The sequence below is a fragment of the Trichomycterus rosablanca genome, chromosome 27 (genome assembly GCF_030014385.1).
Source record: "Trichomycterus rosablanca isolate fTriRos1 chromosome 27, fTriRos1.hap1, whole genome shotgun sequence".
In the NCBI taxonomy this organism is placed as follows: Eukaryota; Metazoa; Chordata; class Actinopteri; order Siluriformes; family Trichomycteridae; genus Trichomycterus; species Trichomycterus rosablanca.
Genome location: NC_086014.1, coordinates 613423 through 757601, shown reverse-complemented (window position 1 = coordinate 757601; position 144179 = coordinate 613423). Strand labels below are relative to the sequence as shown.

The following is a 144179-nucleotide window of genomic DNA, read 5'->3' as shown; positions in this document are numbered from 1 at the left end:
GAGTTATAGTGATAGTTACAGTGATGATGATGAGTTACAGTGATAGTTACAGTGATGATGATGAGTTACAGTGATAGTTACAGTGATGATGAGTTACAGTGATAGTTACAGTGATGATGATGAGTTACAGTGATAGTTACAGTGATGATGAGTTACAGTGATAGTTACAGTGATGATGATGAGTTATAGTGATAGTTACAGTGATGATGATGAGTTACAGTGATAGTTACAGTGATGATGAGTTACAGTGATAGTTACAGTGATGATGATGAGTTACAGTGATAGTTACAGTGATGATGATGAGTTACAGTGATAGTTACAGTGATGATGAGTTACAGTGATAGTTACAGTGATGATGATGAGTTACAGTGATAGTTACAGTGATGATGAGTTACAGTGATAGTTACAGTGATGATGATGAGTTATAGTGATAGTTACAGTGATGATGATGAGTTACAGTGATAGTTACAGTGATGATGAGTTACAGTGATAGTTACAGTGATGATGATGAGTTACAGTGATAGTTACAGTGATGATGATGAGTTATAGTGATAGTTACAGTGATGATGATGAGTTACAGTGATAGTTACAGTGATGATGATGAGTTACAGTGATAGTTACAGTGATGATGATGAGTTATAGTGATAGTTACAGTGATGATGATGAGTTACAGTGATAGTTACAGTGATGATGAGTTACAGTGATAGTTACAGTGATGATGATGAGTTACAGTGATAGTTACAGTGATGATGAGTTACAGTGATAGTTACAGTGATGATGATGATGAGTTATAGTGATAGTTACAGTGATGATGATGAGTTACAGTGATAGTTACAGTGATGATGATGAGTTACAGTGATAGTTACAGTGATGATGAGTTACAGTGATAGTTACAGTGATGATGATGAGTTACAGTGATAGTTACAGTGATGATGAGTTACAGTGATAGTTACAGTGATGATGATGAGTTACAGTGATAGTTACAGTGATGATGATGAGTTACAGTGATAGTTACAGTGATGATGATGAGTTATAGTGATAGTTACAGTGATGATGATGAGTTACAGTGATAGTTACAGTGATGATGATGAGTTACAGTGATAGTTACAGTGATGATGAGTTACAGTGATAGTTACAGTGATGATGATGAGTTACAGTGATAGTTACAGTGATGATGAGTTACAGTGATAGTTACAGTGATGATGATGAGTTACAGTGATAGTTACAGTGATGATGATGAGTTATAGTGATAGTTACAGTGATGATGATGAGTTATAGTGATAGTTACAGTGATGATGATGAGTTATAGTGATAGTTACAGTGATGATGACGATTGCAGTAATGATTGTTATAGAGATGATGATGGTTATAGTGATAGTGGTGGTTATAGTAATGATGACAATTACAATAATGATGATGTCATAGTGATGATTACAGTTACAGTGATGATTACAGTTACAGTGATGATGACGGTTACAGTGATGATAGTGGATACAGGAAGTATTCACACCCCTGGCATTTTTGCACACATCTCGTATTCTCAGAAGGATTCAGTGGGAATTTGTGCCCGTTCAGTTAAAATGACAGAGTTTGTACGGCTGGGCCCTGATCAATCAGTCGTTGTTCCAGTTCATTGGGGCGTCCCAATACTTTTGTCCATATCGTGTATCATACAGTTACTGAACCGTCTCAAAATCACTGAATCACTCTAACATTGTGACGGAGACTCCGAAGCCGTTGGTTTTCTTAATGCTATGGAACCCGGCGCGCGGTTATTTCTCTCCAGCGTTACGAGCTGAATGGATAAAACATCTCCAGCTCTAATTGAGGCTGAGAAGAATTCCATACTGAAGCCCGGCGTGCAGCTGGGAACAATCAGGACCTGAAGGAGGACGGCAAGATTACATTAGCATTTGTATGGCCAGCGTCGGCTGCTAATGTCAGCGTAGCGGCCCGGTCTGAAAACGCAGAAACGTTCTGGAAAGGCGACGCCCAATTTCATCCACAAATCTGCTCGTTAAGTGTGCGGGATAGAGGAGGGGGGGGGGGGGCGGGGAGGGTACGGCGGGGCCGGCTGAGGGGTGCACGCTGATTCACTGACTCACTAACTCACTGATTCATTTACTGATTCACTAATTTACTTACTAACTCACTGATTCATTCACTGATTCACTGACTTACTAACTCACTGATTAATTTACTGATTCACTGATTTGCTTAGTAACTCACTGATTCATTTACTGACTTACTAACTCACTGATTCACTGATTCATTCTCTAATTTGCTCATTCACTGATTCATCAACTCACTTATTCACTGACTCATTTGCTAACTCACTGGTTCCTTTACTGATTCACTGACTCACTTATTAACTCACCGATTCACTGACTCACTAGCTCACTGCTTCATTTACTGATTTACTCACTCACTTACTCACTGATTCATTCACTGATTCACTGACTCACTTATTAACTCACCGATTCACTGACTCACTAGCTCACTGCTTCATTTACTGATTTACTCACTCACTTACTCACTGATTCATTCACTGATTCACTGACTCACTTACTCACTGATTCATTCACTGATTCACTGACTCACTTACTCACTGATTCATTCACTGATTCACTGACTTACTTGCTAACTCACTGGTTCATTTACTGATTCACTGACTCACTTACTAGGTACCGGTACCGCTCCCTGTGCTGCACGTTTTAATGATATCCCGCTAACGAACGAGACCGATCCGAAACAAGCTGGGTGGCTTGGAGCCAGGACTTCAGAGGGGGAAGGGGGGTCAGGGACTTTGACCGGAAACACTGCACTATTACAGCATATTATAAATTGCTTCTCGTTAACTGTGTGATGGTGTGATCCGCCAGGCAGAAAATAGCAAAATCACGCAGAGGGTTGCAAAAAATACAATTAAATAAATTAATTAAATTAAATATAAAAATGCAGCCAGACTTTTCATGTCTATAAATCATTTGTGCATTTAAAACTGTTCATAGAGCATTGTTACCCAATTACAGAGATTTATCACCACAATTATCATGATCTATGAAGACTGGAGTGTTTATTGATTGTAGATTAGCGCTGTTTAAACCAATAAACTAAAAAAATGATAATTTATTAATATTTGTTTATTATTTAAACTACAGGTCCGGATTTAATCAACAGTGTTCCGGTGAACACGACGTCCTGGAGTGCATCGACATGTCCATTAATAAATAAAGAAATATAGAAATATAGAAATATATAAGTAAAAGCCGGAGGGGGGCGAGAGGGGGGCGAGCGTGGAGCGGCGGGCCGCGCTCCCACAATTAGATCAAAGACGGACTAATCTCATTTGCTTTTATTATTTTCTGGAGACTGCCAGCGCGCCACTTATTAGATGAGAGCTTGTAGTCGCCCGCGCCTCGCTCGGCGCTAAATACGATCGGCGTTTTATATTCAGCACTGAACGGAGTGCGTCAGCGTCCGGGGCGCTCGGGTCGTCTGTATTATTCGGGCGGATAAAGGGACTGAAACGAGGGTCCAGCTGTGTGGAGCACGTGTTCCTGACATCTACTGGCATGCGGGCGAGCGGCGGGAGGAGGGTTTCAGCGCCAGCTTCACAATAATGAACTAAATCTACCACATCGCTTTATATTACAGATTATAAACATATTTACTGTTTCATTCTGATACAGGTCAAGGTCACAGTGGGACCAGGTCCCCGCCAAAATACTGGGTGCAAGGTAAAGAGCCTCCCTCACCAAAGCATCATTCATCTCAGAGAAACACACATGTATAGATCCATTCATTCACTCACTGATTCATTCACTATATAACTCACTGATTCACTGACTCAATCACGTAGTCACTCATTGACTGACTCACTGATTTACTGACTGATTTACTCACAGACTTACTGATTCACTCAGTGAATCACTTACCCACTGATTGACTCATGAACCTACTCACCAACTCACACACTCACTCACTGATTCACTGACTCACTCACAGACTCACTCAGTGAATCACTTATCCACTGATTGACTCATGAACCTACTCACTGACTCACTCAGTCACTCACTGATTCACTGACTCACTCACAAACTCACTCAGTGAATCACTTATCCACTGATTGACTCATGAACCTACTCACTGACTCACTCAGTCACACACTGATTCACTGACTCAAGCACGGATTGACTCACTCATACACTCACTGATATACTGACTCACTCACGGACTAACTTACTGATAACCTTACTGACTCACTCACCCACTGATTGACTCATGAACCTACTCACTGACTCACAGACTAACTCACTGATTCACTCAGTGAATCACTCATCCACTGACTGACTCATGAACCTACTCACTGACTTATTTGCAGACTAACTCACTGATTCACTCAGTGAATCACTCATCCACTGACTGACTCATGAACCTACTCACTGACTTATTTGCAGACTAACTCACTGATTCACTTAGTGAATCACTCATCCACTGACTGACTCATGAACCTTCTCACTGACTCACAGACTAACTCACTGATTCACTCAGTGAATCACTCATCCACTGACTGACTCATGAACCTACTCACTGACTCACAGACTAACTCACTGATTCACTCAGTGAATCACTCATCCACTGACTGACTCATGAACCTACTCACTGACTCACAGACTAACTCACTGATTCACTTAGTGAATCACTCATCCACTGACTGACTCATGAACCTACTCACTGACTCACAGACTAACTCACTGATTTACTGACTCACTCACAGACTAACTCACTGATTCACTCAGTGAATCACTCATCCACTGACTGACTCATGAACCTACTCACTGACTCACAGACTAACTCACTGATTCACTCAGTGAATCACTCATCCACTGACTGACTCATGAACCTACTCACTGACTCACAGACTAACTCACTGATTCACTTAGTGAATCACTCATCCACTGACTGACTCATGAACCTACTCACTGACTCACAGACTAACTCACTGATTTACTGACTCACTCACAGACTAACTCACTGATTCACTCAGTGAATCACTCATCCACTGACTGTAGCGGAGGACTATAATAAAGCAGAGGAGTGAAGCGGGGTTTTGAGGGCCGATCTGAACTTTCGCTTCTCCCCGAGAGCTCCTGCACTCACAACCACAAACCTGGAGGTTCATCAGGAACAAACGCACCACAATTCAGCCTCCAGGATTGAACACAGCGTCTATTCACGGCAGAAGAGCGACGAGAGCGGGAGCGGCTACATAAATCATCGCAGCTCCGTGATTTAATGGACGCCGGGGCGTGTCGGGTTTCCTTTCTGCACAAAGGACTCGCTCAGGAGTCCAGCCGAGCCCTCGCTCCAGAGAAACGAGCCGAAAAAGCTTCATCCTTCTGAAGTTCTCCCATCAGCCCGTCGGCGTTTCCTCCCGAACACCTATTCAGCACAAAGCAGGAAATTTGGGTTGAAGCGAGGGGGTCACGCCGCTCTCGGCTCGTCACGCTTTGTGCTTTCAGATCCTCAATCTCGCTTAGGTTGTTATCACACACACACACACACACACACACACACTCGCTCACACACACACACACACTCACACACACACACACACACTCACACACTCGCTGACAGGATGGGAAGCGTCACTGAGGACGGACTGACTTTAAAGAAATGCTGATCGCGCTCACACGAATGACTTGGCACAAAACCCGTTTCACCCTCGATCCCAGAACCAGATCGGTCGTCCAAAAGTTCCACCGAAAATCCGGGGCCCCTGAGAGCCGAACCCTTCCACCAAATGGGGAGGGGGGGGGGGGGGGGGGGTATAAAGCATTGAGAAGGCCTGGATTGCAAACAAAACACTCGTAGATACAGTACTGGAGTGAACATAAGCAATCAGAAGGCTGCTGGTTCAAGCCCCGACCACTGCCAAGTTTCCACTGTTAAATGTAAACTGTTGGGCCCCTGAGCAAGGCCCTCAACCCTCGCCAAAATGACAAGTCTCTGGATAAAAGTGTCTGCTTAATGCCGTGAATGTGGACCAATCAGAAGGTTGAGGGTTCAAATCCAGCTCGGCCAAGCAGCTACGCCATCGTCTCCATGGAAACTGTGAGGCCAAAAGTATTCGGACGCCTGACCGTGAGCTTGTGCGACTTAAATGCTGTTAAAACAGAGCGACCTCTACGTGAGCCGCTCATCTGAGACTTCGGAGTGTGTCTGCGTGTGCCCGTGTAGTCTAAAGATGGCAGCATTTGTATGGCTGGGCTCTGAAAGGGCCTTCCCTAAACTGTTGCTGCAAAGCTATAAAAGAAGCTTGTCATTTTCCTTACCTTTATATGATTTATTACGTCTGTTAGTAACTGTCCTGGCTGAAACACACGAATTCGAGCGTTAGAAGTGGCGTCCTGATACTTTTCGCCCCAGTTGGACCCTTGAGCGAGACTCTGAACTCTGTATTGTGAACGGTTTAGCATCTGTGGCGTACAGAATCATGCCAGCAGAGCTTTTTTTCCCTCCTCTGCCACGTCTGCTCTGTTATTAACGTATATTTTGGTGGAGACGGAGCAGAAGCGGAGAGAGAGAGAGAGCGAGAGCGAGAGCGAGCGAGTGCTGGACGGGGTTCTGCGGCCCGAAATGACATCAGATTTTCCTGACCGCGGCGTTCCACTCGGACGAGAACGATTATTTTCTTAAAGGAGCCGTTCGGGGGGGATTGGGGGGGGGGGTTGGTTGAGAGCACCCTCCGTATATTCTCCCGAAACGCGTCCGATCCGGCTCTACCTCCGAGCTCCGTCGTCCTGTAGTAAATCCTCTCCGGGGCTCCACGTCGAGTCTTTCAGCTCTAATAATAAACGCGTTACGCTGGTAATTAGCGCCACGTGCAGCTGTTTGCACGCCTGGCATCAATCTGGGCGCATTACCAGGCGCAGGTCTGCAGCACGCCCTTCTCCTTCACGTCTATACCATAATTACCTCTCACAGCTCCGAGACCAAGCGATTAAAGCAACGGCTTTAAAGAACGAAGCACGAAGCACGCAGACGAGACCGGACCGGACCCGGGACACGCCGCCCGGGCCTCACGTGCGGCCCCTTTAAGAGGCCCTGGCACTGCCACCAGAATAGAATCACAGGCTCTAATAAAAAACAATTTGCGGTCAGAGTTGGCACGGGCGGCGCCGGCTCGGGTTCCAGCTCCTTTTTTAGCGCCTCTTCTACAAATGGAACGACGTGGCAGAGTATAAAACACGCCCGGTCCGTTTCACCGAGTCGTGACGGGCGTCCAAAGTTCCACTCACATTTCGGGTCCTCTGAGAGAACAGGAGACCTGCGGTGTCTCCACTCTTCTCCCTTTTTCCCCAGTTTAGTCGTAGCCAGTTCCTCTTGCTCTGCTGGAGACCCCGATGGCGCGCACGAGGAGGGTATATTCCCCTGACACGCCCTCCCTTCAATGCGACCCCTTCTTATTCACTCATACTTCGGTGGATCGGTCGGAGGTCCGTCTCGCACTGATCTCCACGTTCCTCCACTTCTGTACGGGCGCCTTACACAGTGCCAAAGACCCCGCCCACTTTTTAGTCCCGTCTTTTCCCACACAGCAGACTACAGGACGATTTTGTCTGCCGCAGGCACTAGGGGCGCCCAGCCGACCGGTAGCACAGCTAAGATCCAACTCAGGTGTGTTTTATCAAGCGGAATATCCCGCTGCTCCACCTGGGCGTCCCTGGGATGACTTTGTGAAAGAATCTGGAGTGTGTCTGTGAGAATTTGTGCCCAAAAGTGTCAGGCACAACAAGGAACCCAAGTGTGAATCCTCACAGTCTGAGGGCGTCCAAAGTTCGAGCTGCGAGAATGAGTTTCAGTCCATGCAAAAACGCAGCCCAGATTCCAACAAACAGTTCAACTGTACAACTGTACAACACACACACACACACACACACACTCACACACACACACACACACACACACGGCCGTCTGCCAACCGTACCCGCCGTTCCTTCAGCGGACGCGGAAATGAAATTCAGCATCAGGATTATGGACTCGCCGAGCGTCCAGCAGCAGTAAATCAGCGTGATGGGATTTGAATCTTTCAGGATTTTTTCCTCTCTGGAACGTTATTAGTTCTGGAACATCTTTACATCTCACACGGCCGCGCGGCTGATTTATAGCGACGAGGCCGGCCGCGCGGCCACGATCTGAGCCGCCGGGGAGCGAACCATCCCGGACATTTCCGGCCGTCAGTGAGAGACGAGCTCCGTTAGTCCTGAACGGAGGCAGAAATCCTGTCGCTGTCAGCGCGCTGACCAATCAGAGCGCCGGCGTACGCCGCGCAGATCTGTTTAGCATCTGTGCGCCGATTCATTAGCATGTGTTAATTCCCTCGGGGACGCGTTAATCAGTTTGTTTCCTTCGGCAGCCTCTCGTTAAAGAACGCCGCGCGTTCCTCTACACCGCCGCCGCCGCCGCCGCTTCTCTCTGTTCGACTAAATGATGCGCCGCCAAAGCTCATGATCACGTTCACTTCCTGTATTTAAATCCGTTACACACTGCCCTGGCGAGACGAGAGTGGGATAAGGGCCTCACTCAGGGGCCCAACGGTGGATTACTGGTGGTGTCAGGATTCAAACCCCTAAGCTTCAGATTAACAGCCATGAAACCCTGAACACTGAGCTACCACTGACCTTAGAATCACTTTAGGAACACAGGACACTGGGAACACAGGGTACTGGGAACACAGGGTACTGGGAACACAGAGTACTGGAAAGAGTACTGGGAACATAGAGTACTGAAAACATAGAGTACTGGAAACATAGAGTACTGGGAACACAGAGTACTGGAAACACAGAGTACTGGAAACACAGAGTACTGGGAACATAGAGTACTGGGAACACAGGGTACTGGGAACACAGAGTACTGGAAACACAGAGTACTGGAAACACAGAGTACTGGGAACATAGAGTACTGGGAACACAGAGTACTGGAAACACAGAGTACTGGAAACACAGAGTACTGGGAACATAGAGTACTGGGAACACAGGGTACTGGGAACATAGAGTACTGGGAACACAGGGCACTTGGAACACAGAGTACTGGAAACATAGAGTACTGGGAACACAGAGTACTGGAAACAGAGTACTGGAAACACAGAGTACTGGGAACACAGGGTACTGGGAACATAGAGTACTGGGAACACAGGGCACTTGGAACACAGAGTACTGGAAACATAGAGTACTGGGAACACAGAGTACTGGAAACACAGAGTACTGGAAACATAGAGTACTGGGAACACAGGGCAGTGGGAACACAGGGCAACGGGAACACAGTACTGGGTAGATATGACTTTGGGAACACAGGACACTGGGAACATAGGGCTCTGGGAACACAGAGTACTGGAAACACAGGGCACCGGGAACATACGTCACTGGGAACCATGGGATAAGTGGTATATTGGACTGGAAACATATGGCACTGGGGTTTTATGATAACATGGGTCATTTGGGACGTACAACATTGGGATCATAGAGCGCTGGTAACATGGGGTACTAAGGATTTATGAGTTTGGGTACACAGGGTACTGGGGATGTATAGTTGGGAATGTATGGCACTGGGTATAAATGACTGGGAACACAAGACACTGGGAACACAGGGCAGTGGGATCCAGTGATGTGGATGTGTGTCGTTATTTCCACTGAAAGTCCCGGTACGAGCGAGCACACTCACCCCCGCGGGAGTGGGAGGGCAGGTCCTTAACATCAGGGTGGTTAAATAAGCTCAGGTGTAAAATAAATATGATCTACAGGCGCGATTTTACAAATCAGCCGTACTCACGCAGCAGGGCGTGAAATTACCCGCTTTATCACCTCCCGCTAAATAATAGTTCTTGTGTTCTTGTGTTTGATGTTAGTGTAAGGCCAGCGGTGGACGTGAGAGCGGGGTGAGAGCGTGGTGAGAGCGTGGTGAGAGCGGGGTAAGAGCTCGGTGTTATTAGAGCCTGTTACAGCTGCAGGATTTCGTTTTATTTGGACGCGTTTTTTTGGGAGTGTGATTGCGTGTGGGCGAGGGAACGTGAAACACAGGAGAGTCTGTTAACGTGCCGTCAGGCGCCTGATGGATGGGGGGCATTTAAACGCCAATTTCGGGTCCCTCCTATGAAACGGCGTCCTTGTGGTCGCTCTGAGTCGAAAGTTAAAGGTCAATTAGAGGGCAGCACACTCGCGACTCGGGACAAACTTCACCTGGAACCCTCGACAAAACCACGTCTGAGCAGAACAAAGTCTGAGCCTGAATTAGTCTGGGAACAAGGGACACTGGGAACACGGGACACTGGTAATATATGAATTTGGGAACACAGGGCACTGGGAACACAGGACACCGGGAACACAGGGCACTGGGAACACAGGGCACTGGGAACACAGGGCACTGGTATATATGCATTTGGAAACAGGGTGCTGGGATTATATTAATTTGGGATCACAGGACACTAGGGATATTGGTTGGGGAACAGAGGACACTGGGAACACAGGGTGCAGGGGATATGCCACTTTGGGAACACAGGGCAGTAAGAACACAGGACACTGGGAACACAGGGCACTGGGAACACAGGGCAGTAAGAACACAGGACACTGAGAACACAGGGCAGTAAGAACACAGGACACTGGGAACACAGGGCACTGGGAACACAGGGCAGTAAGAACACAGGACACTGGGAACACAGGGCAGTAAGAACACAGGACACTGGGAGCACAGGGCATTGGGAACACAGGGCAGTAAGAACACAGGACACTGGGAACACAGGGCACTGGGAACACAGGGCAGTAAGAACACAGGACACTGGGAACACAGGGCACTGGGAACACAGGGCAGTAAGAACACAGGACACTGGGAACACAGGACACTGAGAACACAGGGCAGTAAGAACACAGGACACTGGGAACACAGGGCAGTAAGAACACAGGACACTGGGAGCACAGGGCACTGGGAACACAGGGCAGTAAGAACACAGGACACTGGGAACACAGGGCACTGGGAACACAGGGCAGTAAGAACACAGGACACTGGGAACACAGGGCACTGGGAACACAGGGCAGTAAGAACACAGGACACTGGGAACACAGGGCACTGGGAACACAGGGCAGTAAGAACACAGGACACTGGGAACACAGGACACTGGGAACACAGGACACTGAGAACACAGGGCAGTAAGAACACAGGACACTGGGAACACAGGGCAGTAAGAACACAGGACACTGGGAACACAGGGCAGTAAGAACACAGGACACTGGGAACACAGGATACTGGGAACACAGGGCAGTAAGAACACAGGACACTGGGAACACAGGGCAGTAAGAACACAGGACACTGGGAACACAGGGCAGTGGGAACACAGGACACTTGGAACACAGGACACTGGGAACACAGGGCAGTAAGAACACAGGACACTGGGAACACAGGGCAGTAAGAACACAGGACACTGGGAACACAGGACACTGGGAACACAGGGCAGTAAGAACACAGGACACTGGGAACACAGTGTTAAGATCACAACAGCCCCGCTGGTGGCATCCTGGCAGCAGACCCCCCAGAACCCTCAGCCCCTTTATGCCCGGTTATTAATGATTATTTTGGGTGCGGTGTGTGGTGAGCCCCGTCCCCGTTTGGTTTGGATGTGAACCACGTGGAGAGTAGATGTTGCTTCTGCTCACGGTGGCTCAAACTAAACGCTTCAATTAAAACTAAAGAGCGTGTGTGAGATAAGAGCGCTCTGTTTACCTCCGTTCAATTAGGCTACGTGAGCCATTACACCCGCAATTAGAGCCGAAATAAACGGCCTGCAGGAGCGAGTAGCTTTAAAGATTATTCACTCATTCATCCAACGTTAGACTGTTTATCCTACTGTTAAAAATTATATTTATTTTATTCTAAATAAAGATCTGTGGCTTAATCAGAATATTCATGTACTGGTGTAAAACATTGTATTGTGTCCTCACCGTCCTCATACGAGTACACGGGCTTACAGTCTAACACTATTAACACAGACTGACCGTCTGAGACGGCTTTGGAGTGTGTCTGTGTGGGAATTTGTGCCCATTCAGTCGAAACAGCTGGGCGCGAGCTTTCCTTCATGTATTTATAGAGCTTGATCACGCGGGAACAGGAAAGGACCTTCCCTAAACTGTTGGAAGCATGAAATTTCCTTTATATAACTGATTTATTACAGCTGTTAGCAGCTGTTCTAGCTGAAACACTTGAATTTAATCATTAAAAGGGATGTCCCAATACTTTGGTCAAATTTCCACGATAGCCCTTGTTGACCCATGTGAAGCGGGTTCAGTTCTGGAAAGCTTTGGGGTTCTCGAGCTCCTCCCGCCGCCGATCGGGTGCCACGAGCGGAACGGGTTTGTTGTTTGCCCGACGTTCGTGAGCGACGTTCATCGATCGCGGTGTAAACGCAGCCGGCGGCGTATCGTTTCCGCTAATTATTTTCTCACAATATAAATACTCGTCTGAACGCCGCGGCAGAGTCGGGATAATTAGTCTAAACTTTAAAGCGAGTCTGCCTGCCGCTTCCGTTATCGCCGCCGTTACCTGTGAGATGATAGGGCTGCGGGGGGAAAAAAGTGCCGGCGACTAATTATCATTTCAGAAGAACTGCCTGTCAAAGTGGGAGCCATTAATCTGCCACTCACCGGGTTTCTCCGGCGAACTTAAAGCTAATCTCATTATTCTAATAGAAACTCGTCTGACGTGCGGCTGCGCTGATTAAAAAAGCTCCGACTCACGACCCGCTCCAGATCTCAAACCTGCTTTCATCTGGACAGAACCGGTTCTGAGAAGTTCTGCTGAATGAACGTCCATTGTAAATGATTCATTTGAGTGAATCGGTTCATCTGGTTCATTTGTATTCTTACCAGCTGGTTAAGCAATTCGAGTTGAGTTCGACTGCATTTAAAGAGAGAAACGTCGTCCCTGAAACCAAAATATTATGCAGCAGTAATCATGATAGGGAACTTTTTCTACAAAGCCTTTGAGTTACTGATTCACTATTTAGACCAGCTTACGAAAAGAATCACTTCAAATTGACTCACTGAATCAAATGCAAAATAGCTACTGCTGATGAATCAATCGCTTTATCGGACGTTTTCTGTTATTCTAATAAAAACTCGTCTGATGTACGACCTGCTCGAGATCTCAAACCTGCTTTTTATCTGGACAGAACCGGTGCTGAGAAGTAGCTTACTGCTGAATGAATCGTTCATTGTAAATGATTCATTTTAGTGATCATTCATTGGTATTCTTACCAGCTGGTGCTAATACTTTCTTCTCATAATTGTGCAAACGTCCAGGAAAAATGTGAGTTTCTTCTTTTTTTAAGAAGCCTTTGAGTTACTGATTCACCGTTGAGACCAGCTTACGAAGAGAATCACTTGAAATTGACTCACTGAATCAATGCCACAGTTACTGCGGATGTTCGACTTAAAATGAATCAATCGCTTTATCGGACGTTTTCTGTTATTCTAATTGAAACTCGTCTGACGAAAGCGTAAATAATCTGGTTCTACTGTGGTTTACTGAATGTAACATAAAGCCTCCACAAGGGGGCGCTCGCGTACAAGTTTGTTTAATCATTGGTATTTTTTCCTCTAATTTTGCGACCCACCTAGGGGTTAGACCACTACTGCAGGAATTTAGGGATGTGGGGGAATTTCAGAGATGCTATCGGCCGGTCAGACGTCCACACAGACGATGTCTGAGCGGAAGGATGGACAAACAGCAGTGCGTTCTCGGTGCAGAACAAAAATGTGCCGATTAATTTATGCACATTAAAATGAGCCAGCGGGATATTCCTCTAGCACACCAGCGCCGAGATTCTGAACTCCTCAGAACTGCCACGGGTCGGCTGGGCGCCATCTAGCGGGCATAATTGGCAGTGCCTACTGTAGATACGGTTCTATGTGGGTGGGGTCTTCAACCGCTGTGTAAGGACCCTGATTAGTAGATAGAGGTGCCTGTGCAGGGTTCATGGGTAGAAAAGGGTTCCACTAAAGGGCTGCATGCAGGTCGGAGGAGGCGTGAGCAGCGATATACCCACCTCACCTACAATCAGGGATCCACCAGCAGCGGAAGGCAGATTAACTACGATAAATTGGGTAAAAATGCAGAAATAAAATATATATAAAAAAAGATCCAGGCTGCCGACGCCTAAATACAAGATCAGCTTTAAAAATAAATAAATAAAAGGATTTAATAATTATGCTGGGATGATTTCAGCTCCTGTTAGATTCTGGTGTTTTTTTTCCAGCCGCAGCAGCGGGATGGTGTGCAGACTGAAGTCCTGGATTAATTGTAATAAATCTGAAGTGTAATTACATCTCCGTCATGATTTAATCACTAAAAGCTGCCGTTCTTTTCACGCCGATCTAATCAGGATTCAGCGGCGCTTTAATTAAAGGCTAATGAAGGTGAATCCGTGGTGGATGCTGGTGTTCCTGGTAGAAGAGCTCAGGAACACAGCGGGACGCCACAGCTCCATCCGTTCTCACGCTTCGGGTCCTTTGATCCGCGGCTCGACGGAACTGCGATCGGTCCACGCCGTCCACGAGGCTGAAGATTCACCACGCTGGCGGCCTCTAGTGTTTAGAAAGAGCGTAGGCGACGCCCGGACCTGAACGCTGATCCGTCCATGACGAGCGACCGAAGAGGAATAAACTGCACAGGGACGTCATAGTCTAGTTGTTAAGGTACTGGACTAGTAATCGAAAGGTCGCTGGTTCAAAACCCACCACTGCCAGGTTGCCACTGTTGGGCCCTTGAGCAAGGCCCTTAACCCTTAATTGCTTAGCCAGTATACTGACACAGTGCTGTACGTACCTTTAAGACTTGGAAGTACGCCTGTGGGGATTTGTGCCCGCTCAATGACAAGATGATAGCGTTTGTATGTACTGGGACAGTACCTCCTAGTGGGTAGAGCTTTGGACTATCAGTTGAAAGGTTGAGAGTTCGAATCCCAGCTCTGCCCAGCCACCGTTGGTCCCTTGAGGCTTTTAAACCCCACAAAACCAGCACGCCACGCCCCCGGTTCACCCGAATACACCGACACGGTTCCTTTATAAACAACGCGGGTGTAAATTCAGGGTGAAACCAGGTCAAACACACACCACACACACTCTGTACTTTTAATTTCGCGGCGCAGGAAGTGTCGGCTGTTAATATTACCGCGGTGAACGCGAGTTCTCTGACGGAGGAGAGAGTGAGAAAGGGAATCTGGGGTTACTGTGTGACCGCTACATGAGCCGCTCTTCTGATCAGGCTTCTGACAAGACCTTTCACACAGTGGGCCTGTGTATGGGAATTTGTGCCCGTTTAGTCTAAACATGACAGCATCTGAATGGCTGGGCACTGATCGATCAGTTGGTAAAGCAAGACTCTAGAACGCACCAGCACATCAACTCAGGGACGCCACAAGCTTCACCGTATTTAGATCTCAACTCAGGACGCGCCTGTTAACTCAGTGTTTCCTCTCCTACACATCATAACAATATATATCACCTACCTTCATTTATTTATTTACTTATTTATTTATTCATTTAATTACTTATTTACATATTTACTTTGTATTTACTTATTCATTTTTATTTAATTATTTATTTATTTACTTATTCATTTCTTTATTTAATTATTTATTTATTTACTTATTTACTTTTGTTTTTATTATTTATTTGTTTTATTGAATTATTAATTTATTTATTTGCTGTTTTTTATTCATTTTTTTTAAATTATTTATTTACTTTTGTATTTATCTACTTATTAATTTATATTTAATTATTTATTAACTTATTTACTCATTTATCTATTTACTTATTTCGTTTTGTATTTATTTACTTATTCATTTGTATTGAATTATTTATTTATTTATTTATTTACTTTTTATTAGTTCATTTGCTCATTTATTTACTTATTTTTTGTTTAATTATTTATTTATTTACTTATTCATTTTTTATGTAATTATGTATTTATTTATTAACTTATTTACCTTTGTATTTATTTACTTATTCATTTTAATTTAATTGTTTATTTATTTATTTTATTTACTTATTAATTTTTATTTAAATATTTGTATTTATTTACTTATATTTTTAAATAGTTTTTAATGTAATTATTTATAATAATCACAGTAATTATAATAATGCTAGTCTGTGGTCCTTCCCAGCCAGTGTGGCATTATCTTTGTGCCACACACAGACCCCTGAACCCTCATAAGCAAAATTTGTGAATGAACAGCGCGTTCTGCGACGTTGGGCCAAGAACAAAAAAGTGTTAGAAAGAAAGTTTAAAACTTTTTACATTTCAGCTTTTCCAGACGTCGCGTAAATTAGCATCAAAAGACGAGCTAATGCGCCTCTGTCATCTTTACCGCAGTAGCGCCGGCGATGTGGAAGAATCTGCGGAACATCACAGAAGAAGAACGATCTGTAAAATAAATAATAAAATCAAATAACCATGGGAACGAGGTGCACCGTCACCGTCCCTCGGGTGTTTAGTGGAGCGGTCCGTTCTGCTCGACTAAACACTCTCACCGTAACACCGCCGAGCTCCCGTCTCCAAAATCACACCCACGTCCACAACGGGGAGAGGAGACGTACCGCTACATCAGTCAGCGCTCCTAACGGGGGGTTTGGTGGTTGATTTTGGTAGCGCTGTAACTGTGAGACACTGTGCTGGTTGACCACTTCTTTTCACCTGTCAGGGGCGGAGTCTCACACAGCGCAGTATCACCATCAGTGATCAGCCGGACCAGTGCAGGCGCCTCGACCTCGTTAAAATGCTCCAACTGAGGCGCCTTAATTCTGAGTGATGATCTGACTGAATAACGAGGGAGCGGTGGCTGACAGAACAGAAGCGCTTCATCCTGACGTGGCATTTAGCTCATGAGCGAGCCTGAGATCAGTCCAGCACTGGCACACTTTGTACCTTAACCTGCAGGTGTGTGTGTGTGTGTGTGTGTGTGTGAACAGCAGTGACAGTCTGTACCGCGGGTATAAAGGTTTAGCTGAGAGCGCAGCTTCTGAATTTAGCCCACAGTGGACGCCAGGGTTTGTGGAACGTAATTATGATTTTAATCACGACTTTATAGAGTTCTAATGCCATCAATCATCTGCTACATATATACACCGTTCAGTCATAACATTATAACCACCTCCCTGTTTTATCAGCTCCACTTACCATATAGAAGCACTTTGTAGTTCTACAATTACTGACTGTAGTGGATCTGTTTCTCGGTGTTAGTGTGTGTTGTGCTGGTATGAATGGATCAGACACAGCAGCGCCGCTGGAGTGTTTAAACACCGTTTCCACTCACTGTCCACTCTATCAGACTCTCCTACCTAGTCGGTCCACCTTGTAGATGTAAAGTCAGAGACGATCGCTCATCTATTGCTGCTGTTTGAGTCGCTCATCTTCTAGACCTTCATCGGTGGTCACAGGACGCTGCCCACGGGGCACTGTCGACTGGATGTTTTTGGTTGGTGGACGATTCTCAGTCCAGCAGTGAAAGTGAGGTGTTAGAAAACCCCAGCAGCGCTGCTGTGTCTGATCCACTCATACCAGCACAACACACACTAACACACCAGCACCATGTCAGTGTCACTGCAGTGCTGAGAATGATCCACCACCTAAATAATACCTGCTCTGTGGGGGTCCTGTGGGGGTCCTGACCATTGAAGAACAGCATGAAAGGAGCTAACAAAGCATGTAGAGAAACAGATGGACTACAGTCAGTAATTGTAGAACTACAAAGTGCTTCTACATGGTAAGTGGAGCTGATAAAATGGACAGTGAGTAAAATCGGCGTGTGAGGTCGGTCACGCACTGATCTCCACGTTCCTCCACTTCTGTACAGGCGCCTTACACAGTGCCGAAGACCCCGCCCACTTTTTAGTCCCGTCTTTTCCCACCAAGCAGACTAGCAGTTGATTGTCTCTGCTGCAGGCACTAGGGGGCGCCCAGCCGGCCGGTAGCAGAGCTGAGCAGAATAACGTCAGACGTGTTTCATCTCAAGGTTACTGAAAATGTGATTGGAACAGATCGCCGGATCGCGCCCCCCTGTACCCGTAGCTGTGGGGCGGGGGGTGGTGAGAGGAAGGTGTGTGTGTGTGTGTGTGTGTGTGTGTGTTGGTACCAGATAAACGAAGCCTGTCAAAGCTCCCGATAGCCGGCGCTCGATAAGATCCAGACTCTGCCCGTCAGGCTCATCGCTCCTCCTGTCTCGGGCGTCTCCAGAAACGGTGTCAAGCGCCGCCGCCCGTCACATCAGCCACGTTTCACGCCCAACGTTCTCTAACAGGTCCTTCAGAGGATTCCTTTACTGTGTGAGAGCGGCTGGACGAGAGATAGGAACGGATCTCTGCTAGAAAGGCACTCTCAAATAGCACTCTCAAAAGTATGTGGACGCCACTTCTAATAACTGAATTTATGTGTTTCAGCCACAACAGTTACTAACAGGTACAAAGGAAATGCTTCTGACTTTGCAGGAACAGTTTAGGGAAGGACCTTTCCTGTTCCAGCAGACCTCAATGAACCGGAACCTCAATCAAACCCACACAGACACGGGGAGAACATGCAAACTCCACACAGAAAGGACCCGGACCACTCCACCCGGGAATCAAACCCAGGACCTCCTTGCTGTAAGGTGACAGTGCTACCCACCGAGCCACCGTGGCGCCTGCACGTCCAAACTACGGCCCATTTGTGTTACCACTTTTGAAACGAGGTATCTTCCAGCCAGCCTCCCTGGACAGGCGCTCGAACACCTCGAGGTCCTCGTCAGCAGAGCTTAAATTCTGATTAGCCGAGCCTCCGTGAGCACGCCGGCGCTCGCGGTGTAAAAGAAGAATGAATCTCCTCGGCCGACATGTGAGACTCGCTCCTGTTGTTTTATGTTCCTGAGGCACATTTCTCCTCCGCTGACCTTCACGTCAACCCGGAGACGAGCAGCTTTTTGTACTGCAGGAACAACAGAGGAACACAGACGGGCACAGAGACGCCAAAAAAAGACCCGGGTGATGTGAAAAAGTTTCAACCAATTACAACCGTCAGAAAAGAAAACGTCAGAAGAAAACTTCACGAGCCTGGAGTCAGACGAGCACGTTCAGCTAATATACGAGGTGATTTTACTGAATAAAGAGATAATTACGTTTCTCAGTGCGGTTTCCATCAATCCCAACACCAGTGTACCATTTCTATCATCCTAATCCAACTTTATACTCTCCTAAGTGCCTAATGCTGCTAAAAACAAACAAAAACACGCTCGCTTCCATCTTTTAATAAATCAGTGTTTTTCAAAACTGTAGTCCAAAGTTTACCAATAGCTGAGTGATGCCCACTTGTGGAACACCCCCCTCCCCCCCAACCCCAAAACCATGCAGTTACACACCCTGAACAAGACGCCAAACCATCATGAGACCTCATCCACCCCTCGCCAACCCCTCGTCCACCGAGACAAAGTCAATCATGTGTGTATGGAAACACCAGATTCAAACCCTGGACCCTAGCAGTAGTGGGTTAGTGTAATTTACCTCTGCACCCTAAGTGCCTCATTATTATTATTATTATTATTATTATGAATGTTATTATAATTATTTTGTATAAAAATTATTTATTTTAATTATTATTATTATTATTATTATAAATGTTATGATAATTGTTATAGTTTTTTTGTATTTCTGACTTCTGATTTATTTTTTTTACAGTTATTTTGATTAATAATAATAATTATAATATTTTACTGTTGAATGTTTTAAATTAATTAATTATTTTTGTATCATAATTATTTATTTTGATTATTATTATTATTACTTTATTATATTTTTATTATTGTTATTATTATTTTATAATTATTATACTTGTAATATTACAACTGTTATTTTGATTAATAATAATGATTATAATAATTTAATTTTAATAATTATCATAATCATAATTACTTATTTTGATTATTATTTTATAATTATTATATTTGTTATTTTACTACTTTTATTTTGATTAATAATAATAATTATTATTATTATAATATTTAATTTTAATAATTATAAAAGTATTGTTATAATTTTGATTATTTTTGTATTATTACTTATTAGTATTATAATATTGTTATTATGATTATTATGCTTGTTGTTTTCATGACCATATTAATTTAGATAATATATAGATGTATATTTTAGATTACAGGATTATAAAGTAGTTTTATTGTTAATGAAAAGTTTGAATCCCTCACACGGCCTCCTGATCCCTCAGCAGTGATTATGACTGATGTAGTTTCTGACCTTTCTGTACCCGTGTAAACAGGGTGAGCTTTACTACATCAGATAAAACATCATTATAATAATAATAATAATAATCATAAACATTCCCTCTGCTGTGCTACATTATCTGGAATAGTGTGTGATTTGGGACACAGCCCGTGTATACTAGGTTTAATCTGGACGTGTATCAAGTTCCCTCAGACTGGGAACTTCATTCAACTGGGAGTCCATTACCCTGAGGGAGAGGGTCAGGGTCTCTCACCCTGAGGGACAGGGTCAGGATTATATTTGGATACGTTTCACTCGTCTGTGTGTGAATGGTTTTGTCCTGCGAGTCTCGGGTTCATCACTTCAGCGCTCATCAATGTCCGAAACTCAATGTACCCACTGTCCTGGTCTCCAGACGGTCAGTTCTGTGTTATTAGTTCCTGACGTTTCTGTCTTTTTTCTCGCCCTTAACCCGTCTTTACTTTTGTTGACTTTAATTACAAACGCTGAGAAACGAGCATTTTTGCACCGTGTTAATATCTGCACATCTGGTAGATGCGAACTGCATTTCATTACATCTATCGATCCATCTGAACTTGATTAGAACCGAACGCCTGAAGCTCTCGGGGGTTTCGAACATATTTTAATACCTGAAGGAACCAGAAGAAACCCAGAATTGGCAGGAATTGGAACCGCTTACCCCACTGATGTGTTGAGTGAGGAATGAATGTTGGAACGGTTTCGTTTCACATGAAGAAGAACGTCTGTGTTTCTGTTTCAGCAACAATAAAGTAAATTCATTCCAGGAGGAAGAAGCCGCGAGAGCCGCTGTGGGAGACGTGGTGGGAGAACATCCACAGTGGGGTGTTTATGTACTTAATGGAAACGTTGGGAAGGATGGAGCGCTGAGGCGTGAGTGCTGCATGACGAGAGCGTGACAGCGTTTTATTAGAGCCGTTTGTTTCAGTTGATTTGAGGCCGGCGGCGTAACGTGAGCGGCGTGTTTATTTGAACAGATAAAGCACTTCCATGTGTGGAGCTGAGAGCCTGGATCACCGTCCCGTACACCATTATGTGAAGCTCCACTTCCATCACTCAGTCCTTCAGAAGGATCCAAGAGTGTGAGTCCAACCTCAACGCCAACAGATGCAGAGAAATGTAAACAAACAAGCTGCTTCAGCAATCGAAGGACGTCAAGTTAACAAGCAACAGACGAAAGGAGGAGCTGAAAATCTGAACGATGGATTTAATGTTAATGTTGGAGTACAGAGAGGATCTGATACTGATACTGGATAGCTTGGTGATGGATAATGGATGGATGATGGATTATTAATAGATGAATGGATATTGAATTACTTCTATTTTTTAATAAAGTGTAAACATCAGTTAAGGGATTTAATAGATTAATTTAAAATAATAATTCTATGGTTTGAGCAGCAATGTAAAGTTTTTATTTTTATTATTATTGTTGCTATTATTAATATATTATTATTATCATTATTATTATTGTTGCTATTATTAATATATTGTTATCATTATTTATTTGTTATTATTATTATTTTTTTTATTATTTATTACTATTATTATTCATTATTATTATTTATTATTCATTATTATAATTATTATTATTTATTCTTGTTAGTATTATTTTTATTATTATTTTTATTATTATTCATTATTATTATTTTATTATTATTTATTGTTATTATTATTATTCATTATTATCATTATTTATTTATTATTATTATTATTACTATAAATTTTTTTGTATTATTACTATTATTATTAGTAGTGGTACTTTTTTATTAATTCATTGTCAGGGTCACAGTGGGTCTGATTTACTGAGCGAAAGGTAGGAAACACCCTGGACAGGTCGCCAGTCCATCACAAGGCACACTCACACTCACACACACACACACACACACACACACACACACACACTGTATCTCCAGTTAATCTGACTGCACGTCTTTGGACTGTTTGAGGAAACCAGAGCACCCACACAAAACTCCACACAGAATCGAACCCAAGCAACAGAGCCACCCTGCCACCAATTATTATTATTAATATACTATTATAAGGATGATGAAGACATTTTTCGGGTGCTGTGTTTTACTAATCTAAGCTGCCTTGACCGTACAGTGCCGGGTGACCACTGTTCCACGCGCTCGTCCTGGTACAAGCTGAACTATTGAAGCTCTTCAGCGCTTCTGTTGGTCTCTGCTTCACTTTCCCCTGATTCCTCTGTAAGTGCTGTTTATAAAAGAACGAGTCTGAATGGAAGAGGAGCCACATTGTGGTCCAGCGCTCAGGGTAAATTCGGAGGGGCGCAGATGAGTCCCGTCTAGACGTTTGATGACGGGAGGCAGAACAATGAGAGAGCGAGACCTCCTGCTGCTCAGTTCACCTGAAGAACAGCATTGTGAGGATCCACGCTGGAGTGAGAGAGGAACGGCGGGACGGAGGAGAGGAGGAATAATAAAATAAATGAAACGCTGGAGCGTCTCCGCTCTGAGAGATCGTTCACATTCTGTTAGCGCCACTGTTGTCAGCGGGGTGGATGAGGGGTTTAGCGTAACGCTGAATACTGATTAGCCAGCGTTTCTGATGCGCCGTACCTCGACTCCACGCGGCACTGGGTGAGCCTACAGCTTAAAATCAGGATTACAGTCAAATTTAGGATAAAATGTTCTTTAGGGGCTTTTCTGTGACCAAAATTAGGCCGGGTTCCCCTCTGAGACTTGAAATGGATGGATGATGGAGGATGGAGGATGATGGATGGAGGATGGAGGATGATGGATGGATGGATGATGGAGGATGGATGATTATGGATGGACTTGTTATTAATATTTATTATTACTATTATTTATTAAAATTCATTATTAGTATTCTTAATTATTATTATTTATTTTTATTATTATTTATTTTTATTATTTTTTATTTATTATTCTTTTATTTATTATTATTTATTGTTATTATTATTATTATCTATTATTCTTATTGTTTATTATTATTTATTTATTATTATTATTATTATTATTCATTATTATTATTATTTATTTTTTAATCAATTCACTGTCTGTTTTACCACCGCTTTATCCTGGTCAGGGTTGCAGTGGGTCTGATTTACTGGGCGAAAGGTCGGAAACACCCTGGACGGGTCGTCAGTCCATCACAAGGCACACACACACACACTCACACACACACACACACACACGTGTGATAATACGCCGGGCAGTGAGAGGGTGGCATGAATGGCTTCTGTGCCGCTTTGTTTTCGGCGCCGGGCTTCGAGAGCTGTGATCTATGTCAAGGCCGGGACTTTCGGACTCGGCGGCCGGGATTATTCCCGCTCCAGTAAATCAGCGGATGAGAATCGGATATTCATTTCCAGGACGTAAAGCGGACAGGCTGAATTACAGCCGGCTGGATGGATTACCGAAGGGCATGACGGTGCCGGCGTCACGGCTGTGATGAAACCGCCACGCATACGATTATTTCTTCACCGCGCCTTCGTATCGTATCGATTCATCGATTAACAGAACGTGAAAGCGAGTGAGAGTTCTTTACAGACGGATAACCGAGACCCGGTACGCCCACCGGCATCCTGGTACCCACTGTTCTCGGATAAACCAGCAGGACGGAAATGCTAAACAATCCGTGTGGAGCCGTTTGGGAACACGTGCTCACCTCGGTCAGCCTGACCTGAGCTGCGGTGGGTCCGGGACCGGGCAGAAACGCTGGGCACAGGGTGGCAACAAACCCCAACCCAGGCAGCAGGATGGGTATCTTCAGCCCCTCCCGTGGCACCGGATCAGCCGCAGAACCCCAGCGGTCCGGCTTATCTGAGCAGACTGGCTCCTACCAGCATGGGGGGCCGTTTACCAGATGTTTCGACCGCGCCAGATGTTCCAAACAGTGGCAAATACAGGACCAGACCAAAGTCTTTCCTGCTGCATGACATTTAGCTAGCACATGCTTCCTTCCAGATGTAACGCTAATGCACAATCTGCATACAGACACGATTGGCTGTCTCAGGGGTGAATTGGCTAGCACGTGCTTCCTCCGAGACTGGGTCCTTCTAGGTTCGAATCCCCAGTGTCTACAGACAGACACGATGGGCTATGTCTAAGGGGCGTTTCCTGCAGTTTATTAGAAACACCTATCTGGCATTTTATATAAGCCAGACCTTCCATACAGATAAATTAAGAGGGTATACAATTACAAACTGTAGCTAGTCATAGCCTAGTCCCACTTTTCACACTGCAGCATTTGGAGTCGCCTAGATATTTTCCAGGACTCTTCGCGCCCCCTAGTGCCCGCAGTGGACAGAATCGGGTGGGAAAAGACGGGACTAAAAAAGTGGGCGGGGTCTTCGGCGCTGTGTAAGGTGCCTGTACAGAAATGGAGGAACGAGGAGATCAGCGCGTGACCCTCCGTGTGTGAAGTACAGGCGAATAAGAAGGGGTCAGAAAGAGGGCGTGTACCCTCCTCGTACGCCATCGGGGTCTCCAGCAGAGGAGGAGGAACTGGATATGACTAAACTGAGAGAAAAAGAGAGAAATAGTGGCGCAGACTTTGAGAAGCGTGACCGAAAAGGCCACAAGGGTTCGGATGGGACCGCATACGTTCTCCTGTCTCATTACGCCGTGTCTGTGGTTGGCATCGGAAACAGATTGAAGCCAGATGAAACAGCGCCCCAGCGTGCCATCTCGACCGCGCACACACACACACACACACACACACACACACACACAGAGCGGTGGCTGAACTGCTGAGTGTGTCGAACGTCTCCAGCAGGGCATTAGCTGCACCTCAGTTGTCGTTCTCGTCTCGTTTGTTTTCACACCTAATCTGTTTTCTTCTTTTGTTCAATATTGAGTCGAGTTTTAATCGCCAATTATTTAAAAAATAAATAAATAAAAAATCGCCGCAAATTTTACCCGATAAACTAGCGAGCAAGACAAAGAAGAAGCAGAAGACGCGTCCTCATCATCCTCCTCACAGAGAGACTCCCAGGATAGGGCGGCGCGGCGCGGGCGCGGCGCGGGCGCGGCTCTGGGGTCCGAGGGAATCGGCGGGGAGCTGAGCCGGAGCCTGAAGATAATCGGGTGGAACCTGACACAGCGTGGCAGAACGGCCACCTCGGGGGCTCCTGCGCTAATCCCGCCCCCCTCGAGAGGATTAGGCAGCAGGATGGGTATCCTCAGCCCCTTCTGTGGCACCGGATCAGCCGCGGAACCCCGGCGGAGGAGTCGGCCGGAGCCAAGCGTGCGTTCGTCGGTTCCGAATCGGGAACCTCCGGCTTATCTGAGCAGACAGGCTCCTGCCAGCATGGGGGGCCGTTTACCAGATGTTCCGACCGCGCCAGATGTTCCAAACAGTGGCAAATACAGGACCAGACCGAAGTCTTTCCTGCTGCATGACATTAGGCTAGCACATGCTTCCTCCCAGACATGTGACACTATTGCACAATCCCAGAGTCTTCATAAAGACACGATTGGCTATGTCTCGGGGGTTTCCCCACATTGGGTTGGCTAGCACATGCTTCCTCCCAGACTAGGTCCTTCTAGGTTCGAATCTCCAGTGTCTACATACAGACACAATTGGCTATGTCTAAGGGGCATTTCCTGCATTGGATTGGCTAGCACATGCTTCCTCTGAGACAGTAATGCACATACTCAAACTGCCACGTATACAACATGTGTTGGTGCTTCTGGGTTCGAATCCCTATGTCTACATAATGAAACGACAGGCTATGTCTCGGGGGGTGGTATTGGCTAGCATGTGCTTCCTCTGAGGCATGTGGGTTCTGGGTTCGAATCCCTTTATCCAAAGCGACTTACAGCATGAGCGATTGAGAGTTAAGAGCCTTGCTCAGGGGTCCAACAGTGGCAAGTACTTTATAACCCCTGGGCTACCACTGTTCTACTGTGCAGGTAGTACCAGTTCTGGGTATATGGGACAAAACCTTGCTACTGGAAGTGTCAGTAATGAATAAACTGGATATTTTGGTGCTAAACTGGTAACCAGTGTGTGTGTCGGGGGGGGGGGGGCACTGGATGCTGGTACAGAAGAGTTCGGTGTTTCAAACCTCCTGCCTATCAAACCCGCCAGACAAACCACCGTGGGTGCCATCTAGCAGATGTGAAAGGTTGGGAGGTGTCTGTGGGAGGACGATTAGCTGATCAGACGCTGGTTTTTTTTTTTGGGGGGGGGGGGTTGGGGTGGAGGGGCGTGTTGCGCTCCCCCCCATCTCCTCTCAGACGGAGCTGCAAAAAGTCAAAAGCTGAAGTGCTTTAATTAGTTGACACGGCGTGTCGTAAATCGAGGCCTCGGGGAGATAGAAATAGATCGTTCTAAATAAGTTTCACACGGGGGGGGTGAGACACCGACAGAGAGGAAGAGAAATACACAATCTAATCAGGCGGCTGTACGCCGGGGGGCAACGCGGCGGGTACAAACCCACGCTGCTTATTTAGAGAGACGCCTCGCCTTAAACAGTCGCCCGATCCGAAAACAATCGGGGTCTGAAATCCCATCCTCACGGTTATAAACCCGCAGGTGGCTCCTGAACCGACACTACGAGGATGAGGGGCGGATTTACCCCCCTCTCTGAAAACTGGCTATGTCTCAGGGGGGTTTTCTGCATTAGATTGGCTAGCACATGCTTCCTCTGAGACATGTAACATTAACATCATTAACATGTAACATCAAGAAACCTTGAGAGGAACCAGAGTGAATAATAAATAAACCAATTTTAACAGGTACAAATATGAAATAAACTTGTACACGAACGCCCCCTTGTGGAGGCTTTACGCTACACATTGTAAACCACAGTGGGACCAGATCGCCACCGTTTGTATTAATGAATTTTATTACGTTTGTGTTGCCGGGTCGTGTTGTTATTATCCATCTATAAATGTAGACGTGCTTCCTCTGGTTGCGTCCCCCGCTCCGGTATAAATAAGTACCGCCGTACGTCTTCGGACAGGAACCGCGAGGATCCGGAGCTCTCCGTCGACTCCGTCGGACGCTTTGTCTTCGAAAGTCTGCAGGTTTTTAATCATACCGCCCGAAGTCGGAAATGAATTCCCTTCCTCAAATTCAATATCATCCTGTACGTTATAAATCCAGCGGGGAGGAGAATCCACACTAATCTGCTCTCCTTTATTTATTTATTTATTTATTATTTTATTTATTTCCAGACTGATACAGCAGCCACGTACGGCGACTCCGGCGTCTCGGCGTGGAAAAGCGCAGCCATACATCTTGGGCCAGGACTTATGAATATTTCCTGATGTCTCAATTTTTCATAGCGCCGTTCAGCATGTGGAGCGCGACCATCCTGAACACCCAGAACATCCGGGCGGGGCCGGCCTGAATATTTATCAGCACACATTTGTAGGCGCATTTGTAAAAGTCAACAGAGGAAGATTGGTCCGGGATCGATGCGAGTGCAGACTTGTCTGATTCACGCCGCTCTCGGAATTGTAAATATCCTCCCGGACCGAGGGGTTAGTGACTGACGCCTGTCATTCCATCTCACTCTGGTTTAACTTACCTAAAGCTACACCACAAATATGTGTCCCCTAAATTATACAGGTCCTCGTTTCTACACTCACTGTCCATGTTATCAGCTCCACTTACCATATAGAAGCACTTTGTAGTTCTACAATTACTGACTGTAGTCCATCTGTTTCTCTACATGCTTTGTTACCCCCTTTCATGGCTGTTCTTCAATGGTCAGGACCCCCACAGGACCACCACAGAGCAGGTATTATTTAGGTGGTGGATGTGTTAGTGTGTGTTGTGCTGGAGTTTTTAAACACCGTGTCCACTCACTGTCCACTCTATTAGACACTCCTACCTAGTCGGTCCACCTTGTAGATGTAAAGTTTGAGTCGGTCATCTTCTAGACCTTCACAGGACGCTGGAGTGGTTTTATTTATTTATTGTTATGGCTGATCGTATATGATATGAGGGAACAGTTTAGAACATCTGGTTCTCCGTGCACCAGGACACCGCGGGACGCTCGGACGCTTGGACGGCAGGCGTACACTTAGCCTCTGGTTAGATCCTCGGCGAGGGCGGAGACGAGGGAATCGGAAACCCAAGGTCCTCCTGGAGAAACGGGTAGCCGTACGTCTGTCATTAGCACAGCGGTGGCTGCCAGCCTAGCCCACAAAATTAAAAAACAGTCCCTGGCAGCGTAGCGGCGCTTACATCAGATCTTCCTACAGCGGTGCGCGCAGCTATTTATAGAGCGCCGCTGGTTTAGCGCGCGGTGCAGCCGTGCCGCTCATTTAGCTTTTTTCTTTCTTTCCGAGGCCTCGTTCCGATTCGTCTCGTTCGGTCGGGGGAGTTTGAGGTTTCTCTGAGCCGAGCACATCCGATAGTTCGCACGTGCACCGTGTGGGCCGCGCGCTCACAGCTCGGTAACACGTACCTCCGAATTTCCTCCTCCCGGCAGAGGGGAACAGAGGAGAGGAACCTCAGCGCCGGGTCCGAATCTGTCCAGAATCTGTCCAAAGTCCAGACAAATCCTTGGGACTTCAGCGCTGTTTCCATAAAAGTTGGGACATTAAGTAAAACGCAGTAAAAGTAGTTTGTAAATATAAACACATTAAGAGCTTACTGCCTGCAACACACTCCAAAAAAGTTGGGACGGAGACAAGATAAGAAAAGAGATAAGATAGATACAATAAGATACAAGATAAGATAGACAGACAGACAGACAGATAGATATATAGAGAGATAGATGATAGATAGATAGATAGACAAACAGACAGACAGATAAACGGATAGATAGATAGATAGATAGATAGATAGATAGATAGATAGATAGATAGATAGATAGATAGATAGACAGTTGATGATTGGTGATTATTTCAGCAGACCTACACCACACCTCATATTGCAGGTTACAACAGCATGGCTTAGTACACACAGAGTGCGTGTGCTTGAGCGGCCTGCCTGCAGTCCAGATCTGTCTCCTAATGAAAATACCCGGCGCATCATGAAGAGGAGAATCAGACGACGGTGAGACGGACTGTTGAGCCGCTGAAGTCTCGTATCCAGCGAGAACGGAGCAACGAGTAGTGTCCTCAGTTCCACACGCATTATAAAGTGTCATTATTAGGAACGCTGGTGGGGGGAACACGCCCCCGTCCAGACTTTTTTGGAGCGTGTGTATCTATGTACAAACTAGAATGAAGTTGATCAGTGAAACATTAGAATTATTTTCTTTTTTTTACTTTTAGTTTGAGGAGAAACATCTACTCATGTTGTTAGAAGTGGCTTTGATCTTTGCTTTGATCTTTAATCACACGTACTGGGTTCTTTTACTGGTTTGGGAGTGGATGTTGAAAGACACCACAGATCACGCTGGAGGTCTGCAGCACACACACCACTGCACGTTCACATCTGGAACTGATTTTACTGGGCCAACACGACCAGTTGTGCCCACACACACACACACACACACACACACACACACACACACACACACACACACACACACAGTGATGGTATTTCTGCTTCTGAAGCGATCGTTTCTGCATCACTGATGAACAGTTTCCAATGCAAACTCACACACTCGTCTAGACAGGAAACAGAGAGCGAAAACACGCCGAGAACGCCGAGGTCAAACATTCGACTGGAGGAACATTCACATGCTACACGCTACACGGTACACGGTACACGCTACACGCTACACACTACACGGTACACGCTACACGCTACACACTACACACTACGCTCCACCAGAACCAGAGTCTGAGAGAAGCCCAAAAATAAAGCGTCTCAACGTCCAGAGCTTTTAATGCTTTTCAGACTGTTGGGGCCTAGTGGGTGGAGCTTCGGGCTATCAATCGAAAGGTTGTGGGTTCTCTGCCAGGCAGCCAGTGTTGGGCCCTTGAGCAAGGCCCCTAACCCTCTTGGCCCCTGACCGCAGCTTCCAAACCAGCTGGGATATACGATATACGATATGTTAAACAAACACGTTCTATTTTATTCTATTCATGACTTCACACAGCAGCCGGAGCTTCAAGGGTAATAAACGAGCCGAGAGCACACAGCCAAAAGTATGTGGACACCTGTTTAAATATAATAACTGAAATGAGCCGTTTATCGATGTTTATTTCCCTCTTAATGATTCAGGAGTGAGTATCGGCGCTGCGATCTCATTTTAAATGGTGTGAATCGGTTTCTCGCGGCGTCAGCAGAAAATAACCCGCCCAACGCTCCTGATTACGCCGCGTGCCACGTGAAGACGTCTAATACTTTCTGAATTCGATTTACATACCAATCAAATAAAACGTCCGCAAAGAGAGAAGCAGAGCGGACGCGAGGAAGCGGGACGAGCGGTGGAGAAAGTTCTGGAAATTATGCTGATTGTAGCACCAAGCGGCTCGACGAAATATCTGATCTGATTTGATAAAAGTGATGAATAAAAAAAAGGACGTATTTGGGAGAAGATCCTCACCGACACGCTCACAGAGAACCGAAAACGAGCTCCGATCACGGGCACAAATTCCCACACACAGACACACTTTAGTCTGGTGGGAAGCCTTCACACACACACACACACACACACACACACACTCCGATTCACATCTCCAGCTGTGCTATCAACCGGTCAGGCGCCCACAAACAGCCATGACAGAACACACACTATATAAACAAAAGTATCAGGACACCCACGACTGTCACATGTTTCAGGTGTAATAAATTAATCATAGAAAAGAAATTACATGCTTCCGACTTCCAGCAACAGTTTAGGGAAGATCCTGTCCTGTTCCAGCATTATAAGAAAGTGTCCTGCACAGAGCCCTGACCTCAGCCCCACTCAACAGCTCTGGGATGAACCGGAACACCGACCGATCGATCAGCGCCCAGTCGTATAAATACAACTGAATGGGCACAAATTCCCACACACAGACACACTTCAGTCTGGTGGGAAGCTTCTCTAGATCAAACTAGACCTCTGAGTATCAGAATGACGCGGCACAGGTTTCCGGTTTGCCAGTCTGGTGCCAGTACGTTTCCAGAACAACCAGACGACCTGGTGTGTGTTTTAATCAGAATTAAAGCTGCACCGCGAGCCCTATCCGTACTCCCCACACAGACCTATCGCTGATCCCAATCTGGGGACCGGGATTGAGAGAGCACAGGAGGGAAAAAACAGAGTAATAATACAAAAGAAGGATTTTTTTTTGGTGTAGCCGTTTCCTGCCACGCTGCACAGCGGCGGCCGTAATCTTGGCGAAACACACTTACAGAAATAAACACGGGGTTGGCAGGGCCGGGAGCGGCGGCGAGCCATGCCGAGTCTTTTATCTGCGCTCGGTGGGGAGCGTATTTTTAGAGCGCCGCCGCGCCCGTCACCAAACTGAATGAGCTGAAAAATAGGAATAAAAAAAGTGAGGTTTTACCAAACCGGCGGCTACGTTAGCGAGCTGTTATTCACCTCCACCGGTCCACTGAAAACCCCTGGCACAGACGTGTGCCGCTTATGTTTCTCAGCCAGGAGATTTTTTATTTATTTATTTGATTCCTGCAGCTGCGTTAGTCACGCTTTAGCTGGGTAAATAAAAGCTCTTTCACCACGTCTGTCGTGACTGAAACACGTGACAATCGGAGGCGTCCTGATACTTTTGCCCGGGCGACACACAAGCACAGCAGGAAGGTCAGACTGCACATGCTGCCGCGATATTCGATCTCCGGGACTGGTCCGGGTCCCTGTACGAGTCACGTGGAACTTAGAGTGGCGCTCCGTACGTGACGTTGGTTCTTAGTGGGACCGACAGGTGATTAAAAAGCGCCGCAGATCAAATCTGGGTCGTGCGAGCAGCTGCGCATTCACAATCGGGAATGACGATGATCTCGAAGCTAGCCCTGCAGACCCTCTTTATTTGGGATCGTTGGGGGTAGGACTTTGCTCAGGGGTCCAGCATTGGCAACCAAAACCTCTGTGTGATCATTTCAGCTTGAGCAACAGCAAGACTTTGAACTGTCTGTGTGTGGGAATTTGTGCCCATTCTGCAAAAATAGTTGATCAGTTGATGTTCCGGTTCATCCCAGAGCTGCTGAGTGGGGCTGAGGTCAGGGCTCATAAGGGAACATGAAGAAGGCGGTTCCATAAACTGTTGCTGCAAAGTTGGAAGCATTTATATCGTTAAAACATATTTTGTCCTGAACCTGAACATTGTTAACACGCTTTATGATCGTTGGCTCAGATGGTGAGGGCGTGGCCCTTGGCACTGGTACCACGTGCACCACAGCTTGTTCGGTGTATAATCCAGCACCCGTCTTCCGTTCGCTGCGTCTCCATGCGTGAGTGTCTGTATCGGCGAGGGCACCGAGGGGCTCGGGCGGCTGTTTCCGCGCAGGGAAATAATTGCCACGATCGTGAGCGGCGGTACGACGCCTGATTGCATGTTTAGTCGGCGCGGCGCGGAGAGACACCGTGTAATTTGGAGACTGATGACAATATTGGCTCCCATCAGAGTAAAAAAACGGGAGCGGCCGTAATTGGACTTCATTATTCCCGAGTGTTGCACCTGAAACCACCAGCCAGAAAACAAGAGACGCGGCGGGTAAAATAACAGGAGGAAATCACGCACCGGTGAGGACCTGAGATGATCTATCGGGCGGCAGGTGTAATTATCCTCCATCTCTCTGGGTTTCCCCGACGATGAAGACCTGATAAAAACACTTTATATTCAGTTTAAATCATCGCTTCATCAAAAACAAGGTCACGGTGGGTACGGTGCCACGCAAAACACCGGGCACAGACGGCACAACCAATTCCAGTTACATTCACACTTACAGGACGCTTACAATTTAGACTGAATACAGTTTTAATTGAGGGTTAAGGGTCTTGCTTAGGGGCCCAACAGTAGCACCTTAATAGTGGTGGGGCTTAAACCAGCAACCATCTGATTACTAGTCTAGTAGCTTAACCACTGAGCTACCACTGACCATAACAGTAATAATAATAATACGTCACCAACATTATTATTAATAAAAGTAGCTCATTACAGTCAAGCAATCAAGGGTTAAGGGCCTTGCTTAGGGGCCCAACAGTGGCACCTTAGTAGTGGTGGGGCTTAAACCAACAACCTTCTGATTACTAGTCCGGTACCTAAACCACTGAGCTACCGCTGACCATAATAATAAGACACCAACATTATTATTATTATTATTATTATTATTATTATTATTATTATTAAAAGTAGCTCATTACAGTTAAGCAGTTGAAGTTTAAGGGCCTTGCTCAGGGGCCCAACAGCGGCACCTTAGTAGTGGTGGGGCTTAAACCAGCATCCTTCTGAATACTAGTGCTACCGCTGCCGACAATAATAATAATAATACGCCACCAACATTATTATTAATAAAAGTAGCTCATTACAGTCAAGCAATCAAGGTTTAAGGGCCTCGCTCAGGGGCCCAAACAGTGGCACCTTAGTAGTGGTGGGGCTTTAACCAACAACCATCTGATTACTAGTCCAGTAGCTTAACAGCTGAGCTACCACTGCCCAAAATAATACGACACCAACATTATTGGTAATAAAAGTAGCTCATTACAGTTCGAGCAATCGAGGGATTACTGGACTGACCTTCGAACCAGCGGGTTGTCAGTTCAAATCTCAGCTGGTACAGGCAGGCGATATTCCTTCATTCATTTTAATATCACTGGGGGGTTGAAGAGGTGTGAATACTTTTTAAGTCACTGGATAAATAAATAAATAAACAAAAGCTTCTTAAAGGTTCTACAGATCATCATCAATCAATCAACACTCCTAACCCTCTACCTCCCATGAGGACAAGGAAATCAGACATCACAGGAGGGCAATTTAAGGGTTAGGACCCCCTCTGGGCAGTTTGGGAGGGCAGGAGGTGGTAAGAGGTGCCCGGTGTTGATTGCTTTAAAGTGACGTCAGTCAGAATCCAGACCTGATCATTCAGTTAAATCCACGTCTGTATGTCGTCAGTGAGACCTAAACGATACACGGACGAAGATCAAATGCTCGGTATTTTTGTTCGTTTTCCCAAACCCGATTTGTTTAACGTCCTTAAATTTGAATTCCCCCACAGAGCAGGTATTATTTAGTTGTGCTGGAGTGTTTAAACACCGTGTCCACTCACTGTCCACTCTATTAGACACTCCTACCTAGTCGGTCCACCTTGTAGATGTAAAGTCAGAGACGATCGCTCATCTATTGCTGCTGTTTGAGTCGCTCATCTTCTAGACCTTCATCAGTGGTCACAGGACGCTGCACACGGGGCGCTGTCGGCTGGATATTTTTGGTTGGTGGACTATTCTCAGTCCAGCAGTGACAGTGAGGTGTTTAAAAACTCCAGCAGCGCTGCTGTGTCTGATCCACTCATACCAGCACAACACACACTATCACACCACCACCATGTCCACGCACTCCGTTCTGGTTCATGAACGAGATTTTGAACAGGTTCAGCATGTTCCCACCAAAAATAAATGGTTCCACACTGAGAACTTAAGTTCTTAGTATAAAAGATCAGAAACCTGAGTTCTAAGTGGTAGGTTTCTGATCTTTTATACTGGAACCTGCTGGTCCAGTCGCTCATAAATAAGCGCCCGAGGTGTTTAAACTTCAGCCCTTGGGGCACATTTTTGTACCTCATCGTAGTCGCTGATTCTCATCCCGAAGATACCAGTTAAGCGGTTCAGGCATCTCATAAAACGCCCTTTTGTCGGCTCCCGCTGGACCTACTTCAGCCACGTCCCAGCGGCCTGGAACCACAGGGCAAAATCGGGAGTCGCCGGAGGGGTTTTATCCTACAGCAGCCTGGGGAACACTTGGGATCCGGAATCTGTAGCCAGGGGTGAGAGAGGAACGTCTGATCCGGGAACAGAAGACGGAAGATGAGAGGACACGATCTGTCGCTCTACAGAAAGGACACGAGAGCTGCAGAAGTTCCGGACCGACTGTTAGACCGACTGAAAGTACGAGTCTGGCTCCAGGCGACGACTGCTAGCGGCGTTCGGCCTCCACGATGCATGCAAATGTGTCACCCAGCGAACGCTAGCACCCGCGTCTAAATCCGAATTCCACTCCTGCGCCAACCGAGCGCTGTTACGACGTGGGAGGTGTGGAGTCTGAAAAACGCGCCAGGTTCTATAGGGAAGGTGTAGCGTCTGCGCTCGAGGTGCCAGGCTAACGCTGAGATAAAAGGGGGCGATAAACCGTGCGAACCAGGCGGGCGCACCTTGTGGCGCAGGAATCTTCCCCTGCTCGATTTCCTGACTTATTGATGGCTGTACTGCGGCTCGACGGGTCGGTGCTCCGCCCCTCTTTAATTTTTCATCCCGAGCTGAGAGGATGTTCCGAGTCCATAATGTACATATCTTATTAATGCGAGGGTTTTTACAACAGCGCCTTTAATCGCCGGAGATGCAGCCGTTTGTCTCTCATCCTCGCCGGGCCTCCCATCAACCCCTCTCCACCCCACCACCACTCCACCACTCTCAGGCTGAGGACTAGCAGATTTAATGTTAAACCACGACTCACGAACGCTCCCGACAAGTAACGTTAGTAGTTTACACCTCACCCCAGAAAGTCCTTTATACCTGCTCAGGAGACCAGAAAACTAAAGAAAATAAAAAAAACAAGAGGATTCGAATAAAAAACAACAAAATTATAATCTACAGTTAACTATAATCTAGAGTAGCAACTCTGGCAGCTACTTGGTCCACCTGGTGAAGTTCTAACCCAAGCGCTCAGAAAACTGGCAGCAGCTACCCTGCCACCCATGAGAAAGTACTTATTATTTTTTAGTATATTTTATAGTGTTATTTAAATTCAGTGTTACTTATATTTAATGTTATTTATTTTTAGTGTTATTTATAATTATTATTATTTATATTTAATGTTCTTTATTTTTAGTGTTATTTATAATTATTGTTTTTTTTTTAGTGTTATTTATATTTACAATTATACTTATTCATTTTTTTATTTAGTATTATTTAAGCATATTTAATAGTTATTTATATTTATTGTTATTTAAATTTTGTGTTATATTTATTGTTCTTTATATTCAGTGTTATTTATATTTAATGTTATTTAAATTTATTGTAATGTATATTTATTGTAATTTATATTTAGTGTTATTTATATTTATTGTAATTTATATTTAGTGTTATTTATATTTATTGTAATTTATTTTTAGTGTTATTTATATTTTGTGTTATTTAATTTTAATGTTATTTAATTGTAGCTTATATATATTTACATTTATATTCATTGTTTTTTATAGTATTTTTTCAGTGTATTTAACAGTGTTATTTATATTTTGTTTTATTTATTTTTAGTGTTATTTATATTTAATAATATTTTTTTTTTATTTAGTATTATTTCAGCATATCGACGTCACTCCCAGATCCGACGAACATCGAGTTTTAAGGTACCAGTGTAACCAGTAAACCATTCCGAATGGTGCCAGCCTAGTCTATTGTACAGTTTTGATCTGATGCCACGCTGAGCCGTTCCACCACACCGGCCCATGAGCCGCACCAGTAAACTGGTATTTTTGAACCAGGGCTGTGATCCTGCGCCGTGCTGTTCTAAATGAAGGGAGGAGTAATTACAGCCGGTTTTAATTGATCATGTGTTAATGTTAATTAAAATAATAGAGTGAGTAATTGAGCGTGTAATCCCGCTAATGAAAGCGGCGCTCGGTCCGGGCGGCGGTGAGGGCGTGGCGTGGTTTATAGAGGGAAGGTAAAACCCCGCTCACGGAGATAACATGAGGAAGGTTTAGCTGCCGGCGTGAATTATTTATGGGGGTGATTTATTACCGTCGGCTAGCAAAACATCCCGCTAAACTGCTCCGCTGAACTGGACTTTTATTCTAAAGAATTAAGAAGCTAAAGTGTATATGCGGGTATGTGTGGGGGGTCATACGGGGGTGCTTTTTAATAGATAACTAGGGTGCGACTGGGTGACAGTTAGTAATTGTATACCCACAAAGTGAAGCTTATAAAATAATCAATGAATAGGTGTTCCTAATAAAGTGCTAGGTGATCGTATATAGGACTTTTGAGCGTATAGTCCGATGCCGTTTTACACCCCCCCACCCACACACACCCCCCACACCCCTCAATAAAAGGTGTATTTTGATTTATAAATTATTTTCACAAACTTATTGAGCCTCCGTTTCCCTGAAGCTCATAGTAATTAAATATTGATAATATTTTCCTCAGCGCTCTGATTTTGAAGGAAAGTCAATCGCACCTGCAGACTTGAACATCAGGAGAGAAACTTTCAGTAAAAAAAGAATAAATAAATAAATAAAAATAACAAACACACAATATTCGTCTCGGGTGGGTCGCCTCCGGTTCTTCTGTCCTTCATGGGGACGAACATCAAACACGGAGAGCGAGAAGAAATAATCAACGTTTCACACACGGGTTCGTTCTGAGAGGGCGCGGTCGCTAACCCGAAAACATGGCACTGTTCGTTCCTCTGTCCCTGATCCCCGTCACCTCTGGAATCATCGGAACACCGACTGTGAGCCGGCCGTTCTGAATCTAGCGGAACGTTCCTCACAGAAGATATACACAATATAGCCAAAAGTATTCGGACACCTGAATAAGAGCATGTCGGACGCCCCGCTTCAAATAGCGACCTCTGTGTGATCTCTCAGCCTTTTAGGGCGCATCCACATGAGAAGCGCTCGGCTTGAGCAATAAAACGTCATCAAAGTGTGAATATGAGACGAATCTGCGTCAGATCCGGGGTTACAGCTCCACGTGTATCTGTGTTCATCTGGATTCTCCTCCCTGTTTCACTTTTAAACTTGTGTTACAGCTCCAGCTTCTGAGAAACGCTGAGAATCAGAATCAGTTTCTCCCAGGAGACAGGCCTCATTTCAAACAGTTCGTCTCATTGGAGGAGCTTTGAGAAGGTCAGCGAACAGCAAACTGGGTTGAAGTTTAATCAGGTTGTAGGATGCCAGCACTGGTGTTCCGTGTTTCTTTTGTACTGAACTGATCATAAGAGTGGCGCTGGTGTTTGCGGGTGCACCGATGTGTTTGTTTCGGCTGGACGCTCGGTGCATCTCTCTGAGTGCCCATCAGATGAATCATTCATTCAGCCCCGTGTATCCGAGCGCGTGCGCCGGATCGGATTTCCGCATGCATCTTTTATATTTATGAATACTGCAGGGAGCGCTTCACCCTCAAACCTGGACGCAGGGAAACCCATTAAAGTGCCTCCGGTACCTCCGCTTTTAAAGGACGGATTTATTTCTGAATGGATTTATTTATGTCTGCTTTTAGATTTGCTTTCAAACCTCGAAATACAAAAAAACAACAAAACACGGAGAAAAAAACGTGGGAAAAACGTCGGGCTGGTTTTTCCCCCGGAGGACGAGGAAATGGAGGAGAAACGTTGTGGATAAACGCTTCTCCACTGAGAGTCCTGTATCATAATCCCGCTTCACTTCCAATTCTGAACTGTTTATTAAATATGTTCACGTTTTTCTCTGTAGTCTGGACACAAAGTGAGGTCTGTAACGACGTGGTTTAACAACATCAGTGGCCTGAAGAGATTCCTTATCTTGACACATTTGGGATGAATCGGAACGTCGACCGTGAGCCAGGCCGTCTCACGCCTTCCAACATCAGGGCCAGAACTCACAAACGCTCCTCTGTCAAAACGGGACACAATTTACCACAAACACACTTCAAAATCTCGTGGAACGTCTTCGTTTTAATGCTGCGTTCAGGTTACAGCGGTGTGAAGCTAATAAATAATTACAATAAAATAATAATAAATGATAACAAATCTAATGCAAAAAGGTCCGAAAATCAAAGCGAAACTGAATACGGCTCAGAACAATCTCAGAACAGGTACATCAGTTTGGTTCTCTTTGGTAGGATGGATCTTAACCGTGTCTTGGTTGGAACAGGTGTTGACCCTGTTTAAGTTATAGTTGGTGAAGTCTGCTCATATCATCAACAAAGAATTGGGACACCTTGCCAAAAAGTTACCAGAAATCCAAATCCGACCATCCAAACCTCAAGTTCGTGGAAGTTGACGTTGCTCTGGATTGACGTGACAGGAGCAGAACCTCCCGAGATCCTTTACCCCCCCTAAAACAGTGTCCGTAGGTCCTGGTGTTCGTATATAAATCAGATTTTGTGTATCTTGTCGGCGTGTGAACGTTCAGGTTCCTCAGAGATCCAGTGGAGCTCAGTAGGAGCTTTACAGGAACAGCGGGTCGTCTTCACTCCGCACGCTTTTGCCTCGGGATGTTTTGATGCCATTCACACCCAAGTGCACATTTTGGCTCTTTATGAATTCAGGATCTGATGGCGCTTTGTGTAAGACGGCGGCTCTGACAGACGCGTGTGCTCGCAGGTCTCCGTTCATCAGGACGCCTCCAACATCCGTCAGAAAATGGGTCGGTGTGACTCCCGTCTTTGTGGAGGGAAAATTTTTTTGGTCGTCATACCAGATCTACCTAACGACAGTGTCGTACCCACCCGACCAATCAGATCCAAGAAAAGAATAAACCCATTAGTAACCAAGGCCAAAAAACACGCCAACCAAGACAAGCCAATGTTCTTTACCAACCAAGACCTACACAAGACCAAGAACCAAACCTACAGAGACCAAGACAAGACCAAGAACCATACCAACAAAGACCTACACAAGACCAAGAACCATACCAACAAAGACCAAGACAAGACCAAGAACCATACCAACAAAGACCTACACAAGACCAAGAACCAAACCTACAAAGACCTACACAAGACCAAGAACCATACCAACAAAGACCTACACAAGACCAAGAACCATACCAACAAAGACCTACACAAGACCAAGAACCAAACCTACAAAGACCTACACAAGACCAAGAACCAAACCTACAGAGACCAAGACAAGACCAAGAACCAAACCAACAGAGACCAAGACAAGACCAAGAACCAAACCAACAGAGACCAAGACAAGACCAAGAACCAAACCAACAGAGACCAAGACAAGACCAAGAACCAAACCAACAGAGACCAATACAAGACCAAGAACCAAACCTACAGCCACCGCTCTTCTGAGCTTCTCACTAGACTTGAGTGTGTCTGTGTATGGGAATTTGTGCCCGGTCAGTCCAAACATGACAGTGATTGATCAGTTGACGTTCCGGTTCATCCCAGAGCTGCCGAGTGGGGCTGAGGTCAGGGCTCTAAGCAGGACACTGGAGTTTCTTTATAGAGCTCACTCATGCTGGAACAGAAAGGGACCTTCCCTAAACTGTCACTGCAAAGTCGGAGGCATGTCATTTCCACTGTACTGTCGTTATGAACTCGCTGTGTGTGTGTAGAAGCAGAATATTTAAATCATATTCTGCCCCCCCCCCCCCAAAAAATCAGCTCAGATAAACGAGCGCCGTCGTTAGAGACTATTCTCCAGTTTCCGATGTTTTGTGTCACGTTATGAAGGATTGTTTCCGATCTAAACCGCCGCACGTCAAACCATGACATCCGCAAACCTCCCGAGACTCGTGCAACTTTAAAAAATACCTGCCACCTTTTTTTTTGTGGTTTTCTGGAGTAATTTGGCGCGTGTTTTTCACCTCCTTCACTCCGGGGGGGGTTAAAGAGCTCCGGCGTGACAGAATGAGACCTGACTGACTTTGGGAAATTCTGGCTGTCAGCCGTCGTGCTACAGGTTTGCCGCGTCGTACCGAAAAACGACAGCACCCCCGACACCCCCCCCCTCGTCACGGGTTTCAGGAGGAACCTTTCTGTTTTCCTCGGCGTTTGGTGTCTGTCATCACGATTTAAGTCCGTCTGACACGTATCGGAGCTGAGGTACGCCGTCCGCCTCTTAAACGTACTGAGAAACGTCGCTCTACAAAGGAGAAACATTTAAACCTCGCACCTCCCTCCTCGGAGACTGACCGGCGACGAGACCAGAACTCTGTGTTCCGGAACGTCTCTACATGGTGTTAAATCAAAAGCTGGTAAATGCTGTGCTTTTATGGCATTACGGCAACAGGTTAGGGAGTTCCCTGTCCTTTTTCAGCATGACTACACCCCTGAGCACAAAGCAAGCCCTATACAGACATGCTTAACTCAACACTTTTGGGATGAATTACACTCAGACTGTGAGCCAGGCCTCTGCTGACTGACTGACTGAAAGGGAGGGGGGTACAAATTCCCACACACCAGTCCAGTCAAGCTGCCCAAATGCAGACCACCTGAGATACTATAGCAACATCCTAGCAACAACCTGGACCACCAAAGCAACCACCTTGCAATAACATAGCAACAATAAACACCGAGCAAGCACCTTGGACACCTAAGGAACAATCTAGTAGCATTGGAGCACAGCAACTCTTCAGCCTGTGGCACCGCCAGGACTTGCACTCTGGTGTCGCTGGTGATGGGCCACCCCAACACATTCCAGAAGCTTGTTGGTCATCCAAAGATCTGATACACCAACTGGTGGTGGAATAACGTGCCACTGGAGTTATTCACCACGTGTCCATCATCCTAAACCACGTCTGAAAGATGAAGGACAAAGATGAAGACCAGAACCCGTAAAGAAAAACATCAGACAAGTGTGGACCAATAAAAACGTGGACGAGAGTACAAGCGTGGCTGTAAAAAGCTTTCAGGAGGGGAAAAAAAAAAAGCTCGGTCCCTTGGTCTCTGAGGAACATCTTCCACCTCAGTGATCTGCAAAAACTGAGAAAATGTTCTGAGAACAAACATCAGGATGGTGGTGTCCTCGGGGAACAGATGAATGTCTGACAACTGGTCACTCAGGCTTAGTGACCTTTGATTATATGTAGCCGCTGGACCGGGTTCTCCGGCCTCCGACAACCTTTCGAGGAGTTACATGAGGTGACGTGGTGGGTATAAAGCTCCTCTAGATCTAGATCTTAGCGTATTGCCAACCCTGGTCAGGATGGAGCGGTTGATAAAAATGAGCCAGGCCTCTGCTGACTGACTGACTGAAAGGGAGGGGGGTACAAATTCCCACACACCAGTCAAGTCAAGCAGCCCAAATGCAAACCACCTGAGATACTATAGCAACATCCTAGCAACCACCTAGCAACCATCGACAATAACATAGCAACAATAAACACCGAGCAACATACTAGCAAGCGCCTTGGACACCTAAGGAACAACCTAGTAGCATTGTAGCACAGCAACTACCAGTATATATTATACACTATATGGCCAAAAGTATTTGGACACCTGACTATGAGCTTGTTAAACACCTCAGACTTGAGTCACGTGTCCGTATTAATAGCTGAACCCGACGTCCAATCAGAAAAGAGCGTTTCCCCCAAACTGACAAATCAAATCAAACATTCAATGATGGCACCTACAGAGGTGTGAAAAAGTATTTGCCCTCCTTTCCAACTGCCAGAGACCACCTGAGATAACATAGCAACACCCTAGCAACAACCTGGACCACCAAAGCAACCGCCTAGTGACCATCAGCAATACCCTAGCAAGCGCCTTGGATACTTGACCTCAGCGTGATCTCTTCACCTAGAACAACCGACTGTTGAACAGAGAGCTCTGAATACTGATATTACATGCTGAAGGGCGTCGACTCCGTGTTCTGTACACCTGCGCATCAGCCCGTGGGTGATTTATTCTAACAGCGGCGTAACTCCAGCGCATCCTGCTGATTCACCCCACACAGACCCACGCTAACAGATTTCCAGCCGCTGATTTTTGGCGCTGATGGACGGCCCGGTGATTGTGCACAGCGGGAGGACGCGTGTCCACGATTAAACACGCTGCTTGGTGGAAGCTTTTTCGTTGGAAGGTTTTAAGTTGTAAATAAAATACATTTATTTCATAGGTACAAAAATCCTGTTTTGTAGATTGTTCTAGCACTTCACTTCAAACCCATCGGCTGATTCTTTCTCACCAGCCAGCGGAGGATTTTTCCACAGTGCTCACGATATTCCTTCACCCCTTCCTTGTGCAGTTTGCTCAACCACACAGTAGAGGTCGCTGTCTCAAAAGCAAGACCAGCCTTCACTTAGTGTCGATCATGTGCCCGACCAGGCTGGTGGTGCCAGCAAAATGTAAACTCTATGTACAGCTACAAAACGGAGCACTGGAGCGCCCTCTAGTTTTGAATTACGTTATGAATCCCCCCCACCACACACACACACACACACACACACACACACACCCGTCCACAAGGAATCGCTGTATGATCCGCACAGTATAGCGACGCCGTGTACAGTATTCACGTTTTATTCAAATAAACGTCACTGATAAGAATTTATTCTCATCGTACTAAAAGATCAGACCTGTTACAGCAGATAAGCTGTGGGATTCGAACCTGACATGTTCTGAGGATCTGTAACCCACCCCCTCAGTTTCATTCTTCTTTCATTCAATTTTGGAAAGACTTCCAGTTTCGAGGCAGCAAACCAGCGCCACACCATCACACAACCACCGCCGGGGAGTGACCGGGATGTTTTCCAGTGACTGGAAGAGTCGCCTGGAGGAATTTAAGTCGACCCGGCTACTGCTTGATAGATTCACCACCCCCATTTGAAGATAATGGCTCTCGGTGTGGTTCGGTGGAGGCCTAAACCCTTCCAGACCGAAAATGTAACATCGTTTGAGCTTACCTGGATCTTGGTTCTTGCTTTTCCGTGGACGTGTGACCTACCGTTTCATTCTCAACACACAGAAGCTGAAATCGAACGACGGATTCGTCCTTGTTTACTCACCGTGTTTGCTGTCGTTTGTTGTCGTCTGGCTTCGATTCGGGCGACGCCCTCCATGTGCTGGCGCAGGGTTCTGAAACAACAAAGCCAAATTCTATTAATAAGAACGCCTAAATGTAATTTAGAGAAATAAACAAAACTTTAGCATCTTGGACAGTGTGGCTAAGCGAATGCTAACTGAATTGCTGCACAAATGAAAACGTTAAATACTATACGTAAAACATTATAGTTTATACATATATATAGGAATATATATAGGAAACGGCTCATTTTATGGACAGTGAATTAGTTAGGGACTTAGTTAGGGATGTATAACATATATACAGTGTATATATACAGTATATCATCATCATCACTTTCATCCTCTCTGTTTTAGCCTTCAGGGAGCTTCCCAGACCACAACAGAGAAAACTGTCTATTACTGGGACATTTATTAGGATTATTATTGTGTGATATTATTATTATAGTCTCACAGTAAGAAGGTCCTGGGTTTGATTCCCCAGGGTCCTTTCTGTGTGGAGTTTGCATGTTCTCCCTGTGTATGTGTGGGTTTCCTACAGGAGCTTCGGTTTCCTCCCACAGTCCGAAGATGTGCAGTCAGGTCAACTGGAGATGCTAGAAACTGCCTTGTGTGTGTGTGTGTGTGTGTGTGTGTGAGTGTCTGTCTGGGGTGTTTCCTGCATTTCGCCTGATGAATTACACCCACCATGACCCTGACCAGGATGAAGCGTCGTAAAAAAATAATGAATGGTTGAAACACATGAAGTAAAAGATTAGAAGTGGTGTCCCAATACTTTTGTCCCTCCGGCGTATGAAAGCGTCGCTCTCTCTGCTGAGCTGTCTCGCTGTATTTTTCAGAGGTGCGTTCCTCGTTCCTCGTGCCGAGAGTGACGGATTCCTTGCGAGGTTCTCAAGGTTTCAGCAGAAGAATTCTCCCTCTCTCAGCTCATCTGCGGCCTCATCCTTCATCGGCGCGGCGGCGGCTCCTCGCGAGCGCCGGCCGAGCGGCGTCAGCGCCGGTTACACAACTCAATCTGACATCTATTTGTGTTGGGATTCACTGCTGCCTCCAAACCACTTGTCTTCACGCTCACGTGGGTCCGGGACCGGGGCGGACTCGTCTGGGTCGGTCTGTCTCGGCGGTCTGGTGCTTGGCGGCGGGTCTGAGCTTGATTAGATCACGCTGGATTTTTGTCAGGTTGCCTGAAAATACGCTTCTGTCTTCACGGTGGCGTGAGAAAGTAATTGCTCCCTTTTTCGATCGACTGTCCATCGACTGTGTTTACTAAAACTAGAAACCATCTAGAAGCGATGAGTGGAATCTGGAGGAAATCAGATCAGACACTTTTAGGACGTTGGTGCAGGATCTACACATTTCCAATCTCTGTTGAAACGTTACCCACTCCAAAACCTTAATTCTACTCATTTTTAGTCATTCGGACGTGAACCTGCATTATTTTTGACATCTCAGGTCAGTTTCTTTGAACCGAGCTTCTCTTCATGCACAGGAGAGGAAAAAGACCTTCCCTTAACTGTTGCCACCAAGTCAGAAGCATGTAATTTCCTTTATATGACTGATTTATTACCCCTGTACAACTGCTGTGGCTGAAACACGTGAATTCAGTAATTAGAAGTGTAGTGTCGGATGTGACACCGCCGAGATGTGACCAGTGCCCACCATGCCATGTGCTGCGCTGATCACACACTGCGGGTCCTGAATACCAAATCTCTCGTCTCGCCTCTCCGTGTGTGATTTCTTTCTCCCCGGCAGACGGGCATCCAGCTCTGAGCGCTCGGCTCGGGCCCCGAGTGCCACTGAATTATTTATCCTTATTAACACGGCCGGGGGCCGGAGAGCCACGCCTTCTTCTGAATCTGTCACAAAGTATAGACAGCAGTAGAAAGGCTTAACAGAAGAGTGGACGATATTAAAGCTGCAAGGGAAAGATGAAGCGATTCAATATAACGTTCAACTGGGTGTCCGAATACTTTTGTCCACATGGTGCACGGTGGCGTACGGAATTCACCAAATCTGACAAACGGGGCCCAGTTTATTTAGGGCCGAGAGAGAATTTAGGGGACGACCTCGCTTCATGAAACATCGTTCCACACAAGCGGGCGTGGTTCTCTGTTCCTCTTCTCGTTATCTCCAACGAGGCCCTTTGATCTGGTGACACCCAAACTCTATCATGCGTGGATGCATGGAGGACCATCATCCAGAACGTGAGAGTGGACTATTATACGTGCTCCTGACAGTGCCCCCCATCACCCCTCCCGAAATAAATGAACGACCTCCAGTCGGGATCAAACGGAGACAGCAGTAGAGTAAATACGAGGATGTTCGGGGCAGATGCCGACCCAGTGACAGGCATTTAACACCCACCCAGTCTCACGCCGGCTCGGTCGGGGAATTACGGCGGCCCCGAAAGGTCAACCATTACCAGATTGTAGCAAAAAACACTAATCATCCTGACCGCTCCATTTCCCGTCTTGACATTTGCTGCTTTGTGACCGGCTGTCTGACGGCTTCAAAGTGCCGAGGAGCCACGGGTGTCTTGGGTTCCTCTTTCCTGTTAAACCAGTATGTGAGGCGGGGGACGCATTGCGCCCCTGGGGGAGAGGAGGGGGGCGGAGAGGGGTGTGAGAAGTGAATAGGTGATTCATCCGCCCCAGCGTCTCTGTCTTGTCTCTATGACTTGTTGGAACGAGGACCACATTATCATTTTTTAACGATCCCAAATGCAGTCGATCCAAAAATGGACAAACTGTGTGCGTAAAATGTATTTAGAGGGCAGGGGTATTAACCACTGGGCCACGGACCACGTGAGCCATGGAGCGCCCTCTACTGGTGAGGAAAAGGTGAACAAAAGTATTGGGACCCCCCTTCTAATTCTTGAATTCTTGAAGTGTTTCAGCCTCAACAGTCGCTAACAGGTGTAATACATCAATCATATAATGGAAATAATATGCTTCTGACTTTGCAGCAACAGTTTAGGGAAGGTCCATAAACAAGAAGCATTATAAACAAGCTCTATAAAGATGTAAAGAAAAGCTCGGTTTATAAACTCCAGAACCCTGACCTCAGCCTTACATAACAGCTCTGTGGGATGAACTGGAACACCAACTGACGCAAATCAGCGCCCAGCTATAAAAATGCTGTTATGTTCTGACTGAACGGGCACAAATTCCCATACACAGACACACTCCAAAGTCCTGTGGCTGTTGTTCCAGCTGAAAAGATCACAGAGGTCACTCAATTTTAATAGCATTCGTTTTTTGAAATGAGACGACCAGCAAGCTCACGGCCAGGCGTCCAAATACTTTTGGCCATACTGTGTTTTAAAGCATAACGTTTTGTGTTTTTTATTTATTTGTATTTATTTAAGTTATTCAGGTTTTTTTATCGATGCCAGCAGCTAAAGCTCGGCTGCTTCCACGTCTGGTTTGCGTTTGAAATGCCAGCAGTTACTCTCCTCTGTCTTCAGTGGCTCATCCTCCAAATTCAATTTCCTCCTAAAAGTAAGTGGACACTGTCCCCCTCGGTGCCCCGGGCCAAACGCGAGACAGATGAGGTGTAGCTGGAGGGCAGAGATGAGGGCGGCGAGGGGGGATAATGACCCGAACGCTTCCATTTTTCTGAGGAATGGAGGGAAAGATGAGACGAGATGATCAGGGCGGAACGCTGGGGGTCATCGGCGAAATATCCACCAGAACCGAGCCTGAAACGGGGTGAGGGGTGGGAATGTAAACAAACAAGCTGCTTCTGTGATTAAATGCACCGGGTATAGGGACGCTGAATACATTTCAGATGTTATTACAAGTCCTGCATCCTCCCTCGATCAAAATATTTCCAAAAAAGTTGGGACAGTAGGCAAAGTGATGATTAGTAAACCGTCCTGTACTTGTATTTTAATTCACTTTATTAACTTTTATAATCACTAATGTAATTTGCAGGATCACTCAGAATTAAGGCGCCTCAGTAGGAGCATTTTAAGTGATCTAAGAACTTAGACATGCCCTCTTCCCGGGAGTGTAGGATGACGTAAAATGCGTCTGTGTAGAGAGAGAGCGAGGGTTTTCACACAGACCCAGTGTTTACCTAAACCATTAAAACACTATAAAAACGGTATAAAAACAATATAAAGCAGTATACACCAGTATAAAACAGTATGAAAACAGAATAAAAACAGAATAAAATGGTGTAGAACGGTATAAAACAGTATGAAACAGTATACAAGTATAAAAATAATATAAAACGGTATAAAACATCATAAAAACAATAAAAACTGAATAAAAACAGCAGAATAAAATGGTATAGAACCATAAAAAGAGTATAAAACAATGTAAACAGTATAAAACAGCATAAAAACAAGATAAAACAGAATAAAATCATATAAAACAGTATAAAAACAGTACAAAATCAGTATAAAACAATAAAATGGTATAAAACAGTATAAAATAGGATGAAAACAATATAAAACAGCATAAAACCAGTATAAAACAATATAAAACAGAATAAAGCGGTATAAACAATATAAAAAACAGTATAGAATTAGTATGAAACAGTATTAAAAGAGAATAAAATAGTATCAAAATGGTATAAAACAATTTAAAAACAACATAAAAACAGATTACTGCATAAAACAGTATGACAGGATGAAAACAGTATAAAAACTGTATAAAACAGAATAAAATAATATAAAACAGCATACAAATCAGTATTAAACAGTATAAAACAGAATAAAATGGTACAAATCAGTATAAAACAGTTAATTTCCCTAAGGGGATTAACAGTCTTATCTTATCTTATAATCGTGACCAAATGCTTAAAGTAAACGAACTTTCTTACCATGTTCCTTTTGTGGTTGAGCTCTAAAATCCATGACGTGCCTCAAGATTCCACAAAATCCTGCGACTGGTAATAATCCTGGAAAAACAGACAATATTTTATTTAGATTAGGGTGCAAAATGGGAACCGGGGGGGGGGGGGGGGGGGGGGGATAGGGGGTATCAGCACTTTGGCAATATAAAAGACACTTTACATTCGTGAACAGTCCAACAGTTGCTGGGAAAAGAAGAAACATGGACACTGGAGGACCTGACCAGCATAATTGGGGTGGTTTTAAAGGAACGGTGCCTGGAGGCGATCTCCAAACCAATCTGCTTCTCTCACACCCGTACACTACGAATCAGAGCGGGACTAACGTCTGATGAAGCCGTTTTCAGGACTCTGACCTGGCGAGGCTGTAATTCATCACTGAGATGCTTCATCAGCACACGGTGAGAGTAAGAACACTCCTGTAAGAACACTCCTGTAAGAACACTCCTGTAAGAACACTCCTGTAAGAACACTCCTGATTCTGTTCACTTCTGCTGGAGAACCAAACAGTCACGAAGCTCCACACCAAGTGTCATTCTTCTACTGTAAGCGCTTAGATCAGATTGTGCAGTGATGTTGGGCAGGCTCACAGTCAGCGTTCTGATCCATCCCAAAGGTGATGGATGGGACTCAGGTCTGTTGTTCTCCTCCAAATTGTGCTATACTGCACAGGGAACCAAGAAACTACAACCAAACCATCAAAAGATCCACGTTTTTCATCCTCCTCCTCTAAAAAGTTTCAAGCGTTTATTCGTTAGATGGATTTGAAGCGACTTCTCAAGTCAGGGTTCGAATAAATCCAAAAATGTCATCGTGAGACTGGCGATCAGTGATATTTACCATGAATTTATTAACAAATCAGTGTATTGTTCACTGTTTCCTCCGGGTGCTCCGGTTTCCTCCCAAAGACCGAAGGCATGCAAAGACATGCAGTCAGGTTAACTGGAGCTAATGGAAATGACCCCGAGTGTGTGTGTGTGTATGTGTGTGTGTGTGTGTGTGTATGTTCTTTAAAAAACTGGCGACCCAATGAATCAGACCCACAGCAACCCTGACCAGGTAAAACAGACAATGTGACATGACCATGGTGAATAAAGTCTAATCGAAACCCTGAACGCTGAACCCGAGCGGCAGCTCGCCCGAGGTGGACGTAAACAATTACACAGCTGGATGCGCTTCTCCTAATGGAAATTCCATCCAGATGTGCTTTGCTGTTGATGCGCCGGTGCTGCTGTTTGGTGTTCAGCATTCCAAAGTTCCAGCATCTGGTTCTGGTTTTGGCTGTTTCAGCTCCGGGGTCGCGGCGTGTTTGTTCGTAAATCCTCGGCGGTGAGGAAATGAAGAACGAGCTACCGGAGCTGAATGATGTTACCCGCGCGGCGCCGAGAGGGCCGGACGTAAAACACTCGCCAACGTCCCGCGCCCGTCACTAGCAAATAAACACGAGCGGCAGCCGCGATTAACACGTCAAGTCTCGGATTGATACGCCGGGTTCCAACCGTGCTACTATTAATGATAGGGTCACAAGTTTACACACACACACATGTAGGGGACATGCAATAGCGTAGTGGTCTAAAGCACCACCCCTGAGGTCTCCGGGTCTCTAGTTTACATTTGGGGTGGGGAACTGAGGCGGGGGGGGGGTCAACCCAAATATAAGTATAGTGTGTGAGAATCCTTGGACAATGGTAATCCCTCCCTAAAATTCACTTCATTCACCATGGATGATCTCTTTATTGTTATCGTGATAAGTGTGAGGCGGGAATACCGCTTGTGCAGGACGGGATTCCATCGCAGTGCATCACACTCATACCTAGAGGCAATTAAGATCAGCCCAGCCAGTACAACTACTGGCATACAAGAAACAGAGGCTGGAAGCGAAGTTCAAACCCAGGTCCATAGTATACCTATAGTGTGCAGCACCAACAAACCAGCATGTGCTGACCTCAACCAATGGGAACCTAACACACAACCTGAAGCTGTGAGAACACACACACACACACACACACACACACACACTACTGTAGGATGCAGCAATTGATCCACATGATTGATAAGAGCAGTTAGCAGTGAGCTAAGAGTGATGCTAATGAGTTTGCTCTTCTCTCTTATTTGCTTGCACCAAGTGCTAGGAATATCACACACACACACACACACACACACACACGTATGAATGTATATATATAAGTGAGACAGCAGTACACAGAGGGTTTGAATAGATTTGAATAGAAGCAGGAGTGACCTCAGGATTGGTGGAGCATAAGAGACATTTAAATCACCTCACTGTGCGTCTGCTCAGCTCAGGTTCTCCTCCAAAAACCTCCCAACCACACCTCCATCCCGGATCATCTCCACACAAACTTCTCATCCAAGCACATCTCCGTCACAAATAAATCATCTCCATCCTAAAATATCTCCACTTACCATATAGAAGCACTTTGTAGTTCTACAATTACTGACTGTAGTCCATCTGTTTCTCTGCATGCTTTGTTACCCCCTTTCATGCTGTTCTTCAATGGTCAGGACCTCCACAGGACCACCACAGAGCAGGTATTATTTAGGTGGTGGATGATTCTTAGCACTGCAGTGACACTGACATGGTGGTGGTGTGTTAGTGTGTGTTGTGCTGGAGTGTTTAAACACTGTGTCCACTCACTGTCCACTCTATTAGACACTCCTACCTAGTCGGTCCACCTTGTAGATGTAAAGTCAGAGACGATCGCTCATCTATTGCTGCTGTTTGAGTCGCTCATCTTCTAGACCTTCATCAGTGGGCACAGGACGCTGCCCACGGGGCGCTGTCGACTGGATATTTTTGGGTTGGTGGACTATTCTCGGTCCAGCAGTGACAGTGAGGTGTGTAAAAACTCCAGCAGCGCTGCTGTGTCTGATCCACTCATACCAGCACAACACACACTAACACACCACCACCATGTCAGTGTCACTGCAGTGCTGAGAATCATCCAGCACCTAAATAATACCTTCTCTGTGGTGGTCCTGTGGGGGTCCTGACCATTGAAGAACAGGGTGAAAGGGGGTAACAAAGCATGTAGAGAAACAGATGGACCACAGTCAGTAATTGTAGAACTACAAAGTGCTTCTATATGGTGAGTAGAGCTGATAAAATGGACAGTGAGTGCAGAAACAGGGAGGCGGTTTTAATGTTATGGCTGATCAGTATATATTTATCCTCTCTGTTCCAAAGTCTCTATTAAACATTTTTATTCAGTATTCTTCAGTATTTCTACATATAACACAGAAAGCCAAGAAAAATAAAAGTGGACGCGTCTGGACGACAGGAATGCGAGGGCAGACAGGCGGGACGAAGGATGGACGGCGATGTTTACATCATCTGAACCCGGGTGAGGCACCAGTAAAAATCCTTCTGACCATATAAGGTAAAAATAAATCAATCTAATTGGAGGAAGAGCAGAGGTCAGAGGACTAGCACGGAGCTCGGAGCAAGTTTTTAAAAAGCTTTAAAATACAGTATATGGCCAAAAATATGTGGACACCCGGTATATGGACATTCACAAGACTTCGAAGTGTGTCTGTGTGTGGGAATTTGTGCCCACTGAGTCAAAAGATGACAGCATATATGTACGGCTGGGCACTGGTCAGTCAGTTGAGTGAGGCTGAGGTCAGGCATCATGTACAGGGGAACGTCGTTCTATTGATATAGCGCCCCCTATCTAGCCTCATTTCAAACTAACTGGAACAGGAAAGGGCCTGGTGGCACCACTGAGACTCAAATTCGGGTAACTGTCTCAGATGGTGCGCTGGGGTACTGATATAGCGCCCCCTATCTAGCCTCATTTCAAACTTACTGCCTTTTCCGTCAACCGTCTGTATTTTATTCTCAACCAATAAACTGCACATGAGCCACAAGCAGGGCAGATGTAGCCTAGTGGTCAAGGTTCTAGACTTGTGATCAAAAGGTCGCTGGTTCAAGCCCCACCACTGCTAGGTTGCCACTGTTAGGCCCTTGAGCGAGGCCCCTGAACCCTCAATTGCTTAGACAGAATACTGTCACAGTGCTGTGAGTAAGTCACTTTGGATAAATGTAAACAAGTTCCAAATTTGGACACTGGGCACGTTGGGGTTGCTTTGTAATTCATAAGATGATTCTGAGTTCCTGAAGAAGCTTCCAGAAGAAGAACCTGAATTACTGAGGTTCCTGAAGAAGTCTGTGCTTCTGACTTGGTTCCACGTTTTCTCAAGAAGTTCCTGAGGTTCTTAAAACGTCTCCACGGCTCCAAAAAGGTTCTGGTGGTCAAAAGGTGCTTCTAGATCTCCATTCTAGGTCTCCATTGGTCATCTCAACACTGATCAACATCTCAGATTCTTCAGATGTTTACGAGTTCCTAAGGTTTATTAGTTTCCTGAGTTTCTGAAGAGATTTATGGGCTTCTTAACAGGCTTCCAGTCCCCTAATGCCCCTCCTGTGGTGAGAAGAATGCCTATAAATGACCTCTGGTCAACAGTTCATTGGTGTCCTGATGTTTGTGAGGACATTTCTGAGCTTTTAAAGGTAGAAGAACTTCTGAGTTTACTAAAAAGCCTTGGGATTTAGAACATCTCATGTTCCAAAGTATATAAATAGGTTCCTGAAGAAGATACTGTGAAACGCAGTCCTTCAGAACTAATAGTGCCTTGGTCTTCAGGTGTTCCACATCTTCTGACATTCCTGGTTTCTGCTGTAGTCGATAAGTTACTTGAAGATGTTTCTTGGTCTCTAATAAATTCCTGAAGTTTCCAGGTTCAGGAGGTGCATCGTTTGGAAGAAAATGAAACCAGGGGCCCGACAGCACCGCACCATGTTGAGGTTCTCCTAATGAAATTAAACCATCAGAGCGATGTAATTACTCGCATGGCCAGATGTTGGAAGCAGGCCTCGTTTCTCCCTCTATTTTTTTCCAGCGTTCCTGTTTCTGCACCCAGAATGTCTGTACATTCAGCACGCCGGTCTGGACTTGTTGTTTACGAGATGCCCCTGTTTCTTTTCTTGGCATCGCTGCCCGCTCTCAGTTCAAGCCAGCTGGCAGAACGCGGCATGATCCCTCGGAGACCGAAATCAGGATTTCTGCCCACTTAAACTCCGACCTTTGGCGTCTCTGTGATGGTTTAATGAGGCTTTGGTGCGCGTAAAATATAAAGAATAAAAAGATGACAACTTTAAAGGGCACGAAGGTGGTAAGGCAGGGAGCGCTGGTGCCACACGGTGCCCGAGACTCGGGTTTTAAACTGTGAGACTAACGGTGCTTCAAGTGGTGTCGGTTTTATGGGGATAACGAGTTTCCCATGAGTAGGAACCACCTAAATACCTCCAGAAGTCAGAAGGTGGAGCCGGACACGATCTGAGCTTCTTCCAACGTGACCGAACAGTTCATCAGTGGTACGATATCAAACAATAATGTTATGTAATCTTTTTAAAGCTCCTCCAATGAGACAAACTGTTTGATATGAGGCAATAAAAGCAACTAAAAAACGAGAAGTTTAGTGCTCCTGTCTCCTTCTTTTAGTACATTCTTCTGTTGGTGCACTTTCACCTCAAGGTTTGAGGTTGTAGTGGCTACCATCACGCTTCCTCCACTATCCTCTGTGCAGGCTCCTCAAGCGGTCAGCAGACGTAGGAACCCTGTTTGAACCATGGTCCTTCCCCCTACAGACAACCAGCCATCTGTGGGTCTGTGTAGTCGCCCGGTCGGCTGATAGCAGAGCTGAGATTGGAACCCGAGGGCTGGAGGATGTGTCACCACTACGCTACCTAAGCTTCCATATGTCCCGATTCTGACGTTTGAGGTGAACTTTACCTGAAGTTCCTGACCCCTGTCTGTGATGCTATGCACCGTGCCGCCACCGTATGATCGGCTGATTGGGTAATTAGATGAAACAGCAGGCTAATCGTTCATCATGACTATTGCCCGGTGCTGTCTTCATCCTGACCTTTGCTGTTGTGTTCATCCTACATGTGAGGAAGCAGAGCTCACGTCCGCAGAGCACTCGCTTTACTCGTTTTATTTTTATTGGATTTATCTTGTGCATCGACCCGAGTTCACGCTCACAGCTCATTAGAAGCTTTTATGTAGATTAGTCGGTGTAGACGGAGGTTACGGGAGTGATTCAGCGAGATTCGGCGGCGTGTATTCCTGATGGACGCGGAGTTCACCGGAGGTCCGAGCTTCAAACCGACGGGGGTTCGATCTCACTGACGAGTGATGGATAGAACTGAGCGGAGGAGAGATACGACGACCTGGCACGCCTCGGCCCTCTGGTCCTCCGCTGGGAAAGAGGGGAACCTCTGTCGAGCTGGAGGACGGATGAGTGACGGCCGGGGGCCGAGGTTCGCCCACGTGTGACACGGAGAGGGACGGAGTTTAAAAGAGAGAAGATCGTCACGCTAATACGAGGATCCACCGGGGTGTAAACGCCTGAGGGCCTCGTCTGAGGGCCTCGTCTGAGTGCGTATAGAGAGGTGTTCTGGCTCGGCACCAGGTTCACTCCGGCGGCAACACAATGGGACCAAACAAAAGAAACTGGAACAAAACCACTAATTACAGTAAAAAAAAAAGGTGGCACCAGTATTGGCAAACCAGCGCATACCGGACCAGTCGCCAGGATCAAGCAAACACAGAAACACAACTGTGACCAAACCACACGATTAAAACCGATCATTTCAGTTCGGCTCATTTACTTACGGTGACTGAGGGGTCGCCACGGCGGATATTGTCCCTATATAGCCACTGAACAGCTCTGGAACGAATCAGAACACCAGCTGAGGCTTTCTTGACCAACATCAGCGCCCAGTCATACGATGGGCACAAATTCCCATACACAGCTCACATATAGGTCACTCTGTTTTAATACCAAGCTTATGGTCAGGTCAGCAGCCTGTTTCCTTTCCATTAGTGCTCATTCAATTACACTCACCTTCCTGCCAACGATCTGCCATCCATCGGCCCGTCCTTATCAAACCAACTGTCCGTGCAGCGCCTTCTATCTCACATTCAAATTTAGGAGCTGCCACCGGGGAATAAAGAACAGATTGGACGAGCGAATCGAGGCTCTCGATTCAGCCCGGACCGGCTTCGCCATCGGAGCGGAAGAGCGGGCTGTTTAGCGGCGGTTTCATGGCAGGAACGGAGCTGGGTACAAACATTCCGAAGACATAAAAAATATTAGAAAATTAATGTTCCCACAACACAGCAGCAGGGCTAAATGATGTGCAGAAAATATCCACACACGAGCTCATACATTTACACACGCGTACGCGCGAGGATCAGAACTGTACACGCAGCTAGTTCCATTATTAATGCGGTGACGCTGAAAAGTCGCACAATGTTGTTTATCTTTGTGACATGACGGCGTAATTACAGATCTGTAATTATGATCGACTACAGCTGCTGACTGCCTGAATAAGCAGGAGATTTTAGAATGACAATTACTGACTTTAAAAGTCTGATTTCTTAGCAACTGTAGATGCCCAGATTATCTGTACAAACAATCATCAAGTGTTTCTACACTCACTGTCCATGTTATCAGCTCCACTTACCATATAGAAGCACTTTGTAGTTATACAATTACTGACTGTAGTCCATCTGTTTCTCTGCATGCTTTGTTACCCCCTTTCATGCTGTTCTTCAATGGTCAGGACCCCCACAGGACCACCACAGAGCAGGTATTATTTAGGTGGTGGATGATTCTCAGCACTGCAGTGACACTGACATGGTGGTGGTGTGTTAGTGTGTGTTGTGCTGGAGTGTTTAAACACCGTGTCCACTCACTGTCCACTCTATTAGACACTCCTACCTAGTCGGTCCACCTTGTAGATGTAAAGTCAGAGACGATCGCTCATCTATTGCTGCTGTTTGAGTCGCTCATCTTCTAGACCTTCATCAGTGGTCACAGGACGCTGCCCACGGGGCGCTGTCGACTGGATGTTTTTGGTTGGTGGACTATTCTCGGTCCAGCAGTGACAGTGAGGTGTTTAAAAACTCCAGTAGCACTGCTGTGTCTGATCCACTCATACCAGCACAACACACACTAACACACCACCACCATGTCAGTGTCACTGCAGTGCTGAGAATCATCCACCACCTAAATAATACCTGCTCTGTGGTGGTCCTGTACATATACACATATGTGTGTGTTATATATGTTTTTAAATGTACAGTATATACACTAAATTACCAAATATTTGGACACCTGACCCCGAGCTTGTTGGGACATTCCATTTCTAAAAGACTTCTTACTAGACTTTAAAGTATGTCTGGGGGAATTTGTGCCATACTGGAACAGGAAAGGGCCTTCCCTAAAATGTTCATGCAAATTTAAAAGCCTAGAATTTACATTATGTAAGTGATTTATTACACTTGTTAGTAACTGTGTGGCTAAAGCACAAACAAATTTAAATTAGAAGGGGTGTCTGAATACTTTTGTCCATTTACTGTATGTAAATATACTGTACATATACACACTATATGGACAAAAGTATTGGGACACCGCTTCTAATTGTAGAATTTTACATATATGTTTGTTTTACATAATGTATATTTTTACATCTAAAATACAAAACGCATTCTAATATTACACATGATGCCTAACAATAACAGGTTTTTAGTAAATAAAGTATAAATTATAACTATTGTTCACTAAACGTATTTGTGTGATGAACTGTAAGCAAAAACAAAACACCAAAACACTAAATAAGGGTGTGAACCAACTCAATTAACTCACAGCGCACGGGATTAATCCAAGAACCTTCATTAATAAAAATATTAATAATAATATTAATAACTTTACCTCACAACTGCCTTAATAATGAAGCTGCTCGGACTGTACCACCGAAGTGAGAGGGGGGGGGGGGGGGGGGGGGGGGTGCACGTCTCAGCTCGGAACTGACCAAGTACAGTAAAAACTCAGATATTCATTTACTTATTTTAACACAAGTTTGCTCTATTTTATAACAAAATAATCTTAAATGAATATTAATTTGTTTGCTCTAAAAATAAAACAAGTAATAACCATTTAACCATCAATTAAACAATCCGTGCTAATGCTGAAGATAACGGACTGTTTACAATCCTCTCAGCGCACTGAGCACTTTATTAGGAACACCCATCCATAACGTCGATTTATTCTGTTATAAGCTGCACCTACCATAAAGATAAACAGATGTGGGTATACAGTTACTGACTGTATGCCATCTGTTACACTGTATTACCATGTAATTCCATGTAATCATTGCAGTGCTGAGAATGGTCAAACACCCAAACATCATCCAGTCAGTGGTGGTCTTATGGTTTTCTCTCTTGATTCGATTATAGGAGGTACAGATCAATAGATCCTTACAGTCAGTAATTGTATACCCACATATGTAGCTTGTAAAACAATGCATAAATGTAAGTACCAAAGTGAAGTACCTCATAAAGTGGTCGCATGTTTTTAAATAGAAAACTTTTATTTTTTTGTTTCATATATACATACACTGTTTACTATACTTTAATGGTTTCCCCAGTCCCCAGATCTGAATCTAGGATACCCAAAAAGTTCATCTGTAGCATATAAAACAGTACATAAATGTACGTACCAGATTGAAGTACCTAATAAAGTGGTCACTGAGTGTTTTTAAATAGAAAACTTGTAGCTGTGTTTATATATATATACTGTTTACTATTTTTTAATGGTTTCCCTAGTCACCAGATCCGAGTCCAGTACGAATTTCATCATACCTGTGTATAGTGACAATAAAGATTCTATTCTATTCTAAATATCACATGGAGCATCTCATTGGATCACACCAGTAAGGTTCTGGTTCTGGTTGTTAAGGTTGTTTTGAGACCAAATTTGGTGGAAAAAGTCATAATCTAATATAAATTCAGAAAAGCCTAGTAACAATAGAAATATTTCAGTCTGAAAATGGTCATGTGGTCATTTCTATGGCTGAAAGACTTTACTAAACCACAGTGGAAGTCATTATATCTAAATAAAGAAAACGTAGAGGAAATAAAATGCCCATTAGTGGCTGGCCGGCTGCTGGTTTTCCAATGACTCAGTGACAACTCTTCCAGGTAGTCACACTCGGTCTGGTTCTCTGAATAGCATCAAGTATAGTACTATGGTACGAGTAGAATAGCCTGAACGGAACCACCAACAGTGGTTTCAGAGTTATTTTGGTCTAATAGAGCCATGAGTGGAGATTGAATCTTTTGTTATTGCCCTACTGCATTTTAGCCAATCAGAACACAGCGTTTTAGAACTTGTGTTAGTAGAAAATGACTTTGAGAAACATCATTTGACCAAACTGTATTAATTTTTGATCACCATTGCAATAAAACATATTCCAGGCAGTGCACTCAGACTTCTTGACCCCGCTATACACTCAAGCCCCAGTGGATGGATTAATAACTGGTTATAATAAACCGCTTCGACTGACTCCAGGGAAGAAATATATGAACCGATCTCACCTAGAAACTATAAACTATAAATCATAAAATCATACGCCGGTCAGCACAGATGGGTTTTCTTCTGGCTCCTCTGACGTACCTCTTACTCACATCATCAACACAATCACGTTAAAGGTACAGAGAGGTTCTGGAGTGGATGCTGTTTCTGCATCAGTCTGACACCGTTGTGTAGGATAAACTAGTTCCTGTGAGCTGAAGGTAAATTTGATTTGGTACTTGGTAAAATCCAGGCCATAACACATCAATTATCAGTTCATTCTGCTCCGGCAGGACGCGCAATTTACTGTCAGCTAATGACCTTCATCTAACCTCATCACAGCGGCTGGCAGCTTCAAAATCAGAGAATCAGTCTTGTGCTTTTTGCTTTCGTATTGCAGTATGTGTGAAAAACTGTGGCTCACATTCAGAACTCATTTCCTCTTCTGGATCAGATTTTCATCCAACTGATGAGAAAATCAAAACTGTTCGAATCTCAGCAGGTGCTATCAGCAGGGCAGGGCATCCACACAGACATGACTTGGCATCATGTCCAAGGTATTCCTGCCTCTCACCCAGTGTTTCTCCGTGAAACCGGACCAGCTATGATTATTATCCGTTACAGATTGTAGTAAGGAACACTGGTTGAATCTCAGGATTATGTTTATGCATCGAACTATCCAATCAAATATAAAAAATAACGATCAAATAAATACTCACACAGTATTTACTCAGCTTTTCTTCTTTCTGAATCAGTTTAAAAATCTTTAATGTATAATTTTCTATTAATTACTGATCCTTAATTTTGTCTGTTTGAAGTTGCAAGTTTATGTAAAACACAACAATCAAAATAAATGCATTTTAAAAACCATAAACGTCGTCTCCCGGTAGGTTCATGTTTGTTTCAGCAAGACGACTTTGTTTTTATTCAGATACTTTGTTTCTGTTATTTTGGCCACCTTATTTATTCACGATGTTCCCCTTTTTAGCCAAGACTTTGAGGCTTGTTCAAGAATTTGAAGTATGTCTGTGGGGATTTGTGCAGCATTTGTATGGCTGGGTGCTGATGTTGACGTTCTGATTCGTATGTTCTGATTCGGAGCTGTTGAGTTGGGCTGGGGTCAGGGTTCTGTGCAGGACACAGAGAAAGGACCTTCCCTAAACCATTGCTGCAAAGTTGGAAGCATTCCTGTTCTTATATAAGAATGATTTATTACACCTGCTGTGGCTGATAGACATGAATTTAATCATTAAAAGGGGCGTCCCAATACTTTTGCCCATATAGTGTAGAAACCCTCCTCCTCTTTAGGTCATGGACGAAGGTCTGGACGAAGGTCTGGACGAAGGTCTGGACGAAGGTCTGGACTCTGATTGGTCCGTTCCTAAACTTCAAGGTTGAACTTTTGAAATGGCTGATATATGAGTGCTCAGCACTTCCTTTATTCAGAGGAATTAGGTCACGTTCTGGAAGGATTCTGGATGTTCCGGATGTGTCACCGAAACGTTCTCTTATTAACAGGTACGTATGCGCGAGAGCGCGTCTGTTAGCCAGCTGCGTCAGCAATTAGCTTTAGCTGCAACGGAGCAACCGCGTCAGCGAAAACTGTAATTATCACCGCTAACGTGAGCGGCCCTCCTCGTTAAATTATTCATAGGTCGTTCCGAACGTTCATCAGACCCGCCGCCATTATTACGGAGAGGAAGTGTGTGAGTGTGTGTCCGTACTTTTCCATCCGCAGTGCTAACCTTGTCATTAATTACAGTGGCGTGAAAAAGTATTCACCCCCGGCGTAACTCCTTCTATCGTTGCTAATCTTTGCAGGGTCATGGTAGGCTGGCTGCTCCAGAATCGCTGGGGGCCAATGCGGTAACACACCCCATACGGGACGCCAATCCTCGCCATTCTCAGTCATAACCGTCCGACCAGTCGATAGCACCGAGGATTCGCACCCTGGATCCTAGTGCCAGTCCTCTAGTGCAATTTACAGTATGACTAAACAGAAAATGCAGCTTTTAAATCATCAATCAACTTTCCCTCACTGGAGGGTTTTCAGCATCTCAGCAGGATTCAAGTCAGGAATTCTACTCGTCCGCTCCAAATCCTTCATTCTGTCTCTTTCAAGTTGTTCAGAGGTGCAGCTTTAGGTCACTAACTGATGGTTGGACGTTCTCCTTCAGGATCTTCTGGTAGAGAGCGGAACTAATGGTTCCATCAAGTCGTTTAGGTCCTGTGGAAGCAAAGCAGCCCCAGACCATCACACCACCACCCTGTCTGTCTGTTGACTGTGTTATCTCTACTCACTAGCAGGGCTTGGGACCTGCACTGAGAGCACACTGACAAGTGCACCTCACACTGGCCCCTGGACGTGAGCCAATCATGCACATGCAGACGCCGTATGCAGTAGTGGGCTGGTGTACTTTACCGCTGCGCCATCCGAGCACCCAAATATGATTAAAATAAATACAATTTTAGTTCTCACAGCTTTCAGTTTGGGGCGGCGCGGTGGCTCGGTGGGTAGCACTGTCGCCTCACAGCATGAAGGTCCTGGGTTCGATTCCGGGTCCATTCTGTGCAGAGTTTGCATGTTCTCTCTGTGTCTGCGTGGGTTTCCTCCGGGAGCTCCGGAATGCATGCAGTCAGGTTCATTTGAGACACTGATCTGCCCAATGTGTGTGTGTGTGTGTGTGTGTGTGTGTGTGTGTGTGTGTGCCCTGCGATGGACTGGCACCCTGTCCAGGGTGTGCCTTGCGCCCATTGAAAAGCTGGGATAGGCTCCAGCACCCCCCCACAACCCTAATTGTATAAGCGGTTAAGAAAGTGAGTGAGTAAGTGAGCTTTCAGTTTCAGTTTAGTTTAGTTTAGTTTTGAAATCATTCAGTGTGATGAATTCTCAGCCCTAACAGAAGCGACGACCGTGTGTGTTATTTATCTTAATTCTGACCGTTTGTTTGTAGCTTTTTTTCCACGTCTCTTATCTTTAAATTGTAAATTTGCCATAAAATGCGGCGAATGGAGGCACGCGTCCGGGCCGGCGAGGCGTGATACAGGCGGTTAGGGGGGTAGAGAGAGATAAACAGTGAGACAGACAGCAACACGGCTATTTGTTTGCTTTACAATGAATCTCGCCACGCCGCCAGCCTTTGTTTTTATAGCCTCGGCGTGATAAGCCGTGTGAACTCTGAGTCCCCGTTCGGCGGGAGGCTCCTCATCCACGCTCGTATCTGAGTCGAATCTCTGAGAGAAAATAAAGACGTAGCGGCCAGGTGCACTCCTCCTCCTCCTCCACCACCACCACCTCCTCCTCCTCATTCTGGTTTCTGAAAGGGCTGAGATCTATCACTCCATTAGAGAGGAGAAGAACTGCTCTGTTTTTGTTTCACTCCAAATAATCATCCTCTCAGCGGCGGCGGCACGTATCGACATCTCCATTAAACGATGAAGGCCATACTCATCAGGATGGATACCATCTCAACAGCATGGGCTCATCATCGCCACGTTCCTCTAAAGAAGCGCTGATAAATGACGAGGAAGGCGACTTTCAGAATCAATTCTGATTTAGTGCCGTAATGTCTCTCTCTCTCCCCCTGTCTCTCTCTCTGTCTTAACTTAACCCTAAATTATCCAAAAAACCCTTGATGAACCTTTTTATATAAATTTTTCTTGGTAGCCTAGTGAGTGGGGCTTTGTGCTATCAATCCAAAGTTTGTGGGTTTAGATCCATGCCATGTGGCCACTGTTGGGCCCTTGAGCAAGGCCCCTAACCTGCGCTCTGACCCCAGCATTCCAAACAAGCTGGGATACACAGAAAAGGAATTTCATTGTACTGTACACGTGTATATTTATAGTATATGACAAATAAAGGCATTCTTCGTCCTGATCTAGTCATATCCAATTCCCCTATTGTATTCAGACCTCCACTGTTGACCAAGGAGGGCGGTGACTAACACACGTGTGACACGTGTGGAGTAGTTGATTCCTTCATTTGGAGATCCGTATCGCGCACAGAGAGTCACATTTCATCCCCCGTCTCTGTGCAGCGCCATCGATCAGCCACCAGAGGTCGTAATTACAGTAGTCCCTCCCTCCCTCGGACGAGCCAATCGTTGCAGAGCTGTGATTGAAATGTCAGCGCTGGTGAGCTAGTGTGTTTTACCGCTGCACCTGCTCCTTCACTTTATCCTGGTCAGGGTCGCGGTGGGTGCAATTCACTGGGCGAAGGGTAGGAAACACCCTGGACAGGTCGCCAGTCTATCACAGAGCACACACACACTTAGGGGCAATGTAGTATCTCCTATTAACCTGACTGTACATTGAAACCCACACAGACCGGGGAGAACATGCAAACCTCAAACAGAAAGGACCCGGGCGGCTCCACCTGGGAATCAAACCCAGGACCTTCTCTCCTGAAAAGCTGATGTGTGCATGATAAACACACGTCAGCAGGACAATCAGGAGCCGAGCAGAACAATACGACGGTTCCTCTGCCGGTATTGAATGTCCTGCTACTCTCAATACCCCGACAAAGCCACCTTACCCATGATTCCCCTGAGCACCTGTCCCGTGGGATCTCTCCCATTGTGTGTGGCATGGACCGGTGTGTATTTATGACCCGCTCTTTGTGAGGTTGCTTTGGGAACCGGTTTATCTGTATACAAACTGCGACCATTCAGGAACGATCAGGATCTCGTGAGCTTTGCTCATCCGCGGTATCTTCAGTACCGCTCCTTTATAGGGTCGTTAGGAGATCTCACCTTTCGACACCTCGGTTTGGACACGCCTGTTTATCTGTATTCCTTTATTAATGTCTCCTCCTGGTTTTGGGTCTGCGTGGGATCAGATCCTCTCTGGGGAATTTAGGGAGCAGAGCAGGAACACGTCTGATCTATCTCAGGATCTTCTATTAATTTCCCTGAATGTGTCTGTAGCGCTTCTCATTTCTCTTAATACTTTTTAAAACAATTCTAGCCTACTATTCATTACTAGCGAGGCATTATTGCTGTTACACAACCCTAAGACTCCAGGTTCTATCCTTGGCTTTGAATACTGGAGGAATTATGCCTCCAACCTCCTCCTAAACACGACGGGCATAAAAATAAAGTCAAATGTTTACTAAGGCTTGTAAGGATCTCGTATGTCGTGGCAGTTTTAGGATTCCAGGTCAGGGCTCTGTGCAGGACACTGGAGCTTTTCTTCATGTCTATATATTTATAGAGCTTGTTTATAATGCTGAAACAGGAAAGGACCTCCCCTAAACTGTTGCTGCGAATTTGGAAGCATGTAATCTCCTTTATATGATCGATTTATTACACATATTACATTTACATTTATCCAAAGCGACTTACAGTACTGTGACAGTATACTGTCTGAGCAATTGAGGGTTAAGGGCCTTGCTCAAGGGCCCAACAGCAGCAACCTGGCAGTGGTGGCCCTTGAACCAGTGACCTTCTGATTACTAGTCCAGTACCTTAACCGCTAGGCTACAACTGCCTACATATTAGGAACTATTGTGGCTAAAACAAAGAAATTCCTAGTTTATAGTAGGGTGGATTAGAACTGCTCCCCGGAGCTGTGTAACACCATCACCGCTTGTGTTTAACCACTGTGCAGCTCCGTCTGGCTCCAGTGTTCCTGTATCTGACCCTGGTTTTTATTCTGCGTGGGGTGAATGATGGGTCTGCAGCGATGCCCGTGCCTGATACCCGAGCCCGATCGGTCTGCGCCTGAGTCACAATAAAAACACTCACAGCTCCATCCTGTCGCCCCTGGCCGACCTTCAGAGCCACGTGTTATAAAAAATACATCCATTATTGTGGTGAATTACAGATATAAAAACACGTACAGCTTCAAAAATGTGTCATAAATTCTGAGAAACTGGAGCTGTTCCTTCTAGGAGCCGAAAATAAACCCTGATTTACACGTGCCGGAGCTGGAAACAGGAAATGCACATATTGAGCATGTTTTGTCTGGACGAATTTTCATTGTCTCCTGAGCCGTCCAGACAAGAAGACAATTATTTAATAAAGGACGTGTATTTTTTTCCCTAAATCTTGGTTGTGCATTTATTTCTTCATTATAATCAGCATCAATCCTGACAGCTGAAAGATTCCACCTGCGTCCCAACATTTATCCCACCCCAAAAAACGGCTGCATGGTTTCATTTCCAATCATTCTGATCAGATGAAATGCGTAGGGATTTGGAATGCCCCCCCATACGGTTCTGCTTTGGTACACTATATGGTCAAAAGTATTGGGACGCCCCTTGTATTGAATTACTGAATAGGCAGCTGTAGCCTAGTGGTTAAGGTACTGGACTATTGAGCATGCATCAAGAGATACTGGACTAGTAAACAAAAGGTCACTGGTTTAAGCCCCACCACTGCCAGGTTGTCACTGCTGGGCCCTTGAGCAAGGCCCTTAACCTTCAGTTGCTTAGACAGTATACTGCCACAGTACTGTGCGTCACTTTAAATAAAAGCGTCCACTAAATGCTGAAAATGAATCCAAGGCGACTTACAATTATAACCGAACACAGGTTGAGCAATTGAGGATTAAGGGCCTTGTTCAGGGGCCCAACAGTGGCAACTAGGCGGTGGTAGGGCTTGAACCTGCAACCTTCTGATTACTAGTCTAGTCCATTAATCACTGAGCTACCAGTGTCCATAGAGAGAGAGAGAGAATTGTTACTAACAGCTGTAATAAATCAATCACATATAAGGGAAATGAAATGCTTCCAACTTGCTTCAACAGTTTAGGGAAGGCCCTTTCCTGTTCCAGCATGAGCGAGCTCTATAAAGACATGAAGAAAAGCTTCAATGTCCTGCACAGAGCCCTGACCTGACAGGCCTTCTTTAAATATGTGCGTTCCTGAAACTGGATGTCCGACAAGCTCTCGGTCGGGTGTCCGAATACTTTCGGCCTTATATGGTTAAAGGCCGCCACCTCTCAGAGTCAGGATGAAACCCTGATGCACGTGAGTGTGATTCAACGCGAGGAAAGAAAGAAAACAAGAAGATGCAAAAGCAGAAGGAAAAACAAGATGCTTCTTTTATTCGGAGGCTAATTTGTGTCTCCAAGGCAGCTGGTTAAAACTGGCACAGTCGGCGCCATCTCCCTCTCTCTCTCTCTCTCTCTCTCTCTCTCTCTCTCTCTCTCTCTCTCGCTGAAACGGGTACGAGTGTTGGCTGAGGCGCGGTGTGAGCAGTGAATCCATTACTCAGGCGACATTTCGATTCAGTTATTAGAAGGCTAATAATCTCGCCGAATTGATTGTTCGCAGCATCTCCAGCCAACGGGCCGACGCGGTGTGAAGCGCCGCCGACTTCCCTGCCAGGCCTGAGGAGGCCGAAGCATTATCTTTGAATTCATCAGGACATCTGCAGTCCGTTAAGCATTCCGGACAAACCGCATTTCTGTTTATTATCTAGATGGATGGGAGATACGCTGGAGGGTCGAAAGTATTCGGACGCCTGACCATGATCTCGCTGGACGTCCCTGTCTGTTATTAAAACAGAGCGACCTGTGTGTGATCTTTTCAGCCAGAACTACAGACGAGACTTTGAAATACGTCTGTGTATGGGAATTTTTGCCTGTTTGGTCAGAAGAGCTGAGTATTGGTACAGCCGGGCGCTCATGTTAGTGTTCAAGTTACATTACATTTACATTTTCGGCATTTAGCAGATGCTTTTATCCAAAGTGACGTACAGTACTTTGACAGTATATTGTCTAAGCAACTGAGAATTAAGAGCCTTGCTTAAGGGCCCAACAATGGCAACCTGGCAGTGGTGGGGCTTGAACCAGCGACCTTTCGATTACTAGTCCAGTACCTTAACCACTAGGCTACAACCGCCTAAATCTCTTCATGTCTTTATAGAGCTACAGCCATGCTCGAACAGATAAGGCCCTTCCCTAAATTGTTGCAGCAAAATTAGAGGGGACAATCCAACTCTTTTGCCCATATAGTGTATGTTAGCGGGTGGCAATTTCAACCAAACACAGCGGCACAGAACAATTTTCATTCCAGCCGTCACTGGGTTCCAAACCCTGAGACACGGACGGAAGCTCAGTACGAGAGCCGCTCATAAAAAGCTGGATGGATCAGGTTTTTACGGCGGCGCAGCCATGGTGCAGATGTTGCGAGGCTGTGCGGATCTAAACAGCTGTAATGAACCCGGCGGTGAAGATGCTAATCAGATATGCTGGAATATGATCCTATAACTGCAGGTTTGGGACTAACAAGCGTTTAACCTCTGACACAGAAGCTGAAACCTGATCCAGACGGTCTGTGTTAGGACCTGATACTGCATAAATACATTAATAAAGCAGTTCAGTCCTCGTCTGTGTGTGTGTGTGTGTGTGTGTGTGTGTGTGTGTGTGTGTGTGTGTGTGGACTAAAGTTGGGGGTTTCAACTCTAAACCAAACAACCGAGACAAAAGATTCATTATTTACATCTATTACACCATAATACGACACGTTTAAGCAGCTGAAGTTGATTATTTTTTAGTTGAAGTGTGTACAGGAGTATTTTTAAAATCTGTCTTTACTGTGTATGTCTGGGTATGGGAATTTGAGCCCGGATGACAGCGTTTGCATGAATGGGTGCTGATTTGCCTCAGCTGGTGTTCTGGTTCATTCCAGAGCTGTGTTGGGGCTGAGGTCAGGGTTCTGTACAGGACACTAAACCGAGCTTTTCTTTATGTCTATACAGGGCCTTCCCTAAACTGTTTCCCTGACAGGTCGAGGATGAAAGCGGAGATAAAAATTAAAGAGACAACAAAGAAGAACGAGAGAAACGGAGAGACAGAATAAGAAAAACAAAGAAAGCAAATAAGTGAGACACATAAAGAGAGACAGACAAGCGAAAGTGAGAGAGAGAGTGAGAGAGAGAGTGGACACTGAACGTTGAGAAAGGACGAGACCGGTGGAGCTCGAGAACGTCCGTATTTGACGGACATTTAAGCAACTGATAGGACAGATCGAGAGAACGAGAGACATTTAGAAAGAATTTGGCAGCTGGAGAGACAGCAAAAGAGAAACATTAATAAGGACTGAGACAAATCGAGAGATTGAGAGAGAAACAGGCTGAAATTTAGGAAACAAATCCTGCAAGAATAAGCAGGAAACACTGAGACCGAATGAGACAAATGGAGATCTACTGTAGAATGAAAATTTAAGAGACATCTCTGCGAGACACATTAAGCGAAAGGCCGACCCAGTCAGTGACAGACACTGAGAAGGAATGAGATGGATGGAGAGACAGAATGAGAAAAAGAAATGAAAAGAATGAGCAAGATGCACGAAGAAGAAACGGATTTCTTGAGAGATGGTTGGAGAGAATGAGAGAGAAAGTCTGAAACCGATTAGGTGTGAAAAGAAAAACAAAGAGAACACAGTGAGAAAGAAGGAGACACGAGGAGATCGATGGAGAATGAAATTAAGGAGACGTTACGCAAAAGCACGACTGTGTGAATGAGAGAGAATGAGAATTGATTGAGAAGGAATGAGAGAGAGAGAGAGAGAGACGGAGAAAGTCGTCTGAAGTGAGACAGAGAAAACGAGACTATTCTGTGTCTCAGAGGAGCTGCAATAAATAATGGGTGCTGGAATGAGAAAGTAAATGAGGGAGCACACACACACACACACACACACACTCCTCCCTCTGCGTGTCGGTAGCGCGCGTGTGTGTGCGGGTGCTGCTGCAGTTTGCATTGCGCTGCGCTCGGAGGAGGAAGAAGATCCGAGGAGCTGCGCTTCATCCCCCCTGCTATCACCCACCCCGGACTCCCTACTCTCCTCCTGGATCGTTCCTCCATCACTCTTGCTTTTATCACTGTTTGGCCCGGGTCTGGCACCGCTACGGAGTTCTGAGTGTGTGTTTTGGGTTCGGACGCGGGCATCGGAAGGACGGCGTGCGCGCACAGTGGCGTGTGTGTGTGTGTGCGTGTGTGTGCGCGCTTCCCCGTGCGTCTGTATGTGTCTATGTGGAGTCTGGACTGCTGGATGTCGCTGTGATGAGGCTCCCTTAGCCGAGTGGACCTCGTATTTTCCATCAGAACCCCCAAATCACCGCGCACAGGTAAGAATTTTGGCTTTTTTTACTCTCCGCTTTTTTACGCACGTTTGTCGTTTTTTAAAATGTGTGAGAGCGAAATCTGGGGGTGAAAGTGGACACGAAACGGAGATGAAACGCTCAAGCCTCGATCTCCACCAGTTCACAAAATACATGTGATGCTCGTGTGTCATGACATTATATAAAAATGCGATTATTTATTATAATCCGTGTTCATACATGCGTTATTGCGCACGGGTTGCGGAGCTGGTGCGCCTGATGCGTCTTGCTCTGACTTTTCCATTAGTACCAGTGCTCACTTCTGCACTTGCATCAATTTCTCTCCAGAATTCCAAATGGCTTGCAGATTAGAAGCAGAGCCATTCCATTTTATGCATCCTAAAGTGGCACCAATGCACAGGCGAAGTGACCAAGTGACCGTCACAATCCTCGTACCTTCTACAAACTGGATTATATAATGAGAAATAATAATATGGGCAGTTGTTCTGTGCCAGCTGTAGGGTGCAGGCTGGAGGTTTCAGTGTTTGGATACACGCAGACTGGTTCACATTTCATGCATTTTGAAGTGGCATCGTATTGTATGCACACAGACTACATAATAGAAAGTGTTCTACTCTTTCTAGGGTGCAGTGCCATCCATGAATGATCCATGAACGGTTTTATGCAAGTTGGATGTTCTTGGATTTATGTATTTATTTCTGTATGAAATGTAGAATGTAAGGGCTGGAAGACACGTCCTGATACCCTGAGTTTTATTTGCAGATTCATCTTGTGCTTATACGGTTTGCAAATCGAATATGTTACATCGGTTGCTGTGCAAGTTTGTACTCTGGGTATATAAGTGTTTCCAGCTTTATGCAAGTTGGGTATTTGTAATGCCAGATGTAGGGTGCAGTAGGTTGAAAAGCAGTGTTGGTTTTGTGCTTTAAAGCTGATGAAACGCGTATTACGTGTGCTTTTACCTGACTGGCATCTGTGTGAACAATTAAGGTACACAGCACCCCAAGAAACGAGCCATTTAAGACACATGCAGTTGGTAATTTAAGGTCATGAAGCTTTATAATTCTCCTCATTAGTATAAATGGCAAGTGCACAAATAACATTTGCACACATATCCTGAAGCAACATTCAAATTTCATCTCAGTGGGAGATGCTGAAAGTGGCATCAATGCACAGTCGATGGAAAAACAAACACAAAACGAGCCATCAAAGACACAAAGGCTGTAACATGATCCCCTGCATTAGTGTGGTCAGTTTCTAATGCTAAACTGTTTATTGTTTGTTATTTGTGATGTCAGATTGTTGTATTCTATGATGGAAGACACTGTTCATGTTAGGGCTTCAGTGGAGATTGCACAGCAACACAAGTTGGCATGCTTTTGAAAGTCTAGGATGTAAGTTTTCTCCTGCAATTAGAGCTGCGTGGCATCAAGGATTGCCGTGCATAGGCCGTTGAGCTTTGTGCATGCATGCTTGTGGTTGAAACATCACATTTAGGGTGTCAAAAATGCCAGGTCATGGTTTTCAATGTAGTTTAGATTGTGAGCTGTTTCACTGCTGTTTGAATGCAGATGATTTGCACATTTAACCTGAAACGTGAATTAGATTTTCTTAACAAAGTGGCCTCAATGCAAAATCAGTGCAAAAGTAACCAAAAATGAGCCATCAAAGACAAATAAACTGCTTTAATACGGGATAATGAATGTTAAGAGGGTGCATTCATGCAAATGTGGTGTTTGTAGCAGCACATTGTGGGATTTTCTGATTTACATGCAGATCTGATACAACCAGCTTTCACATGCTGATACATTTCTGTGGCATCGAGGATTATAAAGCGTAAACCTTCAGGATTATAAATGCATGCAACGTCGTACTGTAATACAAAAAAATATTTAGCATGAGATTTGTGGAGAGAGAGAGACGATCCATCTGCAAACAGATCCGTCTGGCATCTAGTGTACCTATTTTTTTAATAATCCAAAAATAGAAATGTGCTAAAAAAAAACAAAAAAAAACCATGTAGACTGTGAGAGAGTAAGTGAGAGAAGTGAAGCATTAGAATGAAAAAGGAAAATGAAGACTGGACAGTTTTCTATACGTTTAGGCTGGTCCAGGCTTCGGGTGTCCAGGTTTGCCTGAAGCGAGACACATTATACGGCCTAGTAAGCTGGTTGGGCATCTAATTCCAAAACGTTGGCGTTAATTCCCTCCTTACTTTCACAGCCTCCTCTCTGGGAGAGCTTTTCACATGATTTTGGAGTTTATCTGTGGGAACCTTTGCTCATTTAGTTAAAAAAAAAATATATATAAGTCTGGGCACTAGCCGTCCACTTAGTTTGTCTACACCACACTGATCAAAGCATGTGTTTATATATTAATCTTGAGTTAATCTTGAGTCACACTGAAACTGAAAAGGATGCTCACCATAATTTATTTTATATATTATTATTAATAATAATAATAATAATAATAATAATAATAATTAGCACGAAAGTATTTCTGTATTAAAAATGTGAATGTAAATAAGATGTACATAGATAGCATCGAGTTTATGCTGAATAATAAACGTGTTGCTGAGGTGTTCTGACCAAGTAGTGCTTTTATATCTTAAAAATATATATCAGATCAATTTTATAGACATAACATGAACATAAATTATGTTTTAACACAGTTTCTTTTCGGACTTTTTAAGTTCTTTTTAGTTCTTTTGACGTCTTATAAGTTCTTAAATGCAATAATATGAACCAGTCCGGCCCTAAAGGAGCACTGAACACACACACACACACACACACACACACACACACACACACACACACATATAGAAACCTGGACCTTGAGGTTCGGTAGAGGGTGCTGTTGCTCTTCTGAGTTCTCCACCTGCGCTACAGGGCCACCGGCGCCGTTACCCACAACCCCCTGGGGGACACAGAATTCAATCTGACAGAGACTCGGCCTCTGCGCCTGGCTGTGACACTCTGTCAGGATTAACATCTTCCCCAGCAGTGGCTCGTGTTACCCCCGGTGTCGGTTCCCACCTCGGCTCGGCGTTCGGGGAGGAGAGAAAAAATGAGGCGCCCATGCAGGCCGGGCCTCGTGCTCCGCCGTGCCACGTCGACTCCATCGTTCCCAGTAAACACGGCTCATTCCTTATGTTTTTTTTTTTTTGGGTGTCTGGTTATTCGTTGGTGACTAGTTTACACCACCAGACTGCCCAAAAAGTCAAAACTGCCCCCAAAATAAACCCATTTTTGGATGCTGTTTATTATTCAGACTGGATCGTCGTTCCTACATTGTTTACATTGTTTTCATGTGATCTGGAACACCGGAATATCCCAGATTCATCAATCTTCCAACCACGAACACGACTTCATTAATATTATACGTAAAAACGGATTCATCTTTCGTCTCGTCTGTGTACACATCATCAGTATTCGCAAATTTGCACAAAGCACTACTGCACTAATCACACCAGCACAACAATAATGTATATATTGTTATATATATTATCTGCTATACTTACTGTATATACTCTATTTATTCTCATTCATTTAGCCACTGTAGTCACCCTTCATAACTTTGTAATTATATACTAGTCTATACACTGGACAATCATTATCTGTTTACTGTTCTTTATACATGTCTCTTCTTTTTTACTTATCTGGTCACTTCTGCACTTTAACTGTATTATATGTAAATAATCTCTATCTTGCACGTCTGGTTAGATGCTACTGCATTCCGTTGGCTCTGTTCTTGTACTCTGCACAATGACAATAACGTTGAATCTAATCTAATCTAATCTAAACAGCTCCTCTCTGAGTGCTTTAAGGTCTGGACGTGTTTAAATTTAAAAATTTTCATATTAGTGTCTGTCTTTGATTCCTCACACTGTATGGATTGTTGAAATACCACCAAACCATCGTTCTATTTGTTAAAAGGAGAGCTGAGGATAATTGTACAATACTTAAATTTTAAATAAACAATATAAATTAATAAATATTTATTGCACCTGTTTAACGTGTCCTGATTCCATCATGTCATTTTGTGGGGCCAAGCAAAGCTTACAGTATCAAAACCTTCATTATATACATGCAAAAATATAAAATTTTAATATTCTATGTACTTATGACAGTAAAATCAGCCACAGACTTATAAAAATCCCAATCATAGAAAATAAAACATACCGTGATTTACCGTGAACCTTCAGAATCCTAAAAAATACAGTGATACAAATGTTAGGTCATACCGCCCAGCCCTATATCAAATACACTTATGATCAAAAGTATTTAGACGCCATATCCTGAGCTTGCCTGGCACCTTGTTTTAAAAAAACTGACCGACGTCTATGATACCTTGTCAGCTATAATAATCTAAGAGGCTTCTCACAAGACTTGGAAGTATGTCTGTGGGAACTTGCACCGGTTCAATCAAAAAAAGCTGTTGAGTTGAGGGTTCTGAACAGGCTGCTGGAGTTTCTTAGTTTTGCCTTTATAGAGCTCGTGCTCATGCTGGAACAGGAAAGGGCCTTCCCTAAAGTGTTGCTGCAAAATTAGAAGCATGTAATTTTGTTTATATGAGTGATTTATTACACCTGTATGCAAGTGTTGTGTGTTGTTTTGATCCAAAAGCATCCGTGCACGAATACAACGCAAGTGATTGATGGTTAGGAGCCTCGCTCAGGAGCCCAAGAGTTGCAACTCTACTGTGCAACAGCGACTCCTGCTGGTTACACTCGCTTGTAATGAACATGCACCTGACAGGAATATGTGCACAAGAATACCGCTATGTGTCCTTCCATACGTAAACATACTCCATACGCTACACTGTCCACAGTCAAGCGAGCTTTACATCCACCCTGCATGTAAATAGTCGCCTCTCCTGCTTTACATAGTCCACGTAAGATTAAGGACGCCTGCCTGATTCCAACATTTCCTGGAGTTTATAATGAGCGATGGTGTTTCCCTAAATGTGAAAAATAATTAATAAAACACACTAAACTAGTTATTTTTGCACCCAGATGCTGTTTAATGGTTAAAAATAGCTGCTTCAGAGACAGTCAGGCGTAAGTTCCTGTGTTTAAACAGCAGACCGTGGTGTAATGCGGTTATATTTAGGCTTTTTTGTCTCTTCTGTCTTCTGTTGCACCAGGTTGCGGTGGTATAAATGCATCATCCGACTATATTACTCTATAAATATCTACTCCAAACCCAGAGTGGATTCTTCATAGCTGAGATATTTTTTCTAATGAGCGTACTGAGCTTTATTTTCTTTTTCCTGGTGCAGATTAATAACACCGACTCGCTCTGTCTGCTTGGGAATTGTTAAGAGAGTTTAAGTGCGTCTCTCAAATCTGATCACATTCCTGCATCTTTTCCCAGGCTTTCCTGGATGGGTTCTTCAGACTGATGCTGGTGTCACTCAGGCGGCGCGGCGGGTTTAGCTCCGTGCGAGTGGGAGGAGAGAGATCGACGGGATTTAATGCTTTAATTTCCCTCAGAGGAATTATTAATAATGCACTTGACACCGAGCCGAGAGTCGCGGCTCCGTTTATTCAAAGCCGTCCTTTATCGCGACGCTCTGAACGTACGCGCAGGCGCTAATCGCCATGTGGGAGTGTGGCACTGTGCCGCCGCTCGCCCGGTCTCGACAGGCACAATTAACTGAGTTGAAATTGATGGGGCTTTTAATTTGGTCGTGTTTACCATGAGGTGCGGATTTTAGTCAGCGCCAACGTTCACCAGCTCTCATCAGGTACGAGAAGAGTCATTGTGACCTTTGACCAAGTTTGTAGGGGGCACAGCGGGCCAAAATACATCATTTACATTTACTTATATATATATATAATATATATTATATAAAAATGTGGGCGCAATAATATAAATTGTTGTATATATACACTATCAGTAATATACAGATATTATTATTATTATTATTATTATTGTCCACTTATAATTTATGTATTTCAAAGCAAATCCATCTACCGGCATGCTTACTGAAAGCGGGGGGGGGGGGGGGGACATAATGCTAATTCAAATCTAAACATATTCCACAGGAACATTGTTGGTATTAGATGAGACAAATGTTAGCGGTGTCCTGCCAAGCATTCGTTCTTATGTAGTTCCTAGGTAGTGGTTATGTAGTTCCGACTTATTTCTTATGTTATTCTTACATAGTTCTTATGTAGTGCTCATTTAGTTCTTATGTAGTGCTCATTTAGTTCTTATGTTGTTCTTATGTAGTTTGTACATAGTTCCTAAGTAGTTTGTACGTAGTTCCTTTGTAGTTCTTATGTAGTTCCTCCGTAGTTTTTATGTAGTTCCTATGTAGTTCCTTCGTAGTGCTTATGTATTTTTATGTAGTTCTTATGTAGTTGTAATTCAGTTCTTATGTAGTTCTTACAAAGTTCTTATGTAGTTCCTATCTAGTTCCTACGTAGTTCTTATGTAGTTTGTTTGTATTTCCTTTGTAGTTCCTATGTAGTTCTTATTTATTTCTTATCTAGTTCCTACCCAGTTCTTGTGTTGTTCTTACATAGTTCTTATGTAGTGCTTATTTAGTTCTTATGTAGTTTGTACATAGTTCCTACGTAGTTCTTATGTAGATCTTATGTAGTTCTTTACGTACCTCAACCTGACAAAATTTTATATTCCAGCATACGCTCAAATTTCAATCCTAATTTTAAATAAATATATAAAATTATGTGAATACATTTTATTCTGTTATATTTTTACTCCGTGGCTCATAAAAATCTAGTCTCTGATTGGCTGGCAGGTGAATATACTGTAGATTTCCTATAACCAGCATTATTACGTAGATCTGGTCAGAGATTTAATGAAAGCTGTAAATCACTGCGCCTGACTGAACGTGATCGCGTTCACGTACAATCACTAAAATAATCATTAAAAGAGACACAATGCAAACGTGGATCGTTTTTATTGCTTTTCTGTAGATGCTTGGTGATTCGGTTATGTGGAGCTTGTTGTCCAGCGCATCAGAATTAACGTGTTCGAACCCTCAGCAGTAAATCCGCCGCTGTCCCGCTGGACTCCTGTTTGTTTTCAGATCGATGCTCTCTCACTGTCTGTTCTTTCCTCAGCACTGGGAGGACGTATGAAATGGCTGGTCTGGGTAATCTCATCCAGAGTGTTTCGTTAACACACCGAGCGCTCTGTAGATCAGCAAATAAAGAGCAAGCGGGGCTCCGGCTATGACGGCGTGATATACCGAGCCGAGCTCACGGCTGATTTCTGTCTTTTAACCTCCGGCAGATTTTGAAAAGGTCCTTTCATGCAGAAACGTCCCGCGTTTAAATCAGCACGCGGCGTTCTGTCCGTCCTCGGAATGTTAAGTCTGAATTATCATATAGATTTGCTTCATACTGGCCTGAAGCAGGACGGTGAAGCGGTACCTGGTTGGGTTTGGAGGGCTTAAACGTGCACTGGACTGTATTTAATGTGGACTAGTCTGCTGTTGAAATTCATACATAAATACGTATGTGAGCATCAAAAGCATTAAATAAATACGCAGCCGTGTATCTGTGCTGTCTGAGACGTATTTATTTCCCCTTTCACTATAAAATCAAAGGTACGAGCTGATTCATGCCGGTGCTGTCTGGTTTACATCAGTGCCTGGAATTATTCATTTGAGAAATTGATAAAACGTCTCAGCAGCAAAATGAGCGCAGAATGTACACTGATCAGCCATAACATTAAAACCACACTCACTGTCCATGTTATCAGCTCCACTTACCATATAGAAGCACTTTGTAGTTCTACAATTACTGACTGTAGTCCATCTGTTTCTCTGTATACTTTTTACCCCCTTTCATGCTGTTCTTCAATGGTCAGGACCACCACAGAGCAGGTATTATTTAGGTGGTGGATGATTCTCAGCACTGCAGTGACACTGACATGGTGGTGGTGTGTTAGTGTGTGTTGTGCTGGTATGAGTGGATCAGACACAGCAGCGCTGCTGGAGTTTTTAAACACCTCACTGTCACTGCTGGACTGAGAATAGTCCACCAACCAAAAATATCCAACCAACAGCGCCCCGTGGGCAGCGTCCTGTGTCCACTGATAAAGGTCTAGAAGATGAGCGACTCAAACAGCAGCAATAGATGAGCGATCGTCTCTGACTTTACATCTACAAGGTGGACCGACTAGGTAGGAGTGTCTACTAGAGTGGACAGTGAGTGGACACGGTGTTTAAAAGCTCCAGCAGCGCTGCTGTGTCTGATCCACTACACACACACTAACACACCACCACCATGTCAGTGTCACTGCAGTGCTGAGAATCATCCACCACCTAAATAATACCTGCTCTGTGGGGGTCCTGTGGGGGTCCTGACCATTGAAGAACAGCATGAAAGGGGGTAACAAAGCATGTAGAGAAACAGATGGACTACAGTCAGTAGTCATGCTGGAACAGAAAAGGGCCCTCCCTAAACTGTTGCTGCAAAGTCAGAAGCATGTCATTTACTTTATTTAACTGATTTATCAGAGCTGTTAGCGACGGTTGTGTTTGAATGTCATTATAAGGAGCGTCGTGGTACTTCTGTACGGTACAGTGCAGGTTTTGATCACCATTCGTCTGAAGCGGATCAGAATTAAAAGACCCGACTAGACTGGAATAATTGGATCATATTGTGCTTTTATTGGTTTTATTCTTGCTCTCCGAGTCCTTTTCCGCCGTCTCCTCTCGCGCTGGCTGGCCTAATGATGTGCTGTAGGATGTACAATAAGGTGCGCCACAAAGAAGGGTCACCATATCACCATGGTTTCTGTTCCCTAAAATAATACCAGCTACAGATGATAAAAACATACGCTGCTCCTCTGCAGACCTACACTGTACCATTAAATATACGCTATATGTTCCCACACACAGAAGCCGGGGCTTTAATGTGAAGCTGAACCCCTCCACACTTCAAAGAGGGCTTTGAAGATTTTCGGGTGTCTGTGGAAATGAGAATACAGAGTGTAAGGTTGGATTAAAAGACCTGGCTGGCGTTCCAGTGCATCCCAAAGTCAGGGTTCTGTACAGGAGTTCCTCTCTCAGAGTTCGAATGTCAGCTCTGCCTCCGGCCTACTGGGCGCCCCCTAGTGCCTGCAGCAGTCAGAATCGTCCCCTAGTCTGTCTTCGAGGCTGTGTAAGGACCCTGGTTAGTAGGTGCCTGTACAGAAGTGGAAGAACGTGGAGATCAACGCGTGACTCTCCGTGCGCGAGACTGACCTCCACCAAAGTACGGGTGAATAAGGAGGACGGAGGGCGTGTCAGGAGAATATACCCTCCTCATGCACCATCGGGGTCTCCAGCAGAGGAAGAGGAACTGGCTACGTCTAAACTGGGAGGAAAGTGTCATACATGTAAACATGTCCACATACTTTTGGCCACTCTGTGTGTGGCTGTGCGGTGGTTGCTCATTAAATGCGCCGTTTACATGTAGCCGAACGTTGCGGACAGACGGCGTGTTTATTGCTCACCTGTAGGACGTTACTTAACGAGTTCCAGCCGAAGCCGCCGCGCCGGTGGGGGCTTTTAGATTCGGCGCGGAGCGGGCGAGGGGGCGGCAGGACGAGGGCACGTTGATCCCCGATGAAACGCTCCATTACTCCCTCTGTTAATCTGCAATAAAGCTAATTGCCGGCTTCTCCCGCCGCAATATCCACCCAAACACGCCGCAACCGCGCGCTAATGCTGCGTTTTCTTCCCACCTGCCTGGTGTGTCTAACTCACGACGGCTGGCAGCGGTAAAACCGATAAAAGAGGGACGTCTGGAGCACCAAAACCTCCTGCAAATTCACCCGCACCCTGAGACACTTATGAAAAATGATTCGTGGAACGTTTGTGGCACTGCCAAAAAATGAATTCAAAAAATGAATCCTAACGTCATATATGAGGCTCTTTGTGAACCCGAAAACACTCTCCTGCACCAAATCCCCCAAATCCAGCACTTTTAATCCCTATTATCCCTGAAAAATTATCTATAATGTTAATATTTAATATTTTATATTTTATTTTAAATTCTATTGTTTTACCAAATACGGAAGTCTTACATTGGCACATTTTGGTTCCTCTTGTTGTTCCGACCCTCCCTACCCCCCATTTTCTGGCAGCGAATCTCTGGTAAAACCACGAGACAGGGGGCATCAATACCACCAAAACTACCACATCAAACAGGGTATTCATGTGCTTCAAATTCCCAAAAACATTCGCTTTATACGGCCAAAAGTATTTGGACACCTGAGCATGAGCTTGCTGGAAGAACAGCCGCTTGTCTGAGGAAGCTTCTCGCAAGATTTTGGAGTGTGTCTGTGTGTGGGAATTTGTGCCTGTTCGGGCAGAACATGACAGCGTTTGTATTGAGTGGGACTGAGGTCTTTATAGGGCATGCTGGAACAGTTAAGGACCTTCCCTAAACTGTTGCTGCAGTCAGAAGCATATAATTTCCTTTATATAATTGATTTATCACACCCAGGCAGCTGTTGTGCCTGAAACACATGAATTCGATAATTAGAAGGGGCGTCCCAATACTTTTGGTCATATAGTGCATGTTTCTCTAGTTCTGAATCCTCGTGTAACCTTCTTTTCGTCCTGCCGTTTCGTCCAGCGTTTTAATTTAATCTAATGTTCAGATTTGCTTTGTCAGCTAACGAGGTTCCACAGATTGAAGCCACATGACGGAATCTCGTGTGTTTGGAACTTTCATCAACACCAGCAGCATCTCTCGAACTTCATTCGTAAACAACCTGAACAGAAATAGGCTTAACGTTTGATTTCTAAGAGTTCCGGGGGGTTCGAATCCCGGGCTGGGGTCATAAATACAGTGGGTGCATGGTGGTACGTGAACCTAGTCGTTGTGGGGACACGAATCAGTGCATTCTGATGGGGGGGTTCGGTCAGGAGGGGCGTCCGGGAGAAAAAACTGCAAGTGTGACCCCTGCTGGCCGGTCGAGGCACCGTATGCAGTGCTGTTCAGAACAGTAGGGTCAGTGTTTCAGTCCCCTCCAGGTTTCTCCAGACGTTTAATCCCATCAGGAGGGCCGGTCACGTGACCCCGGGCTGTTCGGAACACTCGTTTGCTTTGTGATTGACCCGGTAGGAGCTCACACATGCAAACCATTCCGAACGGTGTACTTTTCAGGCTCAGGGACCCCCGAGGTCCCAGTGGGATGTAAACTAATCCCATCAGTTCCACACATGACTCTCAGGTTGCCACAACTTCAGAGTCGTTCTGTGTTAGAAACTTTTCGACAGTAAAAAGGAACCCATAAAATATTCAAGCAGTTTAAATGTTTATTTATTAAATGTGCAATTTAAAGTTTTATTTGTGCATTTCATGTATAAAATAGTACACATGCACAGTTTAAATGTTTATATATATATTTTTTACATATTAAATAGTACAAATGTGCAGTTTAAATATTTATTTTTTGCATTTAATAAAAAAAAAATACAAAGGTGCTGTTTACATTTATGTTCTTAGCATTTACTAAATAAAAAATACCAAAACATTCATTTAAAATATTTATTTTATGCTTTTAATATATAAAAATACAAACATGCAATTTTCATTTTCATTTTTTTAATATAAAAATGTATTAATATTTAATTTAATATATAAAAAAATACAAACATGCAATTTAAATATTTTATATATATTTTTGCATTTAATAAATATAAAAAGTACAAATGTGCAGATTAAGTATTTATTTTTTGCTTTTAATATATAAAAAAGTACAAAATAGTACAAATAGTATCAAATGTTTACATCCTTAACCATCTAATAAAGTTCCACAGATTGAAAGCACACTGAGACAAAGCAAGATATCCAAATAATTCATAAAATGTAAGTTTTAGAAATAGGCTTAACATTTGATCAGGTTCTTACTGTGATGTTTTAATGCACTCAGGGGTAACAGGGCACCGTTTAGCTCAGTTTTACGACTGTAGCTGTAGTTATATTTTGATCTGGTTGTATAGTAGCATATTTATTATCATTAAGACTTAAGCCCACCGGTGCTGAGATCTGGAGCTATCAGTCGGTCGGGTGCTTAGACGGACACACGATGGGCTGTGTCTGTAGGCGGAGGGACGATGGCTGGAACAGGGATCCCTGTCGATAGTCCAAGTGCGACCTCTGCTGGCCAGTTGAGAGAGTGGCTCTCCTGGCAGGTGAAAAGAAGTGATCGGCGGCTGTGCACGTGTCAGAGGCACCGGGGTGGGGATTAATAAAGAATTGATATTAATAAAGCAGTGAGATGAAAGTTTACTGCGGTAAACAGCTGATGGGATCCAGAACCAAACCCCAAAACACAGAATCTGTTTCTCTGAGCTGCTTAACCGCAAACGGATCGTTTCACCCGCTCCTGTAAGAAAATAATGATTCATCTCTCCGCCCGGCCTCCTGAGTGAATCTGTCAGGTTCTGAGGACTCCTGTGGGACTAATTAAGAGGACTGAGAGGATTTGTGCCCTCCCTAAGCAGCTGCTGGTACACAGAGACGTGAACAATCCTAACTGAGGTCCTCGTGGTCCTGTAGGACCTGATCCATCGACTCGGCATTTACAAAATAATTTACAGCTTTGTTCTCGTGTATAAGGCTTTTTAACCTCCTGATCTAGTCATATCCAATTCCCCAGTGGTATCTCCTCTACGGCTGCAGACCCCGACCCTGACCGAGGAACATTTTCTTTGAGGTAATCATAATCCTGAGAAGTGCGCTAGTCCCTGCTGCTGAAAAGAACCTTCATAAGACATTGATACTACCACCACCATACTTCACAGTGGACTTGCTGATACCCACTTTTTTAATTTATGATCAAGTGGTGTTTTATTTTTTACTGTTGTTTCATGTTTGAGTTGTTCTCATATCTGTTAATGATTGAACTGTGATCAGCCATCTCGACCATACCGATAGACCTCACAAAGAGAGGCCACGTCTCAGGAGCTGATCCGCGAATCCTTTCTACAGGTGTCGAACGTGAACAAACGTGGCGAGACACAGGGTAACGCGCTGGGTAAGATTGAAGCTGGACGTACAGGGGTACGAATACTCCGAGGGGGGGGATTGTTGAGGGTTTTGCCCCTCAAACATTTGATTGTTTTATAGGACTGAATAAAATCGTACGTTTGGATTTTTAATTTCTTTAATCAGACGTTAAAATCCGAAAACATTTCGTCAAGTCGCCGCACGTTAAATCTTAAACGATGGGCGATACATAGAACACAAATCAAAACACATTTTTAATTGAAGTGACACGTCGGCGCCGGTTGTTTCTGCACGTTGTTGATGGTGTTGGCAGACGAAGCCGATCACGGCGTAGCTTCTCTCCCCGAATGTTTGCATGTTGCTTCAGCAACCTGTGAAATTACCCAAATGAAAGGGGGAAAAAAATGACGGATGATCGCTCCGCCAGATGCTCGGTGTTTATCTGCTCCGAGACGCTCCTGTTATCGCCTGACTTGCATCTAATCGTGTTTTTTTAGCGCTGTAATCAAGTGACGCAGCGGCATAAGAAACGTATACCGTATACACGGACCACACGGTGAGCAGAGACTCGACTCTGTGTCTCCACCGTCCAGCCGGTCTGGACGTCCTTCGGCATGCTTTCGCTCTTAATTATTCATGACGGAGGACGTCTGCTGGGTGTGTAATGAAGGCCGGGTCGAGAGCTTCATCGACTCTCCTTTACGAACAGGGTGTGTAAATGTCAGGCCGGCAGCAGGAACCAGCCATTCTTCTTCGTCCAGGAACTCGGACTCCTGCATTCGGTCCGCGCTCGTCCCTCACCTACAGGGTGTCAGGGTTCAGTTCCACTGTTCATAAGATTTAAATGAAAAGAAATAAATAAAACCTTATAATAATAATAATAATAATAATCAAAGGTTCTTATACAGATTGATGACGGTACGCTCGTTTGCAGGCTGATTCTGACTGATTTTGAGGGTGCGCTATGATACAGTGAGCGTATTGCACCAGAATGAATGACCTTTTCCTATACATTTGACTTTGTGGAGCCCTAGTTGGGCCCCTGATCAAGGCCCTAATGCTCACTTTCTAGCACTGTATTCAGGTACTTGGAATATAAGCAGCAGCGAAATGCACATACATCGTCAATGTAAATGTATTGTAAATAAAATAAACAAAACAAGAAAATTTTGCATCAGTGTCACCTCATATTTATACCCAAGTATCACAGAAACATGTGGATGATCATATGATCAATCCTTTTATATTATTTCTATTTTTATTTATTTATTTACACTTCATATATAATTTATATATAATATAATTAATGTAATAATATAATCTAATTTAATTTATATTAAATAATACAATATTATATAATATTATATAATAAAATTTAATATAATAATATCATTTATAATGTATATTATAGAATATATTATATATAATTTAATATACTAATATTAATATTATAATATCATATAATTAATTTACATTATAGAATATTATATAATATAATAATTTAATATAATTTAATTTATATTATATATAATTTATATATAATTTTTTAAAATCTATTTTTCTAATTAGAGATATCAAACAAATTAATTATACCCTTTTTGCCCATTTTTTACCAAGAATGCCACAAATTCTTCTCTAATCCTGTCATTTATTTGACTAACTAACTTGAACCATTCAGTTTCTTCAGGTTAGAAACTTTCCGTAGCTTGTAAACAATAATTAAATAAATAAAAATAAAAGGAAATAAAACAATAGCAGTAATAAAGCCCCGTGTCCTTGCGGGGTCGTGATGTGATCTGTTTACGTTCGTTCAGTACACCCTACACAAAACACCAGCAGTCAGACCAGATTGTTGAAGGTTCGAGTGGTCAGTCTGTGTATCGATGGCGCGACTAATATATTCATGGCGGTATAATCCTCCAGCACATACAATAGAGCGTAAAGAATCGGCTGTGTTCCATTTTGCTGACTATCTGATGGGCGTTGGTTTGGAAAGGCCGGGCACAATGGCGGCCTTTAGTGCGGCAGCTTTGTCAACACTGAATACCAAGCAGCTAATTACAACCAGGCCTGAGAGTGGTGGCGAGGGGGCGAGGGGGTCTGCAAGCCAAAACAGCTTGACCTGGCTCTAACAGAACGAGTGCAGGGGGGCGGGTGAGGGGTGTGTGGGGTGTTTGGGGGGATTTGGAGTGGATATGTGGAACAGATGAGTGTGGAAAGAGAATTGGTTCAATTTCCTGCTGGATCAGTCACTTAAGAAGGGCTCTGACCCGAGTACCTAGAGTGGGGCGCGGAGAGATTTACTGCATGAGGAGGGTTCAAATCTCGTAGCTCAGCGCTGACCTTAAAATAATGTGACAAAATATGTTGGGGTTTTTTTACTGAAAACCGTACTGGTAACCGTACAGAATGTTTAAACTATTAAAATTTTATATTATATTTACAATGCAGCAGATGTAGCTTTTAAAATAAATGACAAATATTATTGAAGATATTAATTTAACTTAATTTGTAAATGTTTATTATGATATATTTCTGTAATATATTGTAAATAATTATGCTTCATTTAACATTCAGTATAAATGTAGTTATTAAAAATATATAAAAACAATATTGTGTTGTTTAAATATTCATATATGTATATATTACAAAATATAAATATATATTAATATTTTGTAATATGTAATATATAATAATTCAATATATTTGTACCATATATTTGTGAATATATTAATTAAAAGTTTTTATTTTATTTAAATGTTCTTTCTTTATAAATATATTAGTTTACATATTTTAATTATACTTTAATATATAATATATAATAAATTAATATAAATTAAATTATTTTATTCTTTTATTATTTTGACTATATATTAATAACAACATATTATTAAAAGATTATGTTTTAGAATTAATTATATTATTTATCCATCCATCAATCCATCCATCCGTCTATCTGTACATCTATCTGTCCATCCATCCATCCATCCATCCATCTATCTGTACATTCATCCATCCATCCATCCATCCATCTACAGTATCTGTACATCCATCCATCCATCCATCCATCCATCCATCTATCTGTACATTCATCCATCCATCCATCCATCCATCTATCTGTACATTCATCCATCCATCCATCTATCTGTACATCTATCTGTACATCCATCCATCCATCTATCTGTACATTCATCCATCCATCCATCCATCTACCCATCCATCTATCTGTACAGCTATCTGTACATCTATCCATCCATCCATCCATCCATCTATCTGTACATCTATCTGTCCATCCATCTATCTGTACATTAATCCATCCATCCATCTATCTGTACATCCATCCATCCATCCACCCATCTATCTGTACATCTATCCATCCATCCATCCATTCATCATCTATCCATCCATCCAATCCATGTGTCTGAGTGTATGAAATCCCACTTTAATCCAGCATGCTTCTTAAAACTGATGGATCCAGGTACTGGGGTGGAAACTTGGGTTCTTACCATCATATCACTCATCTCATCTCACACCACAGATCTCCACTGGCTGAGAATCTGGTGTGAATTATAAAGCTGAACTAACTGACATGGTTACTTTAGAGAAGCAGCTGAGTGAAGCTGTGAGAAGCTGTGAGACCGTCACCATGAGGTTCGTTTAACCCGAATAGAAATGCAAATCACTGATTCTTTATCATGATTATATTATTATATTATTATATTAGTTAAGCTGCACGTGGAAAATCTTTGGAATCTTTGCAAATGTGAAAAACCAATGAATCAATGACGGGATAATAAAAACCTCATAAAGGTGGAGAACGTAGGAAACGTTCGTTTGCATTCGAACTGGAACATCTGGTATTTCATTCAACATATTCACGTATTCAGACGCTAGCCAGGACAAAACGGGGAGGAGGGGGGGGGGACGAAAGAAAGAAAAGAAAGTGATGAGAAAGAAGAGGAGCACATGGTTTCCATCGGACGATTTACATTTTGGGGAAGAGAGCGTTTACCCGGATTGATCTCTTTTAAAGTTTTTGTGTGTCGCTCCTCTTTTGAGTTTAAAATCGTGGAACGGGAGCGAAAAGAAGGAGGGGAATAATGTGTTTAGTTCTGCTCCTCGTCGCCGCTAATGGGAAGCGCTTTGGGTCACAAAGGCAAGCGTTTGTAAATGAGGCCGATAAACCTTCGGGGCCGAGAACAAGGGGGGTTTTGTGTGACACAGGAATTCGCTGTTTTGGCTGCTGGAGTGCTCTGGGAAGGCAGGATGTGTAGCCGCGGCACAATGGCTCTTTCAGGCCGGCCGCTCGGATGCGAGGAGACGCCGTCCTGCCTCCTTTCAGTCCGTCCTAATCTCTTTATCAGGCCCCCACAATGACGGATTCACAAACCCCCAAAACGGGCGCAGTTTAGCTCCCAAAGAGTATCTGGGGCTCGTCTTTCGCGAGCGGTGTAGCGAAAGCGGTAAACGGAGCGTAGGAGGGGAAAACCGTGGCCCATTTTGTTTAGGAAACCCTGTCAGTCTGTGTTTGTGTCAGCGAGGGACGTTTTAGCATCTGTGACCCCCATTAATGTAGGAAAAGGAGACGGTGTGTGTGTGTGTGTGTGTGTGTGTGTGTGTGTGTGTGGAATTTCAAGTTGACTATCATGGATTTTATTAGATATTAAATTGTAGTATTATTATTTCACCTCTCTAGATTTTGGGTGATTGATATACACGTCACGTCTGATGATTTCATCTTCGCGTCCACGTTTCCGCTTTGAACTGGAACCCCTGCTGGTTTTCGGCTTCTCTACTGGTTTCAAGCTGGAATTTTGTCTGAGAATGATAACAGGATTCAGGATCAGCTGCCCTGCTGCTTAATCCAATCCTGCCTCGGCTTTAGCTTTCGCAGACAGATGACCTTACGCTCTCCTTTATCTCGCTACGGCAGACATAATAATTACTAAGCTGTTCTCCAAGGTGACCCCTGTTCTCCATGGGTTAAAGTATATATATACAGTATATACAGTATATATATATATATATACCTAGTTTTGTCTAGTCTGCTTTGCTGTCACTGCACTCCCATATTTAAAGATAATGGCTCTTACTGTGGTTCTTTAAAGTACCAGACTGATACGCTGATACATTATACAGCCAAAAGTATTCGGACGCCGGACCGCAAGCTTGTCGGACGCCCCGTTTCAAAAACCAATGATATTACAATAGAGCGACGTCTAGGTGATCTTCTCAGTGTGTCTGTGTATGGGAATTTGTGCCCGTTTATTTATTTTCCTTCCTTCCTTCCTTCCTTCCTTCCTTCCTTTCTTTCCGTGCACTTTTACGTGTCCGGACTGTAATGCGGCGGTACTGAATATCAGAGGTAACACACATGAAAGCTTTCTGACCTGGTCAGTCCTCTCCAGAATTTAAAAGCAGAGCTGTTGGCTTGTCTGATCCTCACACACACACACACACACACACACACACACATAAACACGCAGCTGGTGAAGATTTGTGACTCGGACTGTCGAACCCGAGTCCTTGAACGAGGTCTGGAGTTGCACCCCCTCAGGTTTCAGTCTCAGCAGGTCGGAGCAGACGGATGGACACGTACCGTCATAAAAAAAGCAAAGAAGCAAAAAAACGAATCGGAATGCTGACTGGCTTTTTCTCTCAAGGACTTTCAGAGTTTCAGTGTTGCTGAGATCTTCAGAACCGCATCAGTACCGGCGTGTGTGTGTGTGTGTGTGTGTGTGTGTGTGTGTGTGAATCGTTTTTAGCAGAACAGATGAATAAAAATGAACGACTGGATTTTGGACACAGTGATTTAAATCACACGTCAGAAAGCTTCTGAATTCCTGACCTCAACATAACTGAGAATTCTTTATATGGCCAAAAGTATCTGGACACCTGAACTCTGTTTGATCTTTTCACAAGACTGTGAAGTGTGTCTGTGTATGGGAATTTGTGCCCGTTCAGTCGAATGATTCTGGAGAGGTAGGGCTACGATATCTTCACGGTGATATATTGTGTAACTGATTATCGGTACGTTCCCGGGCAGCAGGGGCGTCTTTTCCAAAAGGCACGACTTTCGTTCAGCTTTTCTGAATTTCGTAACATCTTACATTTGCAAAAGATTTGGATGAAACGAAGCCTAGAGCCAGATGACGAGAGAGAGAGCGAGAGTGTGTGAGTGATGGAGAAAGTGAGAGCCTGAGAAAGAGACTGAGAGAGTGTGTGTGTGAGACTGAGAGCGAGAGAGGGGGTATAGAGAGAGCGAGAGTGAGAAAGAGTGAAAGTGAGAGTGTGAGAGAAAGAAAAAGTGAGAGAGAGAGAGTGAGGGGGATAGAGAGAGCAAAAGTGAGAGAGTGAAAGAGAGAAATGAAAGGGACAGTAAGAGAGGGGATAGAGTGAGAGAGAAAGTGAGAGAGATAGAGAAAAATGAGAGAGTCACAGAGAGAATGAGAGAGTAAATGAGAGGGAGAGACAGAAAAAGTGAGAGTAAGAGAAAGAGAAAAGGTGAGAAAGAGACTTAGAGAGAGATTGTAAGAGAGAGACTAAAAGAGTGAGAGAGATAGAGAGCAAGAATGAAAGAGAGAAAAGTGAGAGAGACTAAGAGAGAGGAGAAAGTTCATCCCTTTTGAAATTCATCCCTATGCAGCGGGTGTCGTCACCATTCGCTCCATCAGCTTGGCTTTTCAATTACGGTCTGAAGTGGAGGGGTGTTGTGGGGGTGAGGGGCGACAAAAGCCGCGGTATTAACCGTTTGAAGTGCGTCTCCATCTCCACCCCGACGCCAAACCGGGCCGGACGGGTCATTTAAAATCCTCATCGTCCAGGGTCGGGGCAGAACACAGAGCTTTATGTCTGTAAATCCAGAAGGTACAAAGCAAAGATCTAAAAACCTGAGATAGAAACGAGCCCTGTGTTTAGGATAATTGGCTGTGAGTGTGTGTGTGTGTGTGTGTGTGTGTGTATTGTCCTGGAATGGGAGGAGGGGGGGGGGGGGGGTCGGTGCTGAGCTGCTCCAGTCTGATTACTCTGGCGTGTGCATTATGGATTCAACACGTCTTATCGGCTTCTCTTTATTCCAGATTAGATAGAGGTCACCCCCGAGAGAGGAGCCGGTCCATCCTCATCACACACTGTCCACAGTGGAGCAGTCAACTGTTCTATGAACCCAGATGTGGCCTGGATGGATGGATGGATGGATGGATGCATCAGTCATGGATCTATAATAAAGGGTGGATGATATGGATGGATGGGTTTACGGATAGATGGATGGATCAGTCTATGAATGGATCTATAATAATGGATGGATCAATCTATGGATGGATGGAAGAATGGATGGAAGGGTTTACAGATTAATGGATGGATGGATGAATCTATGGATGGAAGGATGGATGGATGGGTTTACAGATTGATGGATGGATGAATCTATGGATAGATCTGTTGGACCAGTGGATGGATAAATGGATGGATGGATGAATCTATAATGATGAATAGATGGATTTACGGATAAATGGATGAATGGATGAATCTGTGGATGGATCTATAATGATGGATGAATAGACAGATAGATGATATGGATGGCTGGATGGATCTATGGATGTATTAGTTGATGAGTGGATGGATGACTAGATAGATGGATGAGTAGATGGATGCAGGTTACAGACGGTGTATCAGACCATGTTTGTAATCCCTCACACATGCTGCAGGAGGTTCAGAATGCAGATGTAGGTCCTCAGGCTCTCTCTGTGTAAACGTGGGCCCCCAGGATGATGAAAGGAGGCCCTCAGGACATGCTGTTTTACTCCCTCCTGACTGTTCGTCTCCATCAGCATCTTCTCTCATCTCATACATATTCAGGGCTTCAGCGTTCAGAGGACATCAGTGTGACATCATTCATCTCCTCTCAAATATAAACGCCTGTCTGACTGACCAGAGACGTCCTTCATACTGTCCATCCTTCATCCATCATCTAGCAACGGTTCAGAACACAGAACACGACCGGCCCACCGGAGCTCAACCTCGACCACAACCATGAACATTAACGTGCTGTACAGGAGGCGTTCCACAAGGTTTTGGAGTGTGTCTGTCGGAATGTGTGCTCATTCAGTCAAAACAGAGCATTAGTGCACAGGGGAGCCATGATGGTGGTTCACCAAACTGTTACCAAAGAATTGGAACCATATGATTCATTTATAGATCAGATTTTATATACCTGCTAGCAATGGGTGTGGCTAAAACACCTAAACCAATCATTAGAAGTGGTGGCCACAAACTTTTGGAGATTCAGTGTATGTTACCCCAACTAACTATCCATTTACTCAACAGTTCAGGTTTACATCCACACAACCAACTGATCTATCTCATCAACCATCCAAGCATTCATCAATCCAACCAGATAACCAACCAACCACGTACCTCATCAACCATTCATCAATTCATCAATATTTCCATACAACCAACAATCCACCTGTATAATGATCTCAACATCTATCTAATCATCCATCCATCCATTCATTCAATTATCCATTTAACCAACCAACCATCTAACCAACCGCCAGTTTCATCAGGGCCAGTTTCATCCATCCATCCATCCATCCATCTGATGAACCATTCATCAGTTCGGTTATTCCATCATTCCACCAACTATCCACCTGTATACCATCCATCCATCCATTTAACTAACCAACCATTTATCCATCCATCCATCCATCCATTCAACTAACCATCCATCCATCCATCCATCCATCTATTCATCTAACCAACCATCCCTCCATCTATTCATCTAACCAACCATCCATCCATCTATTCATCTAACCAACCATCCATCCATCCATCCATCTATTCATCTAACCAACCATCCATCCATCCATCCATCCATCTATTCATCTAACCAACCATCCATCCATCCATCCATCTATTCATCTAACCAACCATCCATCCATCCATCCATCTATTCATCTAACCAACCATCCATCCATCCATTGCTTTTATCCAGTAATTGCAGGGATGAGTGTGAGGATGAAAGGAGGAAGGACTACATGAGGTTTGGTTGAGCAGTGATGGTCTGAACGGTGTGTGTATGTGGGGTGTGTGTGTGTGGGGGGGTGTGGGTGTCGAGGGGGATCTCATTCCTCTGTGGATCCAGCAAAGCGAAACTAATCAACCCTGATGGAGTCGTACTCCTGAAAACTGACACCTTTACTCGTTACCCATGAAGCATACAGTGAGCTGCTACGTTCTCCACATCACCCTGCACTGAGTGTGTGTGTGTGTGTGTGTGTGTGTGTGTGGGTGTGTGTGAGTCACCAGTCATGATGTATGTGGCCCACCGGCGCTCGATTAGCTGGAAGGATACGTTGATTCTGGATTGTCCTTTAGCCAGCACCTTTCACTTTAACTGTAGACGGGTGGTGTGTCTCATCAGCCATAACATTAAAACCAACATTAAAATCCTGTGGGGGTCCTGACCATTGAAGAACAGGGTGAAAGGGGGTAACAAAGCATGTAGAGAAACAGATGGACTACAGTCAGTAATTGTAGGTGCCCTCATGACAACATAACAGGGCACAGAGGGCGTCAGAGAAAGCTGACCCTTGGATTAAAATGCCCGGGCGTCTGTTTCCATCTATAGAGGTGAGAGCAGCTCTGGGTCGGCGTGACCTGAAGGTTATAGATCGTATTGCTTTAATCAGCAAACCCGCTGCCGCCGCCCTCCAAACGGGTCGTGTAGGTGTAAATAAACCCGGGTGGCGTTTTATTTATCCATGATTCAAACCTATCGATTTATTCTTATTGTTCCGACGGTGCCAGCTCTCACCGGGACGAATCCGCAGACGCGGCGTTTAATATTCACCGTACGGGACGGAGCTGCTTTTAATTTGGCGAGTGTCGGGGTCCCGCGTCGCCTCACCTCTGACACACCCGCCGGGAAATAACGGCTGTTTAAACGGAGAAAGCGACTAACGGAGGGTTTTTTTCCTTCCTTCGTCCCTGGCGTCACTTGATATTCATTGGAGGCTGTCACCAAGCACGCGGCTCTCGCTTCCTCTTATCTAGATGAGCGCCCGCTCGCGCCCCTCGGCTCTCAGAAAGGGAGTAAATAAAGAATCAGACGAGTAAATAAAAATAAATAAATAAACAGGCAGGCGGGGTAATATGAGTCACTTTTCAGACGGCAGCCAGACAAAGGGAGGAAAAATAGCGCCGGCTTATCGTTAGCCGGGCAGAGATGGCGTATCTGTTTGAGCTGATGTTTTCTTCACCGAGCGCCGGATGATATCGCGCATGCTAATTAAGGAGGGCGTTCGCGCCGGCTATTGAAGTCGAACTTTCTCAAAGGCACGAGTCGACGTGGTTAGTGATACGCTCTGGGAGCGGCACAGGGTGCGCAGATTCTTTATTTTTATGCATTTTCTCCTCATTTTCCTCCTGATTTAGCGACTCAATTTTGTCTTCCGCTGCTGAGAGATACCAGATTGCATCTGAGGAGAGAACGTCGCTGTACTCGCCTCTTCCCACACGTGCACGGTCCTCCTCATTCTGCACAGGCGTCTCTTCCATCAATCAGGGTCCTTACACAGCGTATGAAGATCCCACCCACACATAGTCCGGCCCCCACCCTGCAGATCTGCTGCTGGCACTGCCAATTATGCCCGCCAGATGGCGCCCTGCGGACCGGTGGTAACACCCAGTTTCGAACCGAGGAGTTCAGAAACTCGGTGCTGGTGTGCTAGTGGAATTCTTATGGAAAATAAATCCTCGGAGTTGCTGTGCGACATGGCCATGCCCTTCCCAGATGTAGCCTGACTGGGTGACAGCACGGCTTGGCCCAGTACAAAGACGTGTTAATATTCATGATGTATTGGGACACACCAATTTTTGAATTAATGTGCTCCAGCCACTGCAACCACTAACAGGTGTGATAAATCAGTTTAGGGAAGGCTCTATAAACTGTGCTCCTATAAACTCAATTATGAATCGGAACACAAGTCTTGTGAGAGGCTTCTCAGAAAAACAAGCTGTCTGAATACTCTACGCTCTATCAGCACGTCTACATTTACATTTACATTTTCAGCATTTAGCAGACGCTTTGATCCAAAGCGACTTACACAATGAGCTGAACACGATGAGCAATTGAGGGTTAAGGGCCTTGCTCAGGGACCCAACAGTGGCAACTTGGTGGTGGTGGGGCTTGAACCGGCAACCTTCTGCTTACTAGTCCAGTACCTTAACCACCAAGCTATCACTGGCCCAACGTCTACACGCAGTTATTGCTTTTTAATAATATAATATATATATATATATATATATATATATTTTATCAGCAGGGACCTCTGTTATCCAGAATGGAAAGAAAAGAGCCAGCAGGGAGAGCGATATAACCCGATCTTAATCTTCACACAGCTCGTTAGGAAGTTCTTTTAATTTCTGCAGACAGATTTGGGAAAGTGCAGAGCCAGAATTAAATATTCAGCCGGAGAAGAAAATCTTATTAGAAAGCGGCTGAGTGGCGAGAGCGTCTCTAATCAGGGAGAATCCGGGCGAATAAAAACCCCCACGGATCGCTTTAGAAGAGAGAACTTCAGTCTGGACCATCGACGAGTCCTGTCCTTCAAAACAAGGGCGAGATAAAGTGAGCGACTCTTTATGGATGAATGAAGGACGTCCATCTGAGCCAGAGATGTTCACAAGTCACAAAATACGAGTCCGAGTCGAGTCACGAGTCTTTATAATCTACATTGGACTATATCTACATATTGGAAATGTAGCGTAGAAATGAAGAAATAATCTGTAAGTTCAGATAAAAACAACAACAGGTTAGCGAGTGTATTTCATCATTATTGTAAATGAATGTAATTTCTGTAACAAGAAGGTTCCAGTTAAAAGCTTCAACTGATACGTTTTGTTTTCATTACAGAACAAAAGCGCTCGATAAATCACGGCACACCGCTGCTTACCTTAGCTTCTGTTCTTCCAGATGCTATTACATTTATAAGCGTGCGTCCCATTAGGTACAGAATCCGTTATTTTGTAAATGTGCTTATAATTAAAAACCTCCAAACTTTTCCCGGTCGTGAAGTAAAACAGGAAGTGGTTAGAAAGCCGATCGAGCGTTTCATTACCACGTCATCTGTGTGACGCAAACTGAATAAATGCAAATAACAGCATTTCTTACTAACAATTACAATCAGAAGCTCTGATTGGTTCAGAAAGCGTCTTTCAACCATCAGCACCGATTCTGTAGGAGCGTTCCATTCACCCCGGTTGTTCCTGTGTCGTGCACTACGTAGGGTATTCCAGCATTTTAAGTAGGGAGCGACGCTTCATCACTACGCTGGAAGCTGGAACATTTACACATTGTGTGTGTTGTGGGTTAAGACGGCCGGAGCGTTATTATTATTATTATTATTATTATTATTATTATTAGAGAGCAGAAAATGACACGATCAGAATGATGTTGGATCATATATATATATATATATATTATTGTCACACATAATTAATGTTGCTGACTTTCGTTGTTTACGAGTCATTTGAAACGAGTCCGCTGTGTGTGCGACTTACGTGCGTCTCTGATCTGAGCTGAATTCATATTCAACACCGTATTCACTGGCAGCAGCAGCAGGTCTCCACTCCAGGAGGGAAAAGCTCTCCTACGCTGCTCTGCTAAAATATCGTACCTGTTCAACCCACCCGAGGCGATTACGCCAACATGCAGCACCGCCTCCGCTCCTACCTGCCGGATCTATAATCTCCTCCAGCCGGGGAGCTTCCAGAGACTCATTACTCGCTCGCTTCACACCTCACTCGAGAAAACACACGCCGGCGGTCATTCTTCAGCCGAGGACGTCGCTCCTGCGCTGTCAGGAACACAAAGGGTGAAGTGATTGAGGTTAACGATTGGAAAATCCATTCAGTGATTCAAATGAATCGACTCCTAAGTGATTGACTTGAACGTACAAATGAATCACCCCTCTTTTATTTTATTTGTGCGTTTTTCTCCCAGTTTATCGTAGTCAATCTGTCTCCCCCTGCTGGTGGATCCCTGATTGCAGTCGAGGTGGGTATATTGCTGCTCACGCCCCCCCCGACCCGGGCTCAGCCTTTAGCGGAACCCTTTTACACCCATGCAAACTGCACAGGCACCTCTATCTGTCAATCAGGGTGCTTACACAGCGTTTAAAGACCCCACCCACATAACCCGGTCATCCCGCCCTAACCCTAGCAAAGACGTGTCTGCTGCAGGCACTGCCAATTATGCCCGCTAGATGGTGCCCAGCCGAGTTTCGAACCGAGGAGTTCAGAATCTCGGCGCTGGTGTGCTAGCGGAATATCCATATCCATAGCGACGTACATTACAGTTACAGTATACAGTCTGAGCAATTGAGGGTTAAGGGCCTTGCTCAAGGGCCCAACAGCAGCAACCTGGCAGTTGTGAGGCTCGAACCAGCGACCTTCTGATTAATAGTCCAGTACCTTAACCACTAGGCTATAGCTCGTCCTAATAGTACAGAAGTGTTATTAAACAGTTGCTTAAAGGTGGAATTAATCAATCATATGAAGGAAATTACATGCAGCAACAGTTTAGGGAAGGTCCTTTCCTGTCCCAGCATGAGCGAGCTCTGTTCATGAAGACATGAAGATTCTAACCGGAGCACAAATTCCCACACACATACACAGACACACTCCAAAGCCTTGTGAGCAGCTTCTCAGAAGGGTGGCTGCTGTTCCAGGTGTAAAGATCACACATAGGTCGCTCACGGTCAGGCGTCCGAATACTTTTGACCATACCTTGTAATAACAGTAGCAGCAGTGAAGCTTTCCATGACGGTCGTGTGTTTTCCAGAAGACAGAAGACACCATCAGATGTTTTTTCTCTCCCCGGGTCTCTAAACCGAACGGATTTTCCATAATTTAGCGCCGCCGTCCAATTACGAGCTTTTGAAAGCAATCCGAACGGAATATCAATGATTTTCAGCCCTGAAACATCGCCGAGCAAAAAAAAAGAGAGATTATATTCATACAGCGCGGCGAGGCGTTCTACAGAGGAGAGGAGAATTTAAATGCAAATGCGGCTATTAGAGACGTGCAGCGTGACGAGAGGACAGAAAAGAAAAGTCAATATATGACTAAAGCAGAGCGGTAATAGCTACCTTCCACCGCCGAATAAAGAAAGAAATGCTTTTCTCTTCTTCTTATATTTCCATTATAACTGTGGATATGTTAAACCAGAACACACAGAACTGTGACATCTCAGAGCTTAGAGTGAGAGAGAAACTGAAATTAAAGCTCCAGGGTTCGAGTCTGGGTTCTATCAGGATCTACAGATCAGAGCTGCACGGGTACATCGGTGTGTGTTGACTCGGATTGAGATCAGACCGCGTTCTTAGAGTAATTAATGCTGAATTGGGTGACGTTCTCTTCTAGCAGGATTAGGGTTCGAGATCAACTGGGTGTCAAAAGTATTCGGACGTGCCGGTAAAAACACACGCTGGCACACCAGAGCTGGACTCTCTAATGCATTGTATCGAGTCTCAGCTCTGCCATCCGGTTTGGCCTGTTGTTCATATAGGGGCGGGGCATTGAGCCGGATAGGGACTGTCTCATAACTGATGCACTACGACCTCTGCTGGCTGATTGATGGTGCCTGCACAGAGACAGGGAGAGAGTGCAGATCAGGGTGTGTCTCTCCATACACAGAGCTGATCCACGGCTGATCTCGTCTGGTGTGGGTGACAAAATGCATACGGCTGCTGCCCACGTGTCGGAGGGGGCAACTATTCGGCTGGAACAACAGCCGCTCCTGCTTAGAGTTCTGCATCAGGTACATGTGTGTATGGAAATTTGTGCTTATTTCGTCTAAAAATGTTGAGTGGGACTGTGTGAGTGTTCCGACCACTGCTGAGACCTTGAGTTTGAGTCTCGGCTGTGCTATCGACCTGTGAGCGCCCACACAGACAGGGTTGGTCAAACAGGTTCCTCATTGCTGCTAGTAGTGCGTGACTCCATACGCGGTTCTGCTCTCCGTGAGACCCCGTCTCTGCGGGTCTTAATTGGGGAAACAACATAACTGGGGTGCAATTACAGCTCCAGATTGGATGCACTTTTCCTCACAGTCGTGTCAGATAGAAAAGAACCGGTTTGGAGAGCAAAGAGAAGCGAATCTAGCACTGAGCCCTGTGGGACACCAGTAGATACAATTACCCCTCCAGGTAGAACAGAAACTGCCACGCTGAGCCGGCGATTCTGAAATTGCGCTTGTAAAACACAGATAGGAGAGAATTGAGACACCAGCGGAGGAGCAGGAGTAAAATAATCCCTCCATGAGGTGAGTTGTTGGACTCCCGTCTGGAAAGGCCACTGCACCGCGGAGCTCGGCATTTCAAAAAACACAAATCTCCGCTGGGCTGCGACCCTCTGCGGATCTCGGTTTGATCAGTTTGACTTAGGGAAGAGCACCGAGCCCTGTGGGACACCTCGGTGGAAATATGTAGTCACGCTGAGCCGGTAATTCTGAGGCTGGTGAAGGAGCCTCAGGAGAGATCTTTGGTTTGTGGAATAGGGTGTAAACTTTAAAGGGTGGCATCCAGTGCCTTAAAACTTAAAGTAGGGCACACTTTTCATAGCTGGTATTAGGAACATCGATGAACTTCTGCAACCAGAAGTTTTTTTTAGGGGGGGGCGTGGGGGCATTGTTCTTGCCTCATGTACCATCCCTGTGCCCCTCTGAGACTCCCGCAGTCACCGGCTGCTTCTTTTCCCCTGCCAGTGGCGGATTCTCACTGATAAATACCCACCACTGGTGCAGTTGCTTTGACCAGACAGCAGAGGTCACTGTTTGCACCTCCAGCTTTCAGGCACAGCCAATCGTGCCAGTTTGGACACCCGGCCGGTTCGCCCACAGGTCGACAGCACCAGGAGGGCGTGAGGTCTCTGATTTGAGTCTACCGTAAATAACGAGCTTTTAAGGGCTGGTAAAGTCTGATACTGACTGATGCCGTCGTACCTGCTGCTCGCAGTCGATACAAACACACTTCAGGATTCACTTCAGTTCAGCGGGACGTAACCCGATGCCCAACTAATGAAATCAGCACTTCTCGGCAGGTGGCTCACGCGTAGCGGTTTCTTCAGGTCTGAGCATCTTCCCGCTACACTTCAGACAGGATGCAAGGCGAGCGTTTCCTCCCGGCACGTCGTTCCTAAATATAGCCTCACCTGCCTGCTTCTGTTCCCCTCGTCTGAACTCCAGTGTTTACGGGAACCCCATCTTTCCACGCCTGGCGGTGCCACGATACCCGATCCGCGCTAATTGCGAGGATGGCGCGCTCTGTCGGGCCTGTTAATTAGCGTCCTCGCGTCTGAAGAGCTGGCGTTCGTGCAGCTGGCAGTACGGAGCTCAATAGATGATGATGAGGAGCAGCGTGGCACGTTCCCTTCCCACACTCGCGCCTCCGAACCCATACAAACACTCACGGCGAAGTGGCACGCGGGGCGTATTTATAGACTCTGCTGCTCATCACGGGCGGCACGACGTGATGAATGCCGGGCATGACGTGCGTAATAAAAGATATTATCACATAAGGGAGTCTGCTCGTGCCATCTTTAAACAATGTGGCTTTTAATGCCAATAAGAGGTTCGTTATCGTTATCAACGTCCATTCACTCCTACATTCAATTCAGTCATGTGAAAAGAAAGATGACACTTGGAGAACATACTAAACTCAACATTTCTACCAGAGATTGGTGGCTCAGCAGGCGGCTGTAGGAGTTCTGGTCTCCTCTCACTGACCCAAAATATGCCAGTATGAGGATTTCTTATCAATCCAGGGCTGCGCTGACGTGCTCGTCTCCTACAAGTAAACGTAGACGGTATAGATCCAGACGTCATGGATCAGACGTATCAATAATCTCAATCCTGTCGTGTGTTTCTGTGTGTTTACAGCCGAGCTGGATGCAGCGCAGCATCAGGACCGAATCTGATCAGCGTTTCTCTTTCATACCGAACGAGCAATAAAGGAACCGTTTCACCCGGGAACAGAAACAACTCCACTCAGCCAGGTACAAACACCGCCTGATGGTTCACTGTAGTGGTTTGTTGTTTGTGTGGTTGTTGGGTGCTGGTGGGGGACGTGGGGACACGAGGATGTGATGACGTGAGGTTGTGAGGACGAAAAGATATAAGGACATGAGGATGTAAGAATTTAAGGATGTAAGGACGTGTGTGAGGTTGTGAGGATGTGACGACGAGCAGATGTATGAACTGTGTGAACTGGAACCAGCCTAATCAAACTGGTGAACCTAACCGGCTAGCACTGTTAAGCCAGTTAACGGTGAGTAGCACTGTTGCCTCACAGCAAGAAGGTCCTGGGTTCGATTCCCAGGCCAAGCAGCTAGGGTTCTTTCTGTGTGGAGTTTTGCATGTTGTAAGGAGGACGTGTGGTTGTGAGGTTGTGAGGATGTAGAGACGTGACGACGTGAATTAAAGGAATAAGGGCCGTGGCTATCAGAGAGAAGCCGAACAGCATTGTGGGTAATGTAGTTAAACTGTTGGAGTCACACGATCGCTAAATAAACTCATCATTTTGTTTCATGGTTTCTAACTGGCACTTTTAGCCTAGCGGTTTAGGTATTACTCAGAAGCTTGTTGGTTCAAGCCCTGCCACTGCCAGCCAGCCACTGTTGGGCCCTTGAGTAAATACTGAAATGTATTTGAGATGGTCACATGTTCAAATCCCATATTTACATCCCGACGATGTGCTGACCCCCCGCGGCCGGAGCAGCGTCTCATTCTAACGCTGTAACCCGCTGAATGGCAGCTATTAATCTCACATCGTGCCGTTCTGCGCGGGATCGACCGGGCACTTCATTTCCCCGACATGCCCTCATCGCTCATGAAGGCCCATCTGTCCCGTCCTGCGCCCGCAGGAAATGCACCGGCGGCTCCAGCACCAGCGGCCGCGCCCCCGCCGTCATTAATACTGCTCTGAGATGCTGGACGGACTGTGAGACGACCTTCTGGCATCCGCGCCCAAAACCCAGCGCCGGTACGTCACTGTGGTCGCTCGGTGCGTCCGGAACCCTGACCTTTCATGGGCATCGGATGGTGCGCTGGCATGCGAGTCGGGGTGTGTGTGTGTGTGTGTGTGTGTGTGTGTGTGTGTGTGTCTGGATTGAACCGCACGCTGCTTCATCTTTTATAATCAGCACTGAGACTCAAACAGCCGCATGAGTGTCTACCTGAGTGTCACCATGACACAGTGGTACAGTGGGTAGCACTGTCGCCTCCCAGCAAGAACTGGAACCAGTCTGATCATCCAAACTGGCTAGAACCGGTCTAATAAACTAGAACCAGACTGATCATCCAAACTGGCTAGAACCGGTCTAATAAACTAGAACCAGTCTGATCATCCAAACTGGCTAGAACCGGTCTAATAAACTAGAACCAGTCTGATTAGCCAAACTGGTTAACCCAGCCAGATAGAAGCTAGTGTCCAATGAACTGGAACCAGTCTGATTAGCCAAACTGGTTAATCCAGCCAGATAGAACCAGTCTAATGAACAGGAACCAGTCTGATCATTCAAACTGGCTAGAACCGGTCTAATGAACTGTAACTAGTCTGATTAGCCAAACTGGTGGACCTAACCAGTTAGAACTAATTTAACATGCAGGAACCAGCTTGACTAACCAAACTGGTGAACCCAACCTACTAGAACCAGTCTAATAAACTGGAACCAGTCTGATCAACCAAACTGGTGAACCTAACCAACTAGCACTGTTAAATCAGTTAACAGTGGTTAGCACTGCCACCTCGCAGCAAGAAGGTTCTGGGTTTGATTCCCCAGCCGGGGTTCTTTCTTTGTGGAGTTTTGCATGTTCTCCTCATGTCCTTGCCGGTTTCCTCCCACAGTCAGGTCGACTGTTTCTGCCCTGTGATGGACTGGCGACCTGTCCGGGGTGTTTCCTGCCTTTCACTCGATGAAATGGACCCACAGCGGCCCTGACCAGGACAAATCGGTGCTAAAACAAACACTAAATGAAAGTGTGACGTCAGCAGAAGTAAAAACGTGGATGCTTAGCGTGAGCTAGCCCACCCTCTGAGCGCTGACCTTTAACCCTGACCCCGAGGCCCAATAAATCTGGTAGCGGGAGACGTTTACAGCGCGGCGGCTCTTCATATGCAGATTAATGTCGTTATTAGCCGAATAACCAGAGGCTTTAGTGTTAGCACAACACACACGCTAACAAAACCGCTAGCTGCCGGCTTTAACATGGAGATTATGGGTTTAGATCAGACGCCGCTGCTGAAAAGCCGCCGTTTATTGTCTGGTTGTCACAGACGCGACTTTCTTTTTTACGAGCGGAGCCTGTTTTTGTCGCCGCTGCCTTCTTAACGCGGGGCTCCGGTGTTAGCATAACAGACTAGTCACACGCTGAACAAAACCTCCCAGCCGGCCGGCGTTCAGTCCGAGATTAGAGACACGCAGCTGAAACACAGTTATTATGCCTGGTTACCACGGAAACGACTCGGTTTGATGACGTTTCCAGTCTGAACTGGTCTCCCAGTCTGGTCAAGCGAGTGTCAGGCTGGTCTAGATGACCAACCCCACTGACCTGTTCTACCTGAACAGCTCCTACCAAGCTGTGATGGTCTAAAACCATCTCTAAAACCGTCCAACCAGACCAGCTTAACCAGCTAGAACCCACAAAACCAGGTGGAACCGTCCAGTTAGGCAGGTGGGTCTGACCAGTTAAAGCCTCCATAAAATCCATAAACAGCCAACCTGTCCAGTACCCCTCTAATACCACTGAACCAGACAACCTGACTGGTCCAAACTGATGAACCCAACCAGCTACAACCAGTATAATGAACTGGAACCAGCATGACCAGCCAGTTTGGTGAACTTAATCAGCTAGAACCAGTTTAACATGCAGGAACCAGTCTGATCATTCAGACTGGTGAATCCAACCAGTTAGAACTGGTATAATGAACTGGAACCAGTCTGATAAGCCAGACTGATGAACCTAACCAGCTAGAACCTGGTGTCTAATGAACTGGAACCAGCCTGACAAGCCAAACTGGTTAATTCAACCAACTAGAACTAGTTTAACATGCAGTAGCTAGTCTGATGAACCAAACTGATAAACCCAACCAGCTAGAATCTGTCCTATAAACTGGAACCAGTTTGATCAACCCAACTGGTGAATCCAACCAGATAGAATCGGTCTAATGAATTTTTAGCCACTTCGCTAAAATGCTACTTGAAATGCCACCTGTTGTTAGCTAGAAAGCTAGCATGTAGCTACATCTGAAACAGGGTCGCTAAAGCCGCACAAATAACCCCCCCCCCCCCCTGGTTTTTGATTTGGCATTAATGTATTTCTGATCCTCCGGCGCTATCGATCGCTCTCCGGAGTTTTGATTAAACATAGATGGCGGATCAATATCGTTTTAGCCGGGAGCGACGGCTGGCTGTGGGTGCCAGCGGGTGCAGATCTGTACCGCCGTGGCGGAGTGATTAGCTCATAAACGCCGAGCAGCTCGGGTTTAAACGCGGCTGAATTATTAACGTGACGGTGCGTTTCATCTCCAGCGACTCCATTCATGAATCCAGCGTTTTCCCGGCGTCCAGGGTCAGAACATGTTTTCACTGCTGCAGAGTCCAGTGGTGGTGTGCTTTACACCAGTCAGGCTGGCTCCTGGTTCTAGAGGTTTTACTTACATTACATTTACATTTACAGCTTTTACTGGTGAATCCAACCAGCTAGAACCAGTATAATGAACTGGAACCAGACTAATCGTGAACCTAATTAGCTAAAAGAAGTCTAATGAACTAGAAGCAGTCTGATTAACCAAACTGGTGAACTCAACCAACTAGCACTAGTTTAACATGCATGGAACCAGTCTGATGAGCCAAACTGGTGAACCCAACCAGCTAGAACCAACTAGAACTAGTTTAACTCAGCGATTTAAACAAAGTGCTAAGTGTTTCACATGAGAAGCTTTTTACACCGCAAAACTCGCGACCCCAGCGCAGCCCGATCGTAAATAAAGGAAGAAAACGAGCGTACGGCGACCCCGTTTACGTCCGAGCCGCACTGTTCAGGTGTAAAGTCCTGCTGCTGCTGCTGCTGCTGCTGGGACGGAATAATAACGTCATGCGTGAATGAAGGAAGAACGTGAGAGCGGGTTTGTGCCGGATTACCACGCTCCATAAATCCCAGGAGAAATCGAAACTCGGTGACAGCCGAAACATATGTGAGCTCCCGCCGGGCTTAACAGTCTCATTCCTCCTCACGCCGGGACGACGGAGAGAGAGGATCGCCCCGCGTTCTCTGATTCCTGTCACATTAATATCTTCTAAATATTCTGTTTTTTCTTGCGTCGGAAAAAATAGCGCTCAGCATGGCACAGCACAGCACAGTACAGCACAGCACAGCACAGCACAGCACAGTACAGCACAGTACAGCACAGCACAGTACAGCACAGCACAGCTCAGTACAGCACAGTACAGCACAGCACAGCACAGCACAGCACAGCACAGCACAGTACAGCACAGCACCGTACAGCACAGCACAGTACAGCACAGTACAGCACAGCACAGCACAGCACAGTACAGCACAGTACAGCACAGCACAGTACAGCACAGTACAGCACAGCACAGTACAGCACAGCTGAGCGACTGGAACGTTCTGGAACGTGACCGTATTGTTCGGTTCTAATGTTTTCCGTGTTAATAATTAACGGCTTTGTGTGGATTTCGGATTCCGTTTATTCGGCCGGCGTGTGCTCCGACAGGCCGCGCTCTTCTCCATTATGCGCCGTGGTTATTAATCCAGCCAATCATGTTGTGTATGGGCGAGGGGTGATGGGTAATTTCCTCTATAGTCACTCCCATAGGCCGCGAGCCGCCCCTAATTGACTCGGCGACGTGACTCATTAGCGCGGCGCTGCAGAGTCGATGATAGATCGGGACGTAGTTCACAAACGGGCAGGTCGTTCCCACGGGGCGGAGTCATTCCTAATGAATGACACGGACCGGACCGGAGGAGATTGATAACGAGCGGGAGCGCGCCTCCTCTCCTCCGTTCGGGGCCGTTATGTCGCCGCTTTGTCGTCCGTTTGAGTCGTTTAGATCCAATCAGCAGTTCTTGGTCGGTGCACAGGGTCCCTGCTGGTCGCTGCCTGTCAGCGGCGGTTTTAACGGAGACGGAGAGAGCGGCGGAGTCAGCACCGCGCGTGTTAGCCGCGCCCGATCGGCCGGCGCGAGACGATTCGATCTTCTGTTTTTAAGCGCCTCGGAGGACCTCTCCGCTCCCGGCCTGAACTTCAATTTGAAGCTCAAATCGTTTCCACCGATGCGCTTTGAAAACATTTGGAGAGCTGCTTAGCGCTGCAGTTTTTTTTATTCCTCTTCTGGTTCGGTTTACTTTCTGACGCGCTGGAGGCTGAGAAGGTTCCACAGGTCCTGCTGCTTTTTAAATCAGACGTTTATGTTCCTCCTACGTTCCTTCCTTCTCCGCGTCTGCATTTCTCCAGACTGTTGAAGTCCGGAGAGGGCGAAGTTTCTGTTTCGGCGGCGTGGCCCTATTTTTAAACCCAGCGCAGTGGAATGGAAATGCACACACAGAGTAATTAAGATGTTCCGAAGGTTCCGTCTCGCTTGTGCATAATTCCCGGGTCTGTCCCTGAAGGAACCGTTAAATATTTCATGCAGAATCTATAACCGCGCGGTACAAACCGGCCTCAGATACGTAAAACCTGCAAACCAGAGCGAGCGAACAAAAACCTTCAGCATTATTTCTTTCTGAACGTCTAAATTAGCTCTTAATTATAAAAATAAAAAAACAGAGACGATCAGAGTGAGAGTGATTCCAAGTTACACCAACGATGGTAAAGAAAAGCTTCTCTCAGTTCCCTGATCTATAGAAATGGTGCGTCAGCCAATTTAGAAAATTAGACTGTCAATGTGTGTGTTAGAAATCTCTTTCTGAGGTCTATCAGTGGGGTAGGTGAAGTTCACGACCAATCAAAACCACTCAGATAATTAAAGGATCTGATGAAAGACCCAGTAGCAACTGGGCAGTGGATGTGTGAGAAGAGTATGGACAGGTGTTCACATACTTTTGGCCAAACCCTAACCCTCTCTAACCCTAACCCTCTCTAACCCTAACCCTCTCTAACCCTAACCCTAACCCTTATCCTCTCTAACCCTAACCCTCTCTAACCCTAACCCTTATCCTCTCTAACCCTAACCCTCTCTAACCCTAACCCTTATCCTCTCTAACCCTAACCCTAACCCTCTCTAACCCTAACCCTAACCCTTATCCTCTCTAACCCTAACCTTGCAATGTTAGCTCACTTATGAAAATGTCAGTGTTTCAAACCCAATTACTGCCACGTTAGCAGTGTTGGGCCCCTGAGCAAGGCCCTTAATTCTCAGTTGCTTGCATTGTATGTATTCGATCACAGTTTAAGCAGCGTCTGCTCGATGCCGCGTGTCTAAATGAAGATAAATGAAGGTGTTGAGGTACAGAAGGTGTTTTGAAATCTCATGTGGTGTTTACGGGAGCTCTGTTATAGCTGACGCGTCTTCATCGTACCTCGCGGGATTGTGCTCTGTACCGCTCGCTCTGATGTGTTTACCGTTCCCTGATTGGACTTTAAAATTAGCGGTTGTTCCCCACCTACCTGAAGTGCGGCTCGGCGCTAAAAGCGTCCTCAGACAGTCGGCCCGCTCGGGTTTGAGTCTTCATTATCTGTAGAAGAGGACCCGGGGCGTCGGAATGGACCCCTGACCCTCAGCGTCTTCTGTTTGCGGTTCTCCGGCGTGTTCCTCCTCCGCCTCATCATCTCGCTGTCATCCGCCCGTGTTTGTTCAACAGCCGAGCCGCCGGTTTCTGGTCTGCTGCACTCGATTAGGAACCGAACGCTGCTGCAATTCTGCGTTCTGAGCCGCTGATTATAAAATATAAGATATAAAAAAAAACGTCAGGGAGGCTTCAAGCTGATCAGGAAACTCCAGCCCAGTGTATAGGTCAGGCTGTTTACCGAGAAGAGGGTGTGAGGGCGTCCGGATTCTTTATCATAAGTGCCATGATAGAGACGGACAGCTCGATTATTTATTTATACGACCCTCCGGCCGCAGCGCTCATGCCAGGAGGGTTCTGACGATACTGGAACTCTCACTCCAGTACCGAGCATCACAGTTCTCAATACCGATCCAGTATCCAGTATCGTTCCAGTACCAACAGTCACATATGTGTCTATCAGAGTGTGGAACGCACCAGTACCAGAACCAGTTCAACCACTAAAGTACTTGAGGTTTTGTGGTTTTTTTGGTACCAAAGTTCCCAGTTTTTAGTACCTAATGGTTTAGTTCCAATCAATATTTGCAGTATTTAAACACACATTTAACAAAGGTTCCTGTTTTGATATCAGAAGTTCCTGTTTTCATACAAAATCCAGTACAAAGGTTCCAGTTCTGGTACTGTTTTACTTATGGTTCCAGTTTTAGTGTCAGACATTCTGCTCACAGTGAGTGAATGAATGAATTAAAAGTTCAGCTACTAAAGGTACCAGTTCCAGTACTAAAGCTTCAGATTTATTTAGGTACCAGTAGACCTACAGTATCAGTTCCGGTACTAAGATTCTGGATCTGGTTCAGGGTTTTGGCGCCTGAGGTTTCGGTTCCAGTATGAGATAGACCAGTTTCAATACTAAAGATTAGTTCCAGAAAATAAAGAACCCAGCTTTTAGTTTCTAAGTAACAGATACCAGTTACAGGTTCATTGAGTACCATTACTGAAGTACCGAAGTACACAGTACCAGTAATGTGAGTACCATGATTCTCTGGAACTCTGCACATTGTATTCCTTCTGTACCCTTGGAACCACCACGGCCTTGACCGGCTTAAAAGCCTTACTGAGGACGAGGGAACGAATAAGTGGATGGTTTATACCACTAACACACCAACTTTTCCACGTCAGTCAGACATGAATAGTTTTTTCCTTCCCTTTATTTGTGTAAAAACGAGCCTGCGCTTCCATCCGAGCGCCTTTGTGTTACCCGCCTGTCGAGGTGCTGTGGGGTTTCATCCCTGCTCACTATTCTGCAGGTGAAGCTTCCCTCCGAGGGGCTGAAGAGGCGCGGCGTTCATAAACGCGCTATTCATTTCTCCATCATCGCACAATGAGAGCTGTCGGTCACGCGCGCTGATGAAACCACGGAAAATCCCGTCAGAAATGCAGCCGGGACTCGAGGAGACGTTTTAGATCTCACATCACGGCTCGGGCGGGATCTGAGAGTCTGAGTTTTCCAGCCGGCGCGTAAAAAAACGTGAACGTGAAACTTTGAACTGTTTTCTTTTCCATGGAACGACTTAAGAGCTTTAAGTTTAAGTGTGTGTGTGTGTGTGTGTGTGTCTGTTTGTCTTCTGTCCCCCCCAACTGTAAGAATCTCAAGCATTTTATTTTCCCTCTGCCTCAAATCGATTCCAGACGCCGCGGTTTCCTGCTAGCCGTCTCCTCCGGGACGGGGGCCGTCTGAAACCCGCCGCGGCTCCTCCGTTTTCCAGGAAATGAAATGCGTCTCTTTTTCTCTCTTGTTTTCTTTATTTGGTGTGAAGGAGGGCCGAGCGAGTGAGTGAGTGAGATCTTTGGTCTGAAGCCCTTCAGTCAGCACTTTGTTAGGATGAAGGAGTCACTTCCTGCAGCGTGACAGAAACGTTCAGACAAAAGCAGAAGGACGTTTTATTAACCTCGTACATTTTAATTACAGACAAACTCCAGCAGAATGAAAAAGCCGGGAAGTCGCAGATGTGTTTTTTTCTGATCCGTCGGTTTTGGATTCTCGCGTGCGCCCGCTGCGGAGAGCGATGATTACGACCGTAATGACTGAAGACATAATTACGACCTTATTGACGTTCAAAAATGCCAGAAAAGAATAAAAAATAGCGGCATGAAGCGGCTGCACAATCTAACCAACAGCCCACAAGGATATACAATTATTATTATATATTTATATTTCTCTTTTATATAAAACCATGATTAGACTTGATCACTATACGCTATTGAAATCACACTCGGGCTACAGATTCAAATTTTTTTCTAATTTCACTGATAATTACTTTCAAATTTTCTTTTATTCACATTTAGTCATTTTGAACTCGGCGACTTTAATTACATTCGTTATCGTTAACTCACCGTTCCTCATTAAATACACGATGTGGACAAAGATATTTACGTTTCAGCTACAACAGTCGCTAACAGGTGTAACGGCATGCTTCTGGCTTTGCAACTTTGCAGCAACAGTTTAGGGAAGGCCCCAGTTCAAGTCCCACCACCTGAGCCAGGCCCTTAACTCGCAGTAATAATTGGGACAGTGGGAGCCTAGTGGGTAGAGCTTTGAACTATCACGCAGTGATGTAAAGGACAAAGCTGCTGGACTCTGGAGCAGTGAAAAACCAAAGCTGTTACATTAATGACACTTAGTGGACGCTTTTATCCAAAGCGACTTACAATTAATAAAACAGAACGCTCATGGTTGCCGGTTCAAGTCCCACTTCTAGCTCATCCTGAAACAGGAAAGGACCTTCCCTAAACTGTTGCTGCAAAGTTGCAAACTCAGAAGCATGTTGTTTCCTTTATATGATTGATTTATATGATTGATTGCTAAAGCAGCTGTATCCTAGTGGTTAAAGTACTGTCCAGTAATCATAAGGTTGCCGGTTCAAACCCCATCACTGCCAGGTTGCCAGTGTTGGGCCCTCAATTGCTTAGACAGTATACTGTCACAGTGCTGTAAGTCGCTTAGGATAAAAGCGTCCACTAAGTGTGGGGAATGTAACGGCTTTGGTTTTTTACTGCTCCAGAGTCCAGCAGCCTTGTGCTTTACGTCACTGCTGATGATATTATTGCATGATGAATTTAGCACCATGATTTTAGAGCAGAAATGTGACTTTGGGACAGCGGGCGTCGTGGCTGACCAAGCCGGAGTGTGTGTGTGAGTGTGTGTGTGTGTGTGTGTGTGTGTGTGTGTGAGTATCTGTGTGTGTACAGTACGGTAAATATTATAATAAATGTTCCAAATAAATTGTCAGTTTAAGGCAGAGCGTTAATAATACTGTGTGCTGCTGAGGTGAAGGATCCTTTATTATTATTAATGCCGGGGCGCCGGGAGGGGCGCCGGGATTGGAGGGGTATCGGAGGGGTGTCGGGGGGGGTGCATTGCCGGCGAGGTGACGTGAATGCAGATGAGTAATGAGAAATATTAGCATCAGCAGAACTCCGGCCCAATCTCTGTGCTTTATAATTAGGCTTTTAATGGCTCCACACACACACACACACACACTCACACACACACACACTCGTCATGGTCACACACTCGCGCCGCCTGATTAAACCGAGCAGATTAAAGAAAAACAAAGAGATCTACAACGTTTATTATACACCAGATATCATCCGGGGTGTTCCGTCTCCCGGGGGCTACAAAGTGAAGCTTCAGTTCAGTTCCTCTTTCAACCTGAAAACCAGTTCATCCTCCAGTTCAGCTGATCTGACAGTTTGATGGTTTTAGATGTAATTGGGGTAATTAGAGGCGAGTCGTGTCGCCCCTCAGTTCTGCACCCCGAGCTTCACTGTTTATAAACTCTCCGGTCACACCCACACCCAAATATCACGTCAGATCGGCGTTAGTGGCTCTGTCATGTCGTTAGAGCTTCCAGTAAATCAGAATAACTGCAATAGCTTCAGGAATTTACTGTAATATAGCTTATATAGCTAATGTAGGTAATGTAATATACAGTAGCTAATATAGCTTATGTATTTTATGTATAATAGTTCATATAGCTAATGTAGCTTATGTAGAGTATGTAGCTTATGTAGATTATATAATATAGCTAATGTAGCTAATGTATCTTATGTAGAATATGTAATATAGCTAATATAGCTAATGTAGCTAGAGTAGTTTATGTAGTTTGTGTAGCTTATGTAATTTAGAGAACTACAGTCTGGAATGAACTGGAACTTCGACTGATACATACATGAGCACAAATTCCCACACAGACACACTCCAGACTTGTGTGAGAAGCTCCTCAGGTCACACAGAGAGCTCGCTGTAAAACGTTCCTCTGTAGACGAGGTTCTGTAGGTTTGATCTGCTGTGCTGTGGTATCCAGACCTCACCAGTCCTGGTACGTGGTGATGGAGCTTCAGGAGCGGGAGGTAGTGGAGAGCTCGGCTCGGCTGGAGAGCGTTTTGGATGTCAGGAGCACTAAAAATACACGCGGTGAGGAGGAGGCGTCCGCCAACGGTTCAACACACCTTATTGTTCCATCAAAGAGCCGAGCAGCGTGAAGTGGGTGTAGGAGCTCTGAGTGAAGCTCCTCACGCTGTTAGAAACCTCCACTTCCTCAACCGAGCAGTCAGCCAATCAATGAGAGTAAAGAGCAAGTGTCTGGATTTATCCTCCCATCTTCTGCAGGAGAGAAGCACAGACCCCCGGCGGACTGAACACGTCAGGAACACGGAGCTGAGACGTCCTCACCTACGCTGGTATTGATCTTCATCACTGAGGCTCCATTCATTAAAGTTCATCACTGTGGAAGGAAACCATAACGTCTGGTTCCACCTAGAGAACCTGAAACCCAGTCAGACGTGAGGACTGAACCCAGGTCCCCAGGATCCTCGTGCTGTGCGGCACCCACACTCCTCGCTCCTCACAGTAACGGCTTGAGCGAGCATGCAGGACAGTGGTAGCTCAGCTAGACTAGTGATCAGTAGGTTGCCGGTTCAAGCCCCGCCACCACCACAGTGTTGGGACCCTGAGCATGACATGACGAAAAGCTGCACACACACCTACACACGTACACAGATACACACACAAACACACACATACACACACACACACAAACACACACATCTAAACATAAACACACACATTTAACCAGCACATGTTGATAGCATCACTGTGGATTTAAACCCCGGATCTCAGCAGTAGTGTGTTAGTGTGATTTACCGCCGCACCACCTGCACGCCTGATTATTTATTTATTATATTGATGATTTATTTATTATATTGATGAATTATTTATTGTGCTGTACAGTTTACTGATATTGTTTCCCTCCTCGGCCGGAACTACAGCAGGAAAGATCAGATCAGGTCTGAATTGTGGATTTAATTTAAGAATGAGCAAAAAGCTGTTATTACTTTTATATTAATTTTTAATTATTTTCCTCATGTTGCTCAGAGCAAAAACATTTTTTAGTTTGGGGGGGATTCATGTTGTTATTACATTTTATTTTATTATTATCTTATTTTATAATTTTATTATTAGTAATTTTATTATTAATTTAATGTAATAATTTTTGTGCTCACTTTTCCTTTTATTTTTATTTTATTTGATTCATTTTTTCCTCTATAACAATCCTATTTTCCTTTCTTTCTAAGTTTTTACATGTTTACATGTTGTGCCGTGTTATCCTCGTCCTCCTTTACCTTCTTTTTATCATGTTTATTATAATTATTGTTATTATTATTTGTCAGCTTTGTTTTTTGTTTTTTTTTGCTTTTTTTTCCACGTCTATCTATTTAAATAAAACTTTTATTTTCTTCTTTTTATTTCCTGTATTTTTATTTTATTTGCTTTTATTCTTGTTTGCTTTTCTTCACCCCCAGCTCTCTCTCTCTGTCTCTCTCTCTCTCTCTCTCTCTCTCTCTCTCTGTCTCTCTCTCTCTCTCTCTCTCTGTCTCTGTCTCTCTGTCTCTCTCTCTCTCTCTCTCTCTCTCTGTCTCTCTCTCTCTCTCTCTCTCTGGTTTGTTTTCTCTCCGGCGGTTCTGCCTCTCACTAGGCTTGGCGTGTTTTCCGGGAAAGAGCTCAGCGTTTTTGGTTTGTGGTGGAGGTGAAACATATTTCAGGAATGTTTGCAATTATAGTTCTATAGAACTGAACCCGCCGGTCCCTCTGTCCTGGCCTCACGGGCGCTGGTTTCTTCTACAGACCCGTACTGATCCTCTTCATCCTCCCACTCTGTATTTTAGAGATGTTATCAGGAGTAGATGTATCAGAACCCCCTCGTTCTCAGCGAGGCTCAGATGTCCTCCCGGCCGCGCCCCCCGTGTGGACGTGCATCTAAACGTTTATCCGTCTGAGCTTCTGAAGCAGGAAAATCTCAGGCGTGATTCAGATCCGTCTGTTCCTGTCAGAGAGAGAAAATAAAAGCTGACGTTCAGTCTCCCTCCGTCCAGACAGCTTCACCGTTTCCCTCCCGCGCCGCCGGACGGGCATCGATCCCATTCCAGACCGTTATTAGGATTCCCCTAAATCCAGCCGGGGCTTGCTGCTGGGGCGGAGGAGGAGGACGGGTTATCGGAAACTGATAGAGTTTAGAATTAAAAAAAAAAAACACTTCGTCACTAATTCATTCATTCATTCAGTTCATTACAGTGAATCCTGAGCCCACACTCACACACCCTGGACATCTTCAGACGTCCATCTATTCATTCATCCATCCAATCATCCACATCTATCTACTTAAGTCCATCCATCCATTCATCCATCTACTCACCATCCATTCATTCATGCATTTACTTACCGACTGACCGACTATCCATTCATTCATTAATCTACTTACCATCCATCTAGTCATCGCCTATCCATCTATCTACCCATCATTCATCCATCCATTCATCTACATCCATGTACTTACATCCATCTATTCATTCATCTCACTGTCAATCCATCCATTCATTCATCCATCTACTCATCATTCATACATCTATTCATCCATTTACTTACCATCCATCCATTCATCCATCTACTCATCGTCCACGTTCATCCATCTACTGTAAATCCATCTTCTATACATCTACATCTTCTATTCATTAATTTATTCACCCCCCCCCCTCCCCAATTTCCCTCCCAAGCTAGTCGTACCCAATTCCCGGATCATATTTTACCTCTACCGCTTTAGACCTCCACTCCTGATCGAGAAGAGTCGTGACTAACACCCCCCCCCCCCTCCTCCCCTTTTGGTCAGCACCATCAAGCACCAGGGTGGTTTATTATTGTGATATAATATAAACAGGCTTATAATCTTTAAACCTGTAGCGTGATCATGGTCCAGGTTCTCTGGGGTAACTGCTAGCGAGTTGCTTGTAGCTTTACAAATACAGAAGGAAACTCTGGATGCAGGTCTTGGTGTATCGAGAGGGGAAGGATGTGAACTTTACTTCTGGCTGAACTCTGGTTTGGAGAGGAGGGAGTTTATGTTCTGGTTTGGGATTTTTATCTGCACTTTGGAATGCAGCGTGGACTTAAAATGATCCGGAATGTCGGTGAGGGTTTTTATTATTATTATTATTATTATTAATTTTCCAGCCTGGTCCCTCGATGATCATGTCCATCAATCTATTAGAAGAAAAACATGTGTGGTTTCGACTTTCACACGCGAGAGTGGAATCAGGAGAGTGGATTTCTTTATCGTTTGGGCTGCTGTTCATATTTTTTTTACAACGTGATTTTGATGTGATTTACTGTTTCACATTTCTTGCTGCTGGAAAGTCTGTTTATTTATTTATTATGATTTTAACGTCATGTTTTACATTTTGGTTCCATTCATGACAGGAACGGTAGTCACTCATTACACAAGATTCATCAGTTCACAAGGTTATATCAAACATGGACAATTTCGTGTCTCCAGTTCACCTCACTTACACGTCTTTGGACTGTGGGAGGAAACCGGAGCACCTGGAGTAAACCCACACGGACACGGGGAGAACATGCACACGGAAAGTCTGAAAATGAAATGCGACCTTTCTTTAATAATGTTGCATCCGTCTTGCACGCCCTCACGTCCCTGCCCGTACAGGTACCTCCCTGGAAGACACGCCCAGCAGGCTGATATTTTGGCGCCCGGTTCAGGCGGAAGGTAAAATGAGGGCATGAAATGTCTCTGTCTGCGGCGCTGATGGCAGTTTTACAGCCGAGCCGCGGTGCATGAAGCACATGAAGTGTTATCAGCCGGTCATTATGGATGCTGACAGAGTGGAGGCAGTGGGCGGCGGATGCCTGGTGGTGGTGGTGGGTGGAACTGAAGAGTTAGGGCCTATTTTCCCTGAGCTCGGAGCTCGATGCGCCTTATTTGGAGCATATTTACGGCTCTGACTGGCATGCCGGAGATTTGTTTGGTTTGGTTTGCTTTTCCTGCTTTTTCATTCCCCTCACACGGGCCTGCTAATGTTCCCCGTCGCGCCGGGCTGTGAGTCACGGCCGCGGAGCCGAGCGATGGGGTTCGTGCGCTAGCTTTAAAGTGTTTGTGTGTGTGTGTGTGTGTGTGGGATTATTTTTCATTTATTTATTTATTTATTCATTATTTCGGCTGCTGGTGGGTCGTGGTGATTTAGATTTCTCAGCAGTGAAGAAATAAGTCCAGCAGAACCAGCCGAAGTGCCTGAGAGTCAGAATAAAACACACGACGCGCCGGTGGACGCCGGATCGGGGTGGTATTAATATTATTAATCGTTCTGGTTTCATTTCGGTGGCTGTTTTATTATTTTATTGGAACACCATGCTGGATCGCCTCCCTAAAATCATGCTGCAGTCTTACCGGTTCCTTCTTTTGATGCTTGAACTTGCTGTGGTCCGGTTCACCCTGGCAGGAACACCCCAAACATAGCCGCCCGAGGGCACCACTCAGGTCCGAACCCAGATCTAAGCAGCACTGGGCTACTGCACCACCCTATATTTACATCCAATAACCTTATTATCCCTCCTAAACGATTTCATGAATCTTTTCATGATGTTATGAACTGTAGATGGTGAAAAACCTAAATGTGCTCCCTCTACCTACATGATCAGCTCCTCAGTAGAGAGGATTCTAATCAGACCTGGAGTCATAATCAGATTATTTAGACGCTCTACTTATACATCTAAGGTTTTAGCTTACTAAGCTAACACAGTTAGCATCGGGACGTTCAAACCGACGCTAGCACGCCAGCTAACGTCTCCCTCCGCGTACCGAAAACACTTAAACTGTCCCTGATGCCCCAATTTACTTGTATAATTACACCTTTATACAGATTAAATATCAATGAGAATTTATTTACATTTGAATGGAACTCTGTTGGTTGCTCCGCATTGATTCGTCCGCCATGTTTGTAGTTCTTTGTGCCGCACTGAATGCTGGGATTGATCTTCAGCGCTGAGGAGGCGTCGGACGCTCCCTCGTTATTCAGTCAGATCATCACTCAGAATTAAGGCGCCTCAGAAGGAGCATTTTAAGGGAGCTAAGAATTTAGACACGCCCTCTTCTCAGGAGTGTAGCTACAGTGGCGCTACTTGAAGGTTGAGATGCGGACATGGCGGTACAGATTAAAATCATGAACGTTTAGCTTGTCTGTTCTCTCAGTGCTGATATTTCATTCCAGTTGGTGGCTTTGCAGCTCAACACACGCTCAATCGTATTTCGAGTTAGATCCACCGCGCTGACGGTTATCAGCGCCTCGCCGGATGACAAAATCTCCCTCGGCTACTTTCTTCTCCGCGGCATCCGCGCGGAAGGTGATGAAAGAGCGTCGGCGCAACACTTCAGCTGGCTAATTAGTGTAGCGCAGCGTGGCCGGCTTCAAAACAGCCAACAACACGACGCCGATGTCGCCGCCCGCGACCGCGGCGGACGCTTAGTCATCGAAGGCCTTTTATTTTTATAATTAGCATCACGGCGATATCTATCTGCGCACAACAGATCTCAAACTCTGAACCGCCGGGGCCACGAGGGACGGCGGATGATGTGTGTGCAGGGCACGAGGCGGGAAACGGCCTAGCAGGGAGAACGCTGGCGCTCTGATGCCTAATTAAATAAAAGCAAATAGGCTTACAACCGCCGTCGCTTAATTAGCCCGGGCGACGCCGCTACGAACGTGCTCGTACTCAAACGCTACGTTTAAAGTCAATTACGCTCTGAACGTGATGCCGAACGCTCAGCGCATGAACTCACGCTCTTCTCTCTTTTATGTCCCGCAGGGACGACGGAAGCACAGACGCCTGGCATGATCCTCGGCCGCACCAAGTGATCCACGTCAAGTTCTCCGCTCGACCCAGCGTTAGCCGTCCTCGGAGCTTCAGGACTCCCTCGTCTCCCAGAGTTCAGGGAAGATGCGGGACGTGTTAGGAATCCAGGTGTTCGTGTTGTGTCTGATGGCGACGTCGTGGATCACGGCGGCGTCCAGGGGTCCTCAGGAACGTGGGCACCGGCGCCACCTGGGCTCCCACAGGCACAGGGAGAGGCGGAAGGAAGGACAGGTCCTCCATCGCTCCAAACGAGGATGGGTGTGGAACCAGTTCTTCGTCATCGAGGAGTACACCGGACCAGATCCAGTCCTCGTTGGACGGGTAAGAACCGAAATGACCTCGGTTTTTCCAGTTGGCACATCAGGCTGGTGGGTTTAGGGCAATGCCAAGGGAAGACAGGGAAGCGTGTTGGGTTCTGCACACTAGTGTTAGACACTGGCGCCCACTGTGGGCTGACCGTGAGCATTAAGGGGTCAGGCAAACACATAATTTTTCTATTAATTACCCAGTTAATGTCCAGGCATCTTGTAAGCCATAACCTGGCATCCCAGAACCAATCAGGGCTCAGTCAGAACCTTGAGATGCCAACGTAAGTCAGTTCTCACGGGTCGAGTGAAGCTTTCTGTTGATTGACCCACTTCATCTCCACCTTCAGCTCCATTCCGACGTGGACTCGGGCGACGGCAACATCAAATACATCCTCTCAGGGGAAGGAGCGGGCACCATCTTCGTCATCGACGATAAAACGGGGAACATCCACGCCACTAAAACCCTGGACCGCGAGGAGCAAGCGGAGTACACGCTCACCGCTCAGGCCGTCGCCAGAGACACCAACAAACCCCTGGAGCCTCCGTCTGAATTCATTGTCAAGGTCCAGGACATCAACGACAACCCACCGGAGTTTCTGCACGGTCCGTATTACGCCCGCGTCGCCGAAATGTCCAACGTGGGTGAGTCTGGGTCCAACTTTTTACCTCTTTGTTTGTTTGTTTGTTTGTTTGTTTGTGAGACGTGGAACAGCAGCTCGTCCGTCATGCATTATTCATACGTGTGCCGGCGGTCCTGCCACTGCTGCTGCTGCTGTCGTTATTTCGGCTTGTTGGGTGCGTACCATACGGGGGGTTATTTTTACCTCCCCGGATGTGCAATACATCATCTCTAATGCGCCTCTGTCACGAGGTAACGATCTGTTACCCCCCGGTACCCCCCTTTAGAAGGCTGTTCGTGCCGGGTCAATTGCGGAGGCGCTGGCACACCGGGCATGTTGGTAGACGCAATTTCACAAAATTAGAGTCACTTCGACACCCACAAACCTGAGGAAGCAACCGGACCGGATCCACTTAATCACACCCAATCACCATCAGCTGTTTTTATATAAACAATAAATAAAATAATAAATAAAATATGCTGCATTTTCTCATTTATTAATTATTCATCCAGATTTTTCAGCATGCCACGCCTGCAGATTGCTTCTTTTCCCCTGCTAGGGGCGAGTTCTTAGAGAGCTCAGTGTTGCATATGGACGGCCACGCATATGGCCTTCCCCAAGTGGCAAGGAACCCTGTTTTAGCTGATCGTGTGTCTGTGTAGGTGCCCGGCAGGCTGATAGTGTAATAGAACGCTTTGCCACTGGTGTACCTCAAACTTGTAGCTTAATAATAATAAATATAATACAAATAATAATAATAATAATAATAATAATAATAATAATATTAATAATAATTAAAAAATAATATTAATAATAAAAAATATTAATAATAGTAATAATTAAAATAATAATAATAATAATAATAATAGTAATAAAAAATAATTTAAATAACTATAATAATAGTAATAATAAAAATAATAATTAAAATAATAATAATAATAGTAATAAAAACATAATAATAATAATTAAAATAATTATAATGATAGTAATAATAAAAATAATAAAAGCAATAATAATGTTAATATTAATAAGAATAATAATAATAATTAAAATAATTTTAAAAATAAATAATAATAATACAATAAAAGCAATAATAATGTTAATAATAGTTATTATTATAATTAAAGAAAATAATAATAACAATAATAATGATAATATTATCAATAATAAAACGGATGGAAATATTAATATTAATAGTAACACTATTAATCATAATAATATTAAAGATAATAATAATCATAGTGATGATGATAATAATAATAATAATAATAATAATAGTAGTAAAAATAGTAATAATAACATAAAAATAATAAAAAATATTAACAAAACAACACCAGTCCTTGTTCACCAGGGTTATAAATGTAGTTCTGGATCCATAATTACAGAAATGATAACAGCTCTAGTACCTCTAACTGTACCACACCTACATAATTAAGGGGTTAAACGTTCTCCTGTGCTCTTTCCTCACAGGAACGTCTGTGATACAGGTCACAGCCACGGACGCCGATGATCCGACGTACGGGAACAGTGCCAGGCTGGTGTACAGCATCCTGCAGGGTCAGCCCTACTTCTCTGTGGAGCCACATACAGGTATTAATCCAACAACATCTACAACATCTACAGGATCTATAAGATCTACATCAGGACTAACATCAAGAGAAACCCAAACACTCTGTAATAAACACTGATGAGGTAAAACGTCCAAACCATCCACCAACGATGCTCTGAATGCAGGACATCACCGACAGGTCTTTCAGAGAAAACAGGATTCGACCTTCTGGTGCTCAGATGTCCAGTTCTGACACCAGCATTCCCAGTGTAGGTGCTTCAGATGGTGGACAGGAGTTACAGGGGCACTTTGACCTTCCTGTGATTAAGCAGCCTGGTACACTTTCACCTCATCACCAGGGTTCAAATCATCTCCAGTTTGATCTTCTGTAGATCTGCTGATGGTCCGTACCAGACGCCACAGCCTTCGTGTCCTCTGTAATTGATGAGTCCTGGCCGCCCAGTGACCTGTCGGCGGTTCTTCGGACCTCTGTGGGGACTCACCATGGCTACCTGTCAGCACCCCTTGCTGTCTGGGAGGTTCTTTGATCCATCAGCCCAATGTCATGTTCCTGACCCTCTAACACATAGGGTTCGAATCCCCAGCAGTGCGCTCAGCTGAAGGACCGATGCCCTGTGACGATTTGGCGTCCTGTCCAGGGTGGATTCCCCCACAACCCTGACCAGGACAAAGCAGTGATAAAACAATGAAAATTCATTCATTGTGTGTTTCACCACCGCTTTATCCTGGTCCAGGTCGCAGTGGGTACAATTCACAAGGCGAAAGGCAGGAAACACCCCGGACAGGTCACCAAGTCATCACACACTTAGGGGCAATTTGGTATCTCCAACTAACCAGACTGCACCCACACGGACACGGGGAGAACATGCCAACTCCACACAGAAAGGACCCGGACCGCTCCACCTGGGCATCGAGCTTAGGACCTCGGTGCTACCCACCGAGCCACCGTGCCGCCCTAAACACAATGTTATTCCATTATTTCATGACAAGTCAATGTGACGTCTGAATCTGTGGTACCTTCAGTAGAAGCTGAAGCTCCTCCAGGGGGAACTGGAGATGACGTCAAATATAAATCTGATCTTTAATGTGTGTGTGTGTGTGTGTGTGTGTGTTTCGACCAGGCATCATCCGGACGGCCCTGCCCAGCATGGACCGAGAGGCCAAGCAGGAGTACGACGTGGTCATTCAGGCCAAAGACATGGGGGGTCACATGGGGGGTCTGTCAGGGACCACGCAGGTCAAAATCACCCTCACAGACGTTAACGACAACCCTCCCAAATTTTCACAAGGTGAGTGTTAAGCATTTCAGCATCGTTATCTAGAAAACGGCCAAAAGTATTCGGACACCTGACTGAGAGCTTAAAAACACGTGGTATTAAAATAGAGCGACTTTGAAGTGAGTGTGTGTGTGGGAATTTGTGTTCAATCAGTCGAAATGGAAGCATTTGATTGATCAGTCGATGTTCCGGTTCATCCCAGAGCTGTTGAGCGGGGCTTGTCTTCAAGTCTTTATAGGGCTTGATTATTATGCTGGAACTGGAAAGGTCCTTCCCTAAACTGTTGCTGCAAAGTCAGAAGCATGTGATTTCCTTCATGTGATTGATTTATTACACCTGTTAGTGACTGTTGTGTCTGAAACACATGACAATCGGGCGTGTCCTGATACTTTTGCTCGTATAGTGTATAGTCTATTATGTCTGTATCTGGGCGCCTGACGGGTCGATAGCACAGCTGGAGATTTGAACCCTGGAATTTAATTATGTAATGAATTAATAATATGAGTTTTATACTTAATCGGTTGTTTAGATATGCAGCAGCTGGAATCGAAGTGTGTGTGAGAGAGTGTGAGTGTGAGTGAGTGTGTGTGTGTGTGTGTGTGTGTGTGTGTGTGTGTGTGTGTGTGAAACTGCGCACTAAGCACAGAGATCTTATCGTTCTTTTGTTGCTGAAATCACTTCAATAAATCTGCCTGAGGTTCAGCCACAGAGTCCCTCCACCCCAAATCAGCACAAAGAAATCAGTGTGTGTGTGTGTGTGTGTGTGTGTGTGAGTGTGTGTGTGTGTGTGTGTGTGTGTGGGATGAGATACAGCGTGTTAAAGACGTCCCGCTGTACCAGTGGTTTCCTGCAGCTAGAAGAACAGAATTGACTATAAAACACCTGAAACAACATCTCCAACCTCCAGTGGGATCAAAGCATCAGCACACGCTGTTCTCCTTCCACTGTCTGAGGAACCAAACGTTCCTCACGTTCCTCTCACCGCACGGACTGGAGAAGAACGAAGAACCAAACGTTCCTCTCAGCACACAGTCTGGATAAGTATGTAGAACCAAACATTTCTCACGTTCTTCTCACCCCACCGTCTAAAGAACCAAACGTTGCTTACGTTCCTCTCGCCACACGGTCTGTAGAAGAACGAAGAACTAAATGTTCCTCACGTTCTCGAGATCCCAGAAGAGAAAATAAATGATATGAGGATTTGATAAGCGCAGTAAGTAGAAGGGGCGTCCCAATACTTTTGTTCACATATTAAACCAAGACTTGCACGTGTTTGGATGCTTTGAGCTTCTGGAGATCCCTGAGGAGAAAAGAAATGATGTGAGGATTTGATCAGCGCTGTGATGTGCTTGGTGTTTGGATCAGTCAGACCGGTGAAGCCGTTTGGTTTGATCTTCTCCACCGTATCTTTGCCGGCGTGGCTGATGGAAGACGCGGCGTTTTTATTCCACTCTTCCTGGAGCTCCATTCTGGTGCTGAGTTATTTTTATAAGAGCAGCTGAAGCTTCTGGCTTTGGAGAGACGGTGAGGAGAACCGTACGCTCCTCCTGCTCAGGCCTGGCCTCAGGCAGGTGTGTCACACACACACACACACACACACACTCACACACACACACACACACACTCACACACTCGCAGGTGTGTGAAGCAGCTGAGCAATGCTTCCCCCGGCTGAGCTCTGTTACAGCTCAACAATGAATCATCAACATTTTATATAATTTCACTTCATCCTGGTCAAGGTCACAGTGAACCTGGCTTCTTCCCGAATCACTGTGTGTGAGGCGTGAACACACCCTGAACTGGCACCTATCGATCACAGGGTCTCAGAGGGTTCTCCTCTTTCTCAGGCGATGCCAGTCATCAGAAAGAACCAAACATTCACTAAACGTTCCTCATGCTCCTCTCACCACACGGTCTGGAGAACCAAACGTTCCTCACGTTCCTCTCACCCCACCATCTGGAGAATGAAGAACCAAACGTTTAGAGAAGAACGAAGAACCAGACATTCAGCATGTTCCTCTCACACATGGTTTGGAGAAGAAAGAAGAACTAAACATTCAGCATGTTCCTCTCACCACACAGTCTGGAGAAGAACGAAGAACTAAACATTTAACATGTTCCTCTCACACATGGTCTGGAGAAGAACAAAGAACCAAATGTTCACCAATGAAGAACCAAACGTTCTTCACGTTCCTCTCACCACATGGTCTGGAGAATGAAGAACCAAACGTTCACCAATGAAGAGCCAAACGTTCCTCAGGTTCCTCTCACTTCACCGTTTGGAGCAGAAGAACCAAACGTTCACCATGTTCTGAATCACTGGGCGTGAGGCATGAATACACCCTAAACCGATGCCAATCGTGCCAGTCTCTTCCACCTCAGCCAATCATATTTTGTGAAGACACCCGGCCGGCTGACAGCACTCTCCAGACTCAAAGCCGGGTCCCAGCGGTGGTGGGCCAGCACAAGAAACCGCTGCTCCAAGTTGGTCCAGCTCATTAAGCCAGCATTATTTAGAAGGACGTTCTTCAAAACGCATGATTAAACGTACAAATGCTAAAAAATGACGATGACGTTTGTGTTTGACTGGTGATTAAATTCCTCTCTTTTTTAAGGATGTATTTATAGTTCAGGGGATTTGATCCTGAGGAGGTGCGTGTGCAGTTCTCAGGTTCTTAATTGCCTGGGCTGTGTTCCAAACGCAGCAGCGGTCTCTGTTCACCACACACGGCTGAGCGTAGCTAAGTAAAAGACTGGATTAGTTTATAAACACGCTGGTTCATTCACCTTACACACGTCAGATCAGCACTTCTGTCCTGATGAGGCGTAACTGTAGTAATCAGAGCATCATCCAGCATCATCCAGCATCATCCAGCATCATCCAGCAGTTCTGAGCAACTGGGATCTTATTAACGTTAAAACGTCCAGATCCAGACGCAGAATGAAACTACACGAGCCGTGAATCATCAGGAAGATCTGGACCGACTCGTCCTGCTGCGTCTGACTTAGGTTTAGAATAATTGGGGGTAAAAATGAATGAAATTTTGCGTCTTTTCTCCCTCAGGGTGAATCGCTCGAGACCGAGAGTGTAACTTTTCATTCTGATATAAAATCATTACGTTCTCACTTCAAACGCAGCGTGTATAATTAATATTAAATCATTAACGCTGGTGAAATCCCAGAAAAGTCGATTATTTACTGCAGACAGGAGCAGTTTAGTGAGGGAGACGCGTCATCCTTCATCTACTGATATGACTGAACCGTGTGTGAACCGTGTGTTTTATTTTATAGTGTGTTTAACTAATCGTCTCTTACAGATCATGGAAATTATTATTATAATTGTTATTATTATTATTGTAATTATTATTATTATTGTAATTGCTATTATTATTATTGTTGTAATTATTATTATTGTAATTATTATTATTATTATATTATTATTATTATTATTATTATTATTATCATTATTATTATTATTATTATTATTTCAATTATTATTATTAATGTTGTTATTATTATTATTATTATTATTATTATTGTAATTGGTATTTTATTATTATTATTATTATTATTACTGCTATTATTATTATTATTATTATTATTGTAATTGGTATTTTATTATTATTATTATTACTGCTATTATTATTATTATTTTAATTGGTATTTTATTATTTTTATTTTATTATTATTATTATTTTATTATTATTGCATACAGAGCTAGCGTACAGAGCTAGCGTACAGAGCTGGATGATAACTGACTGCTCTTTTCTGTACTGGTTTGTGTCAGATGGGATTTAATCTAAACCCACTCCTGTACCACCAGTGTCATGTTCAATAAAACACTGATCAGGGTTAAACTCACCCCTGTGTGTGTGTGTGTGTGTGTGTGCGCGCTCTGCAGGTGTGTATTCCATGTCGGTGTCGGAGGATAAGGTACCGGGGGAGGAGGTGGGTCGTCTGAAGGCCAAGGACTCAGATTTGGGGGAGAACGGGCTGGTGGAGTACACCCTGCTGGAGGGGGACGGTCTGAACGCCTTCGAGATCAGTAAAGACTCTGAAACTCAGGAGGCCGTCATCAAACTCAAGAAGGTGAGAGGTCACATCACCATAATTATATGGTCACCAGGTTTTTTACACAGACACTATAGATGGACACTATACAGTGTGTGTCCACTTACTTTTTTGCTTTCTTGAAGGTTTTTTGGGTGCATTTAGGATGCCCCCCTGTCCTTCCCCCTTAATAAACCCAGACGGGATGGTAGCTCTGGGGGGGTGGGGGGGGGGGGGGTGTACCTGTGTGTTTGATCTGCGTCACCGTTTCCGTCGTCTTTTGTCGCTGTTTTTTCCTTCATCAGACATAAATAAGAAGCGATAAATGACGGATTCAGGAAGTAAACAGACGCCCTTTTGTCTGTGAATGAAAGGACGATTGTTCCGGTGTGTGTGTGTGTGTGTGTGTGTGTGTGTTTACATAGTTTGAATATCGAACCCTTTGAGTGTTTGTTTGCTCGTTCACACACTTTGCGTGTTGGTGTTTAGCGAGTGTGAAGAGAAACTGCGAATGAGTTCGGACGCGAGAGTCAGGAAAAAGAGAGAGTAAAAAAGTCTGAAGAGCTCGAACATTTTACTTATTTATATATTTATTTATTTTTATTTATTTATTTGTTTGTTTGTTTTTATTAATTAATTTACTTTTATATTTATTTTTGTTTATTCATTTAATTATTCATTCATTTTTTATATATTTATTTATTTATTTTTATTCATTTATTTATTTTTATGTATTCATTTACTTATTGATTCATTTATTTTTTTATTTTTTTTTATTTATTCATTTATTCATTTATTTTTATTCATTTATTTTTAATTAATTTATTTTTATTTATTTATTTATTTATTTATTTATTTATTTATTTATTTATTTATTTATTTATTTATTTATTCATTTATTCATTCATTTATTTATTCACGCTCCAAAGTCTTAAAGTAAGTAAGAAGAGTGGCTGTTGAGAAAGCAATTGAGGGTTATGGGCCTTGCTCAAGGGCCCAACAGTGACAACCTGATGACCTTTTGCTTACTAGTCCAGCACCTTTACCACTATGCTACAACTGCTCTTATAAGCTCATGTTCAGGCGTCTGAACGCTGGATGATGCAGCTGTTCTGATGGAGTGTGAGGTCAGTCCACGTTCATTCGTGTGTTTTGTTTTCTTTTGTTTCCCGGTTAGCCGGACGTGCCGTCGCTCTGCTCGATCTGGTCGTGTTGAGCTGATGGATCTCTGGGGAAATCATCACCTTTAGCTCCTGGAAGCTTCTGCTGTAAATTAGAGCTGAAATGACTGGGTGGAATCACAGCGGGTTTAATCAACCATTCTGTTTTAACTCGCCGTGGAGCCGCACCGCGCCGGCGGAATATTAACAGTGGCGTGTTCGGCGTTATCGGCGTCTATTAGCTTCAGATGGGCGGATATTAGGTCCCAAAATAATGAAGCGCCGCAGTGAGAATGTTTACACCTGCGAAGCGTAAAGTAGATTTAACGAGCCAATCAGATCATTCGAATATTTACCCTGATCAGGGTCACAGTGGGTCCAGAGTCTGGCGTATACCACAGTCAGAGCATTAGCATAGAGAATGGCATAAAGCACCACACTGCTGAACTCTGGAGCAGTGGAAACAGGTCCGCTTCATTCAACTGGCAGCTTGTTGGCTTAGATAAAATGCCATCATTCCATCATATTGATCAAGTCTCTGTCCTGGTCTGGCGTGGTGTAAAGCACACTCTTACTGGACACCTGAGCAGTCAAAGATGATGTCTTTGGTGGTGGAGGAGGTATCCTGGCAGTGCCACCCCGACCCCCGTGTTCTCTAAAGTTTGGAGCAGTTACCGGGTTTTAGTTCTAAAGAGAACTTTTAATTAGAGACGCTCGTTTTGTTTAGATGTGACGCGTCTCACGTGAGCAAAAAAAAACCACTCAAAAAACGCGCCGGTGTAAATTAGTGCTTAGTGCCAACGCAGAGGCAGCAAGTGCGTGTGTGTGTGTGTGTGTGTGTGTGTCTGTCTTAGATTGTATATGTGTGTGTGTGTCTGTGTGTGTGTGTTTACCAGGTGGTATTTGGTACTAGACGACTTGGACTGTGTGTGTGTGTGTGTGTGTGTGTGTTTACCAGGTGGTATTTGGTACTAGACGACTTGGACTGTGTGTGTGTGTGTGTGTGTGTGTGTGTGTTTACCAGGTGGTATTTGGTACTAGACGACTTGGACTGTGTGTGTGTGTGTGTGTGTTTACCAGGTGGTATTTGGTACTAGACGACTTGGACTGTGTGTGTGTGTGTGTGTGTGTGTGTGTTTACCACGTGGTATTTGGTTAATACATTATAAAACATTGGCTTTTATAAAAAATACAGACTGTAAACACTCGGAAAACTTTTAGTACAAATCAATATGTGGTCGAAAAGATGTGGACACCCTTTCATGAGTTTGTTGGATAGCCTGTGTGTGTGTGTGTGTGTGTGTGTGTTCAGATGGTACATGGCATCAGAGGGCACCGCTGACGAGCATTTTCCTTTATTATTATTACAGACGGTCGATTTTGAGACCAAGCGCTCGTACACGCTGAAGGTCCAGGCCTCCAACACTCACGTGGACCCTCGCTTCATCAGCTACGGCCCGTACAAGGACACGGCGGTGGTCAAGATCTCAGTGGAGGACGCCGACGAGCCGCCCACGTTCATGGCCCCCAGTTACAGCTTCCAGGTGGAGGAGAACGCGCCGGGGGGCACCATCGTGGGGCGGGTGCACGCCAAGGATACGGACATCGCCAACAACCCCATCAGGTAGAACGATAATAATACGTAAAGCAGTTTTCCTCCCAAATTTAGTCGTACCCAATTCCCTCTAATGCTGCAGACCTCCACTACTGACTGAGGAGGGTCGTGACTAACACATTTCCCCTCCGACACGTGTGCAGTATGGAGACCCGTATCGCACACGGAGAGTCACACACCGATCTCCGTTATCCCCCGTCTCTGTGCAGCTCCTCAGTTAGCCAGCAGAGGTCGTAACTGCAGCAGTTATGAAGAACCCCTGCGGCCCTCCCTCCCCCAAACAGGCCAAATATCGTCCCTATAGGCGTCTGGCTGCTTCTGTTTTCTGTTCTGTTCTTTTATTTCATTGTATGAAGTCGTTCTGTACGATTTTATTCTCTTTCCGGCGAGGTGTTTCGTTCGTACGTCTCTAAACTCGCTCTCTCGCTGCTTTTTGTTGCAGATATTTTATCCCGAGCTACACGAACCTGGAGGAGTTTTTCACCGTCAACCCAGAAGACGGGATCATCAAAACCACACGGCCCCTGGACCGCGAGACTCAGGCTTGGCACAACATCTCAGTCAGCGCCACGGAGATCGGTACGTCCCTGTCCTTTCTCGCCCCTATTTTGGTTCCCCCCAAATTATAGGGGAGCCATGATTCTCTCATTCCTTTGCGCCCACGCGGAGCCGGCGCTGCTCCGCCCGGCTTTACTGTGGTCGCGCTGGTTCTGATTTCCTGCCTGCGCTGCACTTTCAGACCCGCAATCGTGCCGTTATTTCCGTACGTGCTGTGCAGTGTAGCATGAAACCAGATTTATTTCGCGATGGGGTGGAGCTGGCGCCCGGGTTGGGCTGTGGTCTGAGGTCACATGACCGTTTTTGGGGTTTTTGGTCAGGATTCGCCGGTATGGGTGGGGCAGTGAAACGTTCGAGGCAGTAGTAATTAACAGAGCTGCATTTCATGCCAATGAATCTGAGCTGAATCTGAGCCCTTGGCAGAGTAAAGCTTGCTCGGTTGTGGACGGTAAGCGCCACCTATGTTTCAGCAGCTTCTAATTCATCTGACCTGTCAGACATATTTACTCTCAGCATCATGGAACGGTTTGTGTTTTCTTAATGGACTTAAAGCCTATATCCTTAGAGCTATTTATACGGGCACAGAGAACTCAGGAATTACTGGGCAATGCCACAAAGCGGTGCTATTGACCAGCCGGGCATCTACACAGATATGCTTGGTTGTGTCTTGGTGCAGCAGTTTAACTAATAAAATCTCGTATAAGCTGCATTTATGATGAAATATCTTCGTGTGTGGGCGCTCGGGTGGCACGGGGGCAAGGCGCACTAGCCCACTAGTGCCTACGCGGATTATTATTGCTGCAGTTACGCCCTCCGCTGGCTGATTGAGGTGCTGCACAGAGACGGAGGATACTGGAGATCAGTGTGCGCGATACGGATCTCCGTATGAACCCGCCTGGCGCGGTCGGAGGGGGTCGCGTGTTAGTCACGGCCCTCGTCAGTCAGAAGTAGAGATATTATACGATCTGGGAATTGGATATGACTAGATAGAGAGGACAATTAAGTAAGAAATGCATTCGTCTGACTGATCTGTGTGGTGCTGTTCCAGGCGGCCATCATCAGGACACCAAAGTGCGAGTGAACATCAAAGTGAAGGACGTGAACGACAACGCGCCGGAGTTCGCCACTCAGGATGAAGTGATGATGTGCGAGAACGTCACGCCGGGCACCGTAAGAACCCTCGCCTTTCCTTCTCCACCCACACCTCCGCCTGAACGACCGCTTTAATACGAGCGAGGACGATTCGACGCGTTTTACCTTCACCAGCTTTACCGGCTCAGATAAAGCCGATCTGCATTCGCGCCGTACTTACAGTTCCACCGCGGCGGAGAGGCAGAATTAATTAGCGGCTAAATGCATTCGCAAGGGCATCCTGGCGTCGCTTAAAAATGTACCTTTGTTAATTCACTTCAAACAGAACAGAGCGTTACAGATGGAGCACGAAGCACGACGCTGAAAATAAAACGTCCTCATTTATTTTACTCAGGAATGTAAAGGTGTGTGAGACAGAAACCGGCACCGCAGCGCCACCATCAGGCGCACCGAGCTCATTTCATGTCTGACTAGGCACAATTGGCTGTGCCAGGACAGGGTGTGGTCGTATAAAAATTGTGGCTATGTCTAAGAGAGTGGATGGTCGAGCTCCCGTGACAGATTGGCGTCCGTCCTGTCCGGGGAATCCGGATCCATGGTGAGACTTTTATTCGGTTGGATGCTGGACACTGGATTCTAATCGATGCCAACTACTCAGATTCTGGGATGTATAGCTTGCACTCAGTGTTTCAGGGTGGCACAAGACCCAGTGGTGCCCGGGACTCACATTCAACCACCATAGCCAATGATGTCTGTATGTAGATACCCAACTGCACGATAGCACCGCTGGGTCTTGTGCCACCCTGAAACACTGAGCGCAAGCTATACATCCCAGACAGACCACCAGTCCATCCCATGGCATTGCCCATTCACCCATCCACCCGGCTATGGGCAATTTAGAACCCCCAGTTTTCTTTTTGGTGGTGGGAGGAACCCGAAGAACCCTAAAAGACCCCACCCAGGTCATCTTGGAGGGGACAATAGTGATGCCAACCACCGGCCACCATAATAGAAGAAAAACCCACTCAAGTTTGTTTTTAAATAAAAAATGACCGTAAACACTGGGAAACCTTTCAGTACATATAAATATGTGGTCAGAAGTATGTGGACACCTCTCCATAAGCTTGTTGTGATGTGTGGGTCCTGCAGGCCATAAAGACGGTGAGCGCGGTGGACAAGGACGAGATGGCACACCGGCAGCATTTTCACTTCAGTCTGTCTCCGAGAGTGGCGAGTAACCACAACTTCTCTCTGAAGGACAACAGAGGTGAGTTCAGCCCCTCCGCGCCCCCCATCAAACCTTTTGGAACTGATCCTGTTTCGTTTGTGCCGTCACACCCCGCGTGCCGGTCTTTAATCGCTTCAGAGTGTTGGGACGTGCCGGATAAACATGGCCGGGACCCAGATGTGCTCTGTCCTCACTAACGGTGCCAGGATTGAGGAACACTCGTGCCAGGAACCCCCAGGGTGGGGTGGGGGTGGGGATATGACTGAACAGCCGAGCCTGCGGGAGGTGCACTTATCGGTGCGCTCTCAACGCAGGTCCCAGGCCTGGATCATAATAGAAGGGTTACGTCAGGAAGGGCAACCGGTGTAAAAACTGTGCCGAGTCTGGTGTGTCTGGTGTGAGGACCAGATCCGCTGTGGTGACGCATAAATACAGGAGCAGTTTCCAGGATATTATAATAATAAAGATGTTAAAGAATAATAAAACTGTTATTATGATAGTGATAATAAAAACAATAATGAAAATAATAATAAAGGTAATGATAACTAATAAAAAGAATAATAAATATAGTAATAATAATATTAAATATAATAATAACAATAATAATTATAATGGTTATAATAATAATAAATATAATAATAATAATAATAATAGTAAATATAATAATACATATAATAATAATAATATAATAATAATAACAATAATAATAATAATAATAAATATAATAATAATAATAATAAATATAATAATAATAAATAAAACTAAAGCTTCTAGTTTTGAAACTTTGCAGCTGAAGAACGTTCAACTATTCCAAACTTCCCCAAAGCCTTTCTAGCAAGAGGTCAAGTCCCAAATCATCAGCACTCTCCTTTAATCATGTGATGAGCTCTATAAGATATAAAAGTCCTATTAGCGGAGGAGAAAGGCGCGATAATTGCAGTTTAAATGGATATTTGAAAATGAAAGATAAATCCCTTTATGTGGCTGTGGAGGGTCTGAACGGCGGCGGTGGGGGGTGACGCGCCTCGCTCTTCTGTTTGGTTTGATTTAATGAGGCTGGACCACGCTGAGATGGATTGAAGCGCTGCTGGAATTGACCGCCGTTATCGGACGCCTTTCAGGGACGGGCGAGGATTTGAAGAGGTTTTTTTTGGGCTCTGCTGGGTTATCTCGCCCTTCATTATGACCCGCCGGCCTGGCACAGACCCCCAACGTTCTGTTATCGGTTAAGGTTAATGAAGGCCAGAGCAGATTCTATTTCCTGTCATATTTCCTGTTCCTGTTCACTGAGGACGTGAGAAGTTGTGTGATAAAAAAATATAATAAATAAGTAAATAATTAATAAATAATAATAACAATAATATTAATACTACTAATAATAATAGCCTAACAATAATAGTAATAATATTATTAATAATAATTATAATAATAACAATAATAGCCAAACAAGAAAATATAAATTAATAAATAAATAAATAATAATAGCCTAGAAGTAAAATAATTATTATTATTATAGAATTATTAAACAGCTCAATGACTTATATCAAAGTCTCTAGAAATAGCGCCCCCCATCCCAGGACTCTGCCTTTACCGCCCGTGTCAGAGAGCGTCCACGGTGAACACAGCTCTATTACAGTCTGAATCGCCGAGCCGTTCCTGGTGAAATAATCCTCATTCAAACTCTATTTCAGACACAAAATGTTCCTCTGTAGAAATACAGAATCTCCACGAGTCACGGGGGGTCGGGACGAATAATAATAATCATCCTAATAATGATCAGCTCCAGAAACATGACAGAAGAGAAACCGGGTTCCACATTACAGACTCAGTGTGGGACATTAGGAGGAAATGGTTCCAGTATGATAGAGCGGAGACCCGGCGGGTCGATTCTAGCTCCAGGTGTGACAAGTCTGTGCTTTACGCCACCCGTGGTCATTTCACACAGAGAACATTACAGCCAAGGCTAATAGATAGCGTCAGGGTGATGAAGCGCTGACTCGGTGTCACGCTGTTCCTACACTGACGGAGTCTCATTAGGGGTCTGAAGGCGACGACTCCGTCTACATCCTTTCCTCGTCGGGATAGAACCCATAACGGTGCCCGCTGCCGCTCTGATCGCTCTTAAAATTAAAACCTTGGAGAATTGATTGGATGACAATGGGACAGGTGGTCACCTGATCAACCTTTCTATCCTGGTGGGTCTCTTTCAGAATGACGATGCCCCCATACACCGGCTACAGGGGCACCAAAGGGAGACTTTAGAGCATCATGTTGGACAGATCTTCCCTCTATCTTCACCAAAACACCAGCTGAGGGAAGATCTTTGGATGACTGGTGTTCCGTTTTGATAGTAGAGTTCCTCAGACCCATGCCAGGGTGCATTAAAGCTTTTTCCAGAAGTTTGTGGTTAACCAACTCCTTAAACCTTCCTTTGAACGTACTCACTCACAGGTCTTGAGAAACCAGATCCGGGTTTGATTTGGTCTGAACGTTTGGTCCGAACGTCCGTGTGCTCACCTGCTGTTTCTTTCCCAATCCCGCAGACAGCACAGCGACGGTGGTGGTGATGCGCAAGGGCTTCAGCAGGATGACCCAGGACGTGTACGCGCTCCCCATAGAAATCAGCGACAACGGGGTCCCACCTCTGAGCAGCACCAACACCCTTCTGATCCGGGTCTGCAGCTGCGACGCCAAGCAGACCATCCTGTCCTGTAACGTGGAGCCGTTCGTCCTGCCGGCGGGTCTGAGCACGGGCGCCCTCATCGCCATCCTCGCCTGCATCGTCATTCTGCTGGGTGAGTGAAACGTCTCGGGAATATAAACGTTTAAATCAAAGGAGAAATTGTAAAGGACGTGAAGGTAGCGCAGATGCTTCCAGACATGGTTCAGGTCCGCCTGTCCTGATGAGCATGGCCATCCACAGATCTACAGGGCACCAGAACATGAGGGTTTGCAATAATCAGATCCACACCTTGAGCACCAGTGGTAGACTTTTTTGGTAGACCAGTGGTGGTAGGCATTTTTGAGGCCTGCAGTTGAGTTCCAATTCAACCCAAAGGTGTGGTTGAGGTCAGTGACTTGTGCAGACCACTGGAGACCCTCCACACCAAACCATGCCATTATGGGCCTTGCTTTGTGCAGGTGTGTCTGAAAAATCTAAACTGTACATTTAGAAGGGGCGTCCACATACTTTTGGGCCGAAGCACATGTGAATATTTTAATAATACTGAACCCCGGTTTCTCCACAGCCATCGTGGTGCTCTTCGTGGCCCTGCGGCGTCAGAAGAAGGAGCCGCTGATCGTCTTCGAGGAGGAGGACATCCGCGAGAACATCATCACCTACGACGACGAGGGCGGCGGCGAGGAGGACACCGAGGCGTTCGACATCGCCACCCTGCAAAATCCCGACGGAGCCAACGACTTCCTCCCACGCAAGGACATCAAACCGGAGCTCAGCTACAGCGTCCAGGCCGGACTGAGACCCGCCGGCAGCGGGGTGGACGTGGACGACTTCATCAAGACGCGAGTGTGCGACGCCGACAACGACCCCACGGCGCCTCCCTACGATTCCATCCAGGTGTACGGCTACGAGGGAAGAGGCTCCGTCGCCGGATCGCTCAGCTCGCTGGAATCGGTGACCACCGATTCGGACCTGGACTACGACTACCTCCAGAACTGGGGGCCACGTTTCAAAAAACTCGCCGACCTGTACGGCACCAAAGACTCGGCCGACGACAACTCTTAACGAAGAATCACGTCCGCGTTCGGGACCTCCCCGGAATAAACACCTCCCCTTTCTCGTCACTTCCACTAACGACGTGTGCTGTGTGAAGTTTACTATAAGCAATTCCATTTATTTAGATCGGTTTCTTTCAGTATACGATGAGTATACCACGAACAAGGGATTTTTTTCTCTAGGCGCGACTGAGACGGACCAGACGATGTAGATGCGTTAAATAATGAAGGAATAATAAAGTATGAAGGATATAAAGAGAGAAAGAGAGACGCCTGTGTGGGACGTACGGAGACGTAAAGAAGTATTCACCAACCTGGGACGTTACGTATTCTGCATTTTGTTTTGCTGATACTGTGAACGAGCTCACGCAGGACGAAACAAACTGTTGCCTTATTATTAACAACACGATACACAGGAGAGATCAGCGAATTTAAATGTATTCCTCTTTAGCAGCGCCCCCAACAGGCCGGGAGGAGCAATCCAACTCGCCAAAAAGGCTTTTTCTTATTATTTTTTTCTCTTTTTTATACTTAGTATTTTTTCTTTGGACTCTTCCAGATCCACTCAAGGCAAATCAGATCTAGTACACAACAATTAAAAAGAAATAATCAAATATACAATTTCATTTGAAATGAAATCACACGGAAGCAACGTGAGCTCAACAATCGCCTTAAATCACGGACACTCCCGCAGCGAGGTGCATTGCTTTTCTAACGTGAAAGCAAAACTATATCGTGAAGCAAAACTCAACCCCTTATAACCTGTGTACAGTACAAACGTGCAGCGTGTCTCCTGAGGATCAAACCCGCACCCAAGGGTTCACGGTTTACCCGTACGTCTTTTTATTACCATTGATTATTATTATTATTATTATTATTATTATTATTATTCTATGTTATCATTATTTTTGACTATTTTATAATTTACCGGGAGGCTTTTATGTTTTTTATTTTATTTTATTTGACGTATTTTATTCTCAGCTGAAAGAAAATAGCAATCTGTCGTGTGGCGGCGAGCAGACGAACGGCTCATTTCTATATGTGGATTTTATGGTACCTATTTGTACAATTTTAAAAGTTCTTATTTTAGTATACATACGGATATCAGTATTTGGAACATGTAAGAAACTGTTACAGCATCACACTTATATTTTATGAACATTGTACTGTTGCTTTATTATGTGCTTCAATCTACGAAGCGGAAAACTTTGAAATAAATGATCTTTTTATAAAAATAAACCAGCGGTGTTTACATGTCATGTCATCCTGGTGTTTCCTCGGTGTAGAAAACATCGGCCTGTGCGAGCACACCCACGTTACATGTTCAGTTACTTGGAATACAGTTTGGGGAAGGCCTTTTTATCCTGCACGCTACATATCGTCATATGTTAATCTAGGACCAGGACTTCACGTGCAACATCGGTGCCTGACCTCGCTAATTAAATCTTGTGGAAAGCCTTCCCATGGGAGTAGAGGCTGTTATAGCTGTAAGGGGCCCTTTATCCCTATTTCCCTCACTGTGGTGAATCTTATTAGCAATTCACCACATTGCTAATAATTTTATAGGGTCAGAATTTATCCACAATGATCTTCATGAAGGGGCTGTGGGGCGAGCCGTCTGCTATTGCAACGGGGTCATGTGACAAGACAACAATCCGAATCCCGAGATGAACGGCTGAAAGGAGATGAATTAGGAGTCTGGATTGGTCCGGTCCATGTTTATTTATTTACATGAGCATGGCAGTATTTAGCCGGTGTTAAGGGTTAAGGGTTTTGCTCAAGGGTCCAACAGTGGCAGCTAGACTGTGGTGGGGCTCTGGGTCACCCAAAAGCCAGACACGGCTGCAGATGAACAAGCACGTAACTCATGAGGGAGACTATTCCACATTTTGGGGGCGGCGACACTGAATGTTCTGTCACCAAATGTAAGTCATGTAGGCAGATGTAGGGTGGCAGAGCGAAGAGACTGGTGGTGGATGATTCTCAGCACTGCAGTGACACTGACAATGGTGGTGGTGTGTTAGTGTGTGTTGTGCTGGTAGGAGTGGATCAGACACAGTTTTTAAATACCATGTCCACTCACTGTCCACTCTATTAGACTCTCCTACCTAGTCGGTCCACCTTGTAGATGTAAAGTCAGAGACGATCGCTCATCTATTGCTGCTGTTTGAGTCGGTCATCTTCTAGACCTTCATCAGTGGTCACAGGACGCTGCCCACGGGGCGCTGTTGGCTGGATGTTTTCGGTTGGTGGACTATTCTCAGTCCAGCAGTGACAGTGAGGTGTTTAAAAACTCCAGCAGCGCTGCTGTGTCTGATCCACTCATACCAGCACAACACACACTAACACACCACCACTATGTCAGTGTCACTGCAGTGCTGAGAATCATCCACCACCTAAATAATACCTGCTCTGTGGTGGTCCTGTGGGGGTCCTGACCATTGAAGAACAGCATGAAAGGGGGTAACAAAGTATGTAGAGAAACAGATGGACTACAGTCAGTAATTGTAGAACTACAAAGTGCTTCTATATGGTAAGTGGAGCTGATAAAATGGACAGTGAGTGTAGAAACAGGGAGGCGGTTTTAATGTTATGGCAATTTTTAATCCCCGGTTTGGTATCAAGACTGACGTTATTTTCACACGAGTGTTATGTACACGCTGTATAACCTTTTTTCTAAAGGGAATAAATAATAAATCTCGTTTTTTCTCTCTCTTATATTCTAAACTGAACCCATTTAATCCGACACACTTGCAGAAATCAGGAGGGAGGAAATACTTTCTCATGGCGCTGTAGGTGGTCTGACTAGTAAAAAAAGTGTGATATTTTAAAGAATCTGTTATTTATCCGAGCAGCGTGTCGTCTGTGTGACTGAGAGAACCGGAGTAAAGCAAAGCCGGATGGTTTGGAGTGCAGAGTGACAGTCTGCATTGTAAAAACACCACACACACACACACACACACAGTGAGTGTTTGAGTAGTTTAAGTGTGTACAGCGGTAGGTCAGTGCTTTGTCCGTCACCGGGGAGTTCCACTTCGACTCTCTCGGAGGGACGCTGTGTGTTGAAAGGTCAGCGTGCACTTTGTTAAAAAAAATAACAGCGGCTCCGGAGATGCCGAGACGGAGAGAATTGAACTGGGCTGCTGATTTCCCGCCGGAGATCCCGCGGTAAACAGTGGAGTGTCACCGCAGGCTGTGCTCTATTACTTTCTGCTTCTGCACAGCTCCATCAGTGTGCTAAGTGAAGTCCATCGAGTGGCCTCTGATGGAAACTAGCATGGCTGTTAGCGACTCGTTGTGAATCTGCTGTCCGGTGCCCAAGGTCGTTCCTTGGACGAGGTGTCTCGGGTCTCCTTTTAAACCTGAACCCTTCAACCACGAGGCGTGCGGATCAAACCCAGACCACGATGCTGAACACCAGACTAGTGTGAGCAGAAGCGATGGTTGGTTTAGAAGCCGGCGCTGGTGATGGATGATTTACAGAGCGCTCGGTGTTGCTCTCATACGTGATGCGGTGTCGGATGTGCAGCGTGATAGTGTCAGCTCTCCTCAGCCAGCGCTGAGAATGGGCGACGAATTGTTGAGCAGATTAGATTTGGGAGAAAAATAGGGAAGGAAAGAGAGATGAACCGCCACACTCAGCTCTGGTTATCGTCACGTGACCTGGACCAACAACGTCATTGTGTCTGAATCTCACCTCGCAAGAATCAAACCAATCAGCCATAACATTAAAACCACCTCCTTGTTTCCACACTCACTGTCCATTTTATCAGCTCCACTTACCATATAGAAGCACTTTGTAGTTCTACAATTACTGACAGTAATCCATCTGTTTCTCTACATGCTTTGTTACCCCCTTTCATGCTGTTCTTCAATGGTCAGGACCCCCACAGGACCACCACAGAGCAGGTATTATTGAGGTGGTGGATGATTCTCAGCACTGCAGTGACACTGACATGGTGGTGGTGTGTTAGTGTGTGTTGTGCTGGTATGAGTGGATCAGACACAGCAGCGCTGCTGGAGTTTTTAAACACCTCACTGTCACTGCTGGACTGAGAAACGTCCACCAACCAACAATATCCAGCCAACAGCGCCCCGTGGGCAGCGTCCTGTGACCACTGATGAAGGTCTAGAAGATGAGCGACTCAAACAGCAGCAATAGATGAGCGATCGTCTCTGACTTTACATCTACAAGGTGGACCGACTGGGTAGGAGTGTCTAATACAGTAGAGTGGACAGTGAGTGGACACGGTGTTTAAAAACTCCAGCAGCGCTGCTGTGTCTGATCCACTCCTACCAGCACAACACACACTAACACACCACCACCATGTCAGTGTCACTGCAGTGCTGAGAATCATCCACCACCTAAATAATACCTGCTCTGTGGAGGTCCTGTGGGGGTCCTGACCATTGAAGAACAGCATTAAAGGAGCTAACAAAGAATGTAGAGAAACAGATGGACTACAGTCAGTAATTGTAGAACTACAAAGTGCTTCTATATGGTAAGTGGAGCTGATAACATGGACAGTGAGTGTAGAAACAAAGAGGTGGTTTTAATGTTATGGCTAATCAGTGTGTGTACATGGAACAGTTGTTTCTCTCCCAAGCTTTTAGGTCTCTTAATGTTGGGAAGCTTGCTTGGACTCCAGACCTGATTCATGTGGTATTAAAAAGACGGATGAGTTTCAGCAGAGACGTTTCATTAGATGTGAAAACTTTGGCATTTAAAAATGAAATTTAATTTCTATAAAAGTACATTAAATATTAGTATGAAGTCCTGCATGTTCCTATAGAGACTGGACAGGAGTAAAGAAGCTCGTGATAACATGGATTTATTGTATTAATGACAAGTGTTCGGTCATAAGGGTCGTGTTTATCCTAATCTCTGGGTCAGATGGATTTTATGAGTTAATTAGTGTATTGATTTCAGGATCGACTCGTCATTTCTGACATCCGAATGTAAATGTCGCTGAAGCTGAGTGAGGGAAGGTATAGATTTCCTACCTGTCCAAATGAACAAATACAGGTGATGGACCAACAAAAAGGGAAACGTATAGAAGAGGTCTATAAAAGACCTAATAAGGGTCTCTTACCTTCAGAACAGATTGAATCCCTTCGGAATGCTTTCATCCGAGTCCTGAACGGTTTGTGGTGAAATGCTGAAGCTTTTCTAAAGAAAAGAAATGACTTACAGTTCTGCGGGATGAAAGTGGTGGTGAACCACTGCACTGTTTGTGTTCAAGGACTCCCATTAAGTTTTAATCATATTAAAATCTGGAGAGCAGACAGGACACGAAAGGCTCTTGACGTCATCCTGGCATTCATCAGTACAGATGCAGTGGGAAATATAACCGCCCCCCCTCCTCCTCGACGAAAAATAGATTTCTGACTCTAAGCTTCTAAAGATTCTGATTTAAATAACGTCTTTATCATGTGAATAAATAAAATTATTCCAGTTTAAACTAATTCAACAACAAAGTTCAGTTTATATTGGTAGAGCTCAGACGTGATGTGATCAAAACATGACATTTATTTCAATCTAGTGCTGGTAATGTTAATATGTATGATAGGAAGGCCAGCGAGCTGATTTTATTCACCAGCATGTTGGCATCGTGGGACTTGGCATGACCCTGCCACTTTTCCAGAGCATCATTTCGTTTTTTTCACGTTATTTAGTTCAGTAACCTGGCCTCTAAAAGCCCTTGAGGTGTTATTAGTGCTGTTTGCTGGACCTGGGCGACTCTTTTGACCTCTACACACTAAAGGACAGTAAATAAAAGCCGGTAGCAGGTCTGTCTCTTATCGCAGATCCATAAGAAAGTGTCAGATTCTTCCCCGAGACCTGAGAATCGATCGTTCCAGCACAACACTGGCGCTACTGACATCAAGCGTGGGGTCTAGGACACTTCTGATCCGAGGGGGAGGATATATGAGCAATGCAACCCTATCTGATGGTTGTAAAGTGTGCAGCAGTGCTATTTTAATTAGAAATCACCATGACAGTTTTAACTGGAACAGTTTTGCAGCTAAAAGTATTTGGACACCTTGGACACTATGTGTTTGTTCGAGCTGGTTTACTCTTTGCAGCGTTAACAGCCTCTTCTCTTCTGAGGAGGCTATAAACTAGATTTTGAAACATGTGGGAAATTATAGCCATTCAGTTCAACATTCCAATTCATCCCAGAGATGTTCAGTGTTTAAGAACAGGGATCCTGCAGATTAAATCATGACAATCTGTGTTAATATACGTAGATCTCATTTTATGCACAGTATATTTATGCATGTATGTTCAGACAGAAGAGGACCTGTTCCCAAAAGGATGGAAGCATCTAATTAATTTTATATCATTAATTTTATATATTAATCAGTAATGGGTGTAGCTAAAACAGTTATTAGGAAAGTTATATACCACATATTTTTTTTTACCATAAAGCATCATACTCCCACTGACAGGTGACCATACATTCTCATCAGGATTTTTCTACTGAAGCTCATGATGACATTTGGATTGTATTTTGTAATCTGCTGTAGGTATCAGTGTGTGTAACTATGTGTGCACTGACATTTCCTACATTTAATTCCTGTTGCACAAGTTATTTACTATCACCGTGCCAATTTTCTTAGCTGATCACTCATACTGATCTGGACTTGTATGAGTCCATACTGGTCTTTGGTACTAAAGGTCACTAAACCGTCCCATCAGTAAAAATACCATATCGAACAGAATGGGGCATTATTGTGGAAGTAGATGATGGTGCCATCATGGAATGCACTTGTGAGCTGGATGGCTTTCCATCTCTGAACTGTGTTGTTCTCCAACGTGCCTGTACTGAAGCCACTTTCACTCCGTATGCGCAACCATTCCTCAACCCATGACTGGTCTACTGTACTGGATGATTAAGATGTTTTATGGCCAGTTTAAACATCAAACTTTCTGCTTTTTGCGTCTCATGATGTTCCTGCATCAGTAGAGGATCATAATTCACGTGGTTTACTTTCCACCGCGTTTGGTTTTGTGTTCTGAGTTACTTTTCGTGCAAACAAACTGTAACAAACTGCTGGATTATTTATTCCTAATGGACAAACACAACAAACATCAATGTTGATTTCTGGAGATGTTTTGAAGAAGAGAACCAGAGGTAAGGAGCGTTATTATATGAGCTTGGTGTGTTCAGGTTGTTTTTGTTCGTCTGTTTGTTTATTTGTTTGGGTTTGTTTCCTTATACAGTTTGGATCACAGTGGTTAATTGAAATGAAAGTTAGTTTAAGTTTTAAACTAAGTTAGTTAGTTAGTGTCTGTCCATGCATTTGTTTGACGTGTAATATATCCATACTGGTCCCAATGCATCGGTATGAAAACAAAGAAAGGATCAACACTGTGTTATTATTCAGCAATGGTTAATGTTTGTTATGGTAACTGTTGTATAAACAACAATAATGCTTTTTAAAGTGATGCAAATTGCTCGAAAGTAGATATTCTAAGCTTTCAAATGATACCTCATTTGCCAACATTGAGTATGCTTATGTTAGATCTGTGACGTCATAAATGTGATCTCTTGTCTGCTTAATGATCTGATATCTGAGATCTTCTTGGACAAGGAGGTGAATTTAAGTCTAATTTATTTGAACGTTTCTTTCTTATAATGTGTGAGTTTTGTAAGATAAGATAAGATTCCTTTATTGATCCCCATGGGGGAAATTCGAGTGTTACAGCAGCTCCAGTACAGTGTAAGTACAGTAAATAGAGTAGAATAAAAATATATCTATAAATTAACTATGAAATACAATTACTATTAAACAGCAGTATGACACTTACAACTATATGATAAAACACTATATATTCTGTGTGTAGTTAGAGATGTAGAGTCCAGTGCTGGGAAATGGATGGATGGGGGATCCTTGAGTGGCTCATCAGTGTGAGGACAGTCTGCTATTGTTATGCAGTCTGATGGCAGTTGGCACAAGAGCGTACTTTGGTGGAATGAGTCTATGAGATGGCATCAGTGTTATGTGTCCAGTCCAGCTTGTTGTTTATATGTACCCCAAGGTACTTGTAGGAGTCCACCCTCTCCACCTCCTTTCCCTGCATCGTCTTGCTGATGTTGAGCTTCAGGTGATTCTTTTGCACCATGTGGTGAAGCTCTCGATCAGTCCTCTGTTCTCCTCCTCGCTGTCTCTGGTGATACATCCAACAATGGAGGAGTCATCGCCCTGCATCATGGTCTTGCCCTGCCCCTCTTTTCGTGCTGTATTTATTATTATTATTATTCATCAGATGTTTTGATCCTTGTGTTTGTACAGTTGCTTTGAGACAATCAATGTTCATCCAGAAAGTGTTTGATTGTGACAAATATAATAATAGACGCAAGCAAAATGACATTTTTACACCACTGTGTACTCACACCAGTGCTTATCACCACTAACCACAGCACATCCACCCCATCATCTCTTCTTCCTCTCTCTTGCTCTCCTCGGAGTAAATTGTGCAGAAGTGACATGACAGCTACATGAAACCTGACCAAAACCCAAATGGCTCCAGCTAACCGCCGGGCTGTAACCAGATAATGCTAATAGTGCATTACCACAAAATACCAGCTCTTTAAATATCACTGTCACTTACTGACATCGATTTTCCCTTTTCTGCCCTTCCTCTGGTTCTCCTCCACATTACCAATTTAAATGCTAATATAAACAAGCATAGAAAATTACTTTCATTTACGTCGAATTGCATGTGTTAGCATTTAGAACTTGTGTACTGGTAAATCTACAGTCAAATGTTTACACACAGTAGGTTGTAGGTGATGGACACTAAATGGAAAAAAGGAGATGGAGTTGGGACACTCGTGTTTCAGTCAAAACAAGTGCTAACAAGTGTAATAAATCAACATCACAGCGTAGCCATGCAAATGCTGTCACAAATTCCCATACACAAACATAATCAAAAGTCTTTTGAGAATACCATGGTCAGATTTCGTGATTGACATGACAGTCTTGGGATTTCAGTTATTTTCATGACTGGTGTGGCTTTATTGTAGGTTAATCTGTTGGTGTGGCTCTATAATGTCATTGAACTTTGTGCAATTGACTCCTGGTTCCTCCAATAACAAAGACATGGAATAGTAGTCTCTTGTCAAGGTCAGAAAGTAAGCCTAAACTTACTTACTCCTTATGCTAAAAGGTCAGACATTTTCTAAAAACCACACACATGGAAATGGTCTGCCATGAATTAGAAGCTTCAGGAATGAAGGCGACACTTTCCAGAGTGAGGATGCTATGAAAAAAAAAGCTCATTTCTGACCCTGGGGGTAAAATGACACCCCACTGTTCTGTTATCTTATTAGCATGTGCTGTTAAACTGTTAAACCAGCCCTATTTATTTGAAAGTCACATATTGTCAGTCATAATTGCTGTCATTTCCAGTTACACTTTCACTAGCCTGATGGAGCAGTCATGGACTATCTGCCCCCTCTGACACGTGTGTAGTTGCTGGCCACTTGTTTACATCAGCTAGTGATGGATTCTTACAGAGAGATACGTGTTCCTCCACTACACCTCATCCAGACTGCAGTTGAAACCCAATCCATCCCACCTTCCCTCAGACACGCCCAACTGTGTTTGTTGAGCGCACTTTCAGGCCGGTAGCACCACTAAGGCATGAAACTTTTATGGAACAGAGAAGCCATGGCGTACAGTGTGTCTCTGATACATCAGTGTAAACTTTTAACTTCATCCTTCATGTGTCGTGTTTAAACCCTGAATGTTGCAAGTCCTTGTTAGCATGTGTATTTAGCTTAACTCCTCTGTGTGGTCAGTATTGATTTTCTCAGCGTTGTTGATGTTAAGACTTGGTTAAAGGTGACACGGTGCATCAGTTAATATGATACGATGTACTCGGTCATCTGTTGAGTCTAAACTTGACGGCTGCAGGACATCCAGAGGGACGAGGCTTGGACAAGTATTTTCCAAATGTTATAAATGTGTTTTATTATTTTATGGCTGATGTGCATTAAGGCCTTTACTTCACAACCAATGATTTCCAATAAAATACGGTTTAAATATTTACATCTTCATTAAAAATGCCACCCTTATCTATCGGTCCACCCCTGACTGTCCTGGGGTTTTATATCTGTCCGTCCCTGACTGTCCATCTGAATGTCCATCTCCAGTTTTCTATCTGCCTGACCATCTTTATTTTTCTATCCAACTATCCGTCTAATCTGATTTCTTTTAGCAGATGGTCCACCTCTAAATTCTCATCGAGCTGTACGTCTATGATTTTTCATCTATGATTTGCCCATCTGTGACTGCAACCAAGAATGTTTTTGAGATGGAACAGAAGCATGATGCCATTATAATTCTCAGTTTTTATAGTTTTTCTGAGTGTTCAGGAACATCAAAGCAGTTATTTATAAGTTCCTGGATCCCTGGGGTATTAACATACGGTGCTTTATTTATTTAAAAAAGCCTTTAATATCGACTAGAC

At 44.9% G+C, this 144179-nt stretch overlaps 1 protein-coding gene and 1 long non-coding RNA gene across 2 annotated transcripts; both read left to right on the top strand.

Moving 5' to 3' along the window:
- The first annotated feature begins 69087 nt into the window (after positions 1–69087).
- Positions 69088–116521, top strand: LOC134304284 (uncharacterized). The gene is made up of 3 exons (XR_010007800.1): positions 69088–69440; positions 99359–99474; positions 116436–116521. It is a non-coding gene; the product is annotated as an uncharacterized LOC134304284 (long non-coding RNA).
- Positions 116522–116549: 28 nt separating this feature from the next.
- Positions 116550–134910, top strand: cdh11 (cadherin 11, type 2, OB-cadherin (osteoblast)). Its single transcript, XM_062989883.1, has 11 exons — positions 116550–116804; positions 117139–117433; positions 118882–119001; positions 120103–120270; positions 124160–124347; positions 126839–127092; positions 127526–127662; positions 128690–128811; positions 129883–130000; positions 132505–132756; positions 133210–134910. Exons 1-11 carry the CDS (start codon positions 116568–116570, stop codon positions 133704–133706), a joined length of 2388 nt encoding a protein of 795 aa, XP_062845953.1. The 5' UTR covers positions 116550–116567; the 3' UTR covers positions 133707–134910.
- Positions 134911–144179: the final 9269 nt, after the last annotated feature.

Excerpts from the sequence above, each read along its gene's own strand:
- cdh11 (XM_062989883.1), top strand. The coding sequence starts at position 116,568 with ATGCGGGACGTGTTAGGAATCCAGGTGTTCGTGTTGTGTCTGATGGCG. Across the intron at positions 127,093-127,525 it reads ATCGCCAACAACCCCATCAG|ATATTTTATCCCGAGCTACA; the intron begins GTAGAACGATAA and ends TTTTTGTTGCAG. Across the intron at positions 127,663-128,689 it reads AGTCAGCGCCACGGAGATCG|GCGGCCATCATCAGGACACC; the intron begins GTACGTCCCTGT and ends GTGCTGTTCCAG.